This window comes from Leptodactylus fuscus, chromosome 5, assembly GCF_031893055.1.
Source record: "Leptodactylus fuscus isolate aLepFus1 chromosome 5, aLepFus1.hap2, whole genome shotgun sequence".
In the NCBI taxonomy this organism is placed as follows: Eukaryota; Metazoa; Chordata; class Amphibia; order Anura; family Leptodactylidae; genus Leptodactylus; species Leptodactylus fuscus.
This window is the reverse complement of record NC_134269.1, coordinates 58650791-58794969: the sequence shown is the minus strand read 5'-3', so window position 1 is coordinate 58794969 and position 144179 is coordinate 58650791. Positions and strand designations below refer to the sequence as shown.

The 144179-nt window shown below is 42.8% G+C and overlaps 1 protein-coding gene across 1 annotated transcript; it reads right to left on the bottom strand.

The window, feature by feature from the left end:
• Positions 1 to 50076: 50076 nt before the first annotated feature.
• On the bottom strand, positions 50077 to 99165 carry FAM174B (family with sequence similarity 174 member B). The gene is made up of 3 exons (XM_075273293.1): positions 98831 to 99165; positions 66355 to 66492; positions 50077 to 50842 (listed from the first exon to the last, which is right to left on the bottom strand). Exons 1-3 carry the CDS (start codon positions 99100 to 99102, stop codon positions 50839 to 50841), a joined length of 414 nt encoding a protein of 137 aa, XP_075129394.1. The 5' UTR covers positions 99103 to 99165; the 3' UTR covers positions 50077 to 50838.
• Between the last annotated feature and the right edge of the window lie 45014 nt (positions 99166 to 144179).

Sequence of the window (144179 nt, the reverse complement as noted above, 5' to 3'; positions counted from 1 at the left end):
CAGTGGAGTCTGCCACCTGGTCCTTCAGGCGATAATGCCGGATGAAGGTAGATTCCGACGCCCAGGAGGCCGCTGCACATATTTGATCCACCGGCAAGGCACTTTTTTCTGCCCGAGAGGTGGACACTGCCCTGGTTGAGTGGGCATGAAGAAATGCTGGAGCCGACAAACCTTGGGTGGTATAGGCGATTTTAATAGTCTCGGTAACCCACCGGGATACTGTGGCTTTGGCGGCTTTGGCGCCCTTGTTTCTCCCAATGTAGCTGACCAACAGGTTTTCAGTTCGCCTAAAAGGGCGAGTGCGCTGTAAGTAAATCTGTAGGCATCTGACCACATCCAGTTTGTGCCATCTTTCTTCTTCAGCAGAAGAAGGGAAGGGAAAAAATACCGGAAGGGAGATTATCTGGTTTCTGTTTACAGCGGATGGAACCTTGGGACGAAAACCCGGGAGGAACCTAAGCTGCACATGGTCAGAAAAAAAGGTGGTATATGGCTCCTCAGCGGACAAGGCTTGCAGTTCACCAACCCGTTTGGCAGTTGTTACTGCCAATAGTAGCGCCATCTTGCCGGTTAGAGACTTGAGGGAGACTTCCTCCAAAGGTTCAAATGGATGAACACATAGAGCGTTTAGGACCGGAATAAGGTCCCATTGGTGGACAGGGGTGTTTACCACCGGTCTCAGCCTAGTTGCCCCTTTAATAAAGGTGCTCACTAAGGAATCTTGAGACAAACGCCTCCCCAGATAGGCGGACAGGGCCGCTACGTGTACTTTGAGTGTGGCCACAGCAAGACCTCTGTCTAGTCCGTCTTGAAGGAAGTCCAGGATCGCCTCAGTAGGGGGATCGGTGGAGTCCACTTGATGCTGCAGACACCAGGCATTAAAGATGTTACTTATTCGACGGTAGTTCTTGTTAGTCGAATCTGCTCTGGCGCTGGATAGAGTCTTCAAGACGGCTTGTGACAGTCCTCTATTTCTCAATAAGGACTGGTCAACCTCCAGGCTGTCAGGTTGAGTCTCCTCAGATCCTGGCATCTCAGCTCTCCTTGGGTTACCAGGTCTGGGAGAGGGGGAAGCCTCCAATATATGCCCTGACTCATTTGTATGAGCTGAGCAAACCAAGCCCTTTTTGGCCAGAACGGGATTATGGCTATTCCCGTGGCTTGGTCCTGTCTTATTTTTATCAATACCTTCGGTATGATTGGAATTGGAGGGAATATGTAAAACAGCCTGAACCTCCATGGGATGGACAGGGCATCCACTGCCAAGGGATTGTCCTCCTGGTACAGGGAGCAGAAGGTCCCTACCTTGGCGTTGAGTCGGGTAGCCATAAGATCGATCTCCGGGAGACCCCATCTCAGGACGATCTGTTGAAATATGTCTGGATTGAGAGACCATTCTCCTGATACGGTAATACCCCGACTCAGCTGATCCGCTACTATGTTCAGGGAGCCCTTTATGTGAACAGCGGATAACTGGACCAGATTCTTCTCCGCCCAGGTGAATATGAGATTCGTCTCTCTCAGCAAGGTTGGTGACCTGGTGCCCCCTTGTTTGTTTATATAAACAACTACCGTCGTATTGTCTGACCGGATCTTGACTGACTTGCCTTTCAATTCCGGGGCAAAGTGTGCTAGGGCCAGGTACACTGCTCTGAGTTCCTTGAGATTGGATGACCCCAGCTCCGGACATCTCCATCGTCCTTGTACAGTTTTGTCTTGACAATGGGCTCCCCATCCCCACTGGGATGCATCTGTTGTCAACAGGGTCCACACTGTCGGGACCGTGGACCTTCCGTCTTTCAGGTGTGTCCACCATCTGAGGGAAAGACGGGTAGCGGGAGAAAGGCAGATCTTCTTGTGCAATACCCGTGGAGACCTGTTCCAGGTTCTCAACACTTCCATCTGTAGGGGACGCAAATGCCATAAAGCCCAAGGGACCGCCCTGGCCGAGGATGACATCAGGCCCAGAACTCTCATGGCTGTGCGGATGGTTACCTGCCGAGTGCGCAATAGGAATCGTGCACTGGCTTGGATTCTTTCTTTTCTTGGACTGGAGAGGAAGATCTGCATCGCTTCTGAATCCACTAGAAAGCCGAGGAATTTCCTTCGGATGGATGGAACGACTTCGGACTTCTCCCAATTGATAATCCATCCTAATTCTTGTAGGAAGTTGGTGGCAAGGTTGAGCTGCTGGAGGAGAGCAGCAGGAGACTGAGCTTTCAGTAGCCAGTCGTCTAGATAAGGGACGATGAAAAGACCCTGAAGTCTGAGGGTCGCAGCGACTGGAGCGATCACCTTGGTGAATACCAATGGGGCGGATGTGATGCCGAAAGGCAGAGCTGTGAATTGATAGTGCTCCCTGTGGCCTGCCATAGAGACGGCAATCCTGAGAAACTTCCTGTGGGAACGAGCAATAGGGACATGTAGGTAAGCGTCCTTCAAGTCGAGGGTAACCATCACCTCTCCTGGTTGAAGAAAAACAGCCACGGAATCCACGGTCTCCATTCGAAATGACCTCTTTCTGATAAACTGGTTGAGGTACCTCAGGTCTATTATCATTCTCCAGCCCCCGGTGGCTTTGGGGACCAGAAAGACGGGGGAGTAAACTCCCAGACCGTGATCCGAGGCTGGTACCTTCTCCAGGGCGCCCTTGGTAACATAATCGGTGACCGAGGCTTCCAGACTGGACTGCTGAGAAGGTGGAAGGATTCAGGTGGTGACGAACCGATCTGGAGGTGGAAGGTGAAAATCGATATGATGCCCGTGCAGTATAATCTTCAAAACCCATGGGTCTTGAATGTGGGTGAACCATGCTTTGAAAAAGGAGGAGAGACGTCCTCCCACAGGAAGAGGGGCCACAGGGAGCTGCCCCACGTCAAAACTCAGGCTTCCTCTTGGTGTCCTCCTTGGAAGCGCCACGGCCGGCACCCCTAGGGCGGTATCTAGAATGCCGCTGCTGAGCTGGGCGTCTATAATTAGAAGAAGAACCTCTGCCTCTAGAGGGAGCACGTCTGCCCCTGGATGCTTGAGGTAGGGACTTTCCCCTACCTTCAGCTAAACCCTCCATAATGGCATCCAAACTTTGGCCAAACACTCTTCCCGGTTCAAAAGGGAGAGCGCAGAGAGCTGCCTTAGATGCAAAATCTGCACGCCAAGGCTTTAGCCACAGGGGTCTACGGGCAGTGGTAGACAGCGCCATAGATTTGGCGGAGATCTTCAATTGATGGCAGGAAGCTTCCGCCAGATAATCTGCAGCCCTATGAACTCTCTTCATAGAGGTCAGAATTTCGTCTCTATCCACGCCCGCATCTATATCCCGCTCCAAGGCGGCTAAACGGTTGCACAGAAAGTCGCCAACCGTGGAGGAGGCTATGGCCACAGAGGCTTGTGCAGAGGAAGGGGAGTAGATCTTTTTTAGAACGGAGTCCGCCCTACGATCCAGAGGGTCTTGAAGATTTGAACCATCTTCTAAGGGCACCAAGGTTCTGCGGGACAGCTTGGCTACGGCCAAATCCACCTTCGGGGGAGGCCCCCAGGAATCCCACTGGGCAGTGTCAACAGGAAACAGAGTCTTGAAAATCCTGGAGAGAGTGTGTCCCTTCTCTGGCTGTTTCCACTGCTGCGCCATAAGGTCGGACAGCGTGGCGTCCGCATGGAAGGCAATAAGTCCCCCAGAGGCAGACGTGGAGGCTTCCCCGTCAACATCTCGGCCCACTGTAGACCGGATGGACTTCAGCAGCCTGCCTGTTTGTTCATAGTGGAACACAGGTCTGCCGGAAATCACTGAGTCGTCCTCGGAGGAATCATCCTCTGCCACCCGCAGCTGTTCCAAAGGGGGCAGGGAGGAGGAACGGTGCTCAGGGCATGGTCTCTTGGTGAGCTGAGACAAGGTGAAATGGATTCCTTTGAGGGAATCATCCTGCAAAACAAAAGGAGAGTACAAGCAAGGGAAAAACTATTTACCCAAGCGATGCCCAAAACTCACCATCTCCTTGACCCAAGCCATCATATCTCTGGGAGAGGGCTCCTCAGGTGGAGGGCCTCTACACCCGCGACAACGGGCCCATTCATAGCCTAAAAATAATAGGCAAGTTATAGAACCACAATACATCAAAGGGAACAACCCCTTAAGCCGCTACCTACCATCAGGGAGCGGTGTGTCGCAATTAAAACAGGAAAGGTGTTTCCTCTTGGCAGAGGATTTCCTCCTACCATCCCCAGGAGGGGTAGTAGAGGATGACATATCCTGCAATAAAGAGATAATAGACCATGCAATACTGTCACCTTGCATCATACCATTGATTTTAAAAAAGGGTAGATCTTACCAGGTTCAGAAGACCGGATCAGTAAAGGTGACAGACCAGTAACCAGACCAAGGTTAACAAAAGCAATCAAGCTAGTACAACAAAGCAATCAAGCTAGTACTGCAATAGCACAGCCTTCCAAGTACTGCAGGAAGGTACTAGTGACACGGCCGGCCTGACCTTTGACCTGGCCGGCCGGAAATGGGAGGAGCCAACCGCTCCCATCACTACCCCAGACAGGGGTTAATCAGAGGAATTTATCTCCCCTCCCCAGCAATCCCCTGCCAGGGGAACACTCACCCCCTCCTCCGCTAGGGCTCCGAGTATAGCAGTGGAGCCTGGAGGAACATAGAGCCGGCCGCGGCCGCCGCGCCGCGAACTTCCGGTCAAAACCAGAAGTGAGCGCAAGCAAAATGCAGCCACCGCGAATGCAGCCGTACACAGTAGTTCCGGCTGCCGCGCGGACCCACCGTAACCATGGACGCAGTGGCGTGGTGAAGGGACGGCCCTGAAGATCAGCGCTCACCGCAGCAAGGGTAAGAAGGAGGGGGGAGGGAGGGAGGGGGAGAGGAGAAGGAGGATTAGAGGATAAATGAGCCAACACAGGCTAACCAGCACCCTCTTTCCCTAGGAAAGAGGGTGACTTTTGAACAAAAACATCAAACTCAGCTGGCTGAGCCCTGTAAGAGGACACAAGTCCTCTCACCTGTCCTCTGTCCACACAGGACAGAAAAAAACACGCAGAGGGGAGGTTCTTGTGCCCTCTTATAGGGCCTGCCACGCATCTTATTGGCTAATTAAATATCCGCCTGTCCTACCAGCACACAGGGGCAGAAATACCCCACATTGTGCCGCTGTTGAGGACGATAGGGAACAAGGTTTATTTGTAGTTTTTGTTATCATCCTACAGGACTCTATAGGTTTACACACCCAAACAGGAATCAGGAATTTACATAACAATTTTGATATTGTGGGTTCTTGTATAGTAATAGAATCAGTCAGGGGTTTATTAAAGTAGTAAAAACAATTCAACCACTCCTACCCCGACTAGTATTTATCTTAGGCTCCATTCACATGGAGGAAAATGGTGAGGAATTTGGTGTGAAATTTCAGCGCTGAAAAAAAAGCCTCCCATTGACTTCAATGGGCTCCTTTTTCTCCGCGACGGTTTTGGAAATCGCAGCATGTCAATTATATCTACGGAAATGCCGGCAGCTTTCCTGTAGATATAATGATAACAGAAAGTAAGCGGAGGAAAACTCCGTGAACTGTCTGTTCAAAGCGCTGCAAGAAGAACCGTGTTGTGTTCCTGCCGTGGGGCCTTAGCCTAATAGCGATATTGGACACCTATGTATTTTCCCTCAACACTCTGTCTTCATTACCGCACCATCATATGCTGCTGCTGTTTGGGAAAATCTATTTACTGATAAGTAAAAATAAATTCTTTAGGATATGATAGATATTACACATGCTTAAGATTATATTAAGTGCATCTGTTATTGAACTTACTGCCATCAGATGGTGTTTTTCTACTGGCCAATGTCTCCTCAGGAGTCTCAGTATCCTTTAGTGTTTTCACTCTTGCAGGGGTCCTTGTCATTGTCTAATCTTTTGATGTTCCTTTGAACTTCTACCAGAGGCTCAGGAGAGCAAAAACCAAAACCAAGTCTAGCCTTCCTACTGTGTACAATGCTGTTCTGAGCTTTCCATGAAGTCTGCAGTCTCTTCAAACAGCTGATCGGCGGGGATTCACAGATGAAACACATTTAAGTTACATGTTTTACCTTTAAAACAAGTACCACTATGCCAAACCATAGCACATTACAGATCTGATTTGCAGTTTTACAAATTCAGTTTTTACCACACAGCTCAACCTCTATGTGTGAATACAACCTTACATTAATGTTACTGGACATCACCATGGATTATCTGTTGGCAAATTTATGGTGGCTAACCCCTGTAAAATGATTCTGCGTGTCCCTGTTTTCTAATCTTTTCCTTGCACTGGCGATGTCAAGTGGCCTCTTCAACTACAACAATTTGTCAAAGTTCCCGCAGCTCATATATTCCAGCCTAAGTAGAACAAGCATCTGTAATATAGAAGAGACATATGAGCAGGTTAGTTAATATGCAGGTATAATACTATAGTAACATCTATACATTTATTATACAGAATTGATCAGTAGTATTATTATTTAATACATACATATACGTGCCAGAAAACCAGTAAAAAACCATTATGTATTTTACTTCCACTATTTCTTAAGCCCGTTCTACCATCACATACAACTCATCACCTAGATAGCAGCCCTCCCATGCTAAGGATCTTAACAGCAAATTGCTGGTGAGTAATGATGTCTTCTGCCAGTAAAACGATCCCAAAACTTCCATAGGTGAGAACAAGATTGAAATGAAATCTCTGATGGTATCAGACATGGTGCTTCTGGAACCAACTGCTATAAAGGCTGCTGTGTCCTTCTAACATGATAAAAAATAGTAAATATTACAGTAGAACATTTGCTATACATTTTTCACATTGACTGGGATTGCATTAAAAGAAGTTCCCAATTGAAAAACAATTGCCCCATAGAAAAATAACTGGTGTAATCCAATAACCAATCATATACAGAGAATGATGTCTAGCTTAAAACCACAAAGCCAAGATACAATCAGTCAACAATACTGTTATCAGGCTTCTTAAGATTGGGTCACAATCACACATAATGCAGCCAGATTAATATTAAACACAATACCCAGATCAGATCAATTGGAAGGGGGCAATGTAGAAACATAGCTGATGTAGTGGATGACTGGTATAGTTGTCTTCTTGATGCTCTTTCTTAGATGCTACAAATTGGAGCTCACATGGTGTCCCTCTCAGAGTATATACAGAAAACAATGATCACTTCTCCCTTCATATCCTCTACAAAAATATTGGAAACTAAAGGATTTAGAACTGATCTTACACAAGGGACCTCTAATGTTTGTGTTCACAACTGAATATCAAATCACTTATCGCCCCATGGACCAGCTGTTTGGGGCATGCAATTGCTATAGCTTCTTTGTTGTTTACACTGTACTCCTTCTACATAGTAGAGCTGAAACTGGGTATTGCATTTAGTTCCATTGACTTGATTATGACAAAGTGTCAATCACCGGTAGTATTGCTGAAATATTTTTCTCATAGGAATGCATTGACCAGCGTTGATTGGCCGAATGCTATAGAGTGTACAGCATTCGGCCAATCAACGCTGGTTCTGAATCGGATCTTTACTGCAAATAGGAGTAGTATTCGATCGAGTATGAATGTTTCGAATTCCGTAGCATTCATTCGAATACCTACTCGATCGAATACTACTCACTCATCTCTACTAAGTACCAACACCTCCACCCGTCTGATAGTAATGGCCTAGCCTAACTCCTTTTGAATATTACATTCATTCTAATTGTTCATTTAAACACAACCTTTATATTAATATATGGGAAAGTTTTATTATATACACATTGCCAGGCTGGTATTTTATTATACAGTACAAATCACATTTTTTTATAATTACTGTACAAGCTTGGTATCTCTTTAATGGTAAAAGGCTTGTGTTTTTGACTATTTTAACATAGTGGTCAGATTAATGACAAACTTTGGTCTGAAATCCTGAATCCTGGCTGACACTGGATATCTGGTCACATCTCTCACTGTCAAGCACATCCTCACATTTATGAAAAGGTCACTAACTGTTTAGACAGCTTACTCATTTCATAGAGCATATCGTTCTGGACCAAAATGTTATGCATTTTAATTAAAAATGTCACTGCTTTCTACCTAAAACAAATTCTCTAAAGTTGCTACTACTAGGTGTCATCCTTCTACCTCATTTGCAGTTCATTGCTTTGTTACTAGGTCTTGATCCTCTCCACAGCCTGCACATGTCTGTAAACTGTTGCTCTGTGTAAAGTACTGAAGATTCTGCTAATCGCACAAGTTACAATGTAAGAAAAGTCTTTTACATACTAGTACCTACTTCTGACTGCTTGTGTGATGACAGATGGGATATTATTCACAGTAGAATGTTTTTTCCTGTTTTAGCTGCTCGGCTGCATGTATTTTTCCTGTATTTGCAATGCCATGTTCTTGAATATTCTACATTATGATCACTTGTGCTTTTCTCAGCTATTTGTTTTTTATCATATCGTTATACTGGTGAAATGACAGAATAATATCAGTTATGGAGTTATGGATAAGGGCGGGGACAGACAGCTCCTTATTGTACACGCCCATAGCATGAAAGACAAATATAAAATGTGTTCCAGCCATAATGTGATTATATGTAGCAGAAAAAATTCTTGGAAATCCTATATGAAGGCTTATACAACCATAAAACAGACAGACCTTGAACATATTTCAACCTTCATGAAAACTCAGGTGCCCTTTAATGTGCTTTCTTGGAGTTCCATAGGGTAGATTATCACCTGGGACCACAGCTGATCAGCTGTTTGTAGAGGCCACACCATTCATGTGAGAACTGCAGCCTCTTCAATGGTTACCAACCACAGTACCATACATTTGTTGTGTTTAGTATTACAAATAAGCCCACTCAGGGACTGAACTGCAATCAGGCCATGTGACCAATGAGTGTGATGCCACATGGCCTGGGAAGCAGAAGCTGCACTCAGGGAGCACTAATGCAGCTGATTGTAAGGGAGTTGCTAGAAGCACAATTCCCCAGTAGCTGCTGGTGAACCCTGGGGGAGGGGCACAACAAGACAGTAAGCTGAAACTCCATGCTATCCCTTCCTGCTTGCTGGTCCTGTTCTAAGCAACAGGCGACAACTGGTCAACAAACCCTTCCTATATATATGTGACAACACAGAACGGGAAGACAAAAAACAACAAAGGGAGGTCAGCTTGCCAAGGGTCCAGTAAGAGTTGAGCAATACAGTACAAAATCGTAATCCAAGAGAGTGGTCAAGGTAAAGCCAAAGATAAATAATAAGAGTTCAGGTAATAGGTAAGCAAGAGTAACGCCAGCACACACAAGACATTCACCAATCTGAATGTGAGCCAAGAAAAAATAGGGAGAAAGAACCCGCCCCAGACTTCATAGGAAGATAGGCTGTCAATCACACAGGTAAGACTAAAATTAACTATAGGGTAAGTTCAGACAGGGTATTTTGGATCAGAACCTGAGGCGGAGGCACTAGTCTTGAGGCCAAATTGCGAGGTGACTCGGTCTGAAGAATGAGCATCTTGCTTCTTTTTTTCCGGGAGCCAGAAAAAAATCCTAAGCGGCTCCCATTGAACTTACTGTGTAAACTTACCTTAGTTACTTAATTAGAGGAGAAGAGGGAATCCAAGCTGAAGGAGATGGGTGTGGTGGAAAATCAATTACCAAAGTCAGGGAATAGGATAGTGTTCAGATAATACAAGAAGGACACAAAAGAAGAAATCACAGCTGGACATGTCTCCTGCGTCATAGCATACGGCCGGAGGATGACGCCAAAGCCTGGACGGGTGAAGATGTTACGCTGATGTACTGGGGTCCCTCAGGATAGTCTCAGAAAACTCCTTTAATAATCTTTTCAATATTTATTTTATCTAGTATAGAGACATAAGAATTTTCCCTCCTTAGCATAATGATCAATTTTCCAGACTAGACAGTCTAACTGACTGATCAGTAATGAATGGAAAGTGAAAAGTGGAACGTGAACTGCTCCACCATCAGGGGGATTGGATTCTCTGGCGGCCCCAAGACTCGAGGACTTGGGTAATTAATTATCCACTTTACGTCCCTTATTGTTGGGACAAGGGTTATCAGTTTAAAGAAACTGTAACCTTATAAAACAACAAAACTGTTTATTTCCTATGTCCTGATATCCAATACCATGTTATATATTCAAGCCTGTGCGAAAAGTGTAGGAAACAACCTCTTCATGAATGGCTATCTTCAAAAGAATAACCACATTTCCAGCAAAATTAACACATATACTGTATGTGTTTATGGGGTTTACTTCATACAAAGAATATTGGTGGTTTGCACGTGGTGATATTTTTCCCTGCTTATTCCCTATGGATAATGCAGTTAGGAACCATGACAAATTTAATCTTCTGTTCCCAAAACTGGGCAATGTAGGTCACGCTTCTTATAAATGCCCTACTTTCACAGTTCTATAATGTATTTATAAATCCACTCCCAGGTCTGTGTCTTCTATGAATCTGTGTTAACACTTTCTTGATCAAATCTGTAGAATTTGCATTTTAATATATATCTATAATGTAATGCTGCTACTATGGCAATAACTTCAGCGTGTACAGTATGGAGACCACTGCTGGGAAGATCTATCTCAAATCCATGACTTCTCCAGATGGTGGGGTCTTACTATGACTATTTTACTACAGATTGAGGCTTAAATTCAATATGGTTTGAATAGGGAGCCTTCACACAATGTAACGCTGCGCTCATTCTGATAGTAAAAAGACGTTCAGAATGAGCACGTAAAAAGGAGCTCCCATTGACTTGAATGGGAGCCGGCATACATGCGCTCCCCATTGAAATTAATGGGAGACTTTTTTCCCTATGTGATACGCGCATAATACATTGAAAGCATAGGGAAGAAAGCCTCCCTGCTTTTTACGCGCTCATTCTGAACGTCTTTTTTCAATCAGAATGAGCGCAGCGTTACATCGTGTGAAGGCTCCCATATATGTGTTCAATATGCTATGTCTAATCACCAAATAAATAATTTTATATGGGCAAAATATCTACTAAGTGGGCAATTCCTCACTGCTCCATCTTATTCATTGCGTATGTCCCGTATTACATCTCGGTTTGTATATCTGCATGATGATACGTCATCCACAGGGATAACACATTATGTAGGGTATGATTGATCATTACCTGACACAGTAATATAATTATAGATGTTACATTACTGTAGCTGTATACTCTAAATAGAGTGTAAATACATTTTAAAGATAAGATATATATATATAAATTTATCAATTTAGCATTTCGGACCAGAGGTATAGGTATTGGGGGGCAGGGAATGAGACCACCTCGGGCAACCACAACCAGCTTCCTCCTCTACCATTGGCCTAACCAATCTCCAGAACTTAATCCCATAGAAAACTTATGCAGGGAGCTGAAGCTCCGAGTGACAGCCTCAAAATCCTAATGATTTAGAGATGATCTGCAAAGAGGAATGAAGAAAAATTCCTCCTGACTTGGGCGCAAACCTCATTATCAACTACAAAAAACGTCTGACTGCTGTGCGCGCCAACAAGGGTTTTGCCCCCATGTATTAAGTCTTGTTTGCCAGAGAGATCAAATACTTATTTCTCTATGCAAAATGCAAATCGGTTTATAAAATTTATACAATGTGATTTTCTGGATTTTATTTTTGATATTCTCTCTCTCTGTTAAAATGAACCTACCATTAAAGTTATAGACTATTCATGTCTTTGTCAGTGGGCAAACTTACAAAATCAGCAAGGGATCAAATACTTATTTCCTTCACTGTATCTGGAATGGGCAAATACACTGTAGCTCGCAAGTACCAAAGAGCCACCATCAGTAAAGTCTGAATAAACGCTATGTGGAACTGAAGTCTTTCCGATTCCATCTCCGTATCTTTAAACACTGATGTGAAGGGGTTAAATATAAATAATAATCAAAGCAATTCAGGATACGTTTGTTCTAGAGTGTCACTGAAGCTGAACACATTGTGAAATCTGGCTGGCCTGCAAGCATGCGGATGCTAATACATTACTCAATCAAGAGGCTATTCTAATGTGAAGACGGAAGGCCACCTCTGGCAGGAATCCTGCATGTATCACAGCTCTGCAGGCTAGACACAGATCCGCCACATACAAGCAGACATAAGCTACGAGGTGTCTCAATGAGAACTGATGTAAACAGGATTTTGCTTTGGGACAGATGAACCTGAGGTCAAAATGTTTCAGGCACAAATATCATTATCAGCCTTCCATAGTCACCGAGGGCTGCAGTGTATTACAGTAAAGCACATTATTAGGCCTGACATAATACATAGATGGAATTGAAAACCTAAAAAGATATTCTGTGGAGGAATATATTGTTCAAAGAGGAGATGAGAAGGCATTCAATTATATGTCTAAGCAACATTTCAGTCTCACAAGCAAACTCTTTAGCGTGTATTTTTAGTCTCCGCCAGCGATTCCACTGACAATTCACAAGCAAATATCATTTCTGGAACATATTTCCATGTAATATCGACTGTAAGATGCCAGGATTGCCAGCTATCAATCCATATACAGTGCCTTGCAAAAGTATTTGCCCCTTTGAACTTTTCAACCTTTTGCCACATTTCAGGCTTCAAACATAAAGATATCAAATTGAAATTTTTTTGGGGGGAAGAATCAACAACAAGTGGGACACAATTCTGAATTTGAACGAAATTTATTGGATATTTTAAACTTTTTTAACAAATAAAAAACTGAAAAGTGGGGCGTGCAAAATTATTCGGCCCCATTACTTTCAGTGCAGCAAACTCACTCTGGTCAGTTCAGTGAGGATCTCTGAATGATCCAATGTTGTCCTAAATGACTGATGATGATAAATAGAATCCACCTGTGTGTAACCAAGTCTCCGTATAAATGCACCTGCTCTGTGATAGGCTCAGGGTTCTGTTTAAAGCACAGGGAGCATCATGAAGACCAAGGAACACAACAGGCAGGTCCCAGATACTGCTGTGGAGAAGGTTAAAGCTGGATTTCGATACAAAAAGATTTTCCAAGCTTTAAACATCTCAAGGAGCACTGTGCAAGCAATCATATTGACATGGAAGGAGTATCAGACCACTGCAAATCTACGAAGATCCGGCTGTCCATCTAAACTTTCATCTCAAACAAGAAGACTGATCAGAGAAGCAGCCAAGAGGCCCATGATCACTCTGGATGAACTGCAGAGATCTACAGGTGAGGTGGGAGAGTCTGTCCACAGGACAACAATCAGTCGTAAACTGCACAAATCTGGCCTTTATGGAAGAGTGGCTAGAAGAAAGCCATTTCTCAAAGATATCCATAAAAAGTCTTGTTTAAAGTTTGCCACAAGCCACCTGGGAGAAACCAAACATGTGGAAGAAGGTGTTCTGGTCAGATGAAACCAAAATCCAACTTTTTGGCTACAATGCAAAATGATGTTTGGCATAAAAGCAACACAGCTCATCACCCTGAACACACCATCCCCACTGTCAAACATGGTGGTGGCAGCATCATGGTTTGAGCCTGCTTTTCTTCAGCAGGAACAGGGAAGAAGGGTAAAATTGATGGGAAGATGGATGGAGTCAAATACAGAACCATTCTGGAAGAAAACCTGTTGGAGTCTGCAAAAGACCTGAGACTGGGACACAAATTTTATCTTCCAACAAGACAATGATCCAAAAAATAAAGCAAAATCTACAATGGAATGGTTCACAAATAAACATATCCTGGTGTTAGAATGGACAAGTCAAAGTCCAGATGTGAATCCAATCGAGAATCTGTGGAAAGAGCTGAAAACTGCTGTTCACAAACGCTCTCCATCCAACCTCACTGAGCTCCAGCTGTTTTGCACGTAAGAATGGCCAAGAATTTCAGTCTCTCAATGTGCAAAACTGATAGAGACATAGCCCAAGTGACTTGCAGATGTAATTGCAGCAAACGGTGGCGCAAAAAAGTTATAACGCAAGGGGCCGAATAATTGTGCACGCCCCACTTTTCAGTTTTTTATTTGTTAAAAAAGTTGAAAATATCCAATAAATTTCATTCCACTTCACAATTGTGTCCCACTTGTTGATTCTTCCCCCCAAAATTTAAATTTGATATCTTTATGTTTGAAGCCTAAAATGTGGCAAAAGGTTGAAAAGTTCAAAGGGGCTGAATACTTTTGCAAGGGACTGTATTTGTGAGGAGTCGGAAGCTTGTATCTTGTGACCACAAGTCCCACCCAAGATAGACTTTAATTTGCATTTACGTATCTGTGTGTGTTACTCCATTATGCATTGTACTAATAACGTGTTTACTGTATGATTCTAATTCTTATAACTCACATTTATGCTTTATAGTACTGGGTATTATGTTATCTCCATTATAATTGTCTTTGTGACACTTCTTGTTCTAATGGGATACGATAATTTCCCCACAGGTGGAATTCTGTCTCAACTATAGGCTGTGTCTATAAGCTATGGACTTCCCAAAGTACAGCCTACGCATACTGTAGTGTAGACTGAATTTTCTATAGACCAACAGTATAGGAGATACTGATGGTACACCTTTCATAACCCCCTTCCCTGCACAGTCTTCTGTTTGTGCTCTCTTCCCTCTTTACACTGATACACAGCCAGGGTCGGACTGGGATGCCTAGGGCCCACCAGTGGGATTATTTCCAGGGGCCCACCCTACTGCCATATGTAATATCGCCCGTCCAGTTTTTGCCATTATACACGTTTAAAGTGCATTTTCACGCACAATACAGTGTGCAAAACAGCTATGGCTACACTACTACTTCCTTCATGCAACCAAAGATCGCAGTGTCCCTTTGGGACTCTTTCACATTAGTGAATGGAGTCGCATTGGGTCCCTCAGGTTGCAATGTGACTCCATTCACTAACATGAGTGAAAGAATCACAGGGCGACACATCTTTGGTTGCATGATGGAAGTTATAGTGTAGCCATAGCCTTATGCTAGGTTCACAACAGCGGCAAGCTCTCCGTCATACAGGTCCACAATGGGACCAGAATGACGGAGAGGTGGACTATCAAAATGGCGGTTACACACAGACAGTGGTAGACCTCATTAACATAATGAAGTCCGCCAGGTGTCAGCCATTTTCAGGCATTGTCAGGCAGATAAGGGTATGTTCACACATCAGTATGCCATCCGTCCGTTTGAATTCAGTTTGACACTTCAAAACGGACTGATGCACATACTGATTGTATACTGACACTTTTTTATGCTGATAGCAAACGCTCTCCGACCCCTAGAGGACAGATAAGGGGATTAAAAGTAGCAATTGTAAACAGTGTAGAGATCAGTATGTGTATCAGTCCGTTTTGAAGTGTCAAACTGAAATCAAACGGACGGATGGCATACTGATGTGTGAACATATCCTAAGTCCTCAGCGTTTCTGAAACTTGGATATTGTTATGCTGGAGCTCTAGAAAAGGGCACCAGCATAACAATAGAGTGGGACATCATCTATGGGGTGGGTGGACTACAACTCTCAACAGTTCCAGGGCATCTGGAGCTGCTGGGAGTTGTAGTAATTGAAAGATTTGGGGGCATCTTTCAATTGTCCACCTCAGACAGCAGGGGGATTGGGGGTGCTAGCAGTACCATTACAATAAATCACAACATTACAATAAATACAATGCAGTAATATTTTGTGCAGTAATACTCACAGGAGACGTCTTCCCACATTTCCCGTCTCTTCCCTTTGGACCGCCATGACCACTTCTTCCAGCTGTGACTTGACTCTGTAAAGTTTGAAACACAAGACATCTTTGACTCCTCACATCCAACCCATATATATATATATATATATATATATATATATATATATATATATATATCACAGCAACCCCTGCAGCCTATATTATGCCCCACAGTGGCACAATAGACTGTGGGGCATAATAGAGGTTGCAGGGGGGCCACTGTAGGGCATAATAGAGGTTACAGGGGCCACAGTGGACCTTTCAAGCTCTATTATGCCCCACAGTTGCACACCCATGAACTATTATTATACTCGGGGGTCTTTTCAGACCCTGAGTATAATAATCGGAGCCCCAAGGGAGGTGAGAGAACATAATAAACCGTGTTACTCACCTCGCCGGGATCCGATTTTACTCCTAGCAGGCTTTGGGCCTATATGGTAATGTGTCAGACGTCACGTGCTCTGGGATATTACCATATAGGCCCAAAGCCTGTACTAGCAGTAACATATAGGCCTAAAGCCTGTGGTAGCAGTAACAGCCTGTTACCATACAGGCCCAAAGCCTGTGCTCGCAGTAACAGGTTATTACTACTACCACAGGCTTCGGGCCTATATGTTACTGCTAGAACAGGCTTCGGGCCTATATGGTAATATTCCAGACCACATGACGTCTGGGCATTACCATATAGCCCCGAAGCCAGCTAGGAGTAACACCGGATCCCGGAGAGGTGAGTAACACTGTTTATTATGTTCTCTCACCTCCCCTGGGGCCCCGATTGTTATACTCGGGGGTCTGAAAAGACCCCTGAGTATAATATTAGCGGCAGTGAGATCGCGGCCTGGTCCGGGCCTATTCACTATCGCCCGCCGCGGCCTAAAGTACAAGGGGAAGCGGGGGCGGCAGTGAGCAGGTCCGGGTTGGTAAATAGGCCGCTGCCTGCTGGTAGATACTCCAGCAGGCAGCGGCCTATTATAAAACTAAAAAAAAGTTATTATACTTACCGTTCGACCGCGCGCTGCTGCTGCCGCATCCTCTTCTCTCAGACGTCTGTGTATCAGCGTAGGCGGCGTGATGACGCCGCCTACGCTGATACGTAGATGTCTGAACAAGCGCAAGGAGATCGGTAGCTCTCCTTGCGCTGGTTCTTAGGATTAGGGGAGGCGCCCTAAGCGCCTCCCCTAATCCTCCTCTGACATGGGCAGGGGCCCGATTTAAATCATTTTAGCATAGGCAGGGGCCCGATCATCAATGGGGTGGTTAGGGGCCCGATCGGTCCCCTGCCTATGCTAAAATGATTAGTAGTATAGTCGGGGCCCGGGGGCCCACCGGGGGATCCCCCGGTGCTCCGGCGGGCCAGTCCGACCCTGTACACAGCCTATGTGATTCACCACCTTCCCATTCAGACTGCCTTATGTGTCCTTCTCTCTTTATCTACATCTTGTGTGATTTGCTCTCCCTCACTGTTTCTCTCCTATTTACACTCTGATTTGTAGTGTACAATATTCCCTTAACCCAGCTGCTATCTCTAATATTGAAACAGCAAACAAATCCAGGAGCAGTGTGGTGTTGGGTCTATGTCAGCAGCAGCAGGAGAACCAACTATGTGGAGACACACTGCAAATGCATTGGAGTCTGGGACAAGTACACCATGGTTTACAGCCCTTGTGGCAGAAGTTTATGCATTACATTGCATGTATGAGTTGCATGTAGGTTAGGGGTGTGGAGAGCTTGACTTTTGCAGCCGACTCCCCCTTGACTTGTAACACCCCGTATAATTTTTTTTATAGTGCGAGGCAATGCTGTTGCATAAGAAGGACAGTTTTGGGGACCAAATGAGCAGCTCTGTCAGTTACTTTGAGTATTTTGAGGGGCACAAACATTAAATATTACAATATTAAACACTTATTTGGAATATAAAATATTTTGTATATACTTTTTTATGCAGGGTCTATATATTGATGCCATATGACATTTATAAGAAGAGAGAAATGTGCAAGGCAAAGTGAGGTTTCTTCCAATAAAATATGACCATGTAGAAATAGAACCAACACACGTGTGCCTGAGCTTTTATGGGCACAAGGTTACAGCACTGTCCTTAATAACAGTTATTACTGAGCACAACTACATATTACTGTATTTATTTTTTCTGTGCCTATCTATATTTGTCTTTCCACTTTTCAAACATAAAAATGTTAAAAGTATACAATTTGCTATTCTTGCTTGTGCAGAACTACTGCAAAGTGTCTATTAAAAGCCTCGTAATGGGATTGTTTGACTAATTCCTCAGCCATATTCACTGTGTAATGGCTCTCACCTTTGCCTTATTTTAACAACTTTCAATAGCGTTATACTGGCTCCTTTTCAGTTGTCTTGGCTTCTAACTCAATGCCGTGGACCTGCCATAACAGTGTCCATGAGATTCAGTAGAGCACAACCTCTACTGAAGATGACAAGTAAGGCCACATTCACATCTGTGTTGATATTCCGTCCAGGGGAGTCCGCATGGGGACCCCCCGAATGGAATACCGAACGCAACTGCAAGCGGTATGCTAGTGAAAGCACACGGACCCCATAGACTATAATAGGATCTCCGCAGGGATCATGCGGACAAGAAAGAAGTTCACAATCTACTTTCCTGTCCACATGATTCATGTGGGCAGCACGCGGCAAGCACACGGACCCCATTATAGTCTATGGGGTCCGTGTTGTTTCACTGGCACACTGCTTGCAGTTGCGTTCGGTATTCCATTCGGGGGAAGGTCCCCATGCGGACTTCCCCAGACGGAATATCAACGCAGATGTGAACGAGCCCTAACCTATTAGATCCTATGTATGGAATGGCTCATATGTGCAATGTTAGCAGTATGTTTCCAAGGCTAATAGATGTCACTGCCCTGTACATTGGGTTGGATAACAAGAACATAGTAAATAAGGTTGGATAAGGACACAAATCCATCAAGTCCAACCAATAAACCTACCAAGTTAATCAGAGGTAGGCAAAATAAAACTCTCAAGACTGATGGCAATTGTCCCATCAAGGGAAAAAATTCCTGCCCATCTCCAAATATGGAAAATGGAATAAGTCCAGCGCTAGAGAATTACTGGTGCTCTAAAAATAAATAATAATAGTCCCTGGATCAACATCCTGATGTAAAAATTTCTATAGCCTATGCCATTCTTACATTCAAGAAAAGCACTCAGGTCCCTCTTGAACTTGTACAAGAGCAGGATTAGTCGGAGGGGAGTCACAGTCAATGGTTTAGCCTGCCAACTCCATACTGTGTTTCACCGAAAATAAGACATCCCCCCCTTCACCTCCTGGACCACCTACAACTGGCAGTCATACCGGCGCTCCGCTAAGGAAGCGCCGACATGACTGCTGATGGTTCCCCGCTCCAGCCGCAGCATAAGACATCCCTCGAAAATAAGACAGGTCATATATTTCGGAAGAGAATTTAATATAAGACACTGTCTCATTTTCGGGGAAACACTGTAGCTATGCTGGTAATAGGTTCTTTTATTTTTCATCTTTATTTGTATATAAAAATGCCTTATTCTCATCCCCAAATAATCTTACCATGTACACAGATGCTTGAGTCTATCAGTATAATGTTTCTAATACTATCATACAGTAACTAAATACTACTACCATAGAGTGACCAAATAACATCACCACGAGGTGACCAAATTACATCCATCATGAATGATACTAACAAAAATTGCCCTAACAACTACTATATAGTGATGGAATAATACTGCCATATAGTGACCAAATAATTCTACCAAACTGCAACTGAATAATAGTACCACGTTGCAACTAAATTATACCACACAAGACAACACAAGAGGCTACATATGTCTGCACCCCCAATCTACAGCTTTTAGGTAGCACATAGACACAAATGTTATACATACAACAGTAAATCATTACATTGCCAGCTATAGTGCCCCTACCGTATAAATCTGCCTACTAAATAAATGATTAGAAATAATGCCGCCCACACACTGCAAAACTAATAATCCTAATTTACACGGTGCTTATCAATGAGAGACTCCAAAATACGTTGTTCCTACACAAGAATGCCCTCATGACAATGCTTTCTAGAGAATGCCCTATACAAAGTGTCAATTAAAATTGGCCCCATACATAGTACCACCAAAAACAGCAGTCTCCAGGTTATCCCCATGTACAGGGAGGCGCTGACATAAAGCCTCCTTATGGCTATATGCATAACATGTGAGTGGCCACTGATATGATTCCCTTCTCCTCATTTTAAGCTCCTATGGTCGTTTCTCAATGTATCTGTACTGTATTAAACTGGAAATGACAATGCTTAGCAATAGTATATGCACAAACATGGATCAGGGAGCCTCAAGACACCCTACCACATCCAAATCGGAGCCATCGCCCTGGCATACCTGGGCTTTAGGGCAGCATTACATCTCCATCTTTAGAAACACACTGAAATAACCAGTAACCTTATTAGTAGGTAAAAAAAAAAAATTAGGTGGAGCTCCATCGCCATAATAAAGTGTATTGAAGAGTGTTCGTCCACTTTTCTATAGTATGGCTCTATTTTATTTGCAGTTTTATTAATATACTACAAAATTATAGTTTTGCCTTCATAGATGTTCTCCTTTCTGTCATTTATGGGGGAGTCTCTATGGGGGGGGGGGGGGGAGTGCACTGTAAAATGCATCTGGACTTACTGAGATATGCTTAATATTGCTTTGATATAAGGCACGTGATATATAGATGTATATGTAATATGGATACATTGGGGAATTCTTTAAAAAATAATAATAATTATAATAGTTTAATTCATAGTTTAAGTTTTACCAGTGTAATCTCTATTACTAACATATATCTAGTGAAAAATTGGCCCAATTGCGCCTATAGATATGGGTTTTAATATCTGTCTCATTTGATTACTAGTAGAGATGAACGAGTACTGTTCGGATCAGCCGATCCGAACAGCACGCTCGCATAGAAATGAATGGACGTAGCTGGCACGCGGGGGGTTAAGCGGCCGGCCACCGTCAAAGTGGAAGTACCAGGTGCATCCATTCATTTCAATGCGTGCGTGCTGTTCGGATCGGCTGATCCGAACAGTACTCGCTCATCTCTAATTACTAGGACTGCTCTTTCTACATAGCAATGTCACCTACCTTACCAATGCTGCCACCTGCAGGCTGAACACTGAATCTATACAGAGAGTCTACAATGAATTTCATGCATAAGACATAGGATCACTGTCAGTTTAATAAATATCTGGCTTATGACTCACAAGGTTAATGCATAGACAATGCTATTGGAAAAGCCTGAAATCGAAATGCATTCACATTGAGCAGTTTCCTACTCCAGGCCATGATAATTAGCTCTGCATTGACAAGGCCAGGACTTTTATGAATTGCTCATAGACCGGTGCAGGCTGCTCATATCATTTTGTCATTTTTAGCATATGCAGTAAAAGGGAGTGTATTTCTTGTTTTTTTTTACATTTAGTCATATACAGGATTTATACAGTTTCTAAACCTACGGTTTAAGAAAGCCCTGTAACATGTCATGTCCGACCTACAGCAGGATATAACAGGAGGGGACAGGAAGTGGAGAGGTGAGTAATGTATTCAGACTTACCTCTCTCTGTCCACAGCTAGGCCTAATATGCTCATGTGTCCAATTCTGACATCTGCCTTTATTTTTAACACTTGGATAAGCAAAGTCGGGGTGAACCGGCTACATCCCTCCCCTGGTGTCAATGGTGGACACACTGAACAACCTGTGGCCAGACAGGGCAGGATACTAGCTTTTTCATGGGCTTCCTTGTGGTGTAATTGTTCTATGACAGTGACAGATTGTACCAAACTCATAGTCAGCTATAACTTTTGTTGGACAGCTGGAAGTAGATGTCCACATTTATCTATTCCTATTTGGTGTATTTTCCTGCAGAACTGATTGCTATCTGTTTGCAGCAGCCTGGATTTATTAACCACTAGCCTCTGCCTGCAACTTCGTCTGCGGGTTGTTGAAGTGGATGATCCGCCTATATTCAGCAAATTGCTGCCGTCAATGGTTTGCCTGCTCCCGCGTTTTGGCAGCTCTTAAGCTGTCCTTCTGCTGAGCTTGTTCTTCACACCGTGCCTGTGATTGTTCCGGCATCTCAGCAGCTCGCTGGGACACCATATAATGAGCGTGTTGTTGGTGTTGTTGATCCACCTGCTCCTGCGTTTCGACAGCTGTCAAGCTGGCCTGTCATTGAACGCATTCCTCGCACTGTGCCTGGGATAGCTCGCTGGGAAGCCATATAATGAGTGTGTTGTTGGCGTTGATGATCCGCATGCTCCAGTGTTTCGGCAACTCTCAAGCTGGCCTGCCGCTGAACTTGTTTCTCACGCTGTGCCCGTGAGTGTTGCTGCATCTCAGCAACTCGCAGGGAAGCCATATAATGAGCGTGTTGTTTGCATTGATGATCCACCTGCTCTGGCGTTTCGACAGCTCTCAAGTTGGCCTGGCACTGAAGTTGTTCTTTGCACCATGCCTGTAATTGTTCCGGCATCTCAGCAGCTCGCTGTGATGCCATATAATGCATGTGTTGTTGATGAGTCGATGATCTCCCCCTCAGCTCCACTTGAGGAGAAGTTTGTGACTTCTTGTTACCTTCATAGCTCTCGTTGTTTTCAACAAATTAGATTCTCTTTTTCCAGGCATGTTTAAAATTGACAAACTGCCAATTTAGTTGAAGATGTTCGCCCATGTCACTTTGTCTGCACTCCTGGAGCTGATCGGATAATATGCAAATGTGTGTAGACTGAGGGTTAGTGTGTGTTTACACAGAGAGATAACAGACCTGGCTGAGATAAGCTGCTGCAGGAGCAGTGTAATATAGTATGTGAACATAAATTCATAACAGTCGTGAAGCCATGTCATTTACTGGGATAAAAAGTAGCCTATGTGTTAATCGAGGTTACAAACTATCTATGTGCCAAATCTCATTCAAATCCGTTCAGCCATTTTTGCGTGATTGAGGAACAAACACAAACTTTCACATTTATAATATTAGTAGGATAGGATGTACAGTAGATATCAGAGCTATTTGCACCAGGCACTTTATATTGAAAATGTGCAGTGAAACACGGCTGTCAGTCATTTATTGCTTGGCTAGGATCTAGATACAGTTATGAAGAGGTTACAGATGAAAGGGCAGTTACATCTCGACCCCCGCACAGACCTTGGAGTACAAAAAGTGATGTCATCTTAGTGAAAGTGAATGGCAGTGATGTATGTTATTATAGATTTACCAAAGAAGGCCATCGCAGTCATAAAACATCAGTAACCTGACTTTAACTTCCTTAGTAGCTACATTTATGTCGCTTTGATAAATGTAGATTATTGAGTCATATACGGTATACAAAAATGACATAAAACCTTGAGGCAGATTTTATTTCGCTCCTCACCAGTGGCTGGCAGGGTACCATGGATCTAAGTGAAGATCATTATGCAATGGGAACAAGGAGTAGAAGCAAGAGGAGTGTATAGATGGAGAACCAACTCATGTTAAAAAAGCTACGGGAAGAACCGCGACGTATTCCCTCTGCGGTTTTTCCCGCAGCGCTTTGGAGCTGCGGAACGTCCCGTGGGGCCTTAGCCTTAATCTATGTATTTTTTCCCATGGAGCTATACCTTTAACACTCCATACATAAGCAGTATCTCTTCAATGAGAATCAGTACTAGTGATCTGCTTTATCCAAGCAATGGGTAAGATCCCCAGCATAGTTATCTATAGATAGGTGTCTAATATTCCTTTTCACGTTTCAAGGCTCTTTTATGGGAGCAAATTTACATACATTTTTTCTAGAAATTGTTACATGTTAAATTCTATATCTCAGCTAGATTCCCCCAGGGCTGCACTATAGACATGATTATGGCTATGACCACTTACCATAATTGGATGAGTGGACGATCATTGCATCTAAGGATTACCTCAATTAAACACATTTCTATGGCTGGCATTTACATTTATGGTTGTATTCACTATTTTAATAAACTAAACCCTATACAATATGAGTCCTACAAAAACTAGTCATTAAAATCCACCGCTTTCATTTCCATGCACAATGGCGGATTGTAATTGAATTTATTGGGTTTTGTCTGTACATTTTGCAGGATGTTTATCTCTTGACACTGGATCCATATTTGTGTTTTTTTTTTTGTTATTGAACTATTGTCAGCTGAAAACTGAGAATGTTATATGTGGAGTTTGTGAAGGGTACAAAATGCTTATTATTTTTATCAGTTAAGCTGTTGCAGTTCCCAGTTATACCTGGCAGGAATCAGACGACCGCTGCTAAGCTGCAAACACTTCACATAATTACAAATACAGCACAGTGGTAGCTCTCTGAGCACGTAAACCACACAAATGCTGAAGGCGGAAGACTGAAACAACTAGAATCTCTGCTTTATAATTCCTCAATATCTTATTTACTGTTTCTCATGCTGGATATTTGTCCCTCTTCAAAACCCCTGCCTTGTCGGGAAAGAATATAGCATTGTCCTTAGTGATATAGATGGTATGTTCTTGTCACTACTAATCTTGGCATTGGAAGTCTCTGTATTATGTTACAGAGTGGCACTGTCAGACGCTGCCATCAAAAGACCTTTGTGTTTCTTGTAAAGAAATGCTGGAGAACTTTGCTGGGCTCTGAGCTGACGGAGTCAACTTTAGTAATTACGGTAGAATTTTTGGAGAGTATTTTGTTTTCTTCAGCTGTGTTATTGGATTCTATGGAAAATGTTATATATTTCTTTGTACAACCTAATAATACTGATAATATTCTGAAGCTACGTGGCATCCCACAGAATGCAATCATATTGCCCACCCAATATTCCATTGGGAGCCTCTTATTTTTGTATAGAACAATAGATGACTGATAGACTGGATTCTTGATCTATGGAATACAGGTCCTTAATGCCCAACTACCACGTATTTGGTAACCACTGCCCTGTAACATAGTACCTACCCTGTTTCCCCGAAAATAAGTCATCCCCGAAAGTAAGACATAGTAGAGGTTTTGTTGAATTGCCTAACATAAGGCACCTTCCCAAAAGTAAGACATCCCCCACTAATAATAATTTTTCTGTACAAAGATTGTATGAAGAAAAACACTGCAGCCGGCTGAATACTGTGTGTGATGTTCCGTGTGCTCAGGTATACCGGCTGCTGACGCTGCTGCAATACGTTGTCTCCACTGTACCTGCTGCTGTACGGGTAGGATGAGCTGAGAGATGCCCGCTGTGCATACACTAAGCATCGTATGCGGCGGGGAATCCACTCTCCCAGCTCATCCCACAGCAGCAGGAAAAGTGGATACAACGTACGGTATCACAGCAGAGGCAGCAGCCGGCTTTCCTATACACACAGAGCACCGCACACAGCGTCAGCCAGCTGCAATGTTTTTCTTCCTACAGTCTTTGCGCAGCAAGCACATCTCAGTGTAGCGCAGTGGTGGCAGCAGCACACAAAAATAAAATAAGACATCCCCTGAAAATAAGACATAGCATATCCTTAGGACCAAAATTTAATATAAGACACTGTTTTATTTTCGGGGAAACGCGGTATTGAACAATTAAGACTTAGACTTTACAATATTATACATCTTACTTTAGCCCTTCTTCGACCATTTGGACCACTGACAGAGCAGTTTAGTAGTTTTCCAAGATATGAAGTAGTTATATCTCTATTGGATTGCCTTCTTTGGATCATCCCCTCATGAATCACAGTAAACTGGTGACAAAACGTGTAGGGTGAGAATTGAGTTATTGTTATCAGAGTCACATGTTGACTGAGTTTTTTGGGGAAGCTTCACTTGATACAAGGATGGATGGTCCCATTGCTTACACCCTGATGTGATGACCCCACTTTTGGTGAGATCAAACCATTCATTATTATTATTATTCCAATATCAGTTTGGTCTTTTTATTGGAATTGGGGGTGCAATTCTTTGAATACCTATGTATATTCTACCCTGATTGATCGTGGGTTCATCTAGGCTGTTGCATATCATATGTTACATGATTGTTTGCTTAGCTTATAGGTAAATCTATACTTGCACACTCAGATATATTTATATACCTTTTACATCTTGTCCTAATTTAAGAATGAATTTATCTAGGTGATTGCATGTTACATGAAATTGACTGGTTGTTCATGCGGTAGATAATTCTACATGTATATTGGTTTTATTATTTGATAGTTTACATGGGTATCCATTTTTAATATCAGAATTGCTGCGATACCTTCTATAATTGTGGATTGGCTACTCGACACTGGAAGTTGGTCCTTTTTGCCCATAGTCTGTGCTGTAGATTTTACATCTTATTCTACACAGAGTCACTAAGAGATATTTTTTTCTCATGGATTTTGTTTAAATCTGTAGAAAAAATAATTATTAGTCACCAAATTATATGACTGGGAATAATACACCATATGATGGCATATGACTACACCATATGGTGGCATACAGAGTGCATGGTTAGGGCGGGTTCACACCTGTGTCTGGTCTCCGCTTTAGCAAATCCCGTGGGTTTCCGTCTTCTGCCCTGAGAAACTGTACAGGGGACAGAAACCCAGCGGTCAGTTTTCAAACCCATTCACTTGAATGAGTTTGCAGTGACTGCCTGTGAGCGTCTTCTGCCTCTCCGCAGCGAAACCGTTTTTTTTTTAACCAGACACAAAGTCCTGCATGTCCACCTTTGTATTCGGCTTAAAAGCCAGGTTTCACCAAGGAGAGGCAGAAGACACACACAGGCGGTCATTTTGAAAACCCATTCAAGTGAATAGGTTTGAAAACAGACAGTCATGCTTCCGTCCCCTGTCCAGTTTCTCAGGGCAGAGACGGAAACCCACCGGTTGCCTTTAGTGGAGACCAGGCGCTGGTGTGAAAACACCCTTACTATCATTCCATTAATGCAGGGGACTCGGGGCCCCTCAGCACTCATGTGGTCTGATCAGACCATTATCCCTATAGGAGAACAGGGGTAAAGTGTTGTTAATGGGAAAATCACACTAATTAACAAGTTCCTTTTAGGCCAAGACCCGAGATTACGGAAATGCTGCGTAAAAAAAAGTGGCATTTTACAGTCACAGCAACATGGATGGGATTCAATCGAATCCCACCCTCACAGTACAGGAAAATACCAAACTGCGAACACACTACAATTTCTAAAACCATTGCGATTTTGGAAATTGTAGCATGTCATTTATACCTACGAAAACGCTGGCGGTTTCCCTATAGGTATAATGGAAGCAGAAAGTCCGCATAAACATATACATAAATATAAATAATATATCCAATGGTGCTCCATTTACATTGCAGTAAATAAAAGGCACCCGAGCTGAATAATGTTATAAGAAGTTACGCCATGCTTCTACAACACAACTTTTTAATCACAACATTTCTGTCTCCCATAGAAGTATTAATGGCTCTTGTAACTGCTGTAACATGTATCAAGAAGCAAGATTGATATAATGAGCATTATTTAATTGATGTTGATAGGACTGTAAGTCACTTGTCAAAAAATCATTTTGTTTTAGGGACCTTTCATATTTTTAGGAGCTCTGCGCCATCTCGCTATTAAGAACAATTAGATATTTTCTATAGAAATTCTCATAAGGATAAAATTGTTCTTACATGTATTGTCAGCAGCAGAAAGCACATCTATGACAGTAATGGATTGCATATAAACCACTTACAATTACAACAACAATTATAAAATGTCAGATTATATTTTGCATAATGTAAAACTCAACCGAATTATAGATATCTACACAGTCCAAACCTTAAAAACAAAATACAAGAAATCGTATGACGTCTGGTGTAAGTCCTATAAAACGTATTACAGCATGTAATGAATAAGAGCCCAAAACTCTTTTAGGCCAGGGCCCCATGTGGCGTCCTACAACAATAAAGTGCAACGGGAAATGCCGGGGCAGCAACGCATCACAGGTCTTCCTGCAGCGCTTTGCAAAGAAAGTTTGCAGAGGTTTCCAGCGATACACTTTGCTGTAACTGTAAAACATAGACAAAACACGACTTTTACGCCATGTGGGGCCTTAGGTATGAAGCAAGTCACTGCAATAAAAAACCCTTCATAAAAGACTGTGGCGTAAAAGCATTGCATTTTTTTCTGTAGCTTTTTCTTCCGCGGACTTTCTGCCCCAATTGGACCTATACAGAAAACGCCAGCATTTCCGTAGCTATAATTGGCATGTTGCGACTTTATAAAACAAAAGCATTTTTTTGAAATTGTGGCTTTGTGCTGGAAATTTTTTTTCTTCAGTGTGTGGACGGTATTATTCAGAATCTGAATCCACTTTGCAGATACTGTAAAACGCGGTGTTTTTTGCAATGTGGGACCTGGCCTTAAAAAGTGCAAATAAGAGCATATATAGATTAGCAGAATAATGCCCGATTCACACATGCTGATGTGTTCCGTCCGTAAGGGTCCGCATGAGGACTCCTATGGACGGAACACAAGCGCAACTGCAAGCGCTAAGCAGTTCAAGTGCACGGGCCCCATAGACTGTAATGGAGTCCGTGTGCTTGCCACGCACTGCCCGCACGAACGATTCATGCCAAGGGGGGAGCGGGGAAATGACTAGGCTCTCTGACAGAAAATGAGACTATCTAGAAAAGCTAGTAGCAATTGATAATCATACACCTCTGATGAATTACTTCTTTTAGGGAGTGAGGAAACGCGTCAGATGTTCCGTAGATTTATCGCTATGATTGCAGCTTCATTATCTAGGCAGCTAATACTTACCTTAGGAAGACTCATGGTTGTGGTTCATGCCGCAAGTGAGCCAGATATGAGAGCAGCTCGGGCAATTTCCTACTAGGTCCTTTAAGGAGATACTGGGACTTGGTAGCATATTACTACGGTCTTAAAGCACTAAGGAAGGTTGCTTATAGCGTGACCGATCCCTGAGGAACCCCAACAGCAAGGGAAAGCGGGGAGGAAACAGAGCCCGCAAATGATACACTGAAAGTGCGGTCTGAGAGATAAGAGGAGAAACAGGAGAGCGCAGTGTCCATGAGGCCGACTGGGCGGAGCATAGTGAGGAGGAGATGATGGTCAACAGTGTCAAAAGCTGCAGATAGTCCAGAAGAATAAGAAGAGAGAAGTCACCGTTGGATTTAGCCATTAGGAGATCATTGGAGACATTTGTGAGGGCCGTTTCAGTAGAATGCAGAGCGCGGAAGACATATTGTAAGGGAACAAGAAGAGAGTTAGCAGAGAGATTAGTGGATTAAACAAGAATAGACCAGGCGTTCCAAGCGTTTAGAGATGAAGGGGAGGTTAGAGACGGGTCGATATTGTCTTTCAAAGGAATTCATTTACTACCGTTTTAGTGATTTAGAGAATCTTTACTGCTTCTGACTGATCATGGCGGTTAGCCATTTATAAAGGAGTTGGATTCAGAGTCTGGCTCTAGAAAATAAGAGTCGGAGTCAGTGCTTTGGATTACTGACGCCATAGCAAGACTAATGCAATAGAAAAGTCAAGGAGTTGCCAACCAATCAGATTGGGGCCTTGATTTTCCAATGGGCTCCTGAAATATAAGAGCTGTAATCTGATTGGCAGTTACGGGTTAATTCTCACACTTTTCAATGATAAATTTCTCTCCGTCTTGCAACAAAGTAAAACTTCTACAAAGAAATTTATTATTTGCAGCTTTACCGTCAGTGATATATAACTGGCTTATAAATGTACAAATCTACAAACACATATTGAAAAATGTATTATCACTTCTTTTTTCCCTATCAGCTAGACCATAGAGTTGTGCCCAGATGGCAAAGTCTTAGTAAAACCAAGTGAACTTTAATCATTTGCAGCAGAACTCACACTGCCGAGCCCGCCGAAGTGTCAGCTTTAAAACTGGACTTGAGAAACTGCGAAAAAGCAACAGCTGTGATGACAGTGGAGGAAATAAATGAGCTGTGACACCCGCCATAGGAAGGAGAAAACATACGGGCTCTATGTGTCAAACCAGGGACATCAGGAAACATGCACAAGGTTCACTGACCCGTGCAAAGACGCAGCTCAAGCTGACAAAAACCATGGACTTGCAATGAACTTTAGTGGAAACTTATTCTAGCATGTTACCCTGATATCTGTTTGTTTATCTCTTGCAGTACATTTATGCATTGTGACAGTGCCACAGAGATATATCTTCAGGGGCCTTGGATCTACGGAATATAAGTAACAGGAACCACCTGTCCCTATACTCCCATGGGAAGCATCAAGTGCAAAGACTTCACGTTGTGTAAAACCTTTTTCCATCATAAAATGATTTTCCTTTTTGGACCCAATACGCACGGTTAAGCAATCTGACGTTTCTTTATGGGTGTGTTATTTTTTTTGTCAATGAGTGTCCTATGTGCGGGCCATGTACAAGGTTTCAATGGTGTGTGTTTCACAAAGGAGGACATGGGGGAACTAAGGGTCAGTGCACACAGAGATTTTTGGTGCTGATTTTGACGCTGAATCCACCTCAAAATCAGCCTCCAAAAAAAGCCTCCCAATAGAGATGGGGTTTTAATCTGGGTTTTAAAGAGAATCCACAGTATAATGATGTCACTTTCACATTGACATAACTCGGCTGTATTTGCCTTAGGCTGGGTTCACACTGGTGTCGGTGTCCGACAGCTAGTGTCCGTAGCTAATGCCCACGCAAGATTTTAGCAACGGACACTAGCTGTGTCCGTTTACACTTTCCATTATTTTAAATGGGATATTATGTTGTGTCCTTTAGTGTCCGTGTATGTCCTTAAGTGTCCGTTTACAACCATGTCCGGTTTTTCAAGCAGACAGCAAAATCCTACATGTAGGATTTTGCTGTCTGCTTCAATTATCGGACATGGTTGTAAACAGACACTTAAGGACACACACGGACACTAAAGGACACAACATAATATCCCATTTAAAATAATGGAAAGTGTAAATGGACACAGCTAACGTCTGTTGCTAAAATCTTGCATGGACATTAGCATCAGACACTAGCTGTCAGACACCGATGCCAGTGTGAACCCAGCCTTAGAGAGCTAGAACTTGTATAGACAGGTTCATAGGAGCCCTAAAAATATTCTATACTATGTTTTATAACTCTCTGGGAACTGAGCCACCTGAATCCAAAACAAAACTAATCCTGGCAGGTTCGTCCATCTCTACCTTAAACCTATGGCATATGAATCAATGGTGGGAACGTAATCAAGATTTCTAAAGTTGGTCCAAAATTCTAGGGTTGCCATTCTGTTTTTCATATACATTGCTTTCAATGCTGGCTGGAATAAACCCATGTCTATCTTAAGATATAAAGGAAATAATCTAAGGGAAAACTAGATATGTTCTAAATGTGGTCGTTCCCTGCAATTTGCTGTGTTTCTAGGTATCTTATAGTCTACAACTACTATTAAAGGGCGCTTACTGCATATGGATTTCTATAGCTCCCAACATACTCAGCAATAAGTCAGTGTGCAGTGAGCGCTGCCTAGTGGTGGCAGAAATATTCTTATCATTAGTATAAAGCGGTGGTCCAGGATTAGAAAAAGGGGTCCGTTTTTTTTTCCCCAGAAACAGCACAAGATTTGTCAAGTGGCTGTACCTGGTATAAATCAGACTGCGCAGCGATATGAAGGAGAGCCCTTGGACAAGAATAGCATTGTTTCTGGAAAACAAAGAAGACCATTTTCTCTAAACCCCTTTAATGTTTTCTCCTTGGAGCTGGGTTTCCATGTAATAGGTTCTATCAAGCCAATAACAGAACATACTATTGTACATAAGAAAGTAGACCTGTTTTCAAATAAAAGGTTCTTGTCTCTTTCCGTATCACATGACAGATCATCCATAATTATCTTTTCCTAGAAACGAAATGTTCTCAGACACGAGGTTTAATCAGGTAGCCGGAAAAGTCACCACTGAGCTAAATCCTGCACACAAGACAAAATTAGAACTTTTATTGAGAATACGTAGTTAACGAAAATCACAAGTCAATGCTCACTAAATAGATAAGTTATATCTAACAAGATCCCGAGGGCATATACCAAAACAGCGGAAGAGAGGCACAAACAGCAAGAAACTACAGAAATAAATATGATGGGGATGATATAATGAACTATAGGAATAAAGAGATACTTAGTTACATTAAAGGATAACCGTGAATACATAGAATGAGAGACATACAGATACTTCTCCCTAAGGGTAGGAAAACTGCCCCGTAATACTGCAAACACTGCAACCTAGCCCACCTATGTCAGATGAGTACATGGTTCCTTAGTAGTGATGATTGTCGCAAGTGAAAATAAATTGCATCCCATGCTCAACTAGTCATCTAGAGATAAAAAAAATGTGGAAATATTATTTATATCTTTTTGTTTTAATTAATGTGCAAAATAGGCAAAGGGTTGGTTTACATTTTTTAAAAAAAACTTTTTTTGAAACTTTTATTTTCTTTTTTTGTTCTACACTTGCAGTGTCTTTTTCTGGCAAGACTTAAAATGGTTTTGCAGGTTTATTAATTGATGACCTATCCTTTGAACCCCGCTGATCAGCTGTTTGAAGAGGCTGCAGTGTTCGATGAGACTGATTCCAACATGTGGGATAACGGGTGTCGGTGTTGGACCGCTGCTAATCTTCAAATGATAACCCATCATAAGGACAGCACATTAATAGATCAGTCTCTCTCTAAGGAATCTCACTATGGCAGGCCTTAGAGCTTTCCCAAGTCTCCTGGCACCAAACAATTCTATTGGAAGGAGGGCTGATTGGGGATCAGAGAAAGACGACTCAAGCTCACAAACCTCAATAGAGACAATGGCTTCTGTAATCAGACCCCTGCCATATATCACCTTCTGATTTCTGCATTATACGTCTATTATTAGAGATGAACGAACAGCGTTCGATCGAGTACATGTTCGATCAGATATCAGGCTGTTCGAGATGTTCGATTTGAGTTGAAAACCAGGTGGCAAAGTCACTAAAAATTTGATTCCCCTCCCACCTTCCCTGGCGCTTTTTTTCCACAATAACTGCGCAGGGGAGGTGGGACAGGAACTACGACAACGGAGGCAGTGAAAAAAAATTGGAAAAAGTAATTGGCTGGCTAATTCAGGTGACCTCCAATTTATACGAATGGTGGATTTAATATCCGGTTCATATGAGACTGTGAACTATGTGACTGTGAGACAGGGATAGATGTACAGGCAGGGTTAGCTAGGGATTACCTTTATTTAGGTGGGAATGTTACTCACCCAGCTCTTTGGGGCTCTATCTCGTCGGGATCCCTGTCAGCTTGTGATATGCGGGAGCTGACTTTTTCCCATAGGAATGCATTGACCAGCGTTGATTGGCCGAATGCCATACAAAGTACAGCATTCGGCCAATCAACGCTGGTTCTGCCGGAGGCTCGTCTGTGAGGAGGCGGAGTCTAAGATCGGACCAGAATGGAGACTGCTGTGGACCAATCTTAGACTCCGCTTCCTCCAGCAGAACCAGCGTTGATTGGCCGAATGCTGTACTCTGTATGGCATTCGGCCAATCAACGCTGGTCAATGCATTCCTATGCCGAGATGTAGCAGTGCTGGCCGTGCCGGAGATGAAGCAGAGCTGAGTGTGCGCTGAACCCTGCTGTACACTCAGCAGGGAGCGTTTGTTGCAGAGCAAACAATTGTTCTTGGCTAAGTTTACACTGCATTTTTGGAGTTGATTTTGAATCAATTTGTGCCTCAAATTCTCCTCCAAAAAATGCCACGATTGTTTTCAGGGGAAAGAAATAACCACAGCTTGTTTTTCAGCATGTGCTGAACTTTCACTGGAATCCGTTGAATCCGTTTTCTTTAACTTTGCTCAAATATGTTTATGTGTAATCAGGTTTTATTAACGTTTTCCAAATGGAATACAAAATAGGTCACAAAAGAAGGCCAGACACAAATAAGGGACATAGAAAGGAAAACAGACAACCAGGTAAAATCCAAATAGAGAATATACCAGGTTAAGAGACTGCAGCAGATGAGAAGGTAGAGTTGGTAATGGAAAAGAGGCAATATGAGCTTATGGAAAGGGCCAGTGCCACAGATAAATCAGGGTTCGGACACAAACAAGGAAAGGTCTCAGGGAAACTATTAGGAAAAAGTAAATAAGGATTTGCTAGGATGTATTTAAAATGGTTGCTTTAGTGTTCACCAACACCATCTATAAGCTAGAGATCGCCTGTGGAGGACCAGGCGTTATATTAACAGCCTAATGATTTTATTGGGCACAGTGTAATGCTTTATTTCCTCTGTAGGGGCGCTGCTGGGCTCCTCCTCCATTTCCAACTGATTGCTAGACATCTCTGCAGGAAGCCATAAGGCCCGGTTCACATCTGCGTTCGGTATTCCATTCGGGGAGTCTGCTTGGGGATCCCCGATACGGAATACCGAACACATTGGCAAGCAGTAAGCAATAAACGCACACGGACCCCATAGACTATAATGTTTTTACGCGCTGTGTCCGCACGGAACATGTGGAGAGAAAAGTACTTCATGAACTACTTTCTTCTCCACATAACTCATGCAGACACAAGACAATAAGTACCCAATTGTGATCCTTTGTTCTTTACACTTCATAAGCCCTTAGTCCTACTTGGGCAAATGGTCCATGCTAAGTTTTCTAATGGTTCCCAAATCCCAGCCAAGCAACGTGAAGAGCTAAGAAATGAGGAAACTATAAAATAAATGGTCAATAAATAGATCGCTGACATGGGACTGAAGAGTAAATCATATGTAAATGTTTATTGTAAAGGAAGATTACGGGGAGGGAAAGAATTCGACATTCCTGCAGTGGGACATTCTCCAGAGCTTCAGCGCTGATAAATAGAATTATCTATATAGAGCCATTTTGCAGTGAAATGTACGTCTCTGATCTCTAAAGGCCTTTTCTAAAGCTTCATTAGCTCAAACTATTTTCTGCATGCTACTTTGTGCGAGATAAAAAGGCCTAATCATAAAGGGTTGCTTTATTTCAGCCATCGCTTTCAACTCATTTCACTACTGCCCATTTTCTTTATACGTGCCATCTTTAAAACCTGATATTACGGGCAGCGAAAGGGCTGTAATTTGTAAATCATGACATTAGAAATAGCAGACATGGTTTTAATTACGTAACTCAGGTAGCAGCATGAAAGCGAAAAATAAAAATAGCTACGGACCGGTGATCACTTTATATTCTGCGGAGGAGTACGGATAAATCCCTATACATAACGATTAATACAGAGAGGAAAACTATTCTTCCCATATATTTCAGACTCTTAACTCTTTCATAACCTAAATGTTTTTTATGTTTCCACCAAGAATTCCAATTATAACTTTTTTTAGTTTACAAAGGACAAGTTTTACTTTCTTTAGGTGCAAATTTGTGGTATAGATATACCAAGTTCTCCAAAAATAAGACTTACCAAGAAAATGAACCCTAGCATGACTTTTCAGGATTTTTGGAGTATGCTTGAAACATAAACCCTACTGCGAAACTGAGCCCTAGTTACAGTTCATTAAAAAAAAATGTCCAGCCAGCTATATATATAGTAAATAGAATACAGCAGGACAGATATAGTAGACCCCTCAACAAGGAAAGCAGAGACCCCCAAAAGAGAGCAGATACCTCCAAAGAACAGCACTCCCTAAAGAATAGGACATTGGGAGCTATCTGTACAAGATGGCACTAGTGAGATAGTTCTCTACAACAATAAGAGTTGACTACTAGAGATGAGCGAGTATTATTTGATCAAGTAGGTAATCGATCAAATATTACGGTATTCAAAATACTCGTACTCAGTCGAATACCACACTGTAAACACAGTAAAAGTTTGATTCCCCTCCCACCTTCCCTGGCGCTTTTTTTACACCAATAACTATGCAGGGGAGGTGGGACTGGAAGTAGGAAAACGTAGGCTTTGGAAACCACCGTATACAGTTATTGGCTAAATCAGCAACAGTAGCAGCAATACTAATAATACTCGAACAAGGGCTTGTTAGATGCCCCCAGACATGCTTCCCCTGCTGTCCCAGTTGCATTCCAGAGGTGTTGGCATCATTTCCTGAGGTGTCATTGTGGACTTGGTGACTCGAATTTTGGTTTCCCTGAAACGAGCATGTTTTTCCCATAGACTATAATGGGATTTGATATTTGAACGAATAGACGAATATTGAGGTCTACTCAAATCGAATTTCACATATTTCACTACTCGCTCATCTCTACTAGTGCTGGGCTCTCACACACAGAATGGGTGGTCCTTCTGGCATCACTACAGGGGTACACTGCTACAATGGCAAAGGATCTGACAGGAGAGGCACAGATCTGTATATCAGAGCCCATCCCCATTGGCAATTGCAGACTCTAATTGTTTTGGGTGTAAGGGGGTCTGGTGAGTGGATTGTTGCACATGGAAAAAAAAAAAAAAAGACATTCCCTGAAAATAAGCCCTAAACCATCTTTCGGAGCAAAAAATAATATTTTCGGAGAAACAGGATTAGCACCATTTAACTTGAGATTGATAACTTGCTTCAGCATGATATCTTATCACAGAACACAACAAAAGACATTGAAAGAGTTGAGCTAAATGGAGGTTGTCACCAGGAAACCGATACTGAATAATTCACAGTGTATTGTAGGGGGCATTATGTTAAGCACCATCACACCTTTACCATCACAATCAATGAACCATTTCCTTGAAAAAGCCCTTTTTAGAAATATTCAAATGAGGTTCAAGTGTATTGGGGAAATGCAAGACTGTTCAAGTGCAGGAATTCAACAATTTTGTCCCACAGTGTTTAGGCTACCATTCTTAATGTCTATTGCTCTCATCCATCACACTCCATGTGGCTCTCATCTGCATTCACCCTCATACAAAAAAACATGGTAGAAGCTTCCTTTTGTCTTGGTTTTTACTTTTCTGATGGAAGAAAAACTTGTGCATGCAGGAGTTTTTCTTCCAATAAAAAGTAAACATGGCGGATGCAAAACATCCATTATGTTTTTTTACATTAGCATCAATGGAAACGGACTTACACAGAGGGGGCTCAGTCTGAATCCGTCATTCTACAACCATTAATATCTGTTTCTCTTGTCCTATGACAGATGCAAGCAGCAGACATTCATAACGGTAGTGTGAACATTCCCTAAGTGTTAAGTTAAACTTCATCAATGATTCTATCACATTTTGTAGAATATACATCAATCATCACGAATGGTGTTAGAATTTTATCACACAGGTTGTTTTTTTTCCTATGATTCTGGGAATATAACAAGTATGTCATTATTATGTGGTGTCACATCTATCGTGGGAAATTGTGTTTAAAGGATTTTATGATTACCAATATGTTTACATTATTTTTAATCTGTTTTTACATTTTGATCTTTATGTTTTTAAGGGACTCTCTGTTGACAACATCCAAGAATAAGGCAGGAGTTTCCATGCCATGGCTGCCTGGCAAGGTATAGGTTTTGAGTTTACCAGATCACTGTGACTGATAGGCGCTATCACTCTGGGCATATTGGTGTTTTATCCAAATTCCTTCAGTTATTCCAAGGATATAAACCTGTTTACTCTTGATGTAAATTAGGGTATACGAGACAAGTATGGCATCAGTGCATAGAGAACCTCTCCCCACAGAAAACACAGGCCCACAATTAGGCTAGATTACCCTAACTTGTATCAACACTAAAAGGGCTTATATCGTTGGAAAAGCTGAAGTATGTCACTGGACTGACAGGTTTCCTAACGTCTGTCCCTTCAGTCCTTGCTTGGGTATTATTATGTATTCTGTTCTGTTTCTGGACCTGTTTCATCTAGTTTTCCTTTCCGTGGATTCTGCCTGTACCCTGTGTATCCCAAATCCTGAGTCTGTATTCTAGTACCTTGTGAACTCTGAATCCTGAACGTGTATCCTAGTATCCTGAAACCTGTTTTTTTTTTTAAATTTATTTATTTATTTTTCTTAAATGTAGATTGTGAGCCCCACATAGAGCTCACAATGTACATTTTTCCCTATCAGTATGTCTTTGGAATATGGGATGGAAATTCATGCAAACACAGGGAGAACATACAATCTCCTTGCAGATGGTTTTATGCCCTTGGCGGGATTTGAACACCAGGACTCCAGCGCTGCAAGGCTGCAGTGCTAACCACTGAGCCACCGTGTGGCCCCTGTATCCTGAAACCTGTGCCTGCAAGCTGATATCCTCTATAGCTCAAAAACTGAGCCTGTATTCTGGTACCTTATAAACTCTGAAGCCTGTGCCTGTATCCTAGTATCCTCTATAGGCCAAAACATGACCCTATAGTATCATCTAAACCCTGAAACCTGACCATATATCCTGGTAATATGTTTCCTTCTGTACCTATGCCTTATGGGCAAGCCTATATCCTGTTCCCTGCTATGTCTCTTTCTTGTGGTCTGTTAAAAGATTCCAACCTTGGCTACTGCTGCACCTCATTCCTGGCATCTCCTGGCTCCAAGTTTGGGACTTCTGTCTGGTCACAACTCCAGTTGTCATCTGGTTTGAAGGCATAATCCTGGTTACATACAAGGTTCTGCCTGTGCCACGTACTTCTCTTACCTCTATGGTGTTTGTAGACCGTCCATTATCACTGTTGCTTCCAGTTCCCAATCAATGAGCGATCTACTTATTGAGATTTAAGAGACCTTTGACTTTTGTTGTATTTTGCCAACGTTAAAGAGGAGCTTTCACCACTTGGGGCACATGCCATTTTATACGCCGCTGGAAAGCCGACAGTGCGCTAAATTCACCTGGGGCACAGATCGTGAAAGCCGATAGTCAGCGCACTGCCGGCTTTCTAGCAGTATATAAAACCACATGTGCCCCAAATGGTGAAAGCTCCTCTTTAATAAATATCATTACAACAACAATATCATTGATTTCTATGGGGAAGAATTGGTAGTGCAACCTCTCCAAAAGACACCACTTTGACAAGACTACCCCCTTTTCAAGACCCAATATCCTGTGACAGATTTCAGACCACCAGATATTATGCTTACTGGCCACCTTCTTTGAGAAGACCACCCTCCTACAAGATCACTCACAATGTAATTGCCTTTTATAGGGAGCATAAGCTGTGGTCTTGGGAAATTTGATTTCAGCCCTGCTCTATTATCAAATCCCATTAGGTAGAGAAAGAGAACATAGAGGGTGCAGGCGGCTTTACAATGCTTTGAAGGTGACGTTAACCATAGTTTGGAAGAGAAAGATTTTGCTGATGTCTGATGTTAGGGTTGCGAGCACTGTCTGCACATCTACAGGCAGGCATATGGGTATGGATGCTATTTAGGATATTATATTTGGCTGATTGCTTACATTATATTGAATTTAGTTAACATTGCCTTGTCATGGTTTGTATTTTGAACAATCCTTGCTTGCATCCAGACACATTACACACACAATGGTTCTGGCTTGATTCTTCTAGTAATATATTTTCCAACATATGTGCTATTTTATCTCACTTGGAGATAATTCTCTGAGTGAGTGATATGTTGACATCTGCATTGCAGGCTCTGTTTGTAAACCTCAATCTCAAATTCGGTCATATTTGCTGAAATAAAATAGAGCAGCATGCAGTGCCATTTTCCCCGATAAAGTGACAGGCACCATTATAACTGAAAGGAGTCACACAGGCGCCGATGGCGTGTCACATGACAGATCAGTCACAAACTAGAATCACACATACAAGTTTTTTTTTGACAGTTTTTGATGCAGGAGTGAATCTACATGGAAGGCAAAGCATGAAGGAAAGAATGAGATTTCTGTTTAGGTTGGGTTGCGCATACTTATAGAATAGCAATCTTTCAACGAACACTGAACAGTTAAAAATATGTTTCACTTGTGCGAAAACAGCCTTATGATTAAAAACACACACACACACACACACACACACAGTAAATTTCCTGTGTCATCTAATTATCATATTCTCATCATGTTTACATCTTAAGGGTAGGCTCACACGGGGTATTTTGGTCAGGGTTTTAAGGTCATATCCGCCTCAAAATCCTGACCAAAAAGACGGCTGAAATCAATGGGAGCCGGTTGGTTCTGTTTTCCGGGAGCCGTTTGTTCCAGCTCCCTGAAAAAAGAAGCGAGGTGCTCATTCTTTCAGGCAGAGTCACCTCGCGACATCCCCCTGAAGACACTCCCTGCCGACTAGGCCCATTCATTTGAGCCTAATCCGGAGCGGCAAAAAGCCCTATGTGATCTTACCCTTAGGCTGGGGCCCCACTTAGCATAGGCGCCGTGATTGTGCCGCAGTGTTTTACAGTATCTGCAAGGTGTATGGGATTCTGGTTATTCGCTTCCACACATTGCAGAAAAATATCCGGAGCAGATACGCTGCGATTTTAAAAACCATAGTATTTTTGTAAATTGCAACATGTCAGTTATACCTATGGAAATGCTGGTGGTTACCATATAAGTATAACTGAAGCAGGAAAACTGTGGACTTACTGTGAAAAGCGCTATTGGAAAATCTGTGATCCATTTCCGCCACATTTTCCTGCAATGGCTCGTATGCGGGGCCTTAATCTCTTTCCATCTCTTTGACTGATCTAATGATGGTTAAGTTAGATTTGGATTTTTTTTTTCTCTGTTTCCTTATGTAAAAAGATCCAGATAGATAAAAAACAAACCACCGCACTCCACACATTACATAATGCATGTTTCACCCACTAACTATTGTCTGAGTTTTGTTTTCAAAATGGATCATTTTATATTGAAACTATCAGTTGCTCAAGTCCATGGACAATGATTCAGTAGTAGAGGAGTCTGCAACTTTCTGAATGCCGGTTGTCTTAAAGGGAGTCTATCATTGGTGTCAGTGGTTTTGAGATTCCTGGATAGCCTTTAAGAAGGCTATTCTACTACTACCTTCTTTTCGATTCTCCCGCCGTTCCGTTGTAATCCTAGTAATTACTTTATGTAAATGAGCCCACCGAGCAGCCTGGGCGTTCCCCAGCGCCTTTGAGCACCCCCAAACATCATACCTTTATTCATGCCCCTCCGTCTGCCCTCCTCCTCCCTGTATGTTCTGCCGGCCAGATCGCGCTGCTGCATTTGAATTCTCGGGTATGCGCAGTTCTGCTCCGTTCAGAGCGGTACTGCACATGTCCAAGCGCCATTTTGTTGTGGCACACTATAGAACTCAGCACACTGTACCTTTGATATTTAGTTACATGTCGACAATGCAATTCCTCAACATAATACATTGGCTCCAAATATAGACTGTATTTTTATTAGATTTCAATGCCCTATCTGCTTAATTCATCTCTGACAATGGGAAATGTGTACGGGAACTCCTACAGCTGACATTGGGATCAACGACACCACAGATGCAATGCAGATCAGATGCAGCTTGTGGGTGTTCGCTTTTGTCTCTGCGCAGTAGATCATGGCATTTCTATAAACAAATGAACACAAATGTACAGTACACGAGGTTTGATTGTCTAACAAAAGGCACAGTAACAAAAGATCCATTTCTGAAGAATGTTTTATTAATGGCATGAATTGATCATGGTAATACAAAAGAAAGCTTCAAAACCTTTCAAATAAAACATAATAAAGATATGGTTTCCGTTTATGGGAGACTGGTCTCGGTAATGATTCAATCTATTTATTAACATTTGGCTTGAATGGTACTGTAAATCCATACATCTGGAAAAGAACAACATCCTTGAATATACAGATAGTTTATAAAACCGCATGGCGGAGCTGCACAAAAAGGTCAGAGAAGTTTACCGTTAGCATAAATAAGAGGACGTAAATCTCGAAATATATTCTAACATATCACTATGTACATTTTATTGTTATATAAATTAAAAAATAAACCACCTCTATCCCATTAAACTCTGCGTACATAACTCTATAGTTAAATTATACAATAACTCCCATCCCCACCGCTATACAAACAAGCACAAAAAAGAACACACACACAAGAAATACACGGAAGATAAAGAAAAACTAACAACCAGCTAAAAAGTTGCTTTGGAGACCTGTCCAGCATATAGTGAAAGCAGCAAACGAATTTACTAACCAAGGAAAAGTATGAAAGGAGGAGTGGTCAGAGCTGATACAAACATGGCTGCTTCGTTTTAGAAATCTTATCCTCGGTCTGTGCATAATACCAAGAATTTGAATGGGGCAAAACTGCATTACCACATATGCCCATTGACAAGAGTGGCGCTGTTTCTGGAATAAAGCAGTCATGTTTTTTAAATCAATAAGTTATATCTTATAATTACTTAGATGGAGGCCAAATGAAAGAAAATTGTGTGTATGTGTCATATACACACACACATATATATATATATATATATATATATATATATATATATATATATCATGGACGGTGCAACAATTCAATGTTTTGGAGCTTGAGTCAACTTAATATTCACTTCCATTATCTATATACCAGACTTATGGTGCTAGATCACACTTTGCTCCACCAAAAAACTGTATTTGAAACAAAAGTGTGGGCAGAAATTATTTACTGTATCTGTGTTTGTTTCTATTATAAAGGTTAACCATTAGTTTTTGCTTTTCTTAAGGTTTGATAAATTACAATATTAGAAAGGGCAATAGCAGTGTAAATAAAAACTTAAAACTCCAACAGAGTCTCTCAGATCTATGTAGAAATAAAGAGGTTTTTTGGGAGTTCTAAAATGATGACCTAACCCAAAATAGATCACCAACTGAAGATCTGTAGGGGTCTGACACCCGGGATTAGCTGGCTGATGTGATGCTCAGGGCTGTGTGATGTCATGTTCATTGGTTACATGGCCTATTTACAGCTCAGCCCCATTCAAGTGAATGGGCAGAGCCGCAAAAATCAAGCTCAGTCAGTGTACAAATGTATGACTATGACGCTGTGCTGTGTAAGCAGTGATGAGGTTGAAGTATTCATAGACTCTTCAAACAACTGCTTATCAATGCGTACTGGACCCCTGCCGATAAAGAAATTAGGCTGGAAAACCTCTTTAAGCCAGGCCCCGTGGGACGTAAACACCATGATTTGCCTGCAGTGTTTTACAGTAAGTGCAAACTAGATGGGATTCTAGCAAATCCCATACTCACTTTGCGGTAAAAACCGCAGTGCAGACACGCCATGATTTCCAAAACCGTTGCGGTTTTGGAAATCGCAGCATGTTAATTATATCTACGAAAATGCAGGCGGTTTCCTCATAGATAGTGTAACAAAGTCCGCCGAGGAAAACTCTGCAAACTTTCTGTTTAAAGTGCTGCAGGAAGAACACAATGGTTTCTCCTGCAGAGATTTTTGGCTGCGGGACGTCCCGTGGGGCCTTAGCCTTAAGGGAGCAAAAAAATCAGTGTTTCTGCAATGTGGGGCCTCTGTCCAAGGCTGAAGCCCCACGTTGCAAAAATGCAATGTTTTATAGTACCTGCAATGTGCATGGGATTCTGGTTATTCCTATCCAAACACTGCAGAAAAAAATCTGCAATGGAAAAGCTGCCCCAAAATCGCAACATGTCAATTTTACCTGCGGAAACACTGTATGAGGAGAAAGGGCAGAAATTCCAAAGAGGAAACCGCAATGAAAAACGCTACGGAAAACATTGTGAGGCATTTGTCACGTTTTGCTATGTAGGGCTTTAGCCTAAAGGTCTATTTTTTTTAGAAACAGTGTAACTATTGTGCACAGTGTGTATGTGACACTGCAGCTTATTTTCATTCAAGACTTGCAATACCAGACACAGCCTACGAACAATAGTGTCACTGCTTTTTTTTTAAATCTCAGCTTGTGTTAGCATATTACACGCGACTGTTTTGCTACACAAAGCAACCACCAGGCATGGCCTAGGAAGCCCTATACTGGACTTGTGCGGATTCAGGGAGCGATCACAGATCACACAGATTGTGGCACAGCACCGCTGCATCTGGTACGCTAAAAGCCCTGGCATTCATTTGCTCTCTTGTCTTAAAATAAGCAACACTGTTACTTTAAACACAGACATGCCATTACAAAGCGCACAGGAAGTCTGCAGCCAGCTTGCTTCATTTGCTTAAATGAACTGGTAATTAAAGCACAGATGAGGTCTTGCAGTCATTAAATAGCTAATCAAAAAGGAATGACAAAGTACTTGTACGCTATTTTTAGCTTGTTTTTCCTACAACCACACAAAATGGAACATGAAAAACTCCGGGTAAGACACCACAGATCACATAGCAGCAAAGAGAAAGAATTACAATCACATCCTTGTGGATATTTGGCAGTGTCACACACTTCCCAGAAAGGAAGAGCATTATCCTTTTCGCCCGTCGGTTAACTCTTTCCTAGCACACGGACTATGGGCTCGGTGCTAAAAGGGTTTAAAAAGCCTGCAATCAATTTGTGATGGAAACAATAGGCGTTAAATATAGCGTTACTGGGTCAACTATCCTGGGCCAAATTCACTTGCAGTATGCATACGCTCTAACTTTATTGGTTGTCTGTCTGGAATGAGACGGAAATAAATAAAAGCTCCCCAGGGCGGGCACTAAAGCATTACAGGATCTGACTTTTTTTGCAATTTGACTCTAATCCTAAAATTCAAATTGTTGGGAAAATAATGTCAACTTGAAGAAGCTGCAGTCTATCTCATGTGGAACACAACCGTGGACCAGTGACCTCACAGATTACACCCAGGCAGTATTCAGGAGTCTTCCAGAGTCTCTTTGTCATCACTATAGATCTACAGACAATAAAAGGCAACCATACACACATCTATATCTTGTATAAGTGGTGTACAGATCTGTAATGTGCAGGGCTGTGGAGTTGCTACAACAAACCACCGACTCAGACTCCTTTATTTTTCTATAGCCCGACTCTGGCTCTGATCACAACTACAACTCCTTTATAAATGACATGATAGCCATGACCAGACAGAAGCAGTAACGCTCCCTGAGTCATAAAACAGCTAGTGACTGAGACATTCTATGAAAGTTAATGTGCAATAAACTATACATCTAATAATTGTATAATATAATTCATTGATCATTTTATTTTCAAGCTGGAGTCAAAGTCGGTAATTTTTTTCCAACCCCACATAAAGCTGGCCCTCACTCTTACTCCACAGCCCTGGTAATATGGAGCCCATAGCCTGCTATGAGCCTATACTAGAACTGCACAAGTGCCTAATTCCTTTATGCAATAAGGTTTTCATATGGAATAAGTAACTATATGTATAGTAGTATACTCTAACTAGATTGTATTTAGCATATATATTATATGTATGTATTATATGGCAACTTTCTCTTAAAGAGAATCTGTCATGTCTATCTGGGGCACTAAACCACCCACAGGACCTTATGGACTTGCTACGTGGGGTCTTAGCCTAATACAGTTTTTGAGCTCATCGCCATATGTATGGTAAAGTGAAATCCCAATAAAAGCAATAACACACACTTGATATTGTTTCCAAATTCCACCCTAAGGGGCCTGTTACATGTTCAGGATCTGAGGCTTTTGGCATGAAGTCTGTGACTAGATACTTATCAAATCTGCTTTCACATTCACCTGCTTTGAAAAAAATCTGCACATTTGGCCAAAAATCATTCACGAGAATAATGAGTAAAGGTTTATTCTCCTTGCAGATGTGTCCTACTGAATGACAATGAAGCTAATCTTTGTGCAGATCTGCTACCACTTCTGCAGAAATCCAAGTGTCAATGTCAAGTCCCATAACCTCGTCTGTATACTAGGCACTCCTTAAGAAAAGCATTTTCACAACTTAACCTGAAGAAACAAAGTAGGCACCTCTGCCAACTCTACCTAAGAGATTAGGAGAAGTACAATAAGATAGCAAAATGCAGAGTTCTAAGATGACAATGCAGTGACCTGCTTTATGCCTGGGGAGCATGCATAAGTCACTGCTTCCCCTACCAGTCTACATTAGCCTTGGGTTACCAAGAACAGCACATTGGGTACTTATGTTAAAACAGATCTCATTTTTAATTCGGGCTCGGTCAGATGCCCAGCCACCTGTACTCAGTCATTCTGCCTCCTAACTAGGCAAGGACATAGTATGGGAAAGAAAAAAATGAAAGTACAAAGACACCTTGGTATTTTGCAAATCATGTAACTTTGGGAAGGGAATGCTAGAATTTTGAGATATTGAGCAGTACTAGGAGGTTGTTATTCACCAAACTTCAGATAGCCATGTACCTAAATAAATATGGGTATACGTTATTACTGTAGGTCCATATCAGCATAGCACATATTACCAATTTCTTTCAACCTATGCTAGCCATTCATGTTGTCAGTCAAACACTCCGCTATGCTCTCGACCCCCGATACACATGCATGCTCTTTAGCAGGAAGGCCGATGCTAACACACATCTCTGTCCATAGATTATGGCTTTGGGAAAAAAAGGATTGGATGTTGAAACTGAACAGTCATCTGCTTTCAGGAGAGATTGAGGAATCCTATGCATGTTAAATGTTGAGCCACTGCTGCCGAGAGTGACAGGGTTGGCCAATATACTTCTAAGGCTAGGTTCACATTTCCGCTGAGCTAGGTGTCGGTTGGAGAGCCTGTCCACTAAATAACATTTCCCAGGAAGCATTTGGTAAGGGAGAATAAAAATGGACAAATCTGATGTCTACTACAGATTGTTTCCAAGGGAAGATCACACAGGCCAAATATCAATCTACAGGGAGATAAAACAGATGAAAGACCATGAAATGTTACATAAGATGGCCAAGTTCCCCACCAGCCTCTACCTGGCCACTGCACTGGTTGTCTGAGCAGTCATTTCTTTTTACTCCCAGATAACCCTTTAAGGCTAAGGCTGTGTTCACACGGAGTAACGCGCCGCTCATTCTGACATGTAAACACGCGTATCACATTGAAAGCAATAGGTAAAAAAGCCTCCCATTGAGTTGAATGGGTAGCGTGCGTAAGACTGAACCCATTGAAGTCAATGGGATTCTGTTTGACTGTGCTCACTCTGACACGTGTTTACGTGTCAGAATGAGCGGCGTGTTACTCTGTGTAAACGCAGCCTAAGGCTCCACATTGCGGAAATGTAGCTTTTTTGTTGCAGATTTTGCTGCGTTTTTTTGAGCCAACCCCAAAAATGGCTATAGGAAGTCCTTATACTTCTCCCTTCTGCTCAATCCAGTCCTGGGTTTGTCTCAAAAAAAACACAGCAAAATCTGCAACAAGAAAAGCTACGTTTCTGCATTGTTGTTAAGTCCATAAAGAAACAGCAAAAGAGATACAACCTTTAGTATCACAATAGGATTATGACAGTAGAGTTATACAGCACTAACATTAATATCCAAAGATCAATATAACAATACTGCAAGGAGACTGATGCAACGCCAAGGGGCGCCACATCACAGAAATGTACATATAACACTATGAGGCTTGGTTATAGTCTGATCTATCATGAGTCATTTCACCAACTTCATTGCTTGATTTTTGTGTGTCTTATGTCTTCCTATATGAACACGTACATAAAAAGCACAGGAGGAAGCTGGGAAATTAGATCAATGCATGCAGTTTAGAGTTACACGTCAGTAAGTCATTTGACGGTAGACAAGCCCCTCACAGATGTGCAGCTTGTGTGTGACTCGGATTCCTGACAAAATACTGGCTTCCTGATGGAAATACAGACTGTAATGTAAAGACTACTTTCCTGTAATAAAATGATGGCCCTATGTTATATAACCATTACATTACAAACATCCACCTTCTCGGCTGAATTGCATGTATCTAAAACAAAATGGAGAAACTCCTATTGTATCCACAGTGTTTAAGCAGTCTTCTATATCTCCAAGGTAACAAACTACAAACTTTGTACAGTCTAAGACCCGGTTCACGTCTGTATTTGAGTTTCCGTTCAGGGAGGTCCACTTGGGGAAACCCCAAACGGAAACCTAATCTGCTTAAAAAAGTGTTTACATGTGGAAACCACACAGACCCCATAGACTATAATGGGGATTGTGTGGTTTCTGCCTGAAAAAGGTGAAATTTTTCAAGCAGGGAGTGGAATGGAATCCCCATACGGAGAGCCAATGCTGGTGTGAACCGAGTCTTATCGACCACCTGTTCCCTCCTCAGACCTCGCGTATACTGTAGTGTACAACGACTTTAAACAATATAATTTCATTGTGGATCATTGTATCCGAGTAGGCCCCACTATGCATGCACTATGGTGCACAGTCAGGGTCATGTGAACATTTTTTTTTTTTTTTTAATTTCAAGACTGTAGATAATGTTACTTGGCCTTGTTCTATTATATTTCTACAACGAACATAAAATAACTTTATTATAAGACTTCTGGGTCTGAGGAGGTTACGAAAGGTCATCATAGCTATAGGGGGTTTACAGTTAGGAATTGCTATCTGGTCCTGCAGCCTGAGCGGTCCGTTGAGAACAATATATTCACACAGAGTTTTTTGGTCAGGAATTTAGTCAGGAAACTGACTAAAATTCCTCCTCCTAAAAACGCCTCACCATAGGAAACACATAAGTATGTATTAAAACTGTAAATATAATGGACATTTTCAATTAAAGCGGTAATCCAGGATTTTTAAATTAATATAACATGTACAATTAACTCTTCTGAAGGAATAATCCCCCCCATACCACCAACATTGCTCCTGGTTGTTTCCCATACATGCTGAATAAATTTCCATCAAGGTATCCTAGTGTACGTGTGCTTGGCTACCGATATACACATGCAGCATATGTAGCCATAGAGCACTGCTCCATGTACCAGTCATCATTCACACATATACAATGGCTGTGGTAACCATGATAGCTCATGTTTCGAATGCACGGTCCATGATCTAGAAGGAAACTTCTGGAAGTGCAATAGGGACACAGAGCCAAACCAGGCTGCAAAAACGGTATGAGTATTAGAAGTGAGGTCTATATTAGAAAGTTTTAACACTTAAGATTTTGCCCATATTAGTAAAAGAAAAAATCCTGGAAAACTCCTTTAAACCTGGAAAAGTAAAAGTGTACATGTACATGTCTGTGAGACAACGGAGTATGGATGATATCTGTGTGCCGTCTATGGCCTTCACAATTCATTAATGAGCCTGGGCTGCAAACCGGACAGGAAGAGGACCTGTCTTCTGTTTTTGTCCCCTGTTCATAGCCCGTGATAATACACGAACATGTGTATTAAAAACAGGGCTAGCTCACTGATCAAGCATGCACGGGGCTAAAATTAATCTGCAAATTGCTTTCATTTTCATTAGGAGCAAAAAAAAAAGGTTGTGAAGTTGGACATAATTTTTAATAACTGCTCAGCTGAACAATCTAGCCCAGCTTCCTAGAATGGTAAAATCTATTTCCCGTGAATCACGGTTTATATGAATTAAAACCTTACCTAGTATTGTAACATCTGTATTTGCTGGTGCTAATATGGAAAGCATTTGCACACCCTAAATCACAGCTTTGCACATATATAACTCAACACAAACATAAAGTTCTGTGGTCAATTCTCCCACCTTCTCCTGCTTCTGCATTTCCATCTATGCAGGACTCCTTCACCACTTGGGACATCGACTTTGTCAACCATGGTTTAGTTTCTTATTGATAGACAACAGATATATATATATTACATACTATATAGTTAGAATAGAAAATATTCAAATATATTAAAAAGTGAATTATGATTCCATCAACACAATAGTGACCTATCCTCAAAAAGGCCACCAAAATTTTCACTCACACCCAATAGGTTAAAGGGGTTTTCCGGCAGGTAACTATTTTTTGACAAATGGCTCAGAATGGGTTAAAAAGTGAAAAAGAAAGAAGAACAACATCACAATCCCTTACTTCTTGGTCCCTCTTGATACTCAAGAAATGCCATGAGTTCCAGGTCGGCCATTGGATGTGTCATTTCCTGAGTGTCAAGGGGAACCCAGAGTAGAGACCAGCAGGGTCCAGTTAAGCATCAGAACATGATGCTGCAGGATTGGTGAAGTGAGTATTGCTTTTTTTTTTTTTTTTTTTTTTATTCTATCTTGAGCTGGAAAACACCTTTAATCATTTTTACCCCAATTATCTGTTCTAAATAGATTACAATAAAAAAAAAAATCTATAAAAACAAAAAGGCCACCACTGGCAGCAACACTAATACAACAGGATATTGGAGATGATCACTTGATACGCATTCTTCATTCATTCTTGAATGTTTTGCAATGTATCAATAGTTCCAAACTAAACACAACATTTCAAAATTAATGGGACCGCGAGAAAACGTTTCAGAACGTTCCCATAAAATAGGCTATGAGCAATTATGTGCATAGAGATTAGTCGAAATCTTAGAGCACACAATCGCCCCTTTTAGATTAGGCAGAGCACCTACATGTGGCTAAGGCACAACGAAATGTAGCCAATACTATTGAAAAGGACGGTTCTCTGTGGTATAAGGTTATGTCCATTTCTGGAAATATAATTGGAGTGTATACAGTTCATGGCGGTCTGCTTGTTTCCTAGAATTACTCAATAGTATTGCACCTTCTGCATAGTATCTCTTCTTGTGTAGTAGATCTCAAGAGCTGGTTGTAGATGACTTGGAAGGAACTCCAATTTTAACTTGGCTGGTAGAAAAGAGGATACCCCTTTTTCAAGTGTTACCTAAAAAGACATGGATTTTGTTTAACCAGTGGAATGTTTCCAGTAAATGTGGATTTATGTAAGGTCTTCTTAAAGAAATGGCAGCAGGTCTTTGGTTTGTATTATAAAAATATATATCATCATAGACAATTCTCCCCCCACACACAGATAGGAATGATCCAGTTAGAAGGTAGTCCACGCTTCCTTCCCCGTTTTGTCTGAAGCCTTCAGGTACATAAACATGGGCTTTAGCTTAAGGAGAAACTCATCTATTCTTGTCACTTCCTTGCAGATGAAGGTGCGAGAAGAAATTTTCTCATCTTTTTTTCCAAGACAAAAATTTCCAAACTCGGCTTCAGACTTTTGGCATCGCTGGAATTATTTATGTCCAGATGTTGGAAGATCAAATGTTCTTACCTGCCATAAAAATAGATCAAAAAGGAAAAGAATTGTAATAAATGATGTAAATAGAAATTGCGAGTTAATTATTTAGAATGTGGTTGATGCAAGGCAAACAATGACATTCCCCAAGCAACAGGGATACAAAGGAAGGCATTTTGTTCAAAAAGATGAAAAGAAAATAAACTATCAAAGGCAGACAGTTCCTTAAAGAGAATATTATTTCATTAACAAAGCTGCTAAAACTTGGTAGGGCCAGTCTGTGGACTGCAACAACTCCCTGTGAAACATGGTGCTCTCCCAAACTGCAAACCTAGCCCTGCTACTCAACTGTTACAATAAAAGATCATTTTATTGCTGGCTGTAAACTCTACTGACTGAAATACAGAATTTATCCGGCCCAAGACCACTACATTTTACAAATATGGTAGTCCGGATCAAGTAAAAATAGGCCAAAAGTTACCTGGCTCATCAGACTTAAATCTATTGACTTGTTTAAGAGCGATGATCAATGTCCGTTCCCAATCATTGCCACAAAATAAATGTACCCACAAACTCTTTTATGTGGACTTAACAATCTTTGTACAAACCCCCATGCAAACAGAATGTGTTCCCAATGCTATTGTAACAATAGGTGACCATACAATCATACTACCAATCCATCAGTTATCTATACAGTAATATTGATCAGGGTTGTGGAGTTGGAGTTAGGACCAACTTTGGGTGACGTCAAATTCAGAGTTGAAAAAAGAAAGTTACCGACTCCGGCTTCAAAATTAAAATGATTAATTATGTATAATTATTAGAGATGAATTAGTAGTATTCGATCGAGAAGGTATTTGATAGAATACTACGGTATTCAAAATACTCGTACTCGTTCGAATACTAATCCTATTTGCAGTAAAGATTCTATTCAGAAACAGCATTGATTGGCCGAATGCTATAGCATTCGGCCAATCAACACTGGTTCTGCAGCAGGCTCGTCTTTACTAGTCGGGAGAGCTGGCAGCTTTCAGTTATGCGGGAGCTGACTTTTTCTCATACGAATGCATTGACCAGCATTGATTGGCCGAATGCTATACAGTGTACAGCATTCAGCCAATCAACGCTGGTTCTGCCAGAGGCTCGTCTGTGAGGAGGTGGAGTCTAAGATCGGATCAAAGCAGTCTTCATTGTGGTCCGATCTTAGACTCCGCCTCCTCAAAGACAAGCCTCTGGCAGAACCAGCGTTGATTGGCCGAATGCTGTACACTGTATAGCATTCAGCCAATCAATGCTGGTCAATGCATTCCTATGAGAAAACGTTAGCTCCCGCATAACCGCTGCCAGCTCTCCCAACTAGCAAAGAAGAGCCTGCTGCAGAACCAGCATTGATTGGCTGAATGTTTGGCACTGTATAGCATTCGGCCAATCAATGCTGGTTCTGCAGGACGAGTAAGTTCACATTAGAGCTTGCCTCCTGTCCGGGAGGAGTCCGCAGGAGGCCCCCCCACCCCGAACGGAATATCAGCACAACTGCAAGCGCGGTGCAGTTAAAGCACACGGACCCGTTATACTCTATGGGGTCCATACGCTTTAACTGCACGGCGCTCCTCCTAAACACTCTCCTCCTGCTACTCGTGGACTTGGTGACTCTCCTTTAGTCGAATAGCGGTTTCCCCTGAAATGAGCATTTTTTCCCATAGACTGTAATGGGATTTGATATTTGATCGAGTAGTTGAATATTGAGGTTCTACTCGAAATGAATATCGAATCTCGAATATTTCACTACTCGCTCATCTCTAATAATTATATTACAAAAAAATTTATGCTGTTTAATTAAGTAGATTCAGAGTTTGTTACTTATTTACTATCATAGAAATTCAATTTTAATGAATTAGAGGATTTCTGCTGCTTCTGATTGACCATGGCTGTAAGACATTTATGAAAGAGTCAAAAGTCGGAGGATTGGCCTTCCAACACCAGGTAAACCAATGCTGATCAACTTCATCTTCTTATTTAATAGCTTTTGTTGTTCCTAAGAATCCCTTTACACTGGGAGATTTTCTGATGAACAATATAAACAAAAGGGATTTTCACAAATGCTAAATATTTTCCAATAGCGATCATCCACGGTAGACAAGATTTTCTTCCTTCTCTTTTCTATAACAATTCCTCTTTTTCTCCCCCATTTACCTTTTACAGCACTTAAAAAAATGGAAGAGTCAAGAATTACCAAACAACAGGACTGCGCTATTACCAGGTCATTACATTCTTGAGTCAGTATAACCGACCTTGGATCCAGCTGCTATCTAAACTCAACCCCAGCATGATGGCTCGGATTGTGTATACAACATCAATGTATTGGCTAAATAGAAGTTTAGGACGGCAGACACACTGCAAATCTTAGGAGAAAAACAAGAATATTCAACCATAAAGCATAAAAAGTATCAGAATCCAAGATGAGTAACAGACTGGACTATGTCAGGTTTCAGGTTAGTTCTCTAAGGCCTCATTTTTTGCAGTAGTGTGTTCATGCCGGGTATAAGGACAGCAAATTATGACGCATGTCCTATTTTTGCCCGCATTTGTGGATAAATAGACAGGATAAGGTCCTTCAAGGAAGTACACTTATTTACGTCAAAATATTACCCCTAATTTCTACAAATGAGGATATTACAGTGGAAAAAGAATTTCCTCTACATATTTGATTGGCCCAGGACGCCAACCAATCGGCTGTTTGAAGGGGCTGCAGTGCTCATGAGTGCAGCAGCCTCTTCCCTGTGCAGAAAATGTCACATCCATTGGACACAGTACAGTAGCGGATCAGTCCCATTCAAGTGACTGAGACCAAACTGCACTCACTAGCACAGCCCCTATACCATGTGTGTGATATTGTGTGCAGCATTTTAACGCTGTGGCCTTTTCTAACAGCTCATCAGAAGGGGGTGGAGGGACAGGGGGGTTAACCATCACAACTAAGCAGGACTGTAGAGTCAGTAGTCTGATTCCCATTTCCCAAAAGCTTTATACTTGCTCCAACTCAGTCATAAATGGTTAACAAAGATCCTTTAATACATGAAAAATCTACTGGTTGACTTCATGTAAAAGTAAAAATGCAACGTGGGCCACATGGTGGCTCAGTGGTTAGCACTGCAGCCTTGCAGCGCTGGAGTCCTGGTGTTCAAATCCCACCATGGGCTAGAAACCATCTGCAAGGAGTTTGTATGTTCTCCCCGTGTTTGCATGGATTTCCATCCCATATTCCAAAAGAGACATACTGATAGGGGGGAAAATGTACATTGTGTGCTCTATGTGGGGCTCAGAATCTACATAAAAGAAAAAAGTAAAAATGCAACAAACTATGCATCTACATATCAAATGCAACTAAATTTTACAACATCAATAATCGTTGAACTCAAAATAATGCATTTTATTTTGAAATAGGAGTCGGTCATTTCTTCCAGACTCTGACTCTACCCAAAACTTGCCCTGACTTTCCAATTCGGGTCCAACCCCACGGCCCTGCGATTAACCCGTTACAAGTTCACCCATGTGTCCCTCGCCTGATGCATCGATATTAAGTAGGTGTCACCAGAAACACATTTTTTTGCTTTATGGGGGAGAAGTAATTTACATACATGTAACGCTTCCTGGAAAAAGGTAACACTCATTACACCAATTGGGGAAACCGTACAGTTTACAAACCTGTTTTGCTGTTTGTAGCAATACAATATTATACAACATAAACGTTTTTTGTTAAGAATTTCCTGAGGTTTTTGCAGCAATCTAACATGTAAGCAATACAAGGCTGGGTTTTGGAACAAAGCATCAAATACTAAACAAATTATTAACACAAAAATACTTTTCAAAAAGTGCACAAATAATCTATTTTAAGTTCCGTTATGTCATTTCTAAAATGGGAAACTAGCTGACATTTAACAGCATAGTGGGCGAAGATTAACAGGCTCCCGAGCATAGCATATGGTGGAATGGTTAAAAGTAGGAGAATCCAACAATTAAGCATCATGTGGATTCTTTTATGAGGAAGACAAGCATGCAACAGAACAACAAATCATCCCAACAGGCCACCAGAAGTTTTAGATCAAAATAGAAAGGAGGAGGATGTAAACAGGAATGAAGGCATAAGGGATACAGATTTCAGTGTTGCACAGGATATGTCTTGCATTAGGATACACACAGACTTGATTTGAGTTATATTGTTCATCGTTAATAAGCTAATGAGAAATGACTATACACATATCTAGTATAGAAGAAGTGAAGAAAAGCTTGGAATTGGAAACAAAAAATTCTCAAATCACAAAGCACATTGAAAGTGGCAAGCGACTTGAACAAATATGAAAATGTAGGCACATACATTACGGCAAGTACATCTATTGTGTTCTAAAAGCTTTGAGCAGAGTCAGCTCCGGAGGAAAAGATAGTAATGAGTTTTTAGGAGAAACAATCAACAGGTGTAGAAATCGCACTGCGAGGTAAAAATATAGCATCAACACATAGCAACTATAGGTTGCAAGAAGAAGAAAAATTGGTGGTTAAGCGTCATTTACAATGTTTCTGCTGCTCTTATTTTTCTCAAAATAGGATGGAAAAAAATGGGCTTTTTGCTCATACACTGCCCGATTTACCAGAAGCGACAAAAAGTCCCTACATGAAAGTGGATAGTCAGCATTAAGAGGAGCGACTTATTTCCCAATATATTTAGAGCAGTAAATGACAATTTCTGACATGCCAATATACACTGAACAGCCATAACATTAAAACTACGTTGGGATCTACTAGATAAGTACACAAAGAGTTTTGCATATGAGGTACAAGAAGCAGATAACTGGGCAAGTGTAAGGATCTGAGCAACTTTCACAAGGAAGTCAGAGCATCTTCAAAATGTTAGGTCGTGTGGGATATTTCTGGTGTGAAGAGGTTAGTTCATATCAAAGTGGTCTAAAGAAGAAGAAGAAGAAGTAGTAGTCCTGGCAATAGTGTAGACCTCCCTAAACATTGCGGAGGACCAACTACAGCCCTTCATGATAACCATATTCTCTAATAACAGTAGACTCTTCTACAGGAATAAAACCTTTCCCTCTGCAATAACTGTTCAGGAATGGTTGGATAAGGATGACAAAGAGTTCAAGGTGTTACAGGGGTTTTCTAGCCCAAGATGCACAGGGTAGGCCATCAGTTTTTGATCTGTAAGATTCGGACACCCAGATTCTGTACATATCAGTTGCTCCAGCTGCATTGGTTGCCAGAAGATAGTGCACTGGACAGGGCACTGAAGCAATCTGGTCCTATAGAAGTAAAAGAAGTAGAGTGGCACTGCCCCAGCTGTACAGTGAAAGAAGCTGAAACATTGCACCTATTAGTGCTTCTGCTCCCCATACACTACAGTAGTTTCTGGAAGACCTCATATGTCCGGGTCAACGTTGGAACCCTACAGATCACATACTGATGAACTGTCAGTCAGAAAACCCCTTTAACTTCGCCTCCCAATTTCCCAGACATCAATCTGAGCATCTGTAGGATGTAATGTAAAAACAAGACAACCACCCCCTTCCTGTAATTTGTATGACCAGCTACTAATGTCTTTGTGCCAGATATTGTACCATTTTGTGTAATCACTTGTACAACCCAAGCTCTAAACTTCAGCAGTGTATGGATGTAAGGGGAAAATATCTGGCTCTGGAACTATTGCTTGCCGAGTGCCAATGTTTCTGAAGGAAAAGTAGTAGACTATACATCCCTTTAATGTCCTCATCAGAACAGGTTGTATCTGTTTTATTAACTAGCGTCATATCTTACTTCATCACAAACACTAGTCCCTCAAGTTCCAATGGCCTCAGGCAATAATTGGGGAGATTCATTATTATTTTACAACAGTTTTCTGGAACAAAAAGGTTCCAAGTTTTTAAACAACAGTTGCAACATAAATTGGCACAGCTGGAATTTCTGGGCCACCCGTGCCACTCTCCTGAAAAAGGGTGCATAGCACAGCCATGCTGTGGGCATAGTGTAGATTTCTCTCCAGGCATATGGCTGGCATAGATCTCCAATATTTTCAGCATACAGTGATCTTTTCCAGACCAGTATAATATTGTGACGTGCAGGACTACTGTATTATTATTGAGCCTTCAATAATGGTCAACCAAATTGCCATACAGACAATAAACCCACAAAAACATTTACAATATGCAGCCGGACCTTTGACCTGTGTGGTCCGACATAAAATCTAAGTCTGTGGACAACTTTTGAAGTTGGGCAAGGAAAAAAAACAAGATGTTACAAGCTCACATTGTGTAAGACAACAATATTTCCTGCTTCACAAGTCTGTGGGATTCTCTTTTCCACAGAAAACATGCAACAGACTCAAACTGGAACATATTCAGACATTCGACAATATTACACAACACATCAAACTGCTTCTCCACCCAAACAAACAGTTGCTTTCTTTTGGCAGGATCCTCGACGCTTCAATCACCAGTTGTGGCCATCTTGAAACAATAATTGAAAAATTAGGATGGGATTACTCATGCTTACGAAAACAAGGGATTTTTGATTGTGTCCCAAAAGATTTCATCCCAAGTGTTTTCACAAATTCCTCTCGCTTGAAGTTCTTACTGTCAAAATGGGGTCTGCTATTGTGCTTTATTAGTTTATCTAATGTGATAGTCAGGGATAGCTTTAAGGGGAGTCTAACATGTCACAAAGGCATAGGTGTGTACATATATTAGGGTATCTCTAGCACACACAGAATTCTCTTTTAGATATATAATATAACAACATGTATAAATCTTAACCTCATCTGCATAATATAGGGCTGTGCATGAATCTTATACATTGGCACACATAGGAACCCAGTGGTTTAATATTAACGTACCACTTTATTGTGTCTCTTTATGGAATGGGAAAGTAGCATCTAAAATAAGAGTGAAAACTAAATTCTTAACATCATTTCGTCTTGACTCATAGTAGAGAGGTGGGATCATCATCTCTCATCTGGGAATTGAGTAGAGGATCCCTACTGGATTGCCCCTTTTTTGTACAAACTACAAGGAAAGGGCAGTTTGCAAAGTTTCCTTTGTATGAATGAATTGTTTGTGTGAACACAACAACAAAGTCGACTTTGCTAAGATTAGAAACACGGGTCTGCTTTGATTTCAAAGACCACGGCACGCTTGCCCATGGGCTGTGTCTTGCTATTGCAGCTCTTGCCCATTCACTTTATTCTGGACAATATAACACACTTCTTAGTATTCATATAGTTTGTTTAAGTGCCGGCGACCACATGGGGTTAATGATCCTCGGCATAACTGATTAGTTATTTTTTGCAAAGCAAGCATTGTCCTAGAAGATTATTCTATTTTATATATCCATTAAATGCAAAGGCACCGACACGTTTTAAGCTTCATTGTCCAACTCATCTGAATGCCTTAAGTCATACAAATTCTGACTTCAAACTGCCTGCCAGAAGCACAGAGGGAGATTGAGCGGCTCAAACACTCACATTGCCCAGCGAGCGTTTCAGGAAGATCAATAGAATGTTCTCTTCTTTTCTCCACATTAATCAAAAAAGGCCTGGATTGCTACCTCTACAAGCTTCTCACATGGCCATACAAAGGCCTTGTCATATCTGAAGGACAGGTCATTCTCCAGGAGAACATTCTTCTCAGCTGTTTACAAACAGCTGAATGCAGTGAATAGATACTCTCTATGAATCTTCCAAGGTTGCAGATCTCTGAGGACACGTCCTGCAGAGTATTACGGCCCCTTTATAAAGGGTATCCTGGTTTGCTCCCGATTGCTGCCCACTCTTACCTACATTAGATGTAGCAGTTCTTTGTGTCTGTATCCATGTACAGTTTGCATTTGTCGGGGCCACATTGATCCACGTAAAACAGGGCATAAAATACAGCATAAAAAATGCAAACACCCACCAAAAAAATTGTTTGCTTACATGACAGGTGATCACACTAGTATGAGCAAATTATCGGGAATGACCATTCCCAGGCCCCAATAACTGGACCATGTAAAGGTGCCTTTAGCTATTAAAGAGAATCTGTCTCTAGAACCCAGCCAGCAGATGGATAGGGTAGAGTCTTCCTCTTTGGAGGAATGAGGGCATTGCTGCTTAGCTATTTACAGCAATAGTAACACCCTCATTGCTCCAAAGAGCTCATTTGCATGTTGACAAAAAAGGTGAAATGTCAGCAACAAAAGCACCAATTCAATGGGGGTAACTGATTCATGTGACCTTAACCTACCTATCTATGGGCTAGATTGGTACGATGGGTTCTGGTGACAGTCTTCCCTTAAATAAGTGCTTAGCCCCTTAAGGACGCAGGGTAGTTTGGGCCTTAAGGCTCAGACCCTGTTTTTCAAATATGACGTCTTTTACTTTATGTGAGGATAGCTTCATATTGCATTTACCTATCCAGGTGATTCCAAGATTGTTTTTTCGTGACACATTGTACTTTATGTTGGTGGTAAATTTTGGTCATTATACTTTGCGTTTTTTTGTTAAAAAAAGGACAATATACTGAAAATTACATAAAATTATCAATTTTGAAAGTTTCTGTTATTCTCGTGAAAACACAGACAGTCAGATCACACAAAATTCTTCCTAATTAACATTTCCCATATGTCTACTTTATATTGGCATTGTTTCTTCACTGTCCTTTTACTTTTCTAGGATGTTAGAAGGCTTATAACTTTAGTAGCAAATTGTCAGATTTTCAAGAAAATGTAAAGATTTTGTATTCTAGTGACCTATTTAGTTGTGAAGTGACTTTGAGGGGCCTATATAATAGAAAACACCCATAAATGACCCCATTTTTGAAACGGTAGTCTTCAAACTATTCAAAATTGTATATAGGAACTTTATTAACCCTTTAGGTGTTCCACAGGAATTAATGCAAAATGAAGGTGAAATTTCCAAATGTCACTTTTTTATGCACATTTTCCATTTCAAACCACATTTTTCCGTAACAAAGAAGGGGTTAACAGCAAAACATACCATAATTGGGACATTGGGAGCACCAAATTCCCTACTATTTCTCAGTAGCGCCTATGAATGGGGGGTCACTTTGGGAGTCTTTTCTATTGTTTTTTTTCTTGTAAGCTGCAAAACTGGTCTGTACCCTGACATACGCTCGCACCGCTTATATATTCCCCTCCTGACGCATTTGGCGATTTTGGTTGATGTGGCCATATGAGCGCTTGTATTTCTCCGGGATATGATGCATTTTGTAATGACACCATTTTGGGTGCCTATAGCTTATTGGCTATTTTTTAATTAACTCTTTTTTGCTGGATAAAAAAAAAAAAAAAAAAAAAAAAAAAAAAAAAAAAAAAAAAAAAAAAAATCAATTCTGGCATTGCATTTTACTTTTTAAATGTTTTTCCACATGGTGTACAGCATAAGTATCATGTGAACTTTATTCTGCAGGTCGGTACGGTTACGGTGATACCTCGTTTATAGTTTTTTTTATGCGTTAGTAATTTTGCCGAACAAAAACCCATTTGGGGACATAAATCAATGTTTTCTGCATCGCCATCTTCTGAGATGCGTAACATTTTTATTTTTCAATTGACAGAGTTGGTTGAAGGCTTATTTTTTGTGAGACAACCTGTGCTTTACATTGGTACTATTTTGGTGTACATACGACTTTTTGATCACTTTTTATAGCATATTTTTTAAGGTGAGATGGCAAAAAAATCATTATTTCCGTCGGGTTTTTTTTCCGTTTTTTTTTCTCGACGTTTATCATATAAGTGAAAATGTTTTAGTTTTATGATACAGGTTGTTACGGATGCGGCGATACCAAATATGCATTGTTTTTATTAATTTTTAGGTGTTTTTTTTAAATAACTCATTTGCTATAGAAAAAGGGAATTTTGGGGCTTTATTAATTTATTTATTTATTTCACACACTATTTATTTTTTACACTTTTTTTACATTTTTTGTTTTATAACTATACTTGGACCAGCAATACTCTGATTGCTGGTCCAGTACTATAGCCTGCAATACACATGTACTGCAGGCTATATAGGAAGTGTGTCTCTGCAGACTCAGAGACACACTTCCAGCATCACAAGCAGGATCAACCAGGTAAGCAGGGGTCCTAGCAGCTCGGGGTCACTAGCCAGATTCTGGGCTGCATAAAATTCATCAGGGCACCCCCCGATCTCGCCGCGGGGGGTGCCCGGGGTGGGGGGGGTGATGAGAAAGAAAACTCTCTCGATGTCGCGGAGGGTTAATTCACTGGGGCAGCTCGTCCTGGCTCTCGGCTGTGTAATGCAGCCGAGTGCTGGGTGTAATAGCTTCTGTGCCCACGCCATTACTGGTCAGTAATAGTACTGACCTGAGCACGAACGTGCTACTTGCCAGGATGTACTATTACTTACCAGAGCGATAAGGGGAGAAACTAAGAAATGATTGACAGTATGGAAAACCTCAATAAGAATGAACACAATAAATACAATGGCAGACAGTGAACAAACAGGAGCATAACATAGGTCATACTGGGAAACAGGGTCAAATTCTAAGCCTTTCCAGACACAAGAGCTGCAAATATGATGTATTCTCACAAAGCACGCTAGACACAATCCTCCCCCATAATACTATACAGTATAGTGAGCCAATGAGATTTTCAACTTCGTTCCAAGATGTCAATCCAACACTATCCTGTACACTACTATAAGGGTAAATTCAGACATGGCATACAGTATTTGCTGTAGGTTTGTGGTATGGATTCTGCACCGAATCACAATGAATACATGTTTTAAAAATATCATCCACATGTAGCTGAATATTCTTTGATTTGATAGTGGAAATGCCTAGGTTTTTACTGTGGATGTCACACAGAGTAAAGGGTAGAGGTGAAATCTACAGCGATTCCACAGCACAAGCCACACATGACACGCAGATTTTGCGACTGACCTGCCATAGATTTACAGCAAGACCAACTATGACCTTAGAGAGGGATTTTCATCTTAACATATATGGCGATTCCCTCAATAGTCCATACTGTATACTGTAGATTAAACAGAATACAGACACATTAGAGTCGCTTAGCTTTGACCTTATTTATTGTAAAAGCAGTAAGGTCTCATGATGAATGGATCTGTAATATGGCACTCGAAGAAATCACAGGTTTCATACAAAGGCAACACATCTCATACACTGATCCTTAAAAAGGAAGGATGCTATTGCCTTTACCGACAAACTTATTTTTGCTATGTATCTATTCACTCTGTCCTGTACACACAATCTCTAATTCATAACAGAATATTTTTTGGGTGGGATGGAAAGGGACTGGAACAATGTCAACATTATCAGGTGCAGTGACGGAGTGTCAAAGGGGAAACCACATGTCACATAATGGACTAGTCTCAGATGTTTCCTTTCAGGATGGCGAGATCCTAAACATTCATTTAGTAAAAGGGTTAAATAGATTTAATGACTTTTTTTTTATATAAAATTGTTGCAAACATTACTATAGGGGACCTGCTTTATCTCCTAACTTCTTCAGATATGTATTCTCATACACTACACTTCTGTTATTTTATTTCCAGCAACCTCATTCCAAAGATGATGACGTTGCTAAATTCAGCTATGGATACCACCGTACTGCAGTGTGGCTGATCTCCAGCACATACGAATATTGCTGCGCAAGGAAAGACTGTCCACTTAACCCAGAGGTGTCAGACTCATATGAACCAAGGGCAACATCAGGATTATTGTAACCTTCACAGGGCCGTACTTAGTGTCAAAATGCCCACGTATATTTTACTCCTTCCTCCCTGACATTGCTTCATAACATTAAAGACACACCGATTTTTCTCCTTGAAGCACAAACCTGTATTCACTTTCCCATTATTCAATAAGCTGCCTTCCCTCCACATCATTGTTTTTCTTATTGTACAATATTTCTCAACTCCTATTGAAAAGCTAGAAATACAGAAATCTGTATCCTTCTCCCTGTCAAGATGGCTCCTGCTCCGTGTGCTGGCGCCTCCTTTGCCAAGTTCTCTGTCCCCAAGTAAGATACCTCACAGGCTGATGTGTAACTACTGCATATCGAGTTGCTTCTTTGTGCCGAGATGACCCTTGCTTTCCTGTTCGGGCGCCACCCTTTTGCCAAACGTTTCCTCCAGCAAAAGGAAGAGAACTAAATAAGAGACCTTGCAGGCAACATATAATGACCCAGAAGGTCTTAACCATATACTTGTATTGGTAGTCAATACTAAAAGGCACTTATATATTTGGAAAAAGAGTGCTTCAGAAAAAATAATCACAGTGAGGGATTTAGCAGAGTAGTACCAGTCTATAGCTATATACATATGTGCCCTCTCTTACCTTTTCTCAAAGCTGAACAAGTCCAGGTATGTATATCATAGGTTTAGCACCTATTCTGAACACAGCATGGTTTCATGACATGTTATCACCTACTGATACGCTAACCATATTATTTGTGTCCATGAGTAGCCACCCCAGTGGCGGATCCAGGCTTTGCGGGGCCCTGGGCAATTGACTGTGGAGGGGCCCTACTTACAAAAACCCAACATGTAGGTTTTTTCTGTCCGCTTGAAAAGTCGGACATCTTTAGGACAGGCACGGAGTGTAAAACAATGCACCTGATGTCCATTTAAAGGGGCTCTATCAGCAAAATTATGCTAATAGAGCCCCACATATGCGTGAATAGCCTTTAAAAAGGCTATTCAGGTGCCGTAAATGTTATATTAACCCCCAGTCCCGTTTTTAAATAAAAGCATAAAAACATATATGCAAATCTTACTGAACATGCACCGAGGGCGGTGATGCACGATGCCACGTCATCTTCAGGCATGCCTACCTCTTCTTTCTTCTTGGAGCGACGCCCTCTGGTCCCGTCTCTTCTGCCGGCTTCCTATTGGTCTTTTTCCGGCTTGAGGTCTTCAAATCTCACGCCTGCGTGGTAGCGCTTCCCTCCGGAGCGCTACTGCGCAGGCTCACTCACCATTTTACTTAATGGCAGTTCGCAAGCGTGCAGTACGCTTGTGTAGTTCTACGGGGACTGGCAAGTGAGCCTGCGCAGTAGTGCTCCGGAGGGAAGCGCTACTACGCAGGCGCGGGATTTGAAGACAAGAAGACGGAAGAAGACACGGAACCAGAGGGCGTCACTACAAGAAGACAGAAGAGGCAGGCGTGCCCGAAGATGACGTAGCATCGTGCATCCCCGCCCCCGGTGCACGTTCAGGTACGATTAGCATATATGTTTTAATGCTTTTATTTAAAAATGGAACTGGAATTTAAAGGGGCTCTATCAGCAAAATCCTGCAGATAGAGCCCCACATATGCGTGCATAGCCTTTAAAAAGGCTATTCAGGCACCGTAAATGTTAAATTAAACTACCCCCCCGTTTAAAAATAATAACTTAAAAAAGAATGTTCTCTACTTACGGAACGTGCACCCTGGGCGGGCATTCAGGGTGCGCCGTCTTCTTCTTCCCTGCCTCTTCTTCCTCTGACGTCTTCGGGTCCCGTCCTCCTCCGGCGCTTGCTCGCGGACACTGATAAAAAAAAATAGCCCGGGAGCATGCGCAGTAGCGCGCGGCCTCTACTACGGCTACTGCGCATGTGCCCGGGCTATTTTTTTTTATCAGTGTCCGCGAGCAAGCGCCGGAGGAGGACGGGACCCGAAGACGTCAGAGGAAGAAGAGGCGGTGAAGAAGATGAAGACACACCCTGAATGCCCGCCCAGGGTGCACGTTCCATAAGTAGAGCACATTATTTTTTAAGTTATTATTTTAAAACGGGGGGGGGGGGGGGTAGTTTAATTTAACATTTACGGTGCCTGAATAGCCTTTTTAAAGGCTATGCACGCATATGTGGGGCTCTATATGCAGGATTTTGCTGATAGAGCCCCTTTAATAGAACATTTACGGTGCCTGAATAGTCTTTTTAAAGGCTATTCACGCATATGTGGGGCTCTATCAGCATGATTTTGCTGATAGAGCCCCTTTAAATAAATGCAGAATGTCACGGACACTGCTAATGTCCGTGCAAGATTTTGAACGACATTAGCAGCGGACACTGATGGTAGTGTGAACGCCCCCTAAAATACTCCATGTGCCTCATATTAATAGCAATTAACCCTATCATGTCCTTCACATTAACCCCGTGTGCCTCACATAAGAGTTACTGATATGTGAGAGACATGGAGGTAATAGTGAAGTATCTTCATGATTATTACCCCCATATATCTCACACATCAGTAACCCTTATGGTGAAGTACACAGGGGGTTAATGTGAGGGACATGATGGGGTTAGTTGCTATTAATATGAGGCACATGGAGTTACCAAAACTAAATGAATAACTCCAAATGCCTGACATTAATAGGCAGAGTAACCCCCCCTCCCCCCTCCAGCCTGTACCTGTGTGTTCTTTCTTTACTTTCACTTTGCTGAACTTCTCCCTCTCATGTGCAGGATGCAGGTCGGCAGGGATCTTCTCTAGAGCGATAGGCTCCGCCTCCTGGGCTCACCTCACCCTCTCATTGGTTGACAGAGGGCAGCCAGAGAAGGGGGGTGAGGAGGGAGCGTCCTCTATCCATAGCTGCAGCTCCCTGGCTGGCTGCTTTCTATCAGCCGATGCTGGAGGTACACAGTGTGCTTCCGACATATACTTCCTAATAGGAAAAGTATATGTGTGAAGCACACTGTGTGCAGGGCGCTGCAGCTATTGATAGAGGACCGACAGGGGGCCCCTGCAAGTGCTGGGGCCCTCGGCAATTGCCCTGCCGACCGACCCGAGTTTTGTTAGGTCTGGGCCCTGCCGCGGGGCCCTGCTGGGTGCGGGGCCCCGGGCGGTTGCCCGGCTCGCCCGGCCCTGGATCCGCCCCTGACCACCCAATGGAGGAGACTAAGTTGCAGCCTTTCAAGATGTTCGTTAAGAGGTCATAATATTCTATGTAACTGGCTTCAAGACAAACTAGCCAAACTCAAGATGAGCTCAGTGTGGATCTATCTGCACAACTTAAGAAGTCAGATGACATGACAGGTCCTCTAAAGCCCTTACCAAAGGGCTTCAAAGATCAGATATATTTTGCATTATTTTTTAGTATTAATTTTTTATTGTTCAATCTTTGTTTTTCTCTTTTACAACTTTTTTGTATTTTATAAAAAGTATTTTTTTGAGTAGCCCAAGTTGTTAAATCAGTGCTTGCTCTCTTATTAGTCTGCATGACCCAGTCCAGTGGCATATTTTTAGTGGTATTGAGCAGAGATATTTACAGCTGATTCCCAATACAACGCCACTATAAGGCCCCGTTCACACGGGCACAGAGGGGGCGGATTACTGCGCGGAATCCACATCATAATCCGTCCCCTCACAATGGTGGTCTATGGAGACCGCTAGCGTGCTTTTTTCCCGCTAGTGGCATTTCAGAATAAAAAACTGTAAGAAATATAAATTATAAAATATTTAAAGAAAAAACTCCCATAAACATGCATATCAAATCACAATAAACCGGAATAGAATATTGTTCTTTACCTATATCTATATTTCACATCAAACACTGTCGAGTCTTCATCCTCAAAATTGTCTTCATTGAGAGGAGCCATTTCTACTCGCTCAGCTGGCGTTGTGATGATGTCATATTTACGTGTCTTCCGTATCCTCCTCCCAGACCTAGCAATAAACAAATAAATAATACATTTATACCTAAAATTATCATCACAAAAAATTTGCTCTAAACATCAGCGTTCGCTATGGATAACAAGAAACAAAGCAAATTACTATAAAGCTGATACATCTTGTCAGCAATAAATTCAGTCTATTACAATACATGTTAGCGCCCCATACACATGAAAGCTATATTGTTTTATCCAACAACCGATGGGTTGTGAGGTCCTCTTTGCCTTGCACAGTCTGGTGGATGCTCTCCTCGATCTGTACACTGGTACACAACCTGTGTGATTCACTTCCTCCAGTTTCAGACTGGTTTGCATGTACAAATTATCTAGAGCTTCTGGGGTTCCTGTGCCAGCTACAACAAGGTTGAGAAAACTCAACAACAAAATGGTAAAACATTTTTAATAGAATAGATCTAAAAAGTTGTTAAACTAAAAAAAAATGTGTTTGTGCAAAGATGTCCTTATCATTTATGCAAAGTAAAATATCACATTGAGCGTTGTTTTTCCTTTGCATATTTTCTGTCCTTCTAATTAATTCTAGCCATAATATTCTTGATCATTTAAAACAGCTGAGTGCCCCATGAGAAACGCCAACTTGTGTCAACAACTTCACACTTGATTGTGTACTAAAATCCGTGACCAGTTTGGTTAACATGCCTCACACTAAATTACAATTTACTAGTCATCAAATAGCAACTACAGGGTGGGGTTCACACTGCTTTTTTGTAAAGCTTAAAAAAAACAGCTCCATTTTATTTGAGGCAATTAAAGTCACTGCATTTTGGAAGTGTTTTTTGAGGGGTCCCATTAATCTCAATAGGATTTGGAGTGTTTTTTTCTGCCTCAAGAGAAGGCATGATGTACACGTTTTTAGATAGCTCAAAGAACAGTGCTAAGAAGCTAGCCAACTCAGTGAACTCAATGGGAGAATGGTCAGGCATTTTTATTAAATGCAGAATATGTTAATGACATACACATAATCTCTATACACCAATCAGCCACAATATAAAAACCACCAGACTCATTTTGTGTAGACCACCATTGTGCAGTCAAAATAGCTCCATAAGACCTCTGGAGGAGCTCTGATCTGTGGCATCAGAATGATCGCATTAGATCTTTCAAGTCTTGTAAACTGAATAACAGGAGCCCTCATGCATTACGCTTTTTTTCCCCAGCACATACTACAGATCTGGGGAATTTAGAGACCAAGTCAATACCCTGAAGTATTTGTCTTTTTCTTAAACCATTCTTGAACACTATGGCAGAGTCAGTCTCCGGCTGAAACAGACCACTGTCATTGGGGTATACTGATGTGATTAAGAAGATTAAATTTAGGGCCAACCTTACTGCTGAACATTATCACTGGGCAGAAAGGAACACCCCGCCCCTGAAGGTACACTTCTGTAGTCTTGTACTGTCAGGGGGGCATTACTCAGCGCCAGCAATGACACTGAGCTGTAAGACCAGCCCCTCTGACAGTGCAGGGATACTGAATATAATGGCACGGATATCTCTGCAACTGGGGCAGATACCAGCAAAACAGACTGTCAGCTTACTAGCACTATCCTTTCAATAGATCATCAATCGAAGATCCTGAGTGACCTAGGGGGAAGCTGGGACCAACGTGGATCGGGTAGTTGAAGGAACAGTGTTGAACCCTCAGCACCACTTCTGCTTTAAATATCATGTGATGTCAAATTTATCAAGTCACATGGCCTGATCACAGGTCACTTTCATTTAAGTGAATACAATGAGCGGTGATATCTAGCAGACACTGTACAAATATATGTCACGGTTCTTGCCAAGTACTGAAGAGACTGCAGTGTTCAACCAAGTGCTGCAGCCTAATCAAGCAGCTGATCGGCCAGGGACCTGGGTGCCGGACCCCCGACTATCTTTCACTGTTGACCTATCAGTTATGTAGCCTGGAGAATGTCTAACCTTTTCCACAATTTGTGCTATTGTAGCTATTCTGTCAGATCAGACCAGATGGGCTAGCCTTTGGTTCCTAAGCACATCAACCTTCGATACCCATGTCCCTGTTGCCAGCTGACTGATCATCATTACACGCATCATGTTTGGTTGTTCTTCACTTTATATCCTAGGAAGTCCCCACAAGACTAGCCATTTTGGCTCAACCTATTCACCTAACCATCACAAATTGACCTTAGTGACTCAGATCTATATGCTAGCTCATTTTTCCTCCTTCTGACACATCTTTAAGAAGTGTTTACTTTCTGCTTAATATACGCCACCCCTCGATGGCTGACCTCGTAATTAGGTAATCAATGTAATTCATTTCTCATGTCATTGGGGATTAATGTCATGGATGACTGGCATATCAAACAAAAAGGAATACAAAACCTTAAGATATTACCGTAGACACGTGAAGAAGCTACAGAATTCAGAAAGGAAGGGAACAGTTAACACACTTGCACAACAGGCTCTGTATCTCCGTCTTCTCTAAATTAGGTCATAAAAATGCCAGGCCATTTAAGCAAAATCAAATGCTCTTAAAACCAGTGTTAAGTAGTCACACAGCGTGTGTAAATCAGGCATATAAAAATGTTCCCTTGGGCAACCGGATTAAATATTGTCCTGTTCGTGACAATCTGTTCATTAGCTCGTCCATCTCTCCTTACTAGGACGATTACAGAAGATGTAAAACTTGCAAGGTTGTTATCTCGCGTAACAGACAACAGTCTGCAGCTAACATTTCAAAGACAAAACACACTTTTTTCCTTTCCCTAATAGAAAAATCATGACTAGAAGTTAAGAGACATAAACAGTGGCGTAACTACCACCATCGTAGCGGTAGCAGCTGCCACAGGGCCCGGGACATTAGGGGCCCGGTGACAGCTGCTACTGCTGCTGTCATTATGCTCGGAGGTCTTTTCGGACCCCCGAATATAATGATCGAGGCCCCCTGTTGGTAGAATACTTTCCACCAACAGGGGGCCCCGAAGCTGCAGCAACGGCTGAGACACAGGAGCTGCAGGTCTGGCTCCTGTCAGCGCTTCAGGATGCTCCCCCTCTCTCCCCCCTCCCTTTCTCTGCTGTCCTCTGCCCACCAATGAGAGGAGGAGGCGGGGCTTATCCCTGCCGTCCAGCACAGAAGAGAAGAGGAAGAAGCTGCTCTAGGAAAATGAAACTGAAGCTACACAGGTACGTACTGGGGTTACTTATTAATGTCAGGCATATGGGGTGATTACTTGTGTTTTAGTAACTCCATGTGCCTCATAGTAATAGCAGTTAACCCCATCATCTCCCTCACATTAACCCCTGTTTGCCTCACCATAAGAGTTACTGATATGTGAGACATTTGGGGGTAATAGTAATGAAGATACTTTATTATTACCTCCATGTCTCTCACATATCAGTAACTCTTATGTGAGGTACACAAGGCTTAATGTGAGGGACATGATAGGGTTAACTGTTATTAATATGAGGCACATGAAGTTACTAAATTGTAATGCACAGGACCAGATTTTTTTTTATCCACAATTTGTCCTGGTATAGCGGTCAGCGATGACGTGACAGTATTTAGTCCTGTAGGGGCCACTAAGGGACATAATACTGTGTGCAGGGGCCACTAAGGGACATAATACTGTGTGCAGGGGCCACTAAGGGACATAATACTGTGTGCAGGGACCACTAAGGGACATAATACTGTGTGCAGGGGCCACTATTGGGTATAATACTGTGTGCAGGGGCCACTATTGGGTATAATACTGTGTGCAGGGGCCACTAAGGGACATAATACTGTGTGCAGGGGCCACTATGGGACATAATAGAGCGCGCAGGAATGCGTAGGAGGGACTCGGTCGAGATCTTCGGTGTCGGGGGGGCCCCATGTCAAAAGTTCGCCACGGGGCCCCGCCATTCCTAGTTACGCCACTGGACATAATTATGGTAAATGCTCTCTATTGGGGTGCACATGGAGGGGGGCTCGGTTTTCTAGGAAACGCATTCCTCTGCACACAAGGACCCTGTCAATGGTTTAACTTTTAGTGCAATGTCAAAGCCCCTACCTGGCCACTAACTTCCACTTTACATTTTATGTGGCCCCTACCTGATAGCAGACAACAGGCCAGTGCTAGTAATGATAGAAATATAACCTTCTGCCATTCATTAATAGATTCACATGTAGCAAACAGGATGCAGAGCTCGGACACATATGGACATTTTTAGTATATAAGCATATGTGTGTGTGTATATATATATATATATATATATATATATATATATATATATATAAAATTTTTAAAAAATGTATTTATTTATTTGGTGTGAAAAGCTTGCAGTTGTCAAAGGTATATGTGATAAATAATATATTATAATAATAATAATAAATAATAATAAAATAAAAAAAGAGTTGGTTATTCGGGCCCATTCATATAGCAATACCATATGTATTAACACTAGAGATGAGCGAGTAGTATTCGATCGAGTAGGTATTCGATCAAATACTACGGTATTCAAAATACTCGTACTCGATCGAGTACCACTCGCTATTCGAATGGAAAAATTCGATGCCATTTTCTTGTAGTGTGGGCATGCGCAATCGGCTCTGCCCAGGCCCGATGTCTGGCAGAGTGAATTCAGAGCCGGAAGACGTCGCGGGGACGCTGCACGGAGAAGACTTCTCAGAGAATCCAGCCCGACCCTCACTCGTGGACTTGGTAAGTATAATTTGATCGAATGTTGCCTACTAGAGATGAGCGAACAGTGTTCTATCGAACACATGTTCGATCGGATATCAGGGTGTTCGCCATGTTCGAATCGAATCGAACACCACGTGGTAAAGTGCGCCAAAATTCGATTCCCCTCCCACCTTCCCTGGCGCCTTTTTTGCACCAATAACAGCGCAGGGGAGGTGGGACAGGAACTACGACACCGGGGGCATTGAAAAAAATTGGAAAAAGTCATTGGCTGCCGAAATCAGGTGACCTCCATTTTAGACGAATAGTGGATTTCAAATCCGGGTCATATGAGAATGTGAACTTTGTGACTATGAGACAGGGATATCTGTACAGGCAGGGATAGCTAGGGATAACCTTTATTTAGGGGGGAATGTTATTAAAAATAACTTTTTGGGGCTCTATCGGGTGTGTAATTGTGATTTTTGTGAGATAAACTTTTTCCCATAGGGATGCATTGGCCAGCGCTGATTGGCCGAATTCCGTACTCTGGCCAATCAGTGCTGGCCAATGCATTCTATTAGCTTGATGAAGCAGAGTGTGCACAAGGGTTCAAGCGCACCTTCGGCTCTGATGTAGGAGAGCCGAGGCTGCACAAGGGTTCAAGCGCACCCTCGGCTCTGATGTAGGAGAGCCGAGGGTGCACTTGAACCCTTGTGCACTTGAACCCTTGTGCACCCTCGGCTCTGCTACATCAGAGCAGAGGGTGCGCTTGAACCCTTGTGCACACTCTGCTTCATCAAGCTAATAGAATGCATTGGCCAGCGCTGATTGGCCAATGCATTCTATTAGCCCGATGAAGTAGAGCTGAATGTGTGTGCTAAGCACACACATTCAGCTCTACTTCATCGGGCTAATAGAATGCATTGGCCAGAGTACGGAATTCGGCCAATCAGCGCTGGCTCTGCTGGAGGAGGCGGAGTCTAAGATCGCTCCACACCAGTCTCCATTCAGGTCCGACCTTAGACTCCGCCTCCTCCAGCAGAGCCAGCGCTGATTGGCCGAATTCCGCACTCTGGCCAATCAGCACTGGCTAATGCATTGTATTGGCGTGATGAAGCAGTGCTGAATGTGTGTGCTTAGCACACACATTCAGCTCTACTTCATTGGGCTAATAGAATGCATTAGCCAATCAGCGCTGGCCAATGCATTCTATTAGCTTGAACTGAGTTTGCACAGGGGTTCTAGTGCACCCTCGGCTCTGCTACATCAGATTGCTACATCTGATGTAGCAGTGCCGAGTGTGTATCAGATGTGTAGTTGAGCAAAACTGACTCAGCACTGCTAAGTCTCTGCATTCGCATAGGAATGCATTGGCCAGCCTTCGGCCAATCAGCGCTGGCTCTGCCGGAGGAGGCGGAGTCTAAGGTCGGACCTGAATGGAGACTGGTGTGGAGCGATCTTAGACTCCGCCTCCTCCAGCAGAGCCAGCGCTGATTGGTCGAGTTCCGTACTCTGGCCAATCAGCACTGGCCAATGCATTTCTATGGGGAAAAGTTAGCTTGTGAAAATCGCAAACTGACAGGGATTTCCATGAAATAAAGTGACTTTTATGCCCCCAGACATGCTTCCCCTGCTGTCCCAGTGTCATTCCAGGGTGTTGGTATCATTTCCTGGGGTGTCATAGTGGACTTGGTGACCCTCCAGACACGAATTTGGGTTTCCCCCTTAACGAGTTTATGTTCCCCATAGACTATAATGGGGTTCGAAACCCATTCGAACACTCGAACAGTGAGCGGCTGTTCGAATCGAATTTCGAACCTCGAACATTTTAGTGTTCGCTCATCTCTATTGCCTACCCCTGAAACAAGCATTTTTCCCCCATAGAGTATAATAGGATTCGATATTCGACTTTAGTCGAATATTGTGGGGCTACTTGAAACGAATATCGAACATTTTACTGTTCGCTCATCTCTAATTAACACCCCTTTATTATAAAACATAGCTGTGTACTTGAGAAACCAAACTACAGACTCAGGTTGTTTTATTTTTCCACTGCCCGCCTCCTGCATGGATGACAGCCATGGTCAGTGAAAAGCAGTAAAGATCGTCAATATTCGAGTGCCCCATCATACACTGTGGGGTCAATTATGTTTTAGAGGAGACCTGCCGCATTAACCCTAACCAGACGCCACTATGTAGTAGTACTTGAAGATAGTGGATGTCTTAGGTGGCATTGGTCCCCTAGGAGTCTGAGAACCTGAGTATTCGCTAAATCTGCCACTTCCAGAACGCATTGTGCATACTCCCTGGGTTGCATGCACCACAGCAATTCATTAAAAAGCTATGACGTAAGTAAAGGAAATATACAACAAACTATGTACATAATTAATTATACAATATTAATTGTAAAATATAATGAAACATAATGAATCATTTTAGATGGAGGAGTCGTCTAAATGCTTATCCTTTACCAACTCTGACTCAAAATCGGTCCTGACTTCATCTCCCACAGCTCTGACTAACCAGCTGTGAGACACTGGGTTCTCTCCTAGAAGTGTTGCTCAATGCCGTGTCACATAATTCAGCTTCCTTTCCATGTAAAAATTGTAGACAGAGTATAGGCCAACTACGCTTTAAAGGACTTAACTCCCGAAACACAACTCCTTTAATCCAATGGCTCCAGCACATAGCATGTTAGAAAATAGCTTGTTGTGCCATTGGAATCTGCTGCCAGTCCTATGATTCCCTTGCAGATGTGTAGCATTAAATGGATTGACAATTATATGAAATAAGGATGGCTCAAGTCTGGAGAGCTGCTTCCAGTTAGCAGCATCCCTCTCTCCATCATAAAAACATAAAAGAGGGTCTGGAGAAAGGGCCTCTCTCTATGACGTCTATGTGCCATAATAGGACGCATGGACAGGGGCTGCCTTTATATACAGTGACTTGAAGGAAAACTAAGAAATAGGAAGAAACAAAATTTCTGAAGACAAACTTGGAATATTTTTTGTTCTTCTACAGGTGAACCCAGAGCAGCCTTTGCAGAAGTACAATGAAGTTTAATAGAGAATGCAAAGCCAAAGTTTTCACTAAAAACTGTTCTTACAAAGTTTCCTCGCTTAACGCCTGCAGCCATAAGCAAAGCAACGTAAAATATCGGTCAGAGTTTATTTTTACTTCTAAAAAAAATGCTGCAGTTTACATAAAATTCCAGCTTTACGGTAACTTTTCTAACCTGAAACCTAGTCTGCCATGTCAGGGGTGCCATCCGCAGTGTGTAATTTTAACCTGGGGGTGTTTTGCTGAATTCTCGGTCATATGTAGCTTTCATGGTAATCTGTAAAGCATCATGCGGCCAAATAAACATAGGCAACAAAGGAATATAAATAAATCTACTGACTGATCCTTTTGTGCCATATTTGCCTTTTAACTTTTTTTTTTTTTTTTTTTTTAAAGATCCAGATTAATGAAGATAATGACGCCATATGTGATATTAAACCGGAACTATGTAACACATAAATAAATTTCTGTCTTCTAAAAGTCATTCACGCGATAGAGTTTTGCATCAGTGTTTTTAAGCCAAAACAAGGAGTGGAAGTTACCTAGAGATAATGTACAATAGAAATGTTTGCATTGCTACATTTACAACGGTTCCTGTATTTTGCAAAGATCTTGCTTTCTTCTAACTTTACAGAAAGGCATAATCATGTCAACAAAATTTGACAGTACTTTTTCTCTTTTTACTTGCAGTTTTTTTTTTATTTATTTATTTTTGTTTATTCATTTGGTGAATTATTAATTTTTTTTATTTTTTTTTAAACTAAAGCTAGGTTCACACTAGAGTGCAGGTTTCCGCTTGGGGACCCAAAAAACGGAAGCTATCTGCTTAAAAAGCAACTACAACGCCGGGATCCACCAAGCTTCTATCCGGTTTCTGACACAAATGGCGAAGAAAAAAAAAAAAAAAAAAAACTTCCGTACAGGACTTTTCTCTCCACTGATTTTGAGCGGAATCCGAGACGGAGTCTCCTGTACTGAGACTCAAATACTAGTGTGAACTTAACGTAAACGTAATTTTCCAAATACTTTCTACCACAAACCATCATCAGGACACTTAGGACAGTGTTTGGAGCAACGAGGGTGTTGCCATTGCTCCAAAGAGGTAAGCAGCAACACCACACATACTTTTCTTTTTGTGTGCTATTTTTGCTTGTTTGTTTTTATCATTATGATTTTTATGTTGTTTTTCTATGCTTTTCCAGTGGGACTGTGTACAGACACCTCTACATGTATCTTTTTAAGCGTGTTTTTTTTCTCTTCTTACTAAGAGCCCTTTTTGAAAACCATCTGAATGAAATACCATAGTCTGAGCATGCTGTGCTTGAAAAAAAAATCATTATGGACCCATAAAATGTACCAGAATTGAGGTAATCCAACAGAAACAAAGGAGTTTGTAATACATTTCAGATTTCTGTATTTCTCTGAAGCTAACATCTGTGTGCACCATTTTTATTAAGCTAAACCATGCGGTTTTCATAAAAACACAAATAGAAATTCAATAGTGTTTTTATCTTGTAACAATCTAGTCTTGCACATCTAAGTCTTGCATCCAACACTCTGAAGGGCTCACGTACTGAAAACCAATACATGTCTATTTGCAATTTAGTGGGGCGGGGGGGTTTAGTAACCAAAGACAAACATGGATCTCAGCATAGGAAAACAAGGAAACGCAACTCAATTTTTTATTTTTATTTTTTAAATGAATTGCTGGTAACAGAATAAGTGAACTTATGTCTGAAAGAGTAAATGCTAGAAATAAAATAATAATGGACCTACAGATAACATGACTATCATGGGGGAATACAACACTAGGCTGTGACTGAGATCTTCAAAGGCAGCTATAAATTCCTTCCTTCCCCTACAAAGTTGCAGACTGACTATTGTCAACGATGGGCGTTTGGTATCTCCAGGGCTTAACACTGATACAGTCAATGCTAAGAGCTGGTTATCTCTGGTGTTTCAACTGGTACTATCAATGCTAGGAGCTGGGCATCTCTGGTGCTCCCATTGTTACTGCCAATACTAGGAGCTGGGCATCTCTGGTGCTCTCATTGGTACTGTCAATGTTAGGAGCTGGGCATCTCTGATGCTCCCATTGGTACTGCCAATACTAGAAGCTGGGCATCTCTGGTGCTCTCATTGGTACTGTCACTGTTAGGAGCTGGGCATCTCTGGTGATCGCATTGGTACTGTCAATACTAGGAGCTGGGCATCTCCGGCGCTCCCATTAGTATTGTCAATGCTGGTACTGTCAATATATTTCAGACGCAAGGAACACAAAGTACAGCAAATTACTAAACACCGACTTACAATATTCCCACCATATGTTATGGTATCTGCAGCCAGAAAAAAAAAAAACACAACTTCAATTTTCATTTTTGCTTCTACCAAAGTAAAGTGTTCACTACAGTTATATGTGTGGGACAGAACTGTGGATGGATCTATAAATTAAACTACTTTAACGCATCTCCACACCCACCAAAAAAAAAAAGGACAAAAAAAAATGAAAAAAAAAATATAACGGCAGAATAAACATATAGTATATAGAACATCTACAGAAATAGTGTTGCATCAATATGTACAGCACATCCTGGGCTAGCTGTAATGGGATTTAGAAATCATAGAGACTTTCCCTATCCAGGCCTATAGTGAGGAGAGCCAGGGATTTCCTTACTTCCTCAGCCTTCTGTAAGTGAAAATTCGATAGATTTGTAGCAGCTCCATATAATTGTCTCCTGCAAACAGGCTCCATCCACCAGCTGCCGTAACACTAAGCATATAATCTTGTTTGTGTACCTGCCTTTATCCAAGCAGTTCTGCATCTCCAACGTGTTGTTTACTTATCAGGATGGCTTACTGGATACTGGGAATGCATGCTTAAAACAACATGAAAGCAAGGAAATAAAATCTCCCGCACGTGCTTGTCTGGTGAGCTTCCAAACCATACAAATCAGAAAAATAACTGAAATAAAAGAAATACAAGTCCAGAGTCCAAGGCCGGGGGACAGAAGTCACTTCCTCTCTTGGGGAATGATGGCAGTTTTTGGAAGCTTATGTTTTTAATACCCTTTCAAAGCATTCAGCATTAAAAGAAATGGAAGTTCGTCCTTCAGAAAACCAATATACTAAATGGAGTGCAGAGCAGCAAAGAAAAATGTCTCTGGTTCTACAGGATCCATGCATACAGCTGGATTCACAGCATCAGAGTCTTTTCTGTCTGCTTAAATGCTTATGTTGTACAGGTATACGCAGGATTTATCTTTGTTTTCGCCCTATTTTCATGAATTTACACAAGACTTATCACTTTGCGTTTTGACTGGGAAAAAGGATGCGGCTTACTGTTGTCGGATAGGGAGTCTGTCATCAGAGTAGTCCCTAAGGCTGAGTTCAGACAGAGTATTTTGGATTGGAATTTGACGCGAGGGCCACCTCAGGTTCTGGTCCAAAATACAAGGCAGCCGCAACTGGATGCCGATGCAGTGCATCGGCATCTAGTCACAGCACTGCGATCTGGATTAGGCCCAAATGGGCCTAGTCGGGAGTGTCTTCAGGCGGATTCGCGAGGCGCAATCTGTCTGAAGAATTAGCATGTCGCTTCTTCCAGAAGCCGAAACAAACGCCTCCTGGAAAAAAGAACCAGTGCCGCTCTCCTTGCACTGGTTCAGACATCTACGTTTCAGACCCCCCGAGTATAATAATCGGAGCCCCAAGGGAGGTGAGAGAACATAATAAACAATGTTACTGATCCAATGTCAATCTGACAATGCTGTGGCCCAGGCCCCACCCACAAGCCCGGCCACATGAAGTGGGTAGTAGATCTTTTGACTTGGTCATTTTATAAGTAGCTTTCATGCTGAATAAGTGTGAGCACCCCTGAACTACACCATGCCTACTTGTTCTCTTCTGCTTGGCGCTACCCACAACAGTAAATATAGAATTCTGGGACCAGAAACCACAAAAACCACACACATCTGATATAGAAATGACATTTTATACAAGGAAAACCTTTGGTTTGATGAAATTGTGATAGCCCTTTAAGTCAGCTTACTGTATTTCTTGGTCTAGTAGCATTGATCACAAGACTCCATCACCCAGGTCACATTTGTATAACTAGGTGCTTTCTGGTCCATTTGCTCGACATGCCTTAGATACACAACACTAGAAGAACAACAGCTCAAACCTTTGCTACATAAAGAAAGGTAAAAAATTATAAATCTGTATGAAATGTTTCCCAGCTGCCATGTGAAAAAGCTTGCCTTTAAGCATAACAATTAATAACCAAAAAGTGACCCTCTGTGCTAAACACCACTTTAAAAAGGAATAGTTATGTCTTAAGAAAAAGAAAACACCTTGAAAGAAATGTCAACACTTTTAAAGATGACTTTTTTCTCAGCCTTACATCTGCTTTCCATCACAGCAACATGTTTTAAAAACAAAAATAAAATAATAATAATAATAAAAATACACACACACACGTACTATATATATATATATATATATATATATATATATATATATATATATATACATACACAGTCCTATGAAAAAGTTTGGGCACCCCTATTAATTTTAATCATTTTTAGTTCTAAATATTTTGGTATTTGCATCAGCCATTTCAGTTTGATATATCTAATAACTGATGGACACAGTAATATTTCAGGATTGAAATGAGGTTTATTGTACTAACAGAAAATGCGCAATATGCATTAAACCAAAATTTGACCGGTGCAAAAGTATGGGCACCTCAACAGAAAAGTGACATTAATATTTAGTACATCCTCCTTTTGCAAAGATAACAGCCTCTAGTCGCTTCCTGTAGCTTTTAATCAGTTCCTGGATCCTGGATAAAGGTATTTTGGACAAACAATTCAAGTTCAGTTAAGTTAGATGGTCGCCGAGCATGGACAGCCCGCTTCAAATCATCCCACAGATGTTCAATGATATTCAGGTCTGGGGACTGGGATGGCCATTCCAGAACATTGTAATTGTTCCTCTGCATGAATGCCTGAGGATTTGGAGCGGTGTTTTGAATCATTATCTTGCTGAAATATCCATCCTCGGCGTAACTTCAACTTCGTCACTGATTCTTGAACATTATTCTCAAGAATCTGCTGATACTGAGTGGAATCCATGCGACCCTCAACTTTAACAAGATTCCCGATGCCGGCATTGGCCACACAGCCCCAAAGCATGATGGAACCTCCACCAAATTTTACAGTGGGTAGCATGTGTTTTTCTTGGAATGCTGTTTCTTTTTGGACGCCATGCATAACGCCTTTTTTTTTATAACCAAACAACTCAATTTTTCTTTCCAAAATGAAGCTGCCTTGTCCAAATGTGCTTTTTCATACCTCAGGCAACTCTATTTGTGGCGTACGTGCAGAAACTGCTTCTTTCTCATCACTCTCCCATACAGCTTCTATTTGTGCAAAGTGCGCTGTATAGTTGACCGATGCACAGTGACACCATCTGCAGCAAGATGATGCTGCAGCTCTTTGGAGGTGGTCTGTGGATTGTCCTTGACTGTTCTCACCATTCTTCTTCTCTGCCTTTCTGATATTTTTCTTGGCCTGCCACTTCTGGGCTTAACAAGAACTGTCCCTGTGGTCTTCCATTTCCTTACTATGTTCCTCACAGTGGAAACTGACAGGTTAAATCTCTGAGACAGCTTTTTGTATCCTTCCGCTGAACAACTATGTTGAACAATCTTTGTTTTCAGATCATTTGAGAGTTGTTTTGAGTAGCCCATGATGCCACTCTTCAGAGGAGATTCAAATAGTAGAACAACTTGCAATTGGCCACCTTAAATACCTTTTCTCATGATTGGATACACCTGGCTATGAAGTTCAAAGCTCACTGAGGTTACAAAACCAAGTTTGTGCTTCAGTAAGTCAGTAAAAAGTAGTTAGGAGTATTCAAATCAATAAAATGATAAGGGTGCCCATACTTTTGCACCGGTCAAATTTTGGTTTAATGCATATTGCGCATTTTCTGTTAGTACAATAAACCTCATTTCAATCCTGAAATATTACTGTGTCCATCAGTTATTAGATATATCAAACTGAAATGGCTGTTGCAAACACCAAAATATTTAGAACTAAAAATGATTAAGATTAATAGGGGTGCCCAAACTTTTTCATAGGACTGTAATTATATATATATATATATATATATATATATATATATATATATATATATATATATATACATATACACTGACTGCCCATGCTTTACAATAGATCAGTGAAATAAAACATCGACAAACTACCGTATATACTCGAGTATAAGCCGACCCGAATATAAGCCGACCCCCCTAATTTTACCACAAAAAACTGGGAAAACTTATTGACTCAAGTATAAGCCTAGAGGGGAAATGCAGCAGCTACTGGAAAATTTCAAAAATTAAAATGGTCAGAGTTTTTGGGTGCAGTAGATGCTGGGGAAGGGGAGGGGGTGTTTTGGTTGTCTGTCTGCCCCTTCCCTTCCTTTATTTCCCCCCACGGAGAATTCAGCCTGGCTGAACATAGTTCAGTGCTCCTATTAACCCCTTCCTGATAGAACAGGAGCACTGCAGATCCCCTATATTCAGTAGACCGGGCACTGTCAGACACAGGGATACCTAATGTGTATGTGTTTCACAGTCATTTTCTACTTTTGTATGTATTCTAGGGAAAGGAGTGATTCAGAACTTTTATTTATTTACTTTTTAAAAAAAAAATTTTGCACTATTTTATGGGAGATTATATACATTAATATTGTGGCTGGTCATAGACCCACCCTCCTAAAAAAAAAAAAAAAAAAAATTATTTTTTTTTTCTTTTTGCTGACTCGAGTATAAGCCGAGGGGGGCTTTTTCAGCACAAAAATTGGGCTGAAAAATTCGGCTTATACTCGAGTATATACGGTACTTAGGATATGGCAAAACAATACAGTAGCCGCACCTGGCCTAACCCCTACACCCAACTATATCCCATAGCCATGCAATTTTGCACGCAAGACGGAGTTATACTTTAGTCTTCCCTGCCAAATCCCATGGCCATTGGGTACCACAGTTGGCAGGCGTTCAGTTGCCACAGTATCTGTCCATGTCCTTAAAGGGGTACTCCCAAAAACATCACCATGTTTAACTTTTGTATACAAATCGAACTATTTTGCAGGCTTTTAATGTCTGATGACAGTCTGTTGTCTTGATTGGTTGCCTGTTAATGTGAATGGTAGCAGGTTGGCACTATGGTGGGCGGAGCTCTGTACACTATATGCAGCTTCCTGTCTGTCCAGTGTAGTGGTGGAGCCTGAACTGCAGCCTCATTTGAATAGGAGCAGTACTGCTTCCAGCCATATAGCTAGTAAATGGATTCCAGTGACCGAAGCACAAATCACGACGAGGTCCTGGTGTCAGACCCGGAACAAACTGATACTGATGACCGTGGATAGGTCATCCTTATCAATTAACTTCAGGTCCTGGACAAACCCTTTAAAAGGTGTATCTAGTCATCCACCTAATATTTTATATGCTTAGAATGATATATCCAGAGCTGTGAAGTCATAATTAAAAATAATCATTTTATTACTGAGTCAGTAAATTTTATATTACCAAATGGTAATTCAGTCACTGCCTTTGTTTTGCTGTGTTAGAGGAGCGTTACAGCTTCTGTCTGACCAAGCCAGTCAGCCATTTATGAGTGAGAGTCGGAATGTGGGAAACTAGAGGAGTCAGAGCTGGAGACATAGTTTTGGCCTTGCAACTCCATAATCCTGGCTACACTGCTCTCCAGTTCCCATACCTGTCTGTACATAGTGGCCTTCATTGAGGAAGACACTGACATGTCTAAATCGACAATTACTTCTAGTATGGCTCTCATTATTTTGAGATAAAGTCTTTTCCTTTCCCTAGGCTGTTGAATCAATCTATGCTACCATAGAGTATTAATGGAGATTCTCAGGTTCCTTGTTGGTCTCTAAGGTTAACAGCTGGACAATTCCTTGAGAAGCTGGACAACTTGACAAAATGGGAATGCCTCCATGGTTTATGATGAAGGCCGTGTTCAAGTTTGTATTTTGAGTTTTGTCCCTCACCGCCTTCAACAAATTTGCATGCAATGCTATTTTACTACATCAACTTGACGGGACCTCGAAGGACCCCATTATAAGTTAACTGACTTTGCTAGTGGCTATTGTATAACGGATCTGTCACAGTGACATTAATGATAAAAAATTTATATATATAAAATAAAATATAGAACAGAATATTTTTGTAATTCAAGAGTAAGATCTCCCAGGAAGAAATCCTCTCCACAGAGGACCCCAACATAGTCAACACTGAAAAGTTTGATAATCGGATTGAAAGCTCCTGGGCTCTAATACAATACACGTAACACATCCCATCGTCTGCCACATGCCATTTATAATACTGATGTCTTCTTATGTGGCATCCAACCCTCTCATGCACCTGCACCAGATGTGATTGCTTCCCCTGATCCCTTATCGAATATACTCCTAACCTGTTCTTCCTTTTGAATACAACAAAGACAACTATTTTTCATCTATCAGTATACGACAGTTTTGCTTTCTATACAAAATGACATCTAAACTTAAGCAGTTTCATAGTTGGTAACAACGGGCCAGGACTGACAACCTGTCAGTTTTGTCACTTTCCGGGAGAACTCCCTGTTGAACTATGAGTGGGCAGCTGAAGTCCTACAGGGGAACCTGTCACGTTGGATTTATGCTAGGAGGATATCTTACATACCTTATGGCTGTCATACTCATGAAAGTTATCATCTTCTCTGCTCCAAGCGGCTGCCACAGCAGTTTGACAGGAAGAGTTAATCCCCATTCATCTGCATCAAAATCTGACTGGTAGAGTGGTCCCATAAGTCCACAAATCATTGTATCATTAGTGTAAATGAGTGTTAATTAACCATTCCTGATGCCCTGCTGTGACAGTCTCCAGAGCAGCAAGGCCTTCATCACAGCTGATATGTTTTACAGAGGTGCCAGGCAGAACAGGATGGGCACCGTGAGGATACCAGCAGGGGCCGGTGACTGGATGCAAATGTACAGGAACATGCAAAAGTTTTAGGCAGGAGTGGAAAGAATTCTGCAAAGTAAGAAGTCTGTCACTAGGGTGCAGAATATTAAACCCGCTTTGGTTGATCTTATAGGGAGCCTTTCTCCCTTGCACCAGATGATCGAAAAACTGGAGGAAAAGACATGTATGAGCCAATGTGGGCTTCATGATAAGAATACCCAGAAAAAAACAGGCTCCCAAGTGAACAACCCAGCCTTGCTTGTCATGTCTGCACATGTAATTAAAGCTAACATAGTCTTTCACCCATACATTGGACCGGGTATCCCTATAAAAGACTATTTTACTTGCACTAGCAACTTTGCTGTGTATGTCATTAAGTGCCTGTGCAGTCTCACGTATGTTGGGGAGAATCAAATCAAATATCTGTGGTTGCCTATTCCAGCCCTTTTTATCTAATTCAGACAAAGCATGTCTTTGTTACAATACCAGATCATCGAACATGTTAAAATACAAATTCTCAATGTACTGTAATGTATTGAGAAATGCCTATAGATTTGCAATCCAAACCAAAATGGCAGCGTCCATCCACTGTCGGGAAAATGGCGTTTTGGTAAAGGCTTTAGCAGGGTTAATATCAGCAATCAATGCAGTGGAGATCTGGCAGCTACTCTCCTTCTGAGCCTGGCCATGTTTAGACTTGACAGCCACTATAATAACAGGTGGATATTGGGAAGGGGGTTAAGTGATAGAATCAGGGAGCCAAGCTAAAATATTGCCTGGCCCTGTCACTCAAAGAAGAAGGAGGGCATTCCTGTAGGATGTACCAGTTTGGAGCAATGTAGCCCTCGGTGCTCCTGTTTGTTTATTTGCATATTCTGAAATAAATGAATATCTCTGCAATGGAAGCAAAAATTTGCATGAGAATAAAAAAATAATAATAATAATAATAATAATAATAATAATAATAATGTGACACTCACATGAGCCTGACCTATCTGTGTTAGTTTAATATGCTTTAAAATACCGGACAACCACAACCAAGTTTATCGATAAGATTTTGGTTTTGATTTTTTTTTTTTTTTTTATAAATACCAAGAGGTACTGAAGTGTATATATAGTAAAAGAAAGAGTCATGGTTAAGCAACATTCACAACAGCTCCTCGAGGTAGCCTCCAATCTTCCCGGCTATCCTCACTTTGCTCTGACTCTTAAATAAAATCAAAATTATATAAAACAAATACATGTCACATTCCCAACAATGGAAAGGCTTATAATTTAATTAAGTGTGACATTGGGAGTTGGGAATCCCTATACAAACAGCACAATGATTAAAGTCGGCAGAGGCAGCGACAGTAAATTACATTCCGCTGTCACAGGCCCATCTGTTACATCCGATTGATGATTTCTATATTAATTCTGCTTGAGTTTAGATAAGGCGCTTGTGTTTACTCCCTTTTAGCTTCCCTTCCAATTGGCAAAGCAGCATATAGAGGTTCATTCCTGAGGCGCAGTTGTTATTCTTAGTTTAAGTAATCCATGATGTTGCTGTAACCGAGGAGGTCTCCAACAAGACTGGAGCAGAGAGAGAAGAGGCCTCACGTCCTGTGACGTCACCACAATTACTGTTTAGAAGAAAAACAGAGGATGAAACGGAACTACTTTAACCCTCCTCTGTCTTATGGCTGGGGGTCTGGCCAAACTCCAGAGACAAGCCAGGTCTACACAGTAGCGCAGGAAGTAGAACAGAAACCTGTCATCCTATACACCGAGCATCACATCTGTTTACAAGTCAATAGCTCAAGATAAACCTATACTATGAGAAACTGCTGGTCACCATTGTACCCGGAAGGACACAACAAAGCCATGTAATGATAGTTAGCTAGTTGTAGTAGAATAGGGAGTCTACCTCCACAAAAATCACTTCTTCACCACTTATATGCTAATGTAGTGGCTGGTATTGGTATTAACAACATACTGTTTTTTGCGTACAATCTTACTGCCAAGAAAACCGAATTTGAATCTGTATGGAAAGAGTTGGCCATGTCTGCTAATGCACCCATTTTTGCCTGCACAACCCAGCCTATCAATCTTTGTTAGGAGATGAAAGACTTACGCTAGGTACACACCTGCGTTCGGCACTCCGTTCTGTGGTTTCCGTCTTCTGCATGCAAGAAGACGGAAACCACAGACTGGGTCCGGCGGTGAGCGTTTTATGCTCTCCGCCGCAAAACCGTTTTTTTAAATCCGGACACAGAGTACTGCATGTCCGACTCTGTGTCCGGATTAAAAAACCCGGTTTCACGGCAGAGAGCATAAAACCCTCACCGCCGCTCACGGCCAGACAGCTTTCTCACCCATTCAAATGAATGGGTGAGAAAGAGTCCTGCAGGTTTCCGTCTCCTGCCTCTGTTTTGTGCAGGAAACGGAAAACTGCAGAACGGAGACCGGGCGCAGATGTGAACGAGCCCTTAGAAGAGATTTTATTACAGGTAAAAGCCCTTTATTAAGGTGCGAAGATAGCGCACGCTGAGCTCCATTAACATGGAGTATAATCTGTACTGTACACGCCTAAATAATCACCAGTGTGATCATGGCGGGACATAGAGGTCCATCATGGCAGATGCACGTCCCCGTCTACACTGGGCAACGTTTTATCCACAGTCGAGTATCTTTGATGAGAACACTTTGTAAAGGGGCCAACTATCAGGAGCAAATGTTGCTACAATAGGTAGTACCCAATAACTGGCCCAATAATCTCGAGTGTTTTAGGTCTTGCCATATCTTTTCAACATTTATTACTAAAGACTCATAGTGTATATATGCAAGTCCAGTTTAGCCAAGCATGCATGCATTTATAAAAGAGAGCAGGAATGTGGTGGCAGAGAAAAAAAAAAATAGAAGAAACCGGCATGATAAAATTCAAAATGTCTTATATGTCAGGGGAAAGTAGAGGGGCCACATGTACATAAGATAAGATGCCCTGCCAAAATCGGTAGATTCAGCTAATTTTTCTCTTATGTGTACTGGACTACTGGACCCAGTAGTAGGTCTACTGTAGGATCTGTTCACATATAGGGTGCTGGAATTATTAGGAAGATAAAAACACATTCATTAGCTTAGGGAGCCTTCACACGATGTAACGCTGCGCTCATTCTGATCGTAAAAACACGTTCAGAATGAGCGCATAAAAAGCAGCTCCCATTGAGTTGAATGGGAGCTGGCATAAGTGCGCTCCCCATTGAAATCAATGAGAGGCTTTTTTTCCCTATGCTTTCAATCTATTATGCGCGTAATAGCTATGCTGTGTGCTCTCTTCACTTCCTGGTTTTCTCGGCACATTAGTGGGCGGGGTTTCACTTGCTCTGCTATCTGCTATGTTTGCAGTCAGTAATGAGGGATTGGTTGTAAATGAATTACCACAGTATGAAGCTGATGTACAGGCTGATGTAGCAGAGCTGGATTTGAGTTAGTTTGTAATACATACAGAGGTACCGGACTCCCTATCTCAGCCCTTATCAGCCAAATTCAATTAAACTGACTGATAAGTAGAAGAGCAGGAGATAAAACAGCTCAGAAATCCTGGAGCTCTCACCTCCCCCCTCCCCTATCTAAGGACCTCAGTTGCTTGTCTGTGGCAGAGACATGCACAGCTAAGAGCTGAGAGCAGGCAGCTACCTCACTTGGGGACTGAGCAGATAAGCCCGTGGTCGGGGGGGCTGTGGTCATAGAAACGCATGTAAACAATGAAGTGAATAAATTAAGATAGTGGCCAAACAAAGCAGTTTTAATAAAGCAATGTATTTCGAATAATTCTTATAATCACATAAACTAGCAGTATAGATAGAATCCTTGTTATGGGACAACCCCTTTAAAGCTTTATTTATGATGGTGATGTGGGGGCCTTCCATAGGACCCCCATCGCCATGACAGCACACTGGCTTCCCACAATAGCAAACATCTTCTTGACGTATTATTACATTAGTCTGTGGGAACAGGCACTTGCTCCTGACGTAACAGTAGGTCATGGGGGAGAGGGACTAGTTAAAAGGCAGGCGGACACAATTCTATCATTTAACTATGACTGTGTGAAGGGAAGCAGAGGATTTGAAGCTACGTAAAATTCTGTTTACACTGACATTGTTCAACATGGGTTTTCCATTTTAACAGGAAAAAACGTAGGCAAACATTTTAGTTGAAGTTCACACTGACGTCAGTGAAAATTTTTAAGCCATCAGGTTAATTTTATTTTAGATTTTCGGAAAGCTACAATATTGGGACCCTCATTTACTAGACATGTATGGCATATTCAGTGACAGGTGTGTAGGAAAGAAGACCTAGATATGTTGGATTTCAGCATCCCCATTGTTTTGTTCTCAAGAGAGATGATTGCTAGAAGCTTATTCCACTCTACCTTTGGAGTACATACACATACAGTGTCAATACATACACGTACAGTCAGTGGATTTTCTTAGGCTGTGTTTACACATTGCTTTTTACTCAAGACTTGTATGTAGTTTTAACTGCAGCTATGAATAGCACATTTCTACTAGGCCAGCAAATCAGACGTTTTCAATCAATTGGCCCTTAGTATACAGATGAAATGCTAAGTAAAGTGTAACCTGTTACTGCTATTAATAACTGCATGCAGTTCTGCACTAGAAAAGTGCAGTGTAAACCCAGACTTAAGGTGCCTATAACACCTTGAATAACATTTACCAGTTCCCAATCACAGTACTGCTCAGCAGAGCATGCATGTATTTTGAATGATTACAGGGGAATTTATTTGCTGTAAGACATCATACTGGTGGGATCAAGAGCAATAGATGTAGGGATACCAAAATTCTGCCATGTATTGAAGGTATATGACCAGCTTTAAATAAACAGACTTGCACGAGACTACAGCTACACAAGGGCCAGATACTGTAAGATAAAAGGTTTAGTCCCTGCAGTTAGAACTACTCTACAAGGGTTAAAAGACAAAGCGACATCCATAACAAAAATTGACAAACAGCAGGTGGTGCCAAACCTGTAGAGCAAAACTCTGAAAAAACTGTATATAAGCCATTAAAAAAGTTTTTTGGGGGTTTTTTTGCAAAAATTCTGTACCCCACATGCACCACTTTCCTGAGCAAGGAGCTGGCATAGACTTATGTTTAGATGCAAGATCACCAGAGTCAGAAAAGACTTGGGGATTTTGGTGGACAGTAAGTGTACCCATAGGACCTCGCAAACCCACTCAAGTGAATGGGTTTTAGAACTCACCACCAGGTTTCGGTCCCCTGTTCAGTTTCACTGGGGCAGAAGAAGGAAACCCAGTGGAATACACAAACCAGACAATGAGAACAAGTGTGAAAGGGGCATAAGTCAATGACAGTGACAAGGAGACAACGGAAGTCGCTACCACAGCATGTGGTGATAGTGGATTCATTGCACAAGTTCAAAGAGGGCTTGGATGCCTTTACCACACAGAAAATATCACAGTTATGGGTTGTAGATTTTGATAAGGACAAATTGATCCAGTGTTTCATACTGATCGTCAGATTGGAATTTTTTCCCCAACATGGGGCAAATGGAATAAGCCTCATATTTTTTTTTTTTTTATTTTTTTTTGGGGGGGGGGGGGTTGCCTTTCAACACTTTAGCAGTATAGGTTAGACTTGGCTAACCTGTGTCTTCATCCAACCTCATCTACTATGCAAGTATGAATTAGGCACAAACTCTGTAGAATACACCAGTCTGAATACTTCAGGCCTTGGTGCTGCAGGTTTATTCCAAAGTGTGTGGATTGGATTTGTGATCCTGTCATTTTCTGCAGGTAATTTGCCACAAACATGCAATACGTCACCCCAGTCTGATACTGATGCCTTTTGGCCTAAATAATAAACTATAGATATGCAAGGTGTAAAAAGACAGTCTCAACATATGAAAACTGTGCAGGGTTTGTATCAGCAGTGGTCAACTCTGCAAACACATCGAGGTTTATAAAATGTATACACATTTACACATGTAAGCTACTATTCTGCACTCTGCACAGCCTCCACGTGCAAATACAGGTAAACTGGAACTATTATACCTGGGAATGTATGTAGAAACATAGAGCTGTTTGTTCTAGGGGTTATGTAATATTTACATTGTGATGTACAACAGCTGAGAAACGCGACAGCACCGTCTTCTAATCAGCAACTGGTGGGGTCCGTGTCCAAAAGCAAAGAGCAATTTCATGCTTTGTTGTCCTACAAATGAGCTCTGCACAGGAATAAAACACTCAATCCTCTGGGATCATCAAACAAGAAAATGTGAAAGCCCATACTTACATGTTTGCCAATATAATAAAGTAAAGGCCAATGTGCTATCCTAAATGTAACAAATGGTTATCTAAGGTATTGTATGGGGGTTGAATACTTGTCTTCTAGCCCTAGAAAGACAACAGATAAAGAGTTTACTTAAAGCACGTTTAAAGGGGCTCTATCATTGGGAAAAGTAATTTTTCACTAATCACATCCTTGCATAGCCTTTAGAAAGTCTATTCCACATGTACCTTTTGTATGTAAATTGTACCTTTTGTATGTAAATTGCCTCAGTGGTTTTTAAATGAGACCGTTTTTATCCTTATGCTAATTAGCCTCTTGGTGCACCCCGGAAGTCTCATCGTGCACCCTCTGCTATTCTTTCCTATGAGTGTATACAGCACAGGCTGCTGCTGCTGACTCAACTTCCTGCTTGCACACACAGATAGGAGAGAATAGCAGAGAGGAGTGCAATTAACATACAAAAGGTACCTGTGAAATAGTCTTTCTAAAGGCTATGCAAGGCTGTGATTACCGTATATACTCGAGTATAAGCTGACTTTTTCAGCACATTTTTCATGCTGAAATAGCTCTCCTCAGCTTATACACGAGTCAGGGTCCACGGAGCACAGAAACCTGGAAGGACCTGGAAGGGGGAGGTCCTTTAGTGCTACTGCTCTGTGATTGGCTTGTCATGAGGTCGCGTGCCTGTGATGTCATCAAAGGTCCTGTAGCCACTGGTATGCAACATCTGCAGATAAGGTTGAGTCTAAATCCTAGTAGCTCCGCCCACACCAGAGTCTGATCACATGGTCATGACGTCATCAGCGGTCCTTTAGCACACTCAGATTTAGCATCTACCCTGCAGTTGAGTGGCCAGGATTCATTGTGTCTTATGGAAGATGTCTGTTGTATGGAGGAGAGGAAGCTACAGTAACGTGACACACACAGGGACCTTCCTTTAGTTACTCTGCCTATTAATGTCAGGCATTTGGGGTTATTCATTTAGTTTCAGTAACTCCATGTGCCTCACATTAATAACAGTTAACCCCATCATGTCCCTCATTAACTCCTGTGTGCCCCATATAAGGGTTACTAATATGTGAGACACATGAGGGTACTAATGAAGGACCTTAATTATGAAGATACCTAATTATTACCTCCATATGTCCCACATATCAGTAACTCTTATGTGAGGCACACAGGGGGTTAATGTGAGGGACATGATGGGGTTAAGTGCTATTACTATGAGGCTCATGGAGTTACTAAGCTGCAATGCACATGACCAGACTTTTTATCTGCAATCGACTTATACTCGAGTCAATAAGTTTTCCCAGTTTTTTGTGGTAAAATTAGGGGTCTCGGCTTATATTCGGGTCGGCTTATACTCGAGTATATACGGTAGTTAAAAATGACTTTTGCCAATGATAGAGCCCCTTTAACACATAGATAATGTAGTCTGTTGCTACAAATGCAACCATTTATACTATTAGCACAAGTCATTAGAGATGAGCAAGTAATATTCGATGGAATACCTCCCCTGCATAGTTATTGGTTTAAAAAAGCGCCAGGGAAGGTGGGAGGGGAATCAAATTTTTACTGCGTTTACCACATGGTATTCGATTGAGTACACCAATAACTATGCAGGGGAGGTATTCGATCGAATACTACTCGCTCATCTCTACAAGTAACCATAATATAGGAGATCCAGGAGCAATAAACTGCAGATATAGGGCTAATACATACAGGCATGATGCAGCTACTACGATCCCTGACATAGGAAGAGTAATCTATGAGCACAATAAGGAAAGTTGCTTGTTGTCAGTGAAAAAATACCTAATCTATAATCACACAAAAAGCCAGAAGTAGATACAAGTGCATAAGTAGGTTTTTCTTACATTTTAAGATGTTACATGTACAAAATGTTTAGCTTCAGCAGTTTGCAGACTTGTGTTGAGGCTGTGAGGAGAATCAGCCTCTCCCATCTCCATTCATTGTGTCAAAGCAAAACAAAACTCCTTCTACTTACTCTGAAGGTGTCCTATCTATGAACAGGACATCCCTAGTAACATTTTTTAGACAATGGATAAATGTGTAATTGTGGCCTAAAGAAACAATTCTCGTGGGCGAAAAAAATAGTTATGAGCCATTAGTCCCAAAACAGACAATATAGGAATCAAAGCAAAGTTTTAGTCACCAAACAGTAAAATGCTCCCCAGTGGCCCAGTGCACAGTATAATGCTTCTCATTGACGACCCACCCTCCCCCCATCACCACAATAGTACAAGGCTCTCCAGTGCCCCACCCAACAACAGTATAATGTTCTTCAGTGGTATCCTGAGAGTATAAGGTTATCCAGTGACACCCCACAACAGTATATCCCTCTCCAGTGGACCCTTTGAACAGTATAATGCTATCCTTTTTGGTAGTAATCTGGAGCCCTGAATAGTTACATTTTATGCCCCTAAACACCTTTTGCACATCAAGGCAAAGAATGAAGAAATGGCCATGCATGCAAAACACTCTCCAATATCATTTCTGTGGGAGTTATGGGAACAGATGAGCACAATACTGGAGATAGAGCCCCACACCTATCAGACATGGCACACAATATGGATATCCCATAAAGGTGTATGATATTTGTTTAACAATGATTCATATAACAGAGGATATAACAACTCAATAACATAAAATAATTAAAGTGTCTCCAATCTCCATGTATCTACAGTCATGGCCAAAAGTTTTGAGAATGATACAAATATTAATTTTTACAAAGTCTACTGCTTCAATTTTGCTAATGGCAATTTGCATATACTCCAGAATGTTATAAAGATTGATCAGCTTAACAGCAATTACTTGCAAAGTCAATATTTGCCTAGAAAATGAACTTTATCCCACAAAACACATTTCAACATCACTGCAGCCCTGCCTTAAAAGGACCAGCTAACATCGTTTCAGTGATTGCTCCATTAACACAGCTGTGGGTGTTGATGAGGACAGGGCTGGAGATCAGTCTGTCATGATTAAGTAAGAATGACACCACTGGACACTTTAAAAGGAGGCTGGTGCTTGGCATCATTGTTTCTCTTCAGTTAACCATGGTCATCTCTAAAGAAACACGTGCAGTCATCATTGCACTGCACAAAAATGGCCTAACAGGGAAGAGTATTGCAGCTAGAAAGATTGCACCTCAGTCAACAATCTATCGCATCATCAAGAACTTCAAGGAGAGAGGTTCCATTGTTGGCAAACAGGCTCCAGGGCGCCCAAGAAAGACCAGCAAGCGCCAGGACCATCTCTTAAAAGTGTTTCAGCTGTGGGATCGGGCTACCAGCAGTGCAGAGCTTGCTCAGGAATGGCAGCAGGCAGGTGTGAGTGAATCTGCACGCACTGTGAGGCGGAGAATCTTGGAGCAAGGCCTGGTCTCAAGGAGGGCAGCGAAGAAGCCACTTCTCTCCAGAAAAAACATCAGGGACAGACTGATATTCTGCAAAAGGTACAGGGGAGTGGACTGCTGAGGACTGGGGTAAAGTCATTTTCTCTGATGAATCCCCTTTTCGATTGTTTGGGACATCTGGAAAACAGCTTATTTGGAGAAGACGAGGTGAGCGCTACTACCAGTCTTGTCTCATGCCAACTGTAAAGCATCCTGAAACCATTCATATGTGGGGTTGCTTCTCAGCCAAGCGCTCTCTCACAGTCTTGCCTAAAAACACAGCCATGAATAAAGAATGGTACCAGAATGTCCTCCAAGATCAACTTCTCCCAACCGTCCAAGAGCAGTTTGGTGATCAACAATGCCTTTTCCAGCATGATGGAGCACCTTGCCATAAAGCAAAGGTGATAACTAAATGGCTCAGGGAACAAAACAGAGATTTTGGGTCCATGGCCTGGAAACTCCCCAGATCTTAATCCCATTGAGAACTTGTGGTCAATCATCAAGAGACGGATGGACAAACAAAAACCTACAAATTCTGACAAAATGCAAGCATTGATTGTGCAAGAATGGACTGCTATCAGTCAGGATTTGGTCCAGAAGTTGCTTGAGAGCATGCCAGGGAGAATTGCAGAGGTCCTGAAGAAGAAGGGTCAACACTGCAAATATTGACTTGCTGCATTAACTCATTCTAACTGTCAATATAAGCTTTTGTTACTCATAATATGATTGCAATTATATTTCTGTATGTGATAAAAACATCTGACAAACACACATAAAAACAGAGGGCAGCAGATCATGTGAAAATATAATATTTGTGTCATTCTCAAAACTTTTGGCCATGACTGTACTTCCTAAACACCTGCAGCTGAAGGTCCAGATACAACTGTTGCATGCAGAGATTTTCCAGCTGACTATTAAAAGAGGCTTACGTTATCCCAATGTGTTGTCCATATGGCATGTCAGATTTCTGTATTTGAAGTGGGCGTATGACATTCGGCCCCGCACAGGGCCTCTCATTGCTGCAGCCTATGAATCATATACAGTGGATAGTAATTTGTAAACCTAATCCATGAGATCGGGTACATGAAATACTAGAATCTCAGCCAGCGGAGCCAAAAGATAAGCCAATATTGTAATTTTACCATCACAATAAAACTACGAATAATGAAAATAACGATACAGCATACACCATAACCCCCCAAAAAACATACATAGTAGCCACAGTTTATAATGCCAGACCATAACCTAAGAAAAGGTGAGGCTTTTATATGTATGTGCCGCTAAATAAAAAGCTTTATGAACAATGTAAGAAATTCCACTGTGGTCAGATCATGAATACACCGTATTATAGCACTAAAGTCACTGTATTCAGAATGTGTCTCATGACAATAGACAAATAAAGGCATCTGTCAGAACGCACACGATACAGATCACATTGTTACAGAGTAACTTTACCCAACAGATGTTCTGACTGCACTAAATCACAAGACATGTTTACTGTGAATGGAGACAATAGGAGCGGATTCAGCTTTAAGTGCCTACAAGTAACATAATATCCATCCTGAAATACACAGACACAATACCATTCCAGACAAGCAGAATCACCTATCCAGGCTGGCTATATAACAGCAAGAAATACTTGTAGAGGAAGGAAAAAAATGTATTAAAATACAGTGAGGTTTTCTACATCAGTTGTCCTCTCAAAAGAGTTATAGCATATTATATAACAGAAAAAGGGGTATTCTTCTCAAGATCGTGCTTCAAAGTAATATCACGGTATTAAGCTAAGGCTGCACAATGATTTTGGCCATGACTCATGTTGTGCCACTATAGATAGTCGGGTCACTGTGACCCCTTCACTAGTGTTGGCCAATAGAGTCACACTGTAATCTTCAGCAAGCAGCAGCTTCGAGCTACAAAAAAAGTCAAACATTGTTCAACTTTTTTTTTGCAAAGGTTGCAGCACCCTCAGGGGTCACATTCACTAGCACTAGTGAAGGAGACGAATCGCAACCCAACAATTTTTGGTGATGTGACAGGAGTCAGTGTCATGGGGCAGACTTGCTGTAGAAACCTGATTTCACACCCCAACCCATTCTCTAAAGAAATTTCACAGGATATCCTGTACATGAGAATATACAACATCTTTTCCAGGAGTATTACATAAGTGATTGGTTTCCCTGCAGTGTCACAGGAGGGATGACAAACTTGGCATTCATGGAAATCAATTGGAGTCTAATGGATACATCATTTTCAGAAGAAATTCCCTGTTATTTTGCAGGCAGAACTAAATCACATCTAATATAGACACTCCCTTTAAGAATATGCTGCCACTTTAATAAGGTACTAAAACTAAATAAGTAGGATTAAACTAGAATAAATCTGCACCGTAGAGAGGAACATATACATGGATGTACTGTTTCCCATCTCAGCCCCTACAGCTGTCATCTCCAGCACTCAGGGACTGAACTTTTATAAACCCGACATTAGGAAGTTTCTGCACTTCCAGTCGACTTTCCTTTAACCCTGTTCAATGCACCGCACATCTGTTACAGATCTACAGCTGCAGCGTACAGGAAGACATGGATTCACGTGTTATTACATGTACATATGACTTTCATACGACTGTCATGGGGCAAGGATAATAAAATTCTACTAATGGAGTTGCCCAGAAATACAGATAATCTACAATACAACAAAAACTAAAGCCTTGTTTTATTAATGGAAAAATTACTAGCAGGGCTGACTTCTGTAGTTTACGCAATTATTTGAGGTCCACGCTATAGAAGTGTGAGGACCACTATTTGACCACAGGATTTGGGTGTCAAATCTTATAATATTGGTGCCATGACCTCAGGGTACAAAGAAAGAGCATCAGTTCTAGGGCCTATGCAACAGGTAAAGGTAAGCATAGGATTATACATATGTATGTGTTTCAGAGTGCATATATTTCATTCTAATAGTCCAAAATAATCTGGGAAAACTGCTTATAAAAAAGGACATTAAACCAATCCTCCATCCTGCTAAAAGAAGATCTGACCATACACTAAACATATGGATTTTTTGTACATCACTGCCCTATGACAGACACTGTGCTGAAAGCTTGGGACAGACAATAAAACAGAGCAATGGAACCAGAGGCTGCAGAATGGAGGGCCCCAAGTAAGAACACGACACATGTTTAATGCACCATTTCGTTCTAGTATAGTGGAGGTCACTAAGTAAAATAGAACACCTGCAATAACAGCATATATTTCACTGACCAGCAACTTACTAGAAGAAATAAATGCAAATAAAACTTCTTTTAATAAATATCTTTAAAAGAGATCTAATATAAAGGTCACTGTGCGTCACACACTAGGGGGTCCATGTAGATAAAGACCTCCGCATGTAACTTGTGAACAGTCTAACCCCTATAAGGAGCAGGAAGCAGGAACTTACAATTTTTGTTACTTTCTAAAACTATTCTCAGAGGGAGATATCTTAGGATCCTCCTCCAGTCCCCCCCATCTTTGAAAGGCACCTTTAAAAATGTATCTAGGGTATACAAAGACCTCTACAGGTGTTGGTGGGAGATCCAGTCCTTGGAAAATTATTTGAAGCACCAAATTGTTCCTAGGGGATTGAGGATCTCCCTTACACCAGCACCACGTCTGAAATCCACCACCATTCAAGAGAAGTGGGAGAGCGAGGTCACTAACAGCTCATTGAGACTTATGAAAATCTTGTTGGAGGAGGAGCAAACCTTCTTCAAGACCTTGGAGACTGACCTTAATATTGAGAGATTTACCTGGTTCTGAAAACAAGGATAAGTAGAAAGTAACAAAAATTGTAAGTTCCTGCTCCTTATAGGGGTTAGACTGTTCACAAGTTACATGGGGAGGTCTTTATCTACATGGATCCCCTAGTGTGTGTGACGCACAGTGACCTTTTCATATTAGGTTTTTTTTGTTTTTTTTTAAGATATTTATTAAAAGTGAAGTTTTATTTGTACTTATTTCTTCTAGTAAGTTGCTGGTCACTGAAATAGTTTTTGATGTCTAGAAGAGTGAACATTGAGGAATCAGTGATGTGTGCAATAACAGCAGCGGCAACAAGAGTTGCTAGTAAAGATGTCTCACAATGTAAATCTTCATTTAGCCCCAGTTTAAAGGGAAATGACAAAAGTGAAATGAAAGTTCAGAAACTTAGAAGATGTATTGCATTACTTTTCATTGATCTTGAGTTGCAGCCTGTACTATGATTCCTGAGCCGTTTCCACAATTCAGCAGCTCCTGTGGGCTCAGTGTCTGCAGGGCCCGTTCTGTTGATCTTCATTCTGCTGGTATTGTAAGGCGAAGGGCCCACATTGTGGAAAAGCTGTTTTTTTTGTTGAAGATTTTGCTGCAATTTTTTAAGCCAAAGCCAGAAGTGAATGTAATAGAAGGGAGAAGTATTAGAGCTTTCTATACATTTCCCATTCCCATTGAAGCCACACTTGGCTTTGGCTCATTAAAATATAGCAAATTCTGCAACAAAAAAAAAGCATTGTTTCCGCATCGTGGAGCTTCCGTCTCAAGTAATCTGAAGACTGAAGTATCATACTGGGGCACAAGAGTTCAGCTGAGTTTATAGGAATGTGGAATTACTTGAAATGTTGTTAATGTTGATAGTCAGTAGTCACATCTATGCTACAGTCAATAGTTGTCAGGTGTTTGACAGGAGGAAGCTGTCTATTAGACCAGTGATGCCATGTGACTGGATGATTATCAATGGAGTACCATGGCAGCTTGGAGCCCAGCAAAAGCACCCCAATCTACTATAAGCATCTACCAATAAAGCAATGCCAGAGACAGCCGAAACTGCCTATATCTGTGTACCCATGATAGGCTTTACTGCTTTGAAAAACCTTTATATTCCTAAGAAAACAAAAGTGAAATCCTCCACCACCCATAAATATACTATCAACGCAACACAATTAAAAAAAATAAAATAAAAATACATATTTGGTAGTGCTCATAAAAAGAGTAACAGCAGAATAAACAAATAAATGCCAGGCTAGATCCTATATTTGCAGCCACCTCCACATGAATGAATCAATAAGTTATGTGTATTCCTAAACTATTCTGCAGAAAACAAGATTCATTCAACTAGAAAAACAGAGAAATCAAAAAGTTGTGCCTTTTGGTTGGCAAAAACTTGCCCAAAGTGGACTGATACTTGTTTTGAGTCATATACATAATATTTTTTTCTATGGCTTTATACCGTAACATAATAACGCAGATTAAACATTTTAACTGTGGGAGGGGTATGCAGTAACAGCTGCTATGGGGCACTAAATCCAAAGAGGGCCACCTCAACTCCGAAACTGAGAAGTTACTGGTGTCAATGGAGTCGGATAGGGAAACTGTACAGGAAAAGGTGACAGGAAGGAAAACTAAGTGCAGAAGTCAGGAAAAGACCAAACCTCTCTTGCTGTAGTTGGCAGTCAGGGTACCTTGAATATTCGGTCTATGCTTTGCTCCGGGTCCCCTGGTTACTTCTAGGGCCCCTGTTAACACTGCTAGAAATAGGATGCATAGGGTAAATATGATTATTCTAATAGAAGAGGAGCTGGTTAGCTCAGAAAATGCCATTAAATAATTGCAGGCACCTTTGCAATGTGACTGGTGCCCGCACAACAGAAACTTACACTGTCACATATATACTAGTTGTCCCGCACAAGTAAGCTCTAGCCCTGGGCACATGGCATGTCCATACCAGATGGAATATTATACTGTCAGAGCAGCCTCTACCACAGCCCAGAACTGCTCTGACTGACCAAGCCTTGCAACAAGTTGTCAGCCTGTTGCAGAGGTTTACACCCCCCTGCTAACATGCTGCACAGCCAGTACCTGAATATCTTGACGATGAGGCAGCCGATGAGGAAGGTGCTGAAGCCGCACACGAAGATGAAAACGCTCTTGATGGTGGGCATGTATTGCCCTATGTTGTTGAAGCGGGTCACCACAGAGGAGTCGTTGCCCTGAGTGACCGGAGTCTGCACGGTGCTGTTAGCAGGCACAGGGGCGAGGGATTCCTCCTGCTCCCTCCTGTACACAGCGCTGCCCAGGGCAGGACATAGTAGCAGCAGGCACACACAGCAGCCCAGCAGGACGGCTCTCATCTTCTGCTGCCCTCTGGTACCTCAGCGAAGGGTTAACGAGCACTGGAAGTAGCGGCTGCCTGAGCCGTGTCTGCCCCTCACTGTGCACTGCACTCCCCGCTGTCCTGCAAGCCGGCTTCCTGCATAAACTAGCTGGATATTGAGAGGCCGTGGTGTCCAGGGATTTCCCTTCCCCCTTCTCCTCAAGGGCTTACCATTCATTGGTGGCTCAGGAGGGGGGCGGGACGGGGCCGCCCACAGGCTTATCCAGGGCAGCGCTGGGCAGGGAAGTTCTCGTGGGTCCCTGCCAGCCCTGTCAAAGCAACTTGAAGGACAGGAGACCTGCTCAGAGGGAAGGCTAAGCCGGCCCTGGCGCTGGCAGGATCTACAAGACCAGGAACAAGGAGCAGCCAGCCGGCATCAGCAGCTCAATGAGCTGTCGCATGTAAAAAAAAAAAAAAAAAAAAAAAGGTAAGGGAAAGGGTAAGCAAGCTGGCTGGTCCCCCTGCTCAAGTTGAGCAAGGCACCAGTACAGGGGCTCCTTTTCCACTTACAACAGCTTCCAGATGCCCAAGAGCCGACTGGCTAGCTTCCCCCTCCTCTAATGTTTTTTGCTTCTAAATGGGGAAAACACTTAGATGATAGTTTATGTTGTTCAGCCTAAGCTTGTCCCCAGGAGAGGAAGGATTTGCACATGTGGTAGGGAGAGACCCTTGCAAAATACTTTTGTAATTGGCCTGGCAGAACTTGCTAAGTCACCGATAGCAGCAAGTTTACAAAGTTGTAGCACAGTTTGCTAGTTCCCTGCTGTGTCACATGTTTCTGCTATTGTGTAGCTCACTGGAGAAGCCAGAGCTACAGTGGGAGGGAAAAAACAGCAGCATGAATCAATGGGGAGGAGTATATCAGACTAGCCCAGGCTCCCCATAGGCACTGGAGCTCAGCTGTAGTCACAGATCACAGCTCTGCCTTACATGAGGTCAGCTAAAAAGCACCTAAGCAGAAAGCTCCGAGAAAAGTAAATAAACCTGATGGTATTAAGTATATGAGTTCATGACTCACTTTCAGGTTCCAACTTCAGTCAGTAATGCTATCAGCACTGGAAGAATGTGAACACTGTCTTAATGTAAATATGAGAGGTGCATTTATTCAAACACTCCCATGTTAGTAGAGGGTTAAAATGAATGGGAGACAAAAGAGATTTCAGCTACTTGTTCTGTCAGTGTTGTTTTGTGAATAGAATATGAATTTAGGTTGCAGGATACAGGGAATTAAGGATTCATTTTAGGGTTGGTTCACACTAGCGCTTGTATTCCGTCTGCAAGGAGTCCGCATATATATTGGAGTCGCAATATCATCCAACTTTCTATTAGAAGCCATTGTGAGGTGGAAGCATGTCCTGGGATAAATATTGCTCTGGATATAAGTATTGCACCTATAACAGAACGGGATAACACGACTAGGGAGGAGGCGCCACGTGTCTTAGGAATAGTTAATAGGAGGATACTACAGAAATCTTAAAAAAAACCCAAAACACTGGTCACACACGTGCATCAAGACCGCAACAGGTACACTCAGTCTACCTTTAAATATCTCGGGTTACTCCAAGTTGTAAAAAACAACAAAGTATCACATTGCAGATCCAAGTTTGTTGTCATATAGCTAGAGAATATCAGGACACAACTAGCAGAATTGACTGATTTGTGGTGCTGGCTATTTTGCATTGTGTACAATAATTGTGATTTATGTGCCCCTAAGGTCCGGGATATTCCGACCTCAATAAGTGGCAGTAGTCAAGCATGAGAGGAGCAACCACCGGGAGCAAAGTCATCCCCAAAGCCAGGAAAAGGGACCAGCACTGGCGTTAATGGGGGGGGGGAGAGTACTTATTATATAGTATACATATTTTATATTATAGAGTATACATATTTGCCGGGGCCAGAAGCGTATTATATAGTATATGTAGATAGAATAAGGATAGCCCTTTCCCCAAAAGTAGATACCAATAATAATAGCCTCCTTCCCAAAAAAGTATCTATTTTAGATGGGAACATATACGTCGGGCAGGAGGTCGTGCCGGCCGAAAGTAATAACAGATTTGTCTGCCCGAATGTCCCTAGTGATCCCAACAGTCAGCCAATTTACTTTGGGTAATCCATGCAGGCGGTAACAACATGGTCTCTGTCTGGTGGCCAGAGCTGATCACCAGGATACGATCGGACTTCGACAGGTTTCCAACAACCTTTTTACGGCCTTAGTCGCTGTATGAGGTGAGTCCAAGGTTACAGTGCAGCGTGATCCGCCCGCGCTTGAGAGATCAAGAAAACACTCAACAGATTGTTGGCAGTAGTGGTCAGGCACTACCAGCTACAGGGGGACAATCGGATGCTGCTGCGAAGCATGGTATACACCTAAATGACATTGAACTGGACATTTTTGTAGCGGGGATCCAATATGGAATAGAAAGGGTGCAGTTCTTGCTTAGGGGGGGTCAACAGTAGTGTCTCACCACATACAGACACTGGGCGGAGTAGTGGTCAGGCACTACCAGCTTGAAGGAGACAATTGGATGCTACTGTGAAAGGATGGTGTACACCTGAATGATATTGGGTTGGACATTTTTCTTTCAGGGATCCAAGATGGCATAGAAAGGGAAAGTAACTTTGTCCGTATTTATGTGAAGATCACACACAAGGGGGATTTGGTGGAGGGGAAGGGGTTGTTTGGTCCAGGAAAGTGCTCAATACGGCCGGTCTACGCTGCTGCTCCTCACACTGCAGGAAATGGGAGCGGGAACCCGGAAGGGTTTTACTCCACGTTGCAGTGAATCATTTGATGAAGGGCAGAGGGAGAGGGCACTGAGGATACCCTGCCTAACCTGCTGTGCCACCCCTCCTGGTGAGCAATGTGTCCTGTGCCAGTGTATTGTATCACTGTCATCAGTGTGGCGAATAGTCAGTGTCCTATATCCTGCTGGGGGGGGGGGAGTTGGACCTGGTTGTAGGCTTACACCGAGATCCATTGGCAGATTAGCAGGACCTTGGCCCCCTTTCTCAGTGATGAAGAGGACCAGCGACGTGCCCCACCGAAGACAGATCCAGCTTCCCAGTACATTATACAGAATAATTAATGGCAGCATCATGAAGAAAAATTTGTCCCGCAAAGATTAAGACCTCATATGGCTCTGGGAGCAGAGAAATAAAAAAGTTATGGGGTTTAGAAGGAGGGGAGTGAAAAACGAAAATCAAAAAATGCCATCGGCGGGAAGGGGTTAATGGCCATCCTAGTATAATATAAAAGCGTGATATGCAAAATATTGAAAAATGGGAATATTATATTCACTTTTGTACCATTATTAAATATATATATTTGGATCTGAATATTTGGATTCCAATTAGTTAATTTTGCAATAATAATTTATTTATGGCTTTTATTTTTATGCTAATTGTGAGCAACACATTTGCAACATTCACAGAGGCAAAGTGGATGAGATTTTGCCAAATGTCCTCCACATGTCGCAGAAAAAAATGCTGTGCAATTTTTGAAGTAAACCTATCACATTGAACATGCAGCCCAGTCTGCTGACAGCTTGTTATAGAGGAGGAGCTGAACAGATTGATGTATATTTTCATGGTAGCTCTGCTCTTTCTATGCTTAGGAGTCATATGGGCGGTCCTATCAGTGATTGACAGCTATCTCACTGAATTGGACCACCCACTGGACTCTAACCTACAATCAACATAAATCTGCTTCGCTCCTCCTGCTGTATAACAAGCTGCCTGCATATTGGATAGCATTTTGCATTTGCATTGTTACTGCTTCTCCTTAAACATGGATTTTACTCTTCTCAGAGCATCATATGTCCACAGTGCACCAAAGACGTAGCGATGTGAACAGGACTTTAGGTTACTGTATATTTACTTGCATGTTAGAATAGCTGCAGACATTTCTGTAACTGTCCAGTTCATCTATAAAGGACTTGCAGAAATCTACGCATATGCACAAGAAAAAAACCCATTTGGATGTATTGAATGTATTTCAGTTGCAGAAACATCTGTAACAAATCTGCCATATGTGAACATACCCATATTTTCAATAAAATGAATGTAGTACGTTACATAAACAGTTTGGCAAGGAGAGGGTTTAGAAAATTGCACAATATAGAAGAATCAGGCAGACATGCCATACTAATTCACACATAATATCACAACAATGAAAACTTTTTATAGAAAACAATTGTAACAAGACAAGCGAGTGAATGTGGCGGAGACAGACATCTTCACGCTGCTTTTATTTAAATGTGGTCTATGGCATATTTCTGTGACATCAAGTTTTAAACAATCTTCTACATGACACAGCTCATAAAGCAAGTTTTAAAATAGCACGCGTGCGCTTTCATGTGGCCGCGCCATATTTTCCTGTTGGTATAAATACTGTTATTTTTAATACACTTCTATCACGCATATATTGTTCCCTGGGAATCAGGAATTTTTTAAAGGGCGCACAGAGAAAAAAACCACATTCTTATTTGAAAAAATTTCTATAAGTTAAGATTTTTTGATTTTCTCATGCCTGCTGTAACAAGTCCTATTTGAAGCAGACTGGTCAACATTCCCGACATGTACGTTTTAAGAATTACTTCTGTTCCCTATAAATATAAGAGTTCTGTATCATCTTTTCTTAGAACTCTGTTATGTTGTTTCTCTGGTATTCTTCTTAGAATGTGTATGAATAAATTGGATGTAACCATTATCCATGTCAACAGGGAATGCCCTTGTAAACACTGACATTGTCCAATCAGAGATGAGATGGTCAGAAGCTGTTCCTGCACCACGCCCTTGCCATATGTGTAGTGTGCAGAAACATCCTCCTGTCCATGTTGTATATGTACAGATGTAGCAGTGTTAACCCAAAGTTCTGCAACTGGTTAACCTGTTGCAACTTGATATCTTTTCACAGAGACAACAAAAAACTATGAAAAGTCATTGAAAGATTTTTTTTCAATGACTTTTCATTGTTTTTTGTTGTCTTCTTGATAAGATATTCCACTGCAGTGCAGTGCATGTTTATAGTGGTCAGAGCAGAGATTATGTGAAATGACAGGGAGTAATCATGAGAGGAGTTGTCATCTTTCTAGCCCTCTAAGGTGTTGGGCACTGTGGCCGCTGCTGCCACTATTACGGTGGTAGTTACACCACTGGTCCAGTAGTTGACCCTGACAGTATCAGAATGTGTGTGTGCCCTCCCTTTTGATAAGAGAAATGGTAACATCAAGTTGTTAATTTATTCATACATTTCTAGGAGGAATAACAGAGGGACACAGTGTAGATGGCGAACATCCAGCATTGTCATTTCAAGCATTTTCTGAAACAGGTATGTTGGGAGTGCTGACATTTCCTCTTTAAATTGATACAATTCTGACTTCCTGCAGCCAGCACTGGAGGGAGATTAGAATTTTATTGCACGCAATTCACACCTTATTACATACAATTGCACCTTAAAGCGGTTGTCCTGTCCGAGACCAAGTATAATGGAGACTGATGGCCTATATGCAGAATAGTCCATCAGAATCTGATCAGCTGATTAAGATGCGAGATGCTGTATGCAAGGTACACATCTGGAAGCAGCTCTGCTCCTTATCAAGTGAAAGGGAGCAGAGCAGCACAACCACCACTACAGTGTACACTTTACAGGTACTATAAAATGCAGCATTTTTTTCTGCGGTGTATAGATATTGAAGATTAAAAAAAAAAAAAAATCTATGAAATGATTTATAACAGAGCCCTCCTCTTCTGTACTGTTTGCTTTGGGTCATAATGTACATTGGTGACAGCAGGAAGAAAAAAACTGGTTGAACCTGTCTCCGTACATCCTGTTACAGTGCTTGTTTAGTCAGTAAATACAGATTTCGTTAATTCTTTGCTTGGAGTATTAAGCAGAACTTCTTAGGTAATGCAAACTTACAAAAGGATCCTGTATAACAGTGGAACATACTGGAATTGAGGCTACAACATCAAATGGATTTTGACAACTAACTGCACATTTTTGGTTGTTGAAGATTCAAAAGATCTTGCAGTATGAAACTTTTTGAAGACCTGGACGGGGACAAGTTGTCATACCTGACAAAGCCCTAAGAGTGGTGCTATTTCAACAAAAAATAATCAAATCAACTCCATTACTATAAAGCCTTGTGTTTTATAGGAATTTTTTTTGTAGCATATGTAGCATATCTGTATTACAAGGTAGTCACCAATTTCTCATCCAGAGTTATAAAAACTGCTCCTGTTTTTGCAAAATCTTGTATGCATGTGTTCCAAATGTATATATCATATTTTGTTTGGGAGGAGTATCATTGCGGTGAGTGCCTTGTTTACAATGACTTTTTCTGTTCCACAGAACTGTCAACAAGCAGGGTCAACTCCTATTTACACTGTACAAGGGTTTAACTAAAGGGTGCATTGCATTTTATAGTTTTTTTTTTGTTTGTTTTTAAACAAAGCATGTTTTAAAGCTTTTCTCTCCATAGACCTCCATTGTATCCTTGATTTTTTTAAATTTTAAATCTGCAACTAACAAGCTGTGTTTCTGCAACGTGTGGCCTCAGGCTCAAAGACGAATATATAAATGAAATGATCTATTCAAATGCTGCCTAAGGCTAAGGCCCAACTTTGCGAAAACTTTGGCTCAAAAAAACGCAGCAAAATTTGCAACAAAAAAAAACTGCGTTTCCACGACGTGGGGATTTAGCCCCATTGTGGGAAGGCAACATTGTTGGCTGCTTTGCAACCACATCAAAACAAAAAATTCTTCTCTCTATAGTAGCAGCAAAATGAATGAGAATTTGTGTGATGTTCACATACTGTAAGCGTTTCTGCTGCGTTTATTTCCACAGGTTTATTTAGCTGCATTTCTGACATGTGTGGTGTTAGCTGCAGGCATTTTCAGATGTGGTGGAAACACAGTGTAATAAAAGCTACCTTTTACCCTGCAGTTACGCAACCGAATTGTGCAACACGGTCCGTGTGTATCATGACGGAAAAGGGATTCCTAGCAGTATAGTTATAGTCCCTGCCTCCAAACACATACCCTCCCATATCGATTGAAACTTGGGTGAAACCTAGTTGTGTGAATGCACAGTTACAGTGCTAGCAAAATTTTCGTTTCATCTCATTCACACACTTCGAGAAAAAAGCTATGGAAATACTACATTTTCAAAAAACACATGCATGTTAAAAAGTAGAGAATGACTGTTCGCTCATCTCTAGCTACAACCAATCACAAGGTCTCCTTCATTCTTCTTATGAATGAGTCTTTGACATTGGTGTTTGATTGGATGATAGTGTCCATTCATGTATGTAGCAATGGAATTCTATTGGTTTATTTATACCACGTGATACATAGACTCACACGAACTACAACTATGACAGTAATGAATAATGGAATACTAAAAGAGAATCAAAATAAATAAAATAAACGCCCAGAAACGCCCCAAATTCAAATATATTTAACGAAATATTTTGTTTATGTTTTATTTATTTCAGACAACATATTTTTAGTTCAAGGTAACATTGGGAGGTACTTACGTATAATGAGTAATTAATGACACATGTTCAACCAACCTGTTTTTTGCTTCTTAAATATCTGTTGTTATTTGTGTGTTTGTAAAGCCATGACTAAGGAACCTTGTGTTCTTAAACGCGTTGGCGTTTTTTACGTTTGTAATAGTTTTTTCACTCGTTTTGTATCCTTTTTTGTCTTATTTTTTCATGTGGATTAAAAGTAAAATTTTAATATTGTCCACGGAGTGATGCCGATCCATATTTTCCTTTTTTTATGAATATTTCTTCCTTCTTAATCAAAGAAACAGATCGTGCACCCCGAAGAGGACCTTGTGAATATTCACGGTGAGCTCCAATCCCCCTTTTTTTTTTTTTTTTACCCTTATGGACTTTTGTATCATGTGCCCTGAGGTCACTAATAGACATGGTTGGCAGTAGTTTCAATTGCGGCTTTTTAACGTATATGCTGCGTTCAACGTCATTCGTGGCATCAAAGCTGTTACATTACTTGAAGCTGCCGTGTTTCAACTTATGGGCAACCTGATGTTGCAGACGCACCTAATAGTTGAAAGACATTGCATGCTAATGAATGCTGCCAGCCCAGACCTATGGTCATGTGCATAGGGCCTTAGAATATGTCCACGCTGTAGATGTTTCACCATTGAATAATGGGTGGAAATAAGTCAGATACTATATACTTACAGTAATACAGATGCTAATATAAGGGCATATTACAGATCTATGAAATCACCCCTTCTTTGTGTGCGCTACATAAAACAGCATGTCGGTATCCATTCTAATAAGAAACGTACCCAGCATTTATATTATTTACAATTTACACCTAGCAACAAACAAATAAATGTGTATCTATCATGCAAGCACGGCTTTCCTGCAGCGTTAGATAATACGCCAGTGTTAAAACATTCATTTTCCTTTATAGCATTGCACAGTGATTTTTGTATTGGAGTAACATTGTGTGTGAGGTTGTATAAAATATTACATACATTCAAATATATGTTACATATAGATACATATGTGGGATAGTGTTATAACTGCTTTCATGTAGCTTCAGGGAAAAGAAAAGATACAGCCATTGTGACTTCAACATCTTATAAATTTCATTAAAGTAATCTGGCATGCTTGTGATCAGTCGGGTGCAACTGTATTGCCCTCAAACAGAAGCCCCTGCTATGGATAGCATCCTACCCTGAGGAAGGACCTCTTCTTTCTGTTGTGACCCAATGAGATAATAACATTCCCATAATTCTGAGAGGTGATGGCTATGTCTCATGAAAAGTGCACTTTAGCTTTCAGCGCTCATTCAGATGATGGCTTTGTACTCGACCATGAAAACGTGCTTTTTTCACAGCTGAGTGTACATCCAAGAGTGATACTTTTCATGAATCCTTCATAGACTTCAATCCATTGGGGGATCCTTGGAAACAGCCCCAGAAATTACATGTTCTATTACTTAACAGATCGGTCTATGTACTATTAAAAAATGGTAATGTGCGTATATTCAATATTGTCTATGGCGTCACGTGATGTCTGCTTAAAAAATAGGTAGTACACAGCCGTGAAAGCCTGTTGTGTCAATAAGCTCACAGATGTTCCCACGATGTAACGTGCCGTACATTCAGACGTATACACGTATCAAGTGTGAGCACTCAAAACAGATGCCATTCATTTCAATGTGTGCCGGCTCACGTACCCTACACATTGAAATCAATGGGAGGCTTTTTAACCCGTGTCTGAATGCATGGCGCGTTACATCGTGGTAACAAGCCCTAAGGCCCCACGTTGCAAAACACGGATATAAAATTGCATTAAAAAAAGCATCAAAAACATATTGGTTACACCGGAGATGCAGCCGAGCTGAGCACATGGCCAGCACTGCTACACCCTGCTGCACACTCAACTCTGCTGCATCAGTGCATCTTTGATGCAGCAGAGCTGAGTGTGCAGCAGGGTTAAGCACATCTCTGATGCAGCACAGCTGAGTGTGCAGCAGGGTTCAGTGCACACTCAGCTCTGCTACATCTCTGATGCAGCACAGCTGAGTGTGCAGCAGGGCACGGCCTGCATTGCTACATCTCGGAATTGGAATGCATTGACCAGCGTTGATTGGCCGAATGCCATACAGAGTACAGCATTTGGCCAATCAACGTTGGTTCTGCCAGAGGAGGCGGAGTCTAAGATCGGTCCGCAGCAGTCTCCATTCTGGTCCAATTTTAGACTCCGCCTCCTCACAGACGAGCCTCCGGCAGAACCAGCGTTGATTGGCCAAATGCTGTAGTCTGTATGGCATTCGGCCAATCAACGCTGGTCAATGCAATCCTATGGGAAAATATCGCAAGCTGACAGGGATCCCGACGTAATACAGTGACTTTGGCTTGTTAGATGCCCCCAGACATGCTTCCCCTGCTGTCCCAGTTGCATTCCAGGGTGTTGGCATCATTTCCTGGGGTGTCATAGTGGACTTGGTGACCCTCCTGAGTCGAATAGTGGTTTCCCCCTAAATGAGTATTTATTCCCTATAGACTATAATGGGGTTCGATCGAACAGTCGAGAATTGAGAGGCTACTCGAATCGAACTTCCAACTTTGAACATTTCACTATTCGCTCATCTCTAACTCTGCATGTTATCAATTGTAAAAAGAATCTAAATAGACATGAGTCAAATTTTTCAGACTTTTAAAACAATGGGGCAGATTTATTAAGACTAGGGGCCAACAGCCGCAAGGTGCACCTGATTTATGAAGAGGGTCTGGCACAAAAATAGTGCATCAAAATGGTAATGTACACCAGCCAGGCCTGTATAGCTCATGCCAGAAAACTGGCGTGAGTTATAATAAGTATGTTGGCCCAAGGTGACTCCGTCCACATACAAGGAAAGTGGCGAGTGAGATGTAAACGGGGCTTAACTCATTGCTAGTTTGCATATTGACAAAAATGATAATATCTCAGAAAAGAGGGCACCAATTAACAAAATGAAAACACTGATTCGGTAACTCTAACCTATCTGAGATGATATGCTGGGTTTTGTCGACAACCTTCAGTGAGGTTGTGATATGCCAGTGTGACAGGTACACCACCAGTAGGGACACTTACACCAAACAGCCTTAACATAAACTATAAAGAGGTTGTCCAAGGAGTGTTTAATTTACTTCCCAGGTCTCGGGGGCGCTGATGTTGCATGGCTGACTATGGTACAGACATCACCCATAGCACAGGGGGGAGCAACCGCTGCCTTGGATCATATGACCCACCACCAGCAATCCCCATGACCAGGTCAGTAAATAGTCCCCAGACAACCCCTTTAAATTGAAGTGAGTAACATTGATTCAGGGTGAGATATATTAGACAACAAAATATTAGTTTACTAATGTGATTTATAGATTAACAGGAAAAATAGGCAAGTTTAAGAATCTGAGTGACTTTGAGAATGGCCAAACTGTGATGGCAATATGACCAAACCTGAAACCTCCAACACAGCAGGTCACAGTCCATGGTCCGTATCTACAAAAAGTAATCGGAGGCTGAGGCCACAGGTTGGGACAACGCTGCATTCTACAGTACCATCCACACACTGCAGAAAAACATTTGCAGCTGAAAATTACAGTATGTCAATTATACCTGCAGAAATGCTGGCGTTTTCTGTATAGATATAAAGGAACAGAAAGTCAGCAGAGGGAAAACTCTGCAAAGATGCAATGAAAAAAACGGTACAGAAAAAAAAAGCGATTTGTTTCCGCTGCAATTTTTTCTGTGGCATTTTTGCTGCATTTCAGTACGTGGAGCCTTAGCCTCGGAAAGGACATTGGTGAACCAGGTTTTGGATGTGCAAAGTCCACTGATGTGTGTCTGATCCATAGGTCCCTGCCTAACAAATTAGGATGCTTGGATACAATCTCGATGCTAAATGCCCCAGAGTACCATTAGAGGTCTTGTGAAATTCATACCTCAATGGGACAGAGCTATTTTGGGGGTCCAAGGGAATGGTCCAAGGTGGTTTGTATGGTTTTGGATAAGTGGGATATATGTGGGCTATAGCATCTTCCTAACCTGAAACTCGAGAACAAGTTAGGGGAACACTGTACAGTAGATGTCTATTTAAAGTGCACTTGTCTCATGACAAGTGTGATCCAGTGACTTTACAGTCCCTATAATTTACTATGGGAGGATTGCTTTACTGTTATTGTTAAATGTTGATATGTTGATATATGTTTTTGACATATCACATACTTTATGTTTAATTTATATATTAAATGAACTACATTTCATATTCAAGTGAAATATCTTTTTTTACATTAGTTAGCAGAGCTGTCACATGATTAGCAGTGTCCCAATAATACACATCATGGGTATTGCAAATACGGCAACAGACTGCTGTTTATACCAGTGTATAGCTATAGAGCACAGAATACATTGTCTTGGAAACCGTGTAAACTGCTAAGAGGCTGACAGGAAGACCACATGGGACCAAAATTCCCTGTGTTGCCATGCTGTTATATAGGAAAACTCACATTCGTAACATCAGTCATTGACATATTCCATTGTCGTTAGAAACATGCTGCTATAGTCATGTAGCAATACCTGGATGTATAAACAGGGAATATTCAGTGCTAAAGTTGTACTTTGCGCCAATTGTAGAGCAAAAATGAAATGTGAACAGAGTCTATCATGAGAGCCACTTTCACTGGACAGTATTTTGCTTCAGTATTTGTAAGCCAAAACCAGAAGAGACAACAAATATGATGGAAACGTTTTGTATAGTGGACCCACTATTGATTTTGGCAGATCAATACATATGCAAAATACTGACCCTGTAAAGTTGCCTAACCCTGAAAACACCCAGGACAGAATTATTCAGTCCCTCTAAGTCAGTGATGGCAAACCTTTTAGAGACCGAGTGCCCAAACTGCAACCCAAAACCCACTAATTTATCACAAAGTGCCAATACGGCAATTTAACCTTAATATTGTGTGAATCCACAATTGCAGACAATTAAGGACCCGTAAAATACGGTCGTGTGAATGGGGCTTTACTGAGCTTTCAATAATACAAACAACTTTGTACTGCATTTGGTACTTTTGAACAATTGATTCTAACTATTTACATTGCACAGATCTGTTTTATAGTGACCACATAATGTTGTTATGACCTGTAAAAATATCACGTCTGCTATAAAAACAGATATTGTGTGATATAAATAGTGAAGGACTCCCACACAGTCCAATTTGCTCCACAATGAACCCCACACAGTACAATCTGCTCCACAGTGGCTCTTACACAGTACAATCTGTTCCACTGTGTCCTCCACATAGTACAATTTGCTCCACAGTGCCCACACACAGTATAATCTGTTCCACAGATGGGTGCCCACAGAGAGGGCTCTGAGTGCCACCTCTGTCACCCGTGCCATAGGCAGGGGTGAACCTGCTCCTTTCGCCTCCCGAGCGAAGTACAGAAAGCCGCCCCCCCCCGCCGGGAGGAGGGGGCGGAGCGGGGCGTGGCTTAGCAGAGGGGGCGTGACACCTTGAAAGGGGGCGGGGATTAGCACCGTTCGCCGGCAGAGAGCAGGCCCGGAGACTGCCTGCGCTCTGCCTGAGCGTGAGGGGAGGCTGCTGGAGCAGCGCTGCTCCAGTGGCCTCCCCAAACCACCGCTCCGTGCTAAGCCAGTCCAGTACAGCTTGTCCTGGACTGGCTTAGGTTAGCAAAAATGCCGCCCTCCCTGAGGCCCTGGCATAGTGCCGCCTGAAGCGCTCGCTTCAGGTCGCCTCATGGGAGGTGCGGCACTGGCCATAGGTTTACCAGCATGGCTCTAGGGCAGGGGTCCTCAAACTTTTTAAACAGTGGGCCGGAGGCAGAGCAGGTTGCACAGACATCGGAAGCGGTGCCCTCCAATAGGTAAAGTGAAGTGCGCTCCATGCCCTGGCCCGAGCACCCCAGGAGCTTCATTATAAATGCACGCCTGCCGGCGTTGTCGGCGGGGCCAGACAGAAGTGCTTGGCGGGCCGCATGTGGCCCGCGGGCCGCAGTTTGAGGACCCTTGCTCTAGGCCAATAAAAATCAGCCCATGGTCATGTGATGGACACAATTCAATACAGTCACCACATAGTAACTAGAGCTCTGTCTTGTAACGCACCATGCACCTGTATATCCATCACATGACCATGGACTAAAAGTAAATACGGAATGACTGCAAGAAGAGGTACAAAGAGTATATTGGAAATGTGTATAATTGTTCATTATACAAACAATAACATTTATTACCTGAAACTGGACAACCCCTTAATCATCCCTTTAATTTTATTAAAAGGCAGGAGTATGAAGTAAGTCAATGTTGTATTGGAGAAATATGGCTGGTACTCTTTATGTCCCTCTTTTCACATGAATAATAACTGCTGGCTGGGTTAATGTATTGCCATAGTATGGATGGGAAGACAAAATCTGGACAACACCTAATTTGATTTTGTGGTAGAGGTGAAACATTCTGTTTTAGATCTGGGCCTCTGGATTTTGGTTATGATACCAGATGAGATAAGTTTTATATACTTAGCCAATGCATTTAGCAAAGGTCATTGTTTCCCATATTCCCCTTACAAAAACCAATAAACATTAGTGGGGAAACTAACTGAGATATAGCATCCACACATTGTAGAAAAATACCCGCAGTGGAAATGCTGCAATTTCTAAAACCATCTCATTTTTTCGAAATTGTAGAATGTCAATTATACCTACAGAAATGCTGGTGTTTCCTTATAGGTATAATGGAAGCAGAAAGTCCTCAGCACTACATAGGGCTTTAAGCAGGGGTTACCTGCTTCTATTACACCTGTATGGAAAATTCCAGCAGTTTCATAGGTATAATTGACAAGAAAAAAAAAATGAAAGAAAGGAGAGAGAGAGAGAGAGAGAAAGAAAGAAAGAAAGAAAGAAAGAAAGAAAGAAAGAAAGAAAGAAAGAAAGAAAGAAAGAAAGAAAGAAAGAAAGAAAGAAAGAAAGAAAGAAAGAAAGAAAGAAAAAGTGTGAGAGTAAGACAGATGGATTGATTGCTGGTAATGTCTTTGACATTGGAAGAATAAAGAGATACAATGCCTTCTACCTCCTCAGATCTGAATTCCATAAGACATGTTTGTTATTGCTACATACATTGGACTGTTTATATGTGCGGATTATTTTAGAAGACTGTGCAATATTTACTTCCCAGTTCCTCATACAACTTAACGGTATGAAAACAAACACTAGAATGTCATTCCGTTTATTTCCTTTACTAAATCTTCAAAGACTTCTCTTCGCATAGCTTGTTTGTAATTTAAGACGTTTTCTCCTGAAAGGGCCGCAGAATGCCCACTAATGCATTGCAGGCCCCCTAGCAGAGGAAGGCTTCCAGCTACAGGTAAGTTGTAGACTAATAAGCCACTTCCACATGTATTTGGATTTTAGGTGAATATTTTGTCATTTATCAACCTCTCCACGTGTCTTTCATTTAACTATTTGACTTTCCTGCAGTGAAGTGGAAAAGGAAGAAACAATAATGAGAGAGAAATACTGTGAGAACTTGGATTAATTCAATCCATCTATCACTTACTTTTTAATCTACCTCTTTTTTTGTCTTCTATCATCCATTTTATTTCTTTTGGAAAAGATGAGAGAAATATGACAGGGACAAACACTCTGAGCCTTTTTCCAACACAACCTGCATACTTTAGGGTGGTTGTACGCAATGTTTTCTCAAAGTTTTTCCCTCAATTTTGTGTCTGAGGCTCCATGAAGGGAAACACTGCAAAAAAAAAAAAAAAAATGCAGAAAAATGCTGTGAAAATGTGAAATTTTTCTGCAGTGTTTTTCATTGAATTTTTGCTGTGTTTTTCTCAGCAATTTTTCTTCCCCTTTCAAATATATAGGAAACATACTTGTGATACTTCTGTTTTTTCAAAAACTCATCTGTTTTTGAAAATGACGCTTTCTGCATCGTTTTCCCCCAATGTGAGGGAGAGATTAACCAGAATCTCATTCACTTTGCAGGTACTGTAAAATGAAGCATCATTTTTTTTTAGTTATGCTTCGTTTCTGCAACGTGGGTCCCCAACCAAGTGTTTCCATATAGGTTTAATAGGGGCAGAAAGTCCACAGAGGAAAACTCTACGGACTTTCTGTGAAAAATACTGCAAAAAAAAAAAAGTGATGTGTTTCCGCCGCAGTCTTTTCTGCAGCGTTTTTTTGCTGCGGCTTGCTACATGGGGCCTTAGTCATGTGGCAAAAACTGCAGCATTTTACTCTCCCTGCAAAGTGGATGGGATTCTAGTAAATCTCACCCACACATTGCAGAAAAATACCCACAGTGGAAACCGTTGTGTTTTTGGAAATTGCATGTCAATTATACCTACGGAAACTGTGTAATGAAAGCTACAGTCAGAGGAATAACTTGAAGTACCCGGGCTTAAATCTGTAACAGGGTCCCCACCTAGCATTCAAGATAAATGTGAGCACCTTCCCAATCCTTTTAGTTATGCCCCTATACACTCCTGAAAAGGTGATCTCTCCCTAAGGATGGACGTTATCCCCATAATCTGGTCTCTCAGCCTCTCACTTCTACCAAATCAATTCTCTCTAGGCTGCGTTGATGACGTCCAACCAGACAGAAACGGTGCCGTCCGTAGCTGAGAAATTGATTTGGTTATAACCCCGCATTATGCAGTAAAGATTTCTGGGAAAGTCGGGCATGATGTTCAGGGTGCTTCCCATAGAGGGCGGCATAACAGAGGCACTGTCTCCCTGTTTACATCTTGGGAGACAGATTTGCATATTCCTCCCATGTTCCCTTGCAGTGGAGCAACTATGGCTGTATAAGTCTCCACACATCTGAAAAGGTGGTCTCTCCCTAAGGATAGACGTTATCCGCATAATCTTATACCCCTATAGGTAGTTTTATTTGTAGATAGATACTACAGTCAAGGTATGACTACAACCTCTGCACTCTCTAGTTACAACCCTGTGTTTTCCTCTTTGCTGACTTCTTGGTTGTCATATTCTAGTACAAAATCCACAGGAAACACTCTATAAAGCTCTTTGCATCGTAGGATCCCACATAAATATCATTTTCCGGTTTAAGAATTGTTCCTAACTCATGAACAGACATAAAAAATGTTATTTCCTGGTGAAAGTTATGCTTTAACCAAACATTGTTCTTTTCTATTAAACCTAAGGAAATGGTTAGGTTACATGATACATGATTTGCATAAAAAATCTTTTTGAGTAAGAAAGTCAAAATATACATTGAAGAACAATATTTTAAAAACTTGTATCACTGGTAATGTAGAGACATTGGAAATAATGAAAAATCTTCATATTCTGGATCTGTAAGGGCACCTGTTGCTCCATACAGATCAATAGGATTGATCATCTGATCAGCTGTGTGAACATGCCCTTTATACATTTAGAGGTGGAGTCTCATCTATAAAAGGTTAAATAGAGCAAAAAAGGGAGTTACAATGTAGTCCATGAAGAAAACACACATTGTTGTTCTAGCAGTTTGGAATGGGAGTATTGGTGTAAAATTCCGTTCCAAAATAAGCCAACTAGATGGTATAAACGTAGACTAGGAAGTCTAAAGATATACCGGACCTATCATCCAGCATAAAACTTCCTCTCGGTGGGGTCTCTGGTCTCATCAATGAGCTATTTTTCTTCCATCCTGTGCATAGAACATAAATGTGTCTCTTGGCATAACCCTGTTAATGAGTGAAAGTTTGTTTATTGTGCAATATCCTGATCCTCCTGTCCTACTTCCTTATCCAATGATTCGTATTGTTTTCCACTTACTGAAAGGAAAGGAGGCAGCATAATGTAATGCTGAACCATTCATCTCAATAAAACGTATGCTATGCTACACAATATCTATTTTAGAAAACAAATATTTATAATTACTTTATTAGATAACTAAGTTCGATTATTGTGGACTACTACTGTCACCATTGCCAGACAGTTGCGTCTCTCCAAAGACACTGAAGAAAAACTAAGAACTTATTTGTTGCTTAGAACTAGCGATTTATTTCTTTGCTAATACCGGTTCCCAGTGCAAGAGGTGTGCCAGGTACCCTCCCCCATGCAGGTCAGACCTAGGAACCTAAAGGGATAACTCTGCAGTCAGCTCTGAGGACCTACAAGACCTATCTGTTAAGTAAATGAGATGGGATGAGTTAACAGCCAATTGGCAGCAATGAACACGTTTTCAAGTACTAATTCCTCACAATTGGCCTGTCTAATATTGCTGACAGTCACCCGTGAAGTGTTATCTCTTTCATCGTGGTCATCAGCTGATTTCAGCAGGACAAATAGTTGTCTGCTAACAGCACATCTCCCTATCTAAGAAGGACCCTACCTGCTCCACCATTCTACCTGTGCCAAGCTCCACAACTAATGGAGCGTGGCACGGCTAGCTGTGCATACAGTGCATCGGCATTGGCCCAAATGAATGAGCTTAGTCCGAAGGGAGTGTCGCGAGGCGGACGTTTGCGGCTGAATCAGCCTCGGAATCTGCCTGAAGAAAGGGCATGTCGAACCCATTGATTTCAATGGGAGGCGGTTTTTTGAGGTGGATTTTGACACGGATTCCACATCAAAATCCTGACCAAAAAAACAATCAAAATTGGGTGTGTTTTGCTGAAGGAGACCTATTGGAATGGACTGTAATACAGAGGGAGTCTCAAGCCATGGCCTCTGAATCAGCTTCAGAATCTGCAGCAAGATCCAGCAGGACTAGAGATGAGCGAACAGTGTTCTATCGAACTCATGTTCGATCGGATATTAGGCTGTTCGGCATGTTCGAATCGAATCGAACACCGCGTGGTAAAGTGCGCCATTACTCGATTCCCCTCCCACCTTCCCTGGCGCCTTTTTTGCTCCAATAACAGCGCAGGGTAGGTGGGACAGGAACTACGACACTGGTGACGTTGAGAAAAGTAGGCAAAACCCATTGGCTGCCGAAAACATGTGACCTCTAATTTAAAAGAACAGCGCCGCCCAGGTTCGCGTCATTCTGAGCTTGCAATTCACCGAGGACTGAGGTTTCCGTCCAGCTAGCTAGGGCTTAGATTCTGGGTAGGCAGGGACAGGCTAGGATAGGAAGGAGAAGACAACCACAACAGCTCTTGTAAGAGCTAAATTCCAGGGAGAAGCTTGTCAGTGTAACGTGGCACTGACGGGCTCAATCGCCGCAACCCAGCTTTCCCAGGATCCTGAATGGAATACACTGTCAGTGTATTCCCGTATACCCGATATATACCCCCGATACCCGTTCCAACGGTGTGCCCCCCCACCTTCACCCCAGAAATACCCTGCAAGTCCCCTAGCAATAGAATTGGGGCTATATACACCCACTATTTTTGCTACTGCCATATAGTGCCATTGTCTCACTGGGAATTCAAAGAATATATTGGGCTTACATATAACTTCAATTCCAGGGAGAAGCTTGTCAGTGTAACGTGGCACTGACGGGCTCAATCGCCGCAACCCAGCTTTCCCAGGATCCTGAATGGAACACACTGACAGTGTATTCCCGTATACCCCATATATACACCCCAAATCACCGTTCCAACGGTGTGCCCCCCCACCTTCACCTCAGAAATACCCTGCAAGTCCCCTAGCAATAGAATTGGGGCTATATACACCCACAATTTTTGCTACTGGTATATAGTGCCATTGTCTGACTGGGAATTCAAAGAATATATTGGGGTTACGTGCACCCACAATTTTTACTACTGGTATACAGTGCCAGTTTCTGACTGGGAATTCAAAGAATATATTGGGGTTACAAATACCCTCATTTCTTGCTACTGCCATATAGTGCCAGTTTCTGACTGGTAATTCAAAGAATATATTGGGGTTACGTGCACCCACAATTTTTACTACTGGTATACAGTGCCAGTTTCTGACTGAGAATTCAAAGAATATATTGGGGTTACAAATACCCTCATTTCTTGCTACTGCTATATAGTGCCAGTTTCTGACTGGTAATTCAAAGAATATATTGGGGTTACGTGCACCCACAATTTTTACTACTGGTATTCAGTGCCATTGTCTGACTGGGAATTCAAAGAATATATTGGGGTTACAAATACCCTCATTTCTTGCTACTGCCATATAGTGCCAGTTTCTGACTGGGAATTCAAAGAATATATTGGGGTTACGTGCACCCACAATTTTTACTACTGGTATACAGTGCCATTGTCTGACTGGGAATTCAAAGAATATATTGGGGTTACAAATACCCTCATTTCTTGCTACTGCCATATAGTGCCAGTTTCTGACTGGTAATTCAAAGAATATATTGGGGTTACGTGCACCCACAATTTTTACTACTGGTATACAGTGCCATTGTCTGACTGGGAATTCAAAGAATATATTGGGGTTACGTGCACCCACAATTTTTACTACTGGTATACAGTGCCATTGTCTGACTGGGAATTCAAAGAATATATTGGGGTTACGTGCACCCACAATTTTTACTACTGGTATATAGTGCCATTGTCTGACTGGGAATTCAAAGAATATATTGGAGTTACGTGCACCCACAATTTTTACTACTGGTATATAGTGCCATTGTCTGACTGGGAATTCAAAGAATATATTGGGGTTACGTGCACCCACAATTTTTACTACTGGTATACAGTGCCAGTTTCTGACTGGGAATTCAAAGAATATATTGGGGTTACAAATACCCTCATTTCTTGCTACTGCCATATAGTGCCAGTTTCTGACTGGTAATTCAAAGAATATATTGGGGTTACGTGCACCCACAATTTTTACTACTGGTATACAGTGCCATTGTCTGACTGGGAATTCAAAGAATATATTGGGGTTATAAATACCCTCATTTCTTGCTACTGCCATATAGTGCCAGTTTCTGACTGGGAATTCAAAGAATATATTGGGGTTACGTGCACCCACAATTTTTACTACTGGTATACAGTGCCATTGTCTGACTGGGAATTCAAAGAATATATTGGGGTTATAAATACCCTCATTTCTTGCTACTGGTATATAGTGCCATTGTCTGACTGGGAATTCAAAGAATATATTGGGGTTACGTGCACCCACAATTTTTACTACTGGTATACAGTGCCAGTTTCTGACTGGGAATTCAAAGAATATATTGGGGTTACAAATACCCTCATTTCTTGCTACTGCCATATAGTGCCAGTTTCTGACTGGTAATTCAAAGAATATATTGGGGTTACGTGCACCCACAATTTTTACTACTGGTATACAGTGCCAGTTTCTGACTGGGAATTCAAAGAATATATTGGGGTTATAAATACCCTCATTTCTTGCTACTGGTATATAGTGCCATTGTCTGACTGGGAATTCAAAGAATATATTGGGGTTACGTGCACCCACAATTTTTACTACTGGTATACAGTGCCAGTTTCTGACTGGGAATTCAAAGAATATATTGGGGTTACAAATACCCTCATTTCTTGCTACTGCCATATAGTGCCAGTTTCTGACTGGTAATTCAAAGAATATATTGGGGTTACGTGCACCCACAATTTTTACTACTGGTATACAGTGCCATTGTCTGACTGGGAATTCAAAGAATATATTGGGGTTATAAATACCCTCATTTCTTGCTACTGGTATATAGTGCCATTGTCTGACTGGGAATTCAAAGAATATATTGGGGTTACGTGCACCCACAATTTTTACTACTGGTATACAGTGCCATTGTCTGACTGGGAATTCAAAGAATATATTGGGGTTATAAATACCCTCATTTCTTGCTACTGGTATATAGTGCCATTGTCTGACTGGGAATTCAAAGAATATATTGGGGTTACGTGCACCCACAATTTTTACTACTGGTATACAGTGCCATTGTCTGACTGGGAATTCAAAGAATATATTGGGGTTACGTGCACCCACAATTTTTACTACTGGTATATAGTGCCATTGTCTGACTGGGAATTCAAAGAATATATTGGGGTTACGTGCACCCACAATTTTTGCTACTGGTATATAGTGCCAATTTCTAACTGGGAATTCAAAATGCGCAAGGCTCCCGGAAAGGGACGTGGACTAGGCCGTGGGTGAGGTCGGGGGAATGGTTCTGGGGAGCAAGGTAGCAGTGAAGCCACAGGGCGTCCCGTGCCTACTCCTGTGGGGCAGCAAGCATTGCGCCACTCCACAGTGCCAGGGTTGCTTGCCACATTAACTAAACTGCAGGGTACAAACCTTAGTAGGCCCGAGAACCAGGAACAGGTCTTGCAATGGCTGTCAGAGAACGCTTACAGCACATTGTCCAGCAGCCAGTCAGACTCTGCCTCCTCTCCTCCTATTACCCAACAGTCTTGTCCTCCTTCCTCCCAAAATTCCCAAGCTTCACAGAACAATAACCCCAACTGTCCCTGCTCCCCAGAGCTGTTCTCCGCTCCTTTCATTGTCCCTCAACCTGCCTCTCCACGTCACGATTCCACGAACCTAACAGAGGAGCATCTGTGTCCAGATGCTCAAACACTAGAGTCTCCTCCATCTCCGTTCGATTTGGTGGTGGATGACCAGCAACCCACCCTCATCGACGATGATGTGACGCAGTTGCCGTCAGGGCATCCAGTTGACCGGCGCATTGTGCGGGAGGAGGAGATGAGACAGGAGTTGGAAGAGGAAGTGGTGGATGATGAGGACACTGACCCGACCTGGACAGGGGGGATGTCAAGCGGGGAAAGTAGTGTGGATGTTGAGGCAAGTGCAGCACCAAAAAGGGTAGCTAGAGGCAGAGGCAGAGGTCAGCAGCTGAGGCGAAGCCAGGCCACACCCGGAATCTCCCAAGATGTTCCAGTTCGTACCCAGCCCCGAAAAACTCCCACCTCGAGGGCACGTTTCTCGAAGGTGTGGAGTTTTTTCAAGGAATGCGCCGAGGACAGATATAGTGTTGTCTGCACAATTTGCCTCTCGAAATTGATTAGGGGCTCTGAGAAGAGCAACCTGTCCACCACTTCAATGCGCCGTCATTTGGAATCCAAGCACTGGAATCAGTGGCAGGCAGCAACGGCAGGACAAAGGCCGCCTGCCGTTCACGCCACTGCCACTGCCTCTGCCTCTGCCTCTGCCACTGCCACTGCTGACTGTGCTGGCGATGCACTCCAGAGGACGAGCCAGGACACCACTTCATCTGCCTCCGCCACTTTGTTGACTTCTCCCTCATCCTCCCCTGTTCCTGTCTTATCTCCTTCTCCTGCACCATCAAAGGCACCATCAGGCGCTTCTTTACAACAACCCACCATCTCTCAGACATTGGAGCGGCGGCAGAAATACACTGCTAACCACCCACACGCGCAAGCCTTGAACGCCAACATCGCTAAACTGCTGGCCCAGGAGATGTTGGCGTTCCGGCTTGTTGAAACTCCCGCCTTCCTGGACCTGATGGCAACTGCGGCACCTCGCTATGCCGTCCCTAGCCGTCACTACTTCTCCCGGTGTGCCGTCCCCGCCTTGCACCAGCACGTGTCACTCAACATCAGGCGGGCCCTTAGTTCCGCGCTTTGCACAAAGGTCCACTTGACCACCGACGCGTGGACAAGTGCATGCGGACAGGGACGCTACATTTCACTGACGGCACACTGGGTGAATGTAGTTGAGGCTGGGACTGCTTCCCAAACTGGCCCGGTGTACCTCGTCTCCCCGCCTAACATTCCTGGCAGGGACACGAGAAGAACACCCCCCTCCTCCTCCTCCTCTACCGCCTCCTCCTCCGCCACCGCCTCCTCCTCCGCCACCGCCTCCTCCTCCGCTGTTAGATTGACCCCAGCTACGAGTTGGAAACGTTGCAGCACTGGCGTTGGTAGACGTCAGCAGGCTGTGCTGAAGCTGATCAGCTTGGGGGACAGACAGCACACTGCCTCCGAGGTGAGGGATGCCCTCCTCGATGAGACGGCAATATGGTTTGAGCCGCTGCACCTGGGCCCAGGCATGGTCGTTGCTGGTAGCAGCTCTGGAGCTCTGGAGCTTGCCGGACTCCAACATGTTCCATGCCTGGCCCACGTCTTCAACCTAGTGGTGCAACGTTTCCTAAAGAGCTACCCCAATGTTCCAGAGCTACTGGTGAAAGTGCGGCGCATGTGCGCCCACTTTCGCAAGTCGACAGTAGCCGCTGCTAGCTTAAAATCTCTCCAGCAACGCCTGCATGTGCCACAACACCGGCTTTTGTGCGACGTCCCCACACGCTGGAACTCAACGTTTCAGATGTTGAATAGAGTGGTTGAGCAGCAGAGACCTTTGATGGAATACCAGCTACAAAACCCTAGGGTGCCACAAAGTCAGCTGCCTCAGTTTCTCATCCATGAGTGGCCATGGATGAGAGACCTTTGTGACATCCTACGGGTGTTTGAGGAGTCCACAAGGAGGGTGAGCTCTGAGGATGCGATGGTGAGCCTTACAATCCCGCTCTTGTGTGTTCTGAGAGAATCCCTGATTGACATCAGGGATAACTCAGATCACACAGAGGAGTTAGGGATAGCATCCGATCCGTCACAGCTGGAGAGTAGGTCCACACATCTGTCCGCTTCACTGCGTTTAATGGAGGAGGAGGAGGAGGAGGAGGAGGAGGAGGAGGAGGAAGAAGAGTTGTCCGATGATGTGATGGTGATACAGGAGGCTTCCGGGCAACTTCGAATCGTCCCATTGTTGCAGCGCAGATGGGTAGACATGGAGGATGAGGAGGAAATGGAGATTGAACTTTCCGGTGGGGCCAGAGGAGTCATGCCAACTAACACTGTGGCAGATATGGCTGAGTTCATGTTGGGGTGCTTTACAACCGACAAGCGTATTGTCAAAATCATGGAGGACAACCAGTACTGGATCTTTGCTATCCTTGACCCCCGGTATAAAAACAACATCTCGTCTTTTATTCCGGTAGAGGGGAGGGCCAATCGCATCAATGCTTGCCACAGGCAATTGGTGCAGAATATGATGGAGATGTTTCCAGCATGTGACGTTGGCGGCAGGGAGGGCAGTTCCTCCAGTAGGCAACCAAGTTCTCACCGGTCCACACAAACGAGGGGCACACTGTCTAAGGTCTGGGACACCTTGATGGCACCCCCTCGCCAAAGTGCCGCCACGGAGGGTCCTAGTGTCACCAGGCGTGAGAAGTATAGGCGCATGTTGCGGGAATACCTTTCCGACCACAGCCCTGTCCTCTCCGATCCCTCTGCGCCCTACACGTATTGGGTGTCGAAGTTGGACCTGTGGCTTGAACTTGCCCTATATGCCTTGGAGGTGCTGTCCTGTCCTGCCGCCAGCGTCCTATCTGAGAGGGTGTTCAGTGCAGCCGGTGGCATCATCACTGACAAGCGCACCCGTCTGTCAGCTGAGAGTGCCGACCGGCTCACTTTGATAAAAATGAACCACCACTGGATAGAGCCTTCATTTTTGGGCCCACCTGTGTAAAGCACCCCAACATGAAACTCCATGTCTGTACTCAACCTCTCCAATTCCTCCACATCCTCATACTCATCCACCATAAGCGTTGCACAAATCTGCTAATACTAGGCTCCCTCCACCCTGATTTCCCCCAACTCTGCTGGTTAGAGGCTCCCTCCACCCTGCTTTCCCACAACTCTGCTGGTTAGAGGCTCCCTCCACCCTGATTTCCACCAACTCTGCTGGTTAGAGGCTCCCTCCACCATGAATTGGTCCAAACTGGGCTGTTTAGCGGCTCCCACCACCATGAATTGGTCCAAACTGGGGTTTTTAGAGGCTCCCTCCACCATGAATTGGTCCAAACTGGGCTGTTTAGAGGCTCCCTCCACCATGAATTGGTCCAAACTGGGGTTTTTAGAGGCTCCCTCCACCATGAATTGGTCCAAACTGGGCTGGTTAGAGGCTCCCTCCACCATGAATTTGCCCAAACTGGCCTGTTTAGAGGCTCCCTCCACCATGAATTTGCCCAAACTGGCCTGTTTAGAGGCTCCCTCCACCATGAATTGGTCCAAACTGGGGTTTTTAGAGGCTCTCTCCACCATGAATTGGTCCAAACTGGGCTGTTTAGAGGCTCTCTCCACCATGAATTGGTCCAAACTGGGCTGTTTAGAGGCTCCCTCCACCATGAATTGGTCCAAACTGGGGTTTTTAGAGGCTCCCTCCACCATGAATTGGTCCAAACTGGGGTTTTTAGAGGCTCCCTCCACCATGAATTGGTCCAAACTGGGGTTTTTAGAGGCTCCCTCCACCATGAATTTGCCCAAACTGGGCTGTTTAGAGGCTCCCTCCACCATGAATTTGCCCAAACTGGGCTGTTTAGAGGCTCCCTCCACCATGAATTGGTCCAAACTGGGGTTTTTAGAGGCTCCCTCCACCATGAATTGGTCCAAACTGGGCTGGTTAGAGGCTCCCTCCACCATGAATTTGCCCAAACTGGCCTGTTTAGAGGCTCCCTCTACCATGAATTTGCCCAAACTGGGCTGTGTAGAGGCTCCCTCCACCATGAATTGGTCCAAACTGGGGTTTTTAGAGGCTCCCTCCACCATGAATTGGTCCAAACTGGGCTGGTTAGAGGCTCCCTCCACCATGAATTTGCCCAAACTGGCCTGTTTAGAGGCTCCCTCCACCATGAACTTGCCCAAACTGACCTGTTTAGAGGCTCCCTCCACCATGAATTTGCCCAAACTGGCCTGTTTAGAGGCTCCCTCCACCATGAATTGGTCCAAACTGGGGTTTTTAGAGGCTCTCTCCACCATGAATTGGTCCAAACTGGGCTGTTTAGAGGCTCCCTCCATCATGAATTGGTCCAAACTGGGGTTTTTAGAGGCTCCCTCCACCATGAATTGGTCCAAACTGGGGTTTTTAGAGGCTCCCTCCACCATGAATTGGTCCAAACTGGGGTTTTTAGAGGCTCCCTCCACCATGAATTTGCCCAAACTGGGCTGTTTAGAGGCTCCCTCCACCATGAATTTGCCCAAACTGGGCTGTTTAGAGGCTCCCTCCACCATGAATTGGTCCAAACTGGGGTTTTTAGAGGCTCCCTCCACCATGAATTGGTCCAAACTGGGCTGGTTAGATGCTCCCTCCACCATGAATTTGCCCAAACTGGCCTGTTTAGAGGCTCCCTCCACCATGAATTTGCCCAAACTGGGCTGTTTAGAGGCTCCCTCCACCATGAATTGGTCCAAACTGGGGTTTTTAGAGGCTCCCTCCACCATGAATTGGTCCAAACTGGGGTTTTTAGAGGCTCCCTCCACCATGAATTTGCCCAAACTGGGCTGTTTAGAGGCTCCCTCCACCATGAATTTGCCCAAACTGGGCTGTTTAGAGGCTCCCTCCACCATGAATTGGTCCAAACTGGGGTTTTTAGAGGCTCCCTCCACCATGAATTGGTCCAAACTGGGGGGTTTTAGAGGCTCCCTCCACCATGAATTTGCCCAAACTGGGCTGTTTAGAGGCTCCCTCCACCATGAATTGGTCCAAACTGGGGTTTTTAGAGGCTCCCTCCACCATGAATTGGTCCAAACTGGGGGTTTTTAGAGGCTCCCTCCACCATGAATTTGCCCAAACTGGGCTGTTTAGAGGCTCCCTCCACCATGAATTGGTCCAAACTGGGGTTTTTAGAGGCTCCCTCCACCATGAATTGGTCCAAACTGGGGTTTTTAGAGGCTCCCTCCACCATGAATTGGTCCAAACTGGGGTTTTTAGAGGCTCCCTCCACCATGAATTTGCCCAAACTGAGCTGTTTAGAGGCTCCCTCCACCATGAATTGGTCCAAACTGGGGTTTTTAGAGGCTCCCTCCACCATGAATTTGCCCAAACTGGGCTGTTTAGAGGCTCCCTCCACCATGAATTGGTCCAAACTGGGGTTTTTAGAGGCTCCCTCCACCATGAATTGGTCCAAACTGGGGTTTTTAGAGGCTCCCTCCACCATGAATTGGTCCAAACTGGGGTTTTTAGAGGCTCCCTCCACCATGAATTTGCCCAAACTGAGCTGTTTAGAGGCTCCCTCCACCATGAATTGGTCCAAACTGGGGTTTTTAGAGGCTCCCTCCACCATGAATTGGTCCAAACTGGGGGTTTTTAGAGGCTCCCTCCACCATGAATTTGCCCAAACTGGGCTGTTTAGAGGCTCCCTCCACCATGAATTGGTCCAAACTGGGGTTTTTAGAGGCTCCCTCCACCATGAATTGGTCCAAACTGGGCTGTTTAGAGGCTCCCTCCACCATGAATTGGTCCAAACTGGGTTTTTTAGAGGCTCCCTCCACCATGAATTGGTCCAAACTGGGGTTTTTAGAGGCTCCCTCCACCATGAATTGGTCCAAACTGGGGTTTTTAGAGGCTCCCTCCACCATGAATTTGCCCAAACTCTGCTGGTTAGAGGCTCAATCCACCCTGATTTTCAAAACAAATGTTGGTGCCAACCCCAACTTACTACAAGGGCCAAATTCACTGCTGGTGACAAGCTCTCCTCACTGCAAGTGCCAAATACACATGTTTCAAGGTGTTTTCCTACTGTCAGAGAGGTGGTATTGAGTGTGTAAAGTGTGTAGTTGTTAGGCTGTGATTTTGGGGTAATAGAGGGTCTTTGGTGTGTTAGATGCCCCCAGACATGCTTCCCCTGCTGTCCCAGTGTCATTCCAGAGGTGTTGGCATCATTTCCTGGGTTGTCTTAGTGGACTTGGTGACCCTCCAGACACGGATTTGGGTTTCCCCCTTAACGAGTATCTGTTCCCCATAGACTATAATGGGGTTCGAAACCCGTTCGAACACACGAACATTGAGCGGCTGTTCGAATCGAATTTCGAACCTCGAACATTTTAGTGTTCGCTCATCTCTAAGCAGGACGCTTTTTTTTTCCAGTTTCCTGTTCCAATTAGTTTCAATTTGAGGCAGAATGAGGGAAGAATATGCTACTGATTTAGGTGCAAAATCTGCTTCAAAATCAGTGCCAGATTCCTCCGTTTGAACAGGATCTGATACTGTTAATAGTGTCCATCCACAGTGGCCCCCACACAGCATTATGTGCTCCGCAGTGGTCCCAAAACAGCATTATGTGCTCCACAGTGGCCCCCAGACACAATTATGTGCTCTGCAGTGGCCACTCATGGTATTATATGCTCCCAAGAGTTGATGCTGAGCCCAGGAGGTGAGTATAAGTATTTTTTTTTAAATTTCTAATCACCTTTCCTGGGCTGGCATCTATTGGAAAGCTGCCTGGCTATCACCAGGCCTCTTTCCAATAGCAGTATGTATAGCAGTCTTGGAACCAGGCTTTCCCCAACCACTTTCATGGTGGTCCAGGGCCCCAACTATTTCCAGCTGGCTGTGGGCCCATACCCTATGCCACTGCCGAGTGGGCCCCTCAGGATTAGGGTCCCTGCACTTGCCCAGGTATACCAGATTAAAGGGTTAATAAATAGAGACACAATATTAGTCAATGAAATGATAAACACAGGTTTATTTTTGCTTTATGAGGCCAGGAAACTAAAAACACATGGGTCTGCTATTTGATGTGAGTGCATGTGCATATTTACGACCAGGCTAATTGATAGCCATATGAGCTTGTTGTAGTCAGATACCATAGGCAGATGAAGGATCTGTGTAGATATTCATGAACATGTGCATATGTTTTTCTATAGCACAACATTTTCTTTTAATACATTTGTGTGAACAGAACCATAGTCCAGGATCCCGCTCCTGGGAAGTGTGTATCTGCTAGTGGGCAGTGTCCCAATTGCAGCAGAACAACAGGTTGCGTAATCCTAAGGAATGTTAATTGTCCCTATTATCATTTGATGTAACAAGTATCCCAAGGTGTTTCCATAATATGTTCCAGGACTCTGATGCCTGCAATGTGTCCCAACCATTTCCCTCTGTTACATAGAGAAAAATCCATCTCACTAAAAACATCCCTGTGCAACCTGAGCTTATGTTTGCTGAAAATCACCTCCTGACATAACCCTTCTGGGAAAAAAGCAGGAGAACTGGTTTGTGATGAGCCCAACCTTGAAAAGCAAATAAGGACTATAGCAGGGAGATGTGTATTGAATGTAGCAACCGCCGACTTTCAGTGTTCTGCTAAAGGATAAAACCCCTATGGCTCAATTAAGTACACGAAAGGATGAGTCTGAAGCCATTATTACAAGCCGTGTAAAATGGACTAGTGAAACAATCCTTTATGTGGGGTACCTAGAGGGCCTGCATTTGATTCAGTTCAGTGATAGAGCATGAGGTGTTCATTAAATCTCATAAGCTTGGGAAGTTCAGCAATGTGCTGTGAGACTGGCTGCACAAGATTAAGTCAGGAAAAATATAAGCCAAGTGTTTTCATACCTGTTTCCATAGGGTTAATATTAGAAATAATTCATGTATTGATAATGGTTCCATATTATTATTAATATTATTATATTATAGTCAGTATTTCGGACTATATCTCTGGGTGATTTTGGCATTTTTGGGGCTGCAAGCACAGTTATTTCTGGGAGCCGACCCTAACCAAAAATTTGAAGCTACATCCCTCGCTGACCCCTACACAGTATAATTCCCTCTTCGTGCCCCCTAAAGAATATAATGCCTCCTTAGCGGTCCCAGCCCACTATGTTTTGATAGATTATAACTAGAGATGAGCGAACACTAAAATGTTCGAGGTTCGAAATTCGATTCGAACAGCCGCTCAATGTTCGTGTGTTCGAACGGGTTTCGAACCCCATTATAGTCTATGGGGAACAGATACTCGTTAAGGGGGAAACCCAAATCCGTGTCTGGAGGGTCACCAAGTCCACTATGACACCCCAGGAAATGATGCCAACACCTCTGGAATGACACTGGGACAGCAGGGGAAGCATGTCTGGGGGCATCTAACACACCAAAGACCCTCTATTACCCCAACATCACAGCCTAACAACTACACACTTTACACACTCAATACCACCTCTCTGACAGTAGGAAAACACCTTGAAACATGTGTATTTGGCACTTGCAGTGAGGAGAGCTTGTCACCAGCAGTGAATTTGGCCCTTGTAGTAAGTTGAGGTTGGCACCAACATTTGTTTTGAAAATCAGGGTGGATTGAGCCTCTAACCAGCAGAGTTTGGGCAAATTCATGGTGGAGGGAGCCTCTAAACACCCCAGTTTGGGCAAATTCATGGTGGAGGGAGCCTCTAAAAACCCCAGTTTGGACCAATTCATGGTGGAGGGAGCCTCTAACCAGCCCAGTTTGGGCAAATTCATGGTGGAGGGAGCCTCTAAAAAACCCAGTTTGGACCAATTCATGGTGGAGGGAGCCTCTAACCAGCCCAGTTTGGGCAAATTCATGGTGGAGGGAGCCTCTAACCAGCCCAGTTTGGACCAATTAATGGTGGAGGGAGCCTCTAACCAGCCCAGTTTGGACCAATTAATGGTGGAGGGAGCCTCTAACCAGCCCAGTTTGGACCAATTCATGGTGGAGGGAGCCTCTAAACAGCCCAGTTTGGGCAAATTCATGGTGGAGGGAGCCTCTAAAAAACCCAGTTTGGACCAATTCATGGTGGAGGGAGCCTCTAACCAGCCCAGTTTGGACCAATTAATGGTGGAGGGAGCCTCTAACCAGCCCAGTTTGGACCAATTCATGGTGGAGGGAGCCTCTAAACAGCCAAGTTTTGGGAAATTCATGGTGGAGGGAGCCTCTAACCAGCCCAGTTTGGACCAATTCATGGTGGAGGGAGCCTCTAAACAGCCAAGTTTTGGGAAATTCATGGTGGAGGGAGCCTCTAACCAGCCCAGTTTGGACCAATTCATGGTGGAGGGAGCCTCTAAAAAACCCAGTTTGGACCAATTCATGGTGGAGGGAGCCTCTAAACAGCCCAGTTTGGGCAAATTCATGGTGGAGGGAGCCTCTAACCAGCCCAGTTTGGACCAATTAATGGTGGAGGGAGCCTCTAAACAGCCCAGTTTGGGCAAATTCATGGTGGAGGGAGCCTCTAACCAGCCCAGTTTGGACCAATTCATGGTGGAGGGAGCCTCTAACCAGCCCAGTTTGGACCAATTAATGGTGGAGGGAGCCTCTAACCAGCCCAGTTTGGACCAATTCATGGTGGAGGGAGCCTCTAAACAGCCCAGTTTGGGCAAATTCATGGTGGAGGGAGCCTCTAAAAAACCCAGTTTGGACCAATTCATGGTGGAGGGAGCCTCTAACCAGCCCAGTTTGGACCAATTAATGGTGGAGGGAGCCTCTAACCAGCCCAGTTTGGACCAATTCATGGTGGAGGGAGCCTCTAACCAGCCCAGTTTGCACCAATTCATGGTGGAGGGAGCCTCTAAACAGCCCAGTTTGGGCAAATTCATGGTGGAGGGAGCCTCTAAAAAACCCAGTTTGGACCAATTCATGGTGGAGGGAGCCTCTAACCAGCCCAGTTTGGACCAATTAATGGTGGAGGGAGCCTCTAACCAGCCCAGTTTGGACCACTTCATGGTGGAGGGAGCCTCTAAACAGCCAAGTTTTGGGAAATTCATGGTGGAGGGAGCCTCTAACCAGCCCAGTTTGGACCAATTCATGGTGGAGGGAGCCTCTAAACAGCCAAGTTTTGGGAAATTCATGGTGGAGGGAGCCTCTAACCAGCCCAGTTTGGACCAATTCATGGTGGAGGGAGCCTCTAAAAAACCCAGTTTGGACCAATTCATGGTGGAGGGAGCCTCTAAAAAACCCAGTTTGGACCAATTCATGGTGGAGGGAACCTCTAAACAGCCCAGTTTGGGCAAATTCATGGTGGAGGAAGCCTCTAACCAGCCCAGTTTGGACCAATTAATGGTGGAGGGAGCCTCTAAACAGCCCAGTTTGGGCAAATTCATGGTGGAGGGAGCCTCTAACCAGCCCAGTTTGGACCAATTCATGGTGGAGGGAGCCTCTAACCAGCCCAGTTTGGGCAAATTCATGGTGGAGGGAGCCTCTAAAAAACCCAGCTTGGACCAATTCATGGTGGAGGGAGCCTCTAACCAGCCCAGTTTGGGCAAATTCATGGTGGAGGGAGCCTCTAAAAAACCCAGTTTGGACCAATTCATGGCGGAGGGAGCCTCTAAACAGCCCAGTTTGGGCAAATTCATGGTGGAGGGAGCCTCTAACCAGCCCAGTTTGGACCAATTAATGGTGGAGGGAGCCTCTAAACAGCCCAGTTTGGACCAATTAATGGTGGAGGGAGCCTCTAACCAGCCCAGTTTGGACCAATTAATGGTGGAGGGAGCCTCTAACCAGCCCAGTTTGGACCAATTAATGGTGGAGGGAGCCTCTAACCACCCCAGTTTGGACCAATTAATGGTGGAGGGAGCCTCTAACCAGCCCAGTTTGGACCAATTCATGGTGGAGGGAGCCTCTAAAAAACCCAGTTTGGACCAATTCATGGTGGAGGGAGCCTCTAACCAACCCAGTTTGGGCAAATTCATGGTGGAGGGAGCCTCTAAAAAACCCAGTTTGGACCAATTCATGGTGGAGGGAGCCTCTAAACAGCCCAGTTTGGGCAAATTCATGGTGGAGGGAGCCTCTAACCAGCCCAGTTTGGACCAATTAATGGTGGAGGGAGCCTCTAAACAGCCCAGTTTGGACCAATTAATGGTGGAGGGAGCCTCTAACCAGCCCAGTTTGGACCAATTAATGGTGGAGGGAGCCTCTAACCAGCCCAGTTTGGACCAATTAATGGTGGAGGGAGCCTCTAACCACCCCAGTTTGGACCAATTAATGGTGGAGGGAGCCTCTAACCAGCCCAGTTTGGACCAATTCATGGTGGAGGGAGCCTCTAAAAAACCCAGTTTGGACCAATTCATGGTGGAGGGAGCCTCTAAACAGCCCAGTTTGGGCAAATTCATGGTGGAGGGAGCCTCTAAACAGCCCAGTTTGGGCAAATTCATGGTGGAGGGAGCCTCTAACCAGCCCAGTTTGGACCAATTAATGGTGGAGGGAGCCTCTAACCACCCCAGTTTGGACCAATTCATGGTGGAGGGAGCCTCTAAACAGCCAAGTTTGGACCAATTCATGGTGGAGGGAGCCTCTAAAAAACCCAGTTTGGACCAATTCATGGTGGAGGGAGCCTCTAACCAGCCCAGTTTGGACCAATTAATGGTGGAGGGAGCCTCTAACCAGCCCAGTTTGGACCAATTAATGGTGGAGGGAGCCTCTAACCAGCCCAGTTTGGACCAATTCATGGTGGAGGGAGCCTCTAAACAGCCCAGTTTGGGCAAATTCATGGTGGAGGGAGCCTCTAACCAGCCCAGTTTGGACCAATTCATGGTGGAGGGAGCCTCTAAAAAACCCAGTTTGGACCAATTCATGGTGGAGGGAGCCTCTAAACAGCCCAGTTTGGGCAAATTCATGGTGGAGGGAGCCTCTAAACAGCCCAGTTTGGGCAAATTCATGGTGGAGGGAGCCTCTAACCAGCAGAGTTGGTGGAAATCAGGGTGGAGGGAGCCTCTAACCAGCAGAGTTGGGGGAAATCAGGGTGGAGGGAGCCTAGTATTAGCAGAATTGTGCAACGCTTATGGTGGATGAGTATGAGGATGCGGAGGAATTGGAGAGGTTGAGTACAGACATGGAGTTTCATGTTGGGGTGCTTTACACAGGTGGGCACAAAAATGACGGCTCTACCCAGTGGTGGTTCATTTTTATCAAAGTGAGCCGGTCGGCACTCTCAGCTGACAGACGGGTGCGCTTGTCAGTGATGATGCCACCGGCTGCACTGAACACCCTCTCAGATAGGACGCTGGCGGCAGGACAGGACAGCACCTCCAAGGCATATAGGGCAAGTTCAAGCCACAGGTCCAACTTCGACACCCAATACGTGTAGGGCGCAGAGGGGTCGGAGAGGACAGGGCTGTGGTCGGAAAGGTATTCCCGCAACATGCGCCTATACTTCTCACGCCTGGTGACACTAGGACCCTCCGTGGCGGCACTTTGGCGAGGGGGTGCCATCAAGGTGTCCCAGACCTTAGAGAGTGTGCCCCTCGTTTGTGTGGACCGGTGAGAACTTGGTTGCCTACTGGAGGAACTGCCCTCCCTGCCGCCAACGTCACATGCTGGAAACATCTCCATCATATTCTGCACCAATTGCCTGTGGCAAGCATTGATGCGATTGGCCCTCCCCTCTACCGGAATAAAAGACGAGATGTTGTTTTTATACCGGGGGTCAAGGATAGCAAAGATCCAGTACTGGTTGTCCTCCATGATTTTGACAATACGCTTGTCGGTTGTAAAGCACCCCAACATGAACTCAGCCATGTCTGCCACAGTGTTAGTTGGCATGACTCCTCTGGCCCCACCGGAAAGTTCAATCTCCATTTCCTCCTCATCCTCCATGTCTACCCATCCGCGCTGCAACAATGGGACGATTCGAAGTTGCCCGGAAGCCTCCTGTATCACCATCACATCATCGGACAACTCTTCTTCCTCCTCCTCCTCCTCCTCCTCCTCCTCCTCCTCCTCCTCCATTAAACGCAGTGAAGCGGACAGATGTGTGGACCTACTCTCCAGCTGTGACGGATCGGATGCTATCCCTAACTCCTCTGTGTGATCTGAGTTATCCCTGATGTCAATCAGGGATTCTCTCAGAACACACAAGAGCGGGATTGTAAGGCTCACCATCGCATCCTCAGAGCTCACCCTCCTTGTGGACTCCTCAAAGACCCGTAGGATGTCACAAAGGTCTCTCATCCATGGCCACTCATGGATGTGAAACTGAGGCAGCTGACTTTGTGGCACCCTAGGGTTTTGTAGCTGGTATTCCATCAAAGGTCTCTGCTGCTCAACCACTCTATTCAACATCTGAAACGTTGAGTTCCAGCGTGTGGGGACGTCGCACAAAAGCCGGTGTTGTGGCACATGCAGGCGTTGCTGGAGAGATTTTAAGCTAGCAGCGGCTACTGTCGACTTGCGAAAGTGGGCGCACATGCGCCGCACTTTCACCAGTAGCTCTGGAACATTGGGGTAGCTCTTTAGGAAACGTTGCACCACTAGGTTGAAGACGTGGGCCAGGCATGGAACATGTTGGAGTCCGGCAAGCTCCAGAGCTGCTACCAGGTTCCGGCCGTTATCACAAACGACCATGCCTGGGCCCAGGTGCAGCGGCTCAAACCATATTGCCGTCTCATCGAGGAGGGCATCCCTCACCTCGGAGGCAGTGTGCTGTCTGTCCCCCAAGCTGATCAGCTTCAGCACAGCCTGCTGACGTCTACCAACGCCAGTGCTGCAACGTTTCCAACTCGTAGCTGGGGTCAATCTAACAGCGGAGGAGGAGGCGGTGGCGGAGGAGGAGGCGGTGGCGGAGGAGGAGGCGGTAGAGGAGGAGGAGGAGGGGGGTGTTCTTCTCGTGTCCCTGCCAGGAATGTTAGGCGGGGAGACGAGGTACACCGGGCCAGTTTGGGAAGCAGTCCCAGCCTCAACTACATTCACCCAGTGTGCCGTCAGTGAAATGTAGCGTCCCTGTCCGCATGCACTTGTCCACGCGTCGGTGGTCAAGTGGACCTTTGTGCAAAGCGCGGAACTAAGGGCCCGCCTGATGTTGAGTGACACGTGCTGGTGCAAGGCGGGGACGGCACACCGGGAGAAGTAGTGACGGCTAGGGATGGCATAGCGAGGTGCCGCAGTTGCCATCAGGTCCAGGAAGGCGGGAGTTTCAACAAGCCGGAACGCCAACATCTCCTGGGCCAGCAGTTTAGCGATGTTGGCGTTCAAGGCTTGCGCGTGTGGGTGGTTAGCAGTGTATTTCTGCCGCCGCTCCAATGTCTGAGAGATGGTGGGTTGTTGTAAAGAAACGCCTGATGGTGCCTTTGATGGTGCAGGAGAAGGAGATAAGACAGGACCAGGGGAGGATGAGGTAGAAGTCAACAAAGTGGCGGAGGCAGATGAAGTGGTGTCCTGGCTCGTCCTCTGGAGTGCATCGCCAGCACAGTCAGCAGTGGCAGTGGCAGAGGCAGTGGCAGAGGCAGTGGCAGTGGCGTGAACGGCAGGCGGCCTTTGTCCTGCCGTTGCTGCCTGCCACTGATTCCAGTGCTTGGATTCCAAATGACGGCGCATTGAAGTGGTGGACAGGTTGCTCTTCTCAGAGCCCCTAATCAATTTCGAGAGGCAAATTGTGCAGACAACACTATATCTGTCCTCGGCGCATTCCTTGAAAAAACTCCACACCTTCGAGAAACGTGCCCTCGAGGTGGGAGTTTTTCGGGGCTGGGTACGAACTGGAACATCTTGGGAGATTCCGGGTGTGGCCTGGCTTCGCCTAAGCTGCTGACCTCTGCCTCTGCCTCTAGCTACCCTTTTTGGTGCTGCACCTGCCTCAACATCCACACTACTTTCCCCGCTTGACATCCCCCCTGTCCAGGTCGGGTCAGTGTCCTCATCATCCACCACTTCCTCTTCCAACTCCTGTCTCATCTCCTCCTCCCGCACAATGCGCCGGTCAACTGGATGCCCTGACGGCAACTGCGTCACATCATCGTCGATGAGGGTGGGTTGCTGGTCATCCACCACCAAATCGAACGGAGATGGAGGAGACTCTAGTGTTTGAGCATCTGGACACAGATGCTCCTCTGTTAGGTTCGTGGAATCGTGACGTGGAGAGGCAGGTTGAGGGACAATGAAAGGAGCGGAGAACAGCTCTGGGGAGCAGGGACAGTTTGGGTTATTGTTCTGTAAAGCTTCGGAATTTTGGGAGGAAGGAAGACAAGACTGTTGGGTAATAGGAGGAGAGGAGGCAGAGTCTGACTGGCTGCTGGACAATGTGCTGTAAGCGTTCTCTGACAGCCATTGCAAGACCTGTTCCTGGTTCTCGGGCCTACTAAGGTTTGTACCCTGCAGTTTAGTTAATGTGGCAAGCAACCCTGGCACTGTGGAGTGGCGCAATGCTTGCTGCCCCACAGGAGTAGGCACGGGAAGCCCTGTGGCTTCACTGCTACCTTGCTCCCCAGAACCATTCCCCCGACCTCGCCCACGGCCTCGTCCACGTCCCTTTCCGGGAGCCTTGCGCATTTTGAATTCCTAGTTAGAAATTGGCACTGTATACCAGTAGTAAAAATTGTGGGTGCACGTAACCCCAATATATTCTTTGAATTCCCAGTCAGACACTGGCACTATATGGCAGTAGCAAGAAATGAGGGTATTTGTATTCCCAATATAGACTTTGAATTCCCAGTCAGACAATGGCACTGTATACCAGTAGTAAAAATTGTGGGTGCACGTAACCCCAATATATTCTTTGAATTCCCAGTCAGAAACTGGCACTATATGGCAGTAGCAAGAAATGAGGGTATTTGTATTCCCAATATACTCTTTGAATTCCCAGTCAGACAATGGCACTGTATACCAGTAGTAAAAATTGTGGGTGCACGTAACCCCAATATATTCTTTGAATTACCAGTCAGAAACTGGCACTATATGGCAGTAGCAAGAAATGAGGGTATTTATAACCCCAATATATTCTTTGAATTCCCAGTCAGACAATGGCACTGTATACCAGTAGTAAAAATTGTGGGTGCACGTAACCCCAATATATTCTTTGAATTACCAGTCAGAAACTGGCACTATATGGCAGTAGCAAGAAATGAGGGTATTTATAACCCCAATATATTCTTTGAATTCCCAGTCAGACAATGGCACTGTATACCAGTAGTAAAAATTGTGGGTGCACGTAACCCCAATATATTCTTTGAATTCCCAGTCAGAAACTGGCACTATATGGCAGTAGCAAGAAATGAGGGTATTTGTATTCCCAATATACTCTTTGAATTCCCAGTCAGACAATGGCACTGTATACCAGTAGTAAAAATTGTGGGTGCACGTAACCCCAATATATTCTTTGAATTACCAGTCAGAAACTGGCACTATATGGCAGTAGCAAGAAATGAGGGTATTTGTATTCCCAATATACTCTTTGAATTCCCAGTCAGACAATGGCACTGTATACCAGTAGTAAAAATTGTGGGTGCACGTAACCCCAATATATTCTTTGAATTACCAGTCAGAAACTGGCACTATATGGCAGTAGCAAGAAATGAGGGTATTTGTATTCCCAATATACTCTTTGAATTCCCAGTCAGACAATGGCACTGTATACCAGTAGTAAAAATTGTGGGTGCACGTAACCCCAATATATTCTTTGAATTACCAGTCAGAAACTGGCACTATATGGCAGTAGCAAGAAATGAGGGTATTTATAACCCCAATATATTCTTTGAATTCTCAGTCAGACAATGGCACTGTATACCAGTAGTAAAAATTGTGGGTGCACGTAACCCCAATATATTCTTTGAATTACCAGTCAGAAACTGGCACTATATGGCAGTAGCAAGAAATGAGGGTATTTGTATTCCCAATATACTCTTTGAATTCCCAGTCAGACAATGGCACTGTATACCAGTAGTAAAAATTGTGGGTGCACGTAACCCCAATATATTCTTTGAATTCCCAGTCAGACAATGGCACTATATACCAGTAGTAAAAATTGTGGGTGCACGTAACCCCAATATATTCTTTGAATTCCCAGTCAGACAATGGCACTATATACCAGTAGTAAAAATTGTGGGTGCACGTAACCCCAATATATTCTTTGAATTCCCAGTCAGACAATGGCACTGTATACCAGTAGTAAAAATTGTGGGTGCACGTAACCCCAATATATTCTTTGAATTACCAGTCAGAAACTGGCACTATATGGCAGTAGCAAGAAATGAGGGTATTTATAACCCCAATATATTCTTTGAATTCCCAGTCAGACAATGGCACTGTATACCAGTAGTAAAAATTGTGGGTGCACGTAACCCCAATATATTCTTTGAATTACCAGTCAGAAATTGGCACTATATGGCAGTAGCAAGAAATGAGGGTATTTGTATTCCCAATATACTCTTTGAATTCCCAGTCAGACAATGGCACTGTATACCAGTAGTAAAAATTGTGGGTGCACGTAACCCCAATATATTCTTTGAATTACCAGTCAGACACTGGCACTATATGGCAGTAGCAAGAAATGAGGGTATTTGTATTCCCAATATACTCTTTGAATTCCCAGTCAGACAATGGCACTGTATACCAGTAGTAAAAATTGTGGGTGCACGTAACCCCAATATATTCTTTGAATTCCCAGTCAGACAATGGCACTGTATACCAGTAGTAAAAATTGTGGGTGCACGTAACCCCAATATATTCTTTGAATTCCCAGTCAGAAACTGGCACTATATGGCAGTAGCAAGAAATGAGGGTATTTGTATTCCCAATATACTCTTTGAATTCCCAGTCAGACAATGGCACTGTATACCAGTAGTAAAAATTGTGGGTGCACGTAACCCCAATATATTCTTTGAATTCCCAGTCAGAAACTGGCACTATATGGCAGTAGCAAGAAATGAGGGTATTTGTATTCCCAATATACTCTTTGAATTCCCAGTCAGACAATGGCACTGTATACCAGTAGTAAAAATTGTGGGTGCACGTAACCCCAATATATTCTTTGAATTACCAGTCAGAAACTGGCACTATATGGCAGTAGCAAGAAATGAGGGTATTTATAACCCCAATATATTCTTTGAATTCCCAGTCAGACAATGGCACTGTATACCAGTAGTAAAAATTGTGGGTGCACGTAACCCCAATATATTCTTTGAATTCCCAGTCAGAAACTGGCACTATATGGCAGTAGCAAGAAATGAGGGTATTTGTATTCCCAATATACTCTTTGAATTCCCAGTCAGACAATGGCACTGTATACCAGTAGTAAAAATTGTGGGTGCACGTAACCCCAATATATTCTTTGAATTCCCAGTCAGAAACTGGCACTATATGGCAGTAGCAAGAAATGAGCGTATTTGTATTCCCAATATATTCTTTGAATTCCCAGTCAGACAATGGCACTGTATACCAGTAGTAAAAATTGTGGGTGCACGTAACCCCAATATATTCTTTGAATTACCAGTCAGAAACTGGCACTATATGGCAGTAGCAAGAAATGAGGGTATTTATAACCCCAATATATTCTTTGAATTCCCAGTCAGACAATGGCACTGTATACCAGTAGTAAAAATTGTGGGTGCACGTAACCCCAATATATTCTTTGAATTACCAGTCAGAAACTGGCACTATATGGCAGTAGCAAGAAATGAGGGTATTTGTATTCCCAATATACTCTTTGAATTCCCAGTCAGACAATGGCACTGTATACCAGTAGTAAAAATTGTGGGTGCACGTAACCCCAATATATTCTTTGAATTACCAGTCAGACACTGGCACTATATGGCAGTAGCAAGAAATGAGGGTATTTGTATTCCCAATATACTCTTTGAATTCCCAGTCAGACAATGGCACTGTATACCAGTAGTAAAAATTGTGGGTGCACGTAACCCCAATATATTCTTTGAATTCCCAGTCAGACAATGGCACTGTATACCAGTAGTAAAAATTGTGGGTGCACGTAACCCCAATATATTCTTTGAATTCCCAGTCAGAAACTGGCACTATATGGCAGTAGCAAGAAATGAGGGTATTTGTATTCCCAATATACTCTTTGAATTCCCAGTCAGACAATGGCACTGTATACCAGTAGTAAAAATTGTGGGTGCACGTAACCCCAATATATTCTTTGAATTCCCAGTCAGAAACTGGCACTATATGGCAGTAGCAAGAAATGAGGGTATTTATAACCCCAATATATTCTTTGAATTCCCAGTCAGACAATGGCACTGTATACCAGTAGTAAAAATTGTGGGTGCACGTAACCCCAATATATTCTTTGAATTACCAGTCAGAAACTGGCACTATATGGCAGTAGCAAGAAATGAGGGTATTTATAACCCCAATATATTCTTTGAATTCCCAGTCAGACAATGGCACTGTATACCAGTAGTAAAAATTGTGGGTGCACGTAACCCCAATATATTCTTTGAATTACCAGTCAGAAACTGGCACTATATGGCAGTAGCAAGAAATGAGGGTATTTGTATTCCCAATATATTCTTTGAATTCCCAGTCAGACAATGGCACTGTATACCAGTAGTAAAAATTGTGGGTGCACGTAACCCCAATATATTCTTTGAATTCCCAGTCAGACACTGGCACTATATGGCAGTAGCAAGAAATGAGGGTATTTGTATTCCCAATATATTCTTTGAATTCCCAGTCAGACAATGGCACTGTATACCAGTAGTAAAAATTGTGGGTGTATATAGCCCCAATTCTATTGCTAGGGGACTTGCAGGGTATTTCTGGGGTGAAGGTGGGGGGGCACACCGTTGGAACGGGTATCGGGGTATATATCGGGTATACGGGAATACACTGACAGTGTATTCCATTCAGGATCCTGGGAAAGCTGGGTTGCGGCGATTGAGCCCGTCAGTGCCACGTTACACTGACAAGCTTCTCCCTGGAATTTAGCTCTTATAAGAGCTGTTGGTTGTCTTCTCCTTCCTATCCTAGCCTGTCCCTGCCTACCCAGAATCTAAGCCCTAGCTAGCTGGACGGAAACCTCCGTCCTCGGTGAATTGCAAGCTCAGAATGACGCGAAGCTGGGCGTCGCTGTTCTTTTAAATTAGAGGTCACATGTTTTCGGCAGCCAATGGGTTTTGCCTACTTTTTTCAACGTCACCGGTGTCGTAGTTCCTGTCCCACCTACCCTGCGCTGTTATTGGAGCAAAAAAGGCGCCAGGGAAGGTGGGAGGGGAATCGAGTAATGGCGCACTTTACCACGCGGTGTTCGTTTCGATTCGAACATGCCGAACAGCCTAATATCCGATCGAACATGAGTTCGATAGAACACTGTTCGCTCATCTCTAATTATAACGCTCCTTTATTGTCCTCACAGAATGTAATGGTCCCAAACAGTATAATAGTCCCAACAGGGTATAATCACCCGTTCTGTGCCCTCGGCAAAGTATAATGTCCCCCTATGTAGCCCCACACAGTGTAATGTCCCTTTACTGACCAACCCCACAGTGTAATGCCAACACAGAGTACTGTATAATGCTTCTTTACTGAACCCACGTAGTATAATTTCCCATTACTTTGGGAAGTTGTAATGCCCCTGTATGGGCTGCCACACAGTATAATGCCCTTTTACTAGCCCCCACACATTATAATACTGTATACAGATTATAGTGCCCCCTTAGTGTCCCAACAGAGTATAAAAGACTCTATAGATTGACAGCTGTTTGCTACCTACCTAGGAGGATCAGGATCAACAACTGGTGATGATGATATTGGCCATTAGCTTTCAAAAAACAAAACCATGTATGTGGATAGCAGGGCCACCATGCAAACACACTCTATAGAGGCCCCCATTTCTGGGCCCCTATGCAAATAGGGTAAATAAAACCCTGGCATGTCATTCAGGTATGTTTAGGCTACACACACACCAACATCATTACTTCTTTTCATAATGGACCTATAACATCTATGATGAGCTAAATTGGGGTCCATCAGGTTCTGTATGTAGAATCTAACTACATTCACGAATTGTAAAATGCAGTGCACATATATATATATATATATATATATTTATATTACTGAAGAACTGAAGAACTTCAACTACCCATCTGATGGCACGTCGGCCCCTTTAGATCTTGTCACTATTTAGGGTGCATGAACACTACGTAACGCCGGGCGTGTATGAGAGCCGTACACGCCGGCATTACGGCAGACTGCCGAACACTTCCCATTCACTTCAATGGGAGCGCTCGTAACAGCGGCGTTTACGAGCGCTCCCATTGAAGTGAATGGGAAGTGTTCGGCAGCCCAGCTGTAACGCCGGCGTGTACGGCTCTCATACACGCCCGGCGTTACGTAGTGTGCATGCACCCTTAGGCTGTATTCACACAGAGTAACGGCAGGCGTTTTTTGTGTGCTTTTTGCACATAGCGCCGCGTTAACGCCGCGTAGCACCGCGTTAACGCCGCGTATACGCCGCATTAACGCCTGTCAACGCCACCGCAAAATAGCACGGCGTTAACGCGGCGCTATGTGCAAAAAGCACACAAAAAACGCCTGGCGTTACTCTGTGTGAATACAGCCTTACATTGTGATGTCAGTATCCAGAAATCTTAAAATGCTAGCTGTATCAGGAATTCCTTGCTCCTTCCTAACCCCCTGATTATTTCATGTGGATATCTTGTGTTTGACCCAGATTGCCTGACTCTGCTTTCATGTGACTATTCTTGTATCAAACTAGGCCTGACCTTCTGACCTTGTCGTCTGCTACAGGTTTCTGGACCTCATGCTCTTTGCCTGTTACTGACCTGTCTTGACCATTTCTGACTCAACCTAGTACCTGCAGTATGACTTTTTACTGTATTGTAAGTATTCAACTGGGCGTGCAGCTGGTACTGCCTTAAATATAGGGCAAACAGGGCTTCTGTGCCTGGCACTATGGTAGTGGGGGACCCCTTAGCCAACCCAGATCCCACATTTGGGATTCTGTACCTGCTGTTCCGGGATGCAGGTAGCTATTTCAACTCTATCTGTGGCCATAGGATGGAGAACAGAGCTATTAGCTATCAGTAATTGTTTTTTTATTTGTATGTAAGGGGGCGTTCATACTACCGTCGGTGTCCGACAGCTAGTGTCCGCTGCGAATGTCCATTCAAAATCTTGTGCGGACATTAGCAGCGGACACTAGCTGCGTCGGTGACATTTTTCATTCATTTAAATGGCGATCGGGTGCGTTGTTTTACACTCCGTGCCTGTCCTTAAGTGTCCGTTCCTAAAGATGTCTGACTTTTCAAGCGGACAGCAAAACCCGACATGTAGGTTTTTTCTGTCCACTTGAAAAGTCGGACATCTTTAGGAATGGACACTTAAGGACAGGCACGGAGTGTAAAACAACGCACCCGATCTCCATTTAAATTAATGAAAAATGTCACGGACACAGCTAGTGTTCGATGCTAATGTCCGTGTAAGATTTTGAACGGACATTCGCAGCGGACACTACCTGTCGGACACCGACGGTAGTGTGAACGCTCCCTAATACTGGTGAGGGAAAATTGTACCTTATTTGAGGGTAACTTAAATGAATATTAAATTATATGTGGGGGGATGAGCACTTAGAAATAACTTGAACTGGGCCCAGGCCCAGTAGTCTATTTTTTTTTTTTTAGATTGTGAGCCCCATATAGGGCTTACAATCTACATTTTCTCTATCAGTATGTCTTTGAAGTGTGGGAGGAAACCCATGTAAACAAAGGGAGAACATACAAAGTCCTTACAGATATTGTCCTTAGCAGGATTTGAACTCAGGACTCCCGCGTTGCAAGGCTATAGTGCTAACCACTGAGCCACTGTGTTGCCCTCAGCCCACTAGTCTATTAGAACAGCCCTGGGTACAGTCTACAACACAGTCCAGACCCCGTACCTTAGGATCACCATCATCAATTCACTAATATTCTCTAGGAAGCGATTCAAAGCTTCTTCCACCTACTCACAAGTCCAACCTGGAAGCACGTATGTGCTGTACAACTTTGCACTCCTGTCGCAAAGTCTATCACCCATATACCAACAGTCTCCTAGCTGAGTAAGGATATCTTATCTATAGTATGCCAAAAATAAAGCTAGACAATATATTA

What these genes read in the sequence shown, in the direction of transcription:
- FAM174B (XM_075273293.1), bottom strand. Translation starts at nt 99,102, where the DNA reads ATGAGAGCCGTCCTGCTGGGCTGCTGTGTGTGCCTGCTGCTACTATGT. An exon ending in CTCATCGTCAAGATATTCAG is followed by an intron (nt 66,493 to 98,830) that starts GTACTGGCTGTG and finishes GTTTATTGCTAG; the next exon opens with GTCTGGGAGGAGGATACGGA.